Source organism: Mytilus californianus, unplaced genomic scaffold, assembly GCF_021869535.1.
Source record: "Mytilus californianus isolate M0D057914Y unplaced genomic scaffold, xbMytCali1.0.p SCAF_4, whole genome shotgun sequence".
NCBI classification, from domain to species: domain Eukaryota; kingdom Metazoa; phylum Mollusca; class Bivalvia; order Mytilida; family Mytilidae; genus Mytilus; species Mytilus californianus.
The window spans coordinates 45982500-46104395 of record NW_026262690.1 but is presented as its reverse complement, the minus strand read 5'-3'; the positions used below and the strand labels follow the sequence as shown (position 1 = coordinate 46104395).

At 32.0% G+C, this 121896-nt stretch overlaps 1 protein-coding gene and 3 long non-coding RNA genes across 11 annotated transcripts; all 4 read left to right on the top strand.

Annotated features, from left to right (window-relative positions):
* Nucleotides 1-1964: 1964 nt before the first annotated feature.
* Nucleotides 1965-111429, top strand: LOC127738109 (serine/threonine-protein kinase D1-like). 8 transcript variants are annotated; one of them, XM_052249234.1, is made up of 22 exons: nucleotides 1965-2352; nucleotides 15517-15655; nucleotides 29818-29880; nucleotides 39569-39700; nucleotides 44407-44579; nucleotides 53747-53975; nucleotides 56126-56203; nucleotides 56780-56912; nucleotides 57458-57581; nucleotides 60093-60170; nucleotides 60671-60932; nucleotides 61611-61724; nucleotides 65033-65139; nucleotides 66798-66854; nucleotides 83565-83669; nucleotides 84431-84529; nucleotides 85819-85903; nucleotides 87403-87478; nucleotides 88061-88167; nucleotides 90135-90223; nucleotides 93097-93238; nucleotides 109180-111429. In XM_052249234.1, the coding sequence occupies exons 1-22, from the start codon at nucleotides 2215-2217 to the stop codon at nucleotides 109188-109190; spliced, it is 2541 nt and encodes an 846-aa protein (XP_052105194.1). In that variant the 5' UTR covers nucleotides 1965-2214; the 3' UTR covers nucleotides 109191-111429. The 8 variants fall into 8 exon arrangements, with proteins under 8 accessions (XP_052105194.1, XP_052105192.1, XP_052105193.1 ...); XM_052249232.1 differs by lacking the exon at nucleotides 109180-111429 and having other exon boundaries at nucleotides 29818-29871; nucleotides 93097-99462; XM_052249233.1 differs by lacking the exon at nucleotides 109180-111429 and having other exon boundaries at nucleotides 44407-44558; nucleotides 93097-99462.
* On the top strand, nucleotides 15664-26473 carry LOC127738125 (uncharacterized). Its single transcript, XR_007999942.1, has 2 exons — nucleotides 15664-19807; nucleotides 24543-26473. It is a non-coding gene; the product is annotated as an uncharacterized LOC127738125 (long non-coding RNA).
* Nucleotides 34230-36351, top strand: LOC127738126 (uncharacterized). Its single transcript, XR_007999943.1, has 2 exons — nucleotides 34230-34935; nucleotides 35097-36351. It is a non-coding gene; the product is annotated as an uncharacterized LOC127738126 (long non-coding RNA).
* Nucleotides 62249-63324, top strand: LOC127738127 (uncharacterized). The gene is made up of 2 exons (XR_007999944.1): nucleotides 62249-62745; nucleotides 62888-63324. It is a non-coding gene; the product is annotated as an uncharacterized LOC127738127 (long non-coding RNA).
* Nucleotides 111430-121896: the final 10467 nt, after the last annotated feature.

Below are 121896 nucleotides of genomic sequence, written 5' to 3'. Positions count from 1 at the left end.
TATTGTCATAGACTGGAAGGTTTGAAAGAAGGATTATTATTTGATGCATTTATACGTTGACTGTAAACAATTACATATTTCTAATGTTAATACATGGTACTTTAGTATAGATTATATCCAGAAAGAGATTAAATTACCTAATTTTGACCAACCAATTGGTTATTCATGTAAGTATATTTAAAATAAATTATGTGAAAGTTATTTAACATTTTGGGATAGACTGAAGTGTCAAACAATTAACGAAGAAAAAGGGAAGCTTGTTACTTATTTTTCTATAAAGATTGTTTTGAAAAAGAAAAATATTTAGAACTACAGTAGTTTAACAAAAGACAGTCAATTTGTAAAATTAAGAATAAGCGCTCACTCTTTAAAATTTGAGACGGACAGATATTCAGAAAAACGTATAGATAGATCCGAGCGTCTTTGTTTAAATTGCTCACTTGGTAAAATTAAGGATGAGCTTCATCTTTTATTAGAATGTCCACTATATGATATCAAAAGAGAAGAATTTTTTCAATACATTTCTAACATTTGTTATAATTTTAAAAACTTAAATAAATCTTCCAAATGTGTATGGCTCTTGACACAGGAAAATGTATCTCTTATGGAAAAAATGGGCTGTTATATTGGCGAGTTTTTTTAATAAGGAGATCGGGTCTGAATTTTGATACTAAGTCTAGTAAATAATTTAATAACCGGAATGCATATAATGTAATTTTATCATTTAATTGTGCATTCATAATTTATATTGTTGTTGGCTCTGATTCTGACCAATGCTAATATACTAAATATACATGTACATGTACACTGTGCTGTTTATTGTTGTAATTATCAGTTATGTCAATCAATTGTAACTGGTTTTATGTCCCGTTTAAGGGCCCTGTAATTTGGGAAATAATAATATTCTATTCTATTCTATCATCCGTCTATGCTAAATCAAGGATACAAATCATTGGCTAAATCAGTGATCTGTTCTTACCGTAAAATCGTATAATTTAATGAAAGATATGTTCTTTTAATTATCAGTATCTTTTATATATTTATCAAATCTGAGACTACTATATTATTGTTATAGTAGTCTCAGATAAATGCAGTACGGTATAGTGCCAACGATTATTTTGTATTAGTTTCGTAATGCAAAGGGATGGGGTTTATTGATATTTGAAGCTATTCAAAGGATAAATGCAGACATTTATCATCATTATAATTTGTCCATTATTTTTTTATATCATGACTACATGAACACTGATATGCGATGTGGGAACACATGTGTCGAGGTATACTAATTTTATTTCTTAAAACACTGAAGCGGAGAAATACAAGAACCGTTTTATACAGTCGGAAAAAGGAGAATAGAAATCAATCTACACACACAATAATAAAAACAAACGTAGTAAAAGAAAATATGGGATCAGTGTTTAGTAGGACTTTTAGGGAGCGACCATTTAACTTCAAAGGTGGGGGGTATGGTTTTTTCCTAAAAAAATATTCTTACCCATGTTAATACCCCAATTTGATGAAAAAAAAATTATGGTCAAGCAGATGACAAAAAATATTCTGAATCCAGATTTTCCCCATACCTTATAGTGTTAAAAAAAATTTGAAAAAAATAATTTGATAAACGTCGAAAAACGAAAAATTAAGCGCGAAAAAAATTTCTGACTCAGACAAAAAACCATAATCTCCCTTGAAGTTAAATGGTTGCTCCCTTATTGTTTACTTTTATTGTAAAAAAAATCTTGAGAGAAATCGAACAATCCTAACGACCGGAAGTAGGCCTGTTTATTTGTCGTAACACAGCGAAGCAGAGACTCGTCACATGCATATTCCAAAATAATAATTTTATATTGTTATGTACAGATATAATCACACATTAACAAATTTGTAACTTGAAATAAAATGCTTCAATTGCAAACATATACCATAAACCTTTGATATTACGACAATATTATCACGTGGTACACCGGTGTTCTTTTCCTTAATGTTTTCTCTGCTGAAATATGATTCAAGTTACACTTTGTCTTTTAAATTAATCAATGAAAACAACAGAAATTGACTATTTCTTTTTAGACCAGGCTTTGGGTTTTGACGAAATTTGATCGGAATATCTTTACTGACCCAATTTCACCCAACACCCGGAAGTCACCAATGAGCAAGATGACATTTTGATGAGGTGACAGCCAACATTCATGGGTGAGACCTTTCCACTTAAATATGGAGGACACAAATAGTGGAAAGAAATCTCTTAGCTTTCAGATGCAGATAGGTTTAACGAGAGATCAAATTAACGTAGAAGGAGAGCTCACATTAGCAAGTCTAAAGGAAATAGCATGTTCTTTTGTGGACAGGAAGGTGAGTATTTTCCAGGTCTTTCAAAATAAATAAATCAACACCCAAATAGATGAGATATTAATTTTCAATGGTCTGCCAGCTATGAATCTTAAGAGTTTTATTATAAACCTATGAATATAATTCAAGAAAGATGAACAATGAACACAAAAGTGTATATATATATATAATATATATATTGTGAATGAGATTACATGTACAATGTCAATGTATATAAATGTATACTTATAGTAGCTATATATATATATATAAGGTGCTGGGTGAAGCCTGTTCATTTAATGATGAAATGAACTTACTAACAGATGAATGAAATAACCAGACTTTTTGGTATATGTACACACTTGGAAATGTTTTGTATAGTTTACAGTTCTTATAAAAGGCTAGTCCAAATAATTATGACGTCTTGAGGGGCTATTTTATTTTTTTGCTTTGACGCCTTACTGCGCAACTTACTGCGCAGTAAGGCGTCAAATAAAAAAAGTAAAATAGCCTTTCAAGACGTCATAATTATTTGGACTAATAAAAGGCTACTGTGTGTAATTTTCAAAAGGGCAATTGTTTTTGAATTGTATTTATTCTCTGAAATATGTTGAATATTTCTGTACCCTATGTTTCTATATTATAGAATTGACTCCTTATATTATAGTTGAAAACTTCAAGATTGGTAGTCCACAATCTTTCTATTTTTTTTTTCATTCAGTACTTATTCAGTACATTTAGATGGGGGGAGTAGGGGGGTAGGACCTTTATCAGGACTCTGGGATCGGGTGTTTTTAAGCTCGTGATTTCGGGATTGATCCTTTCGGGATCCTGGAATTCTTTTTTCGAATTTCGGGATGTTGGGATTTAAATTTTTTTTAAATTCGGGACCTTGGGATTCCATGTTTTTAAGCCTGGGATTTCGGGAACAGGACCCCTCCTACCCCCCTCTTAGATGGATATGTCCAATTTTGTATATCAGAAATGCTGGATTTTCAGGATTTAAAAAAAATGAAAGGTAAAAAAAGGTGTGTGTTTAGGGTTTCATTACTGGTTCTACATTTGAGTACTACCTTTAACCATTTTTTTAGGGGAATCTCTTCAAAAAATTTTCACCAGCATATCAGCTGATATAAAATTGTAACTTATTCAATCAAATAATGAGTTTCATGTCATTCTGCCTTGAAGTCGTTCCAGCCCAGTATACATGTATGACCATATTTAAAGTCGATTCGGCCCGCATATGAAAAATACTTTCAAGGGATAAAAGTGGTATAAATGACTTGGAAATAAAGGTGAATTTTAATTTATGTCATACAAACTGTAGCAAATACTTTAATGAAATTTTGGTGAAGATTGTTTCATAAGCTGGTCACTTCGTTTGAGATTGAATTATATGTATATTCAGTCTTTTTGTATCTAATGAAGATGTTACTGTATTTCTTCGTTAGATTCTAATTGGTTTGTAGTGTAGCTTTCAAAAACTTTCAGCAATATTGATGATATGGATAAATAACATCAATGAACATAGACTCAAATTTGAATATTTGAATTGTTAAATTAATGTTATTTTTATAATTTAGAGAGCACATGTACACATACATCAGCCATAATACTCACACAGTTATTTATAAAATATGAAATATATCTACACATTTAATTACATTGTGTTTAATTTGCGATTGAGTGTCTTATCATACACTTGTAAAAATGTGAGAGGGGGTTGTGTGTTTTCTATAGGCTATTTTTTCGAATAGTGGTCCAGTTATGCATTAATTTCAGCCACCATGCTTTGATCAGCATTGCTATGCATATATATTCTGCAAGTAAATTTTATGAGGAACATATTGTGACATTCAGAGCTGAATAAAACAAATTCCATTTGTGGAATTCAAAGTTTTAATCATAATTTTGACAACCATATCCAAGCAACCAGCATAAAAACCTGTCACCTATTATTATTCCCAACTATCATGGTTGACTATCTGGTCAGAGAAGTAAACTTCTTCACCAATTATATGTCAATTATGTGCAAATAGTAGAAAATCAACTCGGCTCTAAAGATTGAATTATACCTTCATCAGAATGAACAGAAAATAAATTTGTACTCATTACTACCCTAAATTCTACTACCGGTATAGCATAAGAAATTCTGTGTTTTTCAGACTCTGTCTAACCATTTCAAGTCAATTTGCACTGAACTTGAAGTACCAGAAGAATGGGAACATACAAATAACATGCATATGTCAATACAAAATACCACAGAATTGTTCAGTTTTATTTAAAATCATAAACTTGAACTTATTTCTAACATCTGTGATAAATACCTTCAAGGTACACAATGTACCGTACATGATAAAATCTAAAACATTGAATTTATTCTGTGGCTTTGGAAATAGTCATAACCAGAATGCTTAATGCTGCATATTCAATCTCATTTGAATGTAAATGAAAACAAGGATTCGTGCCACATGCTTCAAATTTACCAACATGCTTCGAATTCACCATGGACCCCACCATACATTAAAAATTATCTAGGGAGAACACTGGGGGGTGGGGGGAGGACTGCAATCCTTTTGCGGTAGGTTTGAGCAGCTGAGATATCCAGTATGCCCTCTTTTACATATATTTTGAAAAATATTTAAAAATACATACCCTATCATATTTAAGCAAAAAATGAACCTTCATGTATACATGTATATAAAAATAAAAAGATGTGGTATGATTGCCAATGAAACAACTCTCCACCAGAGACCAAATCTTAATGATGTAGAAGTTAACAACTATATGTCATATAATGCTATTTCATGGAGTTAAAATAGATCTGACAAATATCTGATTCATTTACGACTGTGGTTTTCATCATACATGTACTTTAATAAATACTCACATTTGATTTAGTGTTTTCAGATACTCAGAAACCTTATCATATACAATGTATCTGTATATTATGCCCCCTGACCCCATCTGTAAGCAGGGTTATAATTGCAATCGCCTTGTCCATTTGTCCAACAAAAAATTCTGTCACTCTTTTCTTAGAAACTACTGAACAGAATGACCATATTTGGACAGCAGCAGCTCAGCAGTGATTAATTGTAACGTGTTACTTTAAATCTTTCAATTTACAATTCATGCAATTGGAAGTATGCTTAGCAACACAACATATGTATTCTGCTTTAATCTAAATTTCTGGCCCTTATCAAGAAGTTTTTGATACTAAGAAGATTGTAATATTCCAGTGGCTCATCCCTACAACTCAGTACACAACTACATACATGCAGTGAGGGGTCCCCTACACTCCCCCCCCCCCCCCTCCATTCATTTTTGTGCAAATGTATGCTATATGTACATCCCTCTATAATGTTTACTTGTTGTGACAAAATAGTCACACTAGCCATTCACTTGATGTATTTTCTGTCAAAGTTTTGTCTTCTATAAATCTTATAATCCCATGTAACAAATTTAGGAAAATGGACAGGCCCTTTGCAGTTGTACAATTTGTTTATACATTTTGTACCTTACACATCATATGTTGTTGCAGTTTCATGTACCAAGAAAGGCCTTGAGGTTTTCACAATAAAACTCGGGCTATCAGTAGTAACCTACAATCTGTGTAGACTTCTTCATAAGAAAAGTTCTGGAAACATTACTTCTGCCACTTCAGGACCTGCTGCAAGTTTTATAAAAAGGTTGTCAGACATCAAAGCAATTTTGGAGTACATTTTGCATTTACTTGTAAAATTGTCCATTTAAGTTAATACATAATGTGCAGAGATGACACACTGATTATATATCCACCTTGTTACATATAGCTGAATATAATGTTTTCTGGACTGTTCCTGGATTGTCAGTCTTTGGTCCTGCAAGGTATAATTTCTTCTGGCAGTATATATATAATTCATATGAGCAAAAACTGGTGCAATTATAATATTCATTCCAGAAATTTTAAATGTTCATGTGGCTGGGTCTATACATGACTTTTTATTTTATTACATGTAGTTTCATACAGCTATAAGTACATGACATGTATAGTAGGTGCGAGTTTAACTAGTTGAGATTCAAGCCATTTTGGTACAAAATCCGTATGTACATGTAGTGTTTGATAATTTGTAAACAACTTAAATTTTTTTTTACTAAAATTGCTCTAAATAATGCCTGAAAGCAAAGTTGTCAGAGAGTTTATCTTACATGTCCCTTGTGACCATGGTACACATGTAGATAAGAGACAGATAGAACAAAGTCAATTTGGATCAGAGATGACTGTGAACTGTTGCATTGATGATGCCAGTTTAGCCCATTTAATAATTGTACCAAGTGATCCATTATGAGTTTCTTGAAATAGTCTCTTGCTATGAAAAGACATTTTTGTTGGGAAAAAAAAAATTTAATCGGTTTGATCAAATGATGATTGGAATACTCTTTAGATGGTTCCATTTGATTAAGTACTTTTAAATTTGCAACTACATATATATATAGAAAAAGACTTGCTTACTTCTATGTCATTTGATCGCTGATAGAGAATTTTCTCATGGGCAATCATACCACATCTGCATCTTATTTTTATTAGTCCCCTACCGACGAAGTCGAAAGGAACTTTAGGTTTGCACTACGTCCGTCTGTCTGTCCATCCATCAGTCCTGCATATCAGTTTTCCACACTTTTTTTCTTTGTGCTTGAAGATATTGATTTGATAATTGGTATATAGTTTTATCATGACAAGTTACAGATCATGTTCGAATTTTGTTCCGGTCTGATGATTTTGTGCAGAGTTATGGTCCTTGGACTTAGAAAATTCACTTAAATAATCAGTTTAGTTTCCACACTTTTTTTTCGTCATGCTTGAAGATATTGATTTGATAATTGGTATATATTTTTATCATGACAAGTTACAGATCAAAATTTGAATTTTGTTCCGGTTTGATGATTTTGTGCAGAGGTATGGTCCTTGGACTTAAAAATTTAACTTAAATAATTAGTTTTCCACACTTTTTTTTGTGATGCTTGATGATATTGACTTGTTATTTGTTATATAGTTTACACCATGACAAGTTATAGATCAAGTTAGCATTTTGTTCCAGTACAATGAATTTTTAACTGGTAGGGGACTATGTATTGCCATGCAATACTCTCAGAATGCTTGTATTTATTGGAAAATAGATTTCTGCAGAATCTGCATGTGCAGAGATGGGAATTAACCATTTGTTATACCTGAAATAGATGCAAAGTTCTATTCAACTTGTACAACAATTCAAAGTGAATTTTGAAGAAAAAACTTTTAAGTAAAAAGATATTATTTCAGTGCTCTTTCTGCATCCATCTCTGTTGTACAATGTAGGTTCTTTAATTTAGCTTATGAATCTGATATACCACTGATCATGATCCAGATAAGAAAGTGGAGGGACTAGGTCTGTAAAAAAACTACTTAGACCCTTCCACATGTTGAGTTACATGTATATCTATCTTAATATATTTTGTCATTTATGGACTTTAAGGTGTTGATGGTACATCTCTGATATTCTGTAAGATTAATTGTCCTTCTTTTACTTTAGGAGTTCAAACCCTTAAAGAGTTAGAGTAAACTAACATTTGTACCTAGCCCTAACCTTAAAATGTACATGTATTTGGAATATTCTGGTTTCATACCCTACAACACCTTTATAGTTTAATCATGCATGTACATGTATTTGGAATATTCTGGTTTCATACCCTACAACACCTTTATAGTTTAATCATGCATGTACATGTATTTGGAATATTCTGGTTTCATACCTTTTAGTTAAATCATGCGCATGCATGTACATGTATTTGGAATATTCTGGTTTCATACCTTTTAGTTAAATCATGCGCATGCATGTACATGTATTTGGAATATTCTGGTTTCATACCTTTTAGTTAAATCATGTGCATGCATGTACATGTATTTGGAATATTCTGGTTTCATACTCTACAACTCCTTTTAATCAGACATGTACACAAATGTACATGTATTTGGAATATCCTTTGAGAATGTCATCATGTGACTCATATTTTCCTTGTGCCTCTTAATTTTGCGGTCGTATATTGGTATGACGTTGGCGTCGTCGTCGTCGTCCGAAGACACATTGGTTTTCGCACTCTAACTTTACTTTGAGTGAATGGATCTCTTTGAAATTTTACCATAAGGTTCAATACCACATAAGGAAGGTTGGGATTGATTTTGGGGGTTAAGGTACCAACAGTTAAGGAATTAGGGGCCAAAAATAAGCATTTTTATACGACCGCAAAAAAATTTTTGTGGTCGTATATTGGTATGACGTTGGCGTCGTCGTCGTCGTCGTCGTCTGGCGTCGTCCGAAGACACATTGGTTTTCGCACTCTAACTTTAGTTTAAGTGAATGGATCTTTATGAAATTTTACCACAAGGTTCAATACCACAAAAGGAAGGTTGGGATTGATTTTGGGGGTTATGGTAATAACAGTAAAGGAATTAGGGGCCAAAAAGGGGCCAAAAATAAGCATTTTGTAACTTCCAGACATAACTTGTGTGTTAGTGTATGGATCTCTCTGACATTGTACCACAAGGTTCCATATCACTAAAGGAATGCTGGGATTGATTTTGGGGGTAATTGCCTCCAAATTTTAGGAATTAGGGGCCAAAAAAGGGGCAAAAAACAAGCATTTTTCTAGTTTCATGACAATAACTTGTGTGTAAGTGTATGGATCTTTCTGAAATTGTACTACAAGGTTCCATATCACAAAGGGAAAGCTGGGTTTGAGTTTGGGGGTAATTGCCCTAAACGTTTAGGAATTTGGGGCCAAAAAGGGGCCAAAAAACACATTTTTTTCTAGTTTCCAGACAATAACTTGTGTTCAAGTGTATGGATCTCTCTGAAATTGTACTGCAAGGTACCATACCACAAAGGGAAGGCTGGGATTGAGTTTGGGGGTGATGAATCATAATGGGGGTTCAAAAAATTTTGGGGGGGGATTTATTTTTTTTTCCTTTTTTTTCTTTTTTTCCTTTTTTGTTTCTTTTAAAATTTTCCATTTTAAGATGGTTATTTCTGATTTATATTTAAAATCAAATAATAATGATATGGTAGGAGATACACACCAAACAGGATGTGTAAATTATTATATAATAAGTATTGTGCAATAGCAAGAAATTTTCAATTGCACAGTATTGCACAATAGCAAGAAATCTTCAATTGCACAGTATTGCGCAATAGCAAGAAATCTTCAATTGCACAGTATTGCGCAATAGCAAGAAATATCCAATAGCACAATATTGCGCAATAGCAAGAAATTGTCAATTGTACAGTATTGCGCAATAGCAAGAAATATTTAATAGCACAGGATTGTGCAAAAGAAGATACTTCCTATAAATTGCTTATTTCTTGACCAATTTCAATGGGGTTTTATTCTTGATTTCATGGGGTTCTTTAATATGCTGAATCAAACCATGTATTTAGATTTTTGATTTTTGGGCCCCGTTATCAACTTTGTCCACATTGAGGTCAAAAGGGTCCAAAATTAAACTTTGTTTGATTTCATCAAAAATTGAATTATTGGGGTTCTTTGATATGCCGAATCTAACCGTGTATTTAGATTCTTAATTTTTGGTTCCGTTTTCAAATTGGTCTACATTAAGGTCCAAAGGGTCCAAAATTAAACTTAGTTTGATTTTAACAAAAATTGAATTCTTAGGGTTCTTTGATATGCTGAATCTAAACATGTATTTAGATTTTTGATTATGGGCCCAGTTTTCAAGTTGGTCCAAATCGGGGTCCAAAATTAAACTTTGTTTGATTTCAACAAAAATTGAATATATGGGGTTCTTTGATATGCTGAATCTAACCATGTATTTAGATTTTTGATTTTTGGGCCCCGTTATCAACTTTGTCCACATTGAGGTCAAAAGGGTCCAAAATTAAACTTTGTTTGATTTCATCAAAAATTGAATTATTGGGGTTCTTTGATATGCCGAATCTAACCGTTTATTTAGATTCTTAATTTTTGGTTCCGTTTTCAAATTGGTCTACATTAAGGTCCAAAGGGTCCAAAATTAAACTTAGTTTGATTTTAACAAAAATTGAATTCTTAGGGTTCTTTGATATGCTGAATCTAAACATGTATTTAGATTTTTGATTATGGGCCCAGTTTTCAAGTTGGTCCAAATCGGGGTCCAAAATTAAACTTTGTTTGATTTCAACAAAAATTGAATATATGGGGTTCTTTGATATGCTGAATCTAACCATGTATTTAGATTTTTGATTTTTGGGCCCCGTTATCAACTTTGTCCACATTGAGGTCAAAAGGGTCCAAAATTAAACTTTGTTTGATTTCATTAAAAATTGAATTATTGGGGTTCTTTGATATGCCGAATCTAACCGTGTATTTAGATTCTTAATTTTTGGTTCCGTTTTCAAATTGGTCTACATTAAGGTCCAAAGGGTCCAAAATTAAACTTAGTTTGATTTTAACAAAAATTGAATTCTTAGGGTTCTTTGATATGCTGAATCTAAACATGTATTTAGATTTTTGATTATGGGCCCAGTTTTCAAGTTGGTCCAAATCGGGGTCCAAAATTAAACTTTGTTTGATTTCAACAAAAATTGAATATATGGGGTTCTTTGATATGCTGAATCTAACCATGTATTTAGATTTTTGATTTTTGGGCCCCGTTATCAACTTTGTCCACATTGAGGTCAAAAGGGTCCAAAATTAAACTTTGTTTGATTTCATCAAAAATTGAATTATTGGGGTTCTTTGATATGCCGAATCTAACCGTGTATTTAGATTCTTAATTTTTGGTTCCGTTTTCAAATTGGTCTACATTAAGGTCCAAAGGGTCCAAAATTAAACTTAGTTTGATTTTAACAAAAATTGAATTCTTAGGGTTCTTTGATATGCTGAATCTAAACATGTATTTAGATTTTTGATTATGGGCCCAGTTTTCAAGTTGGTCCAAATCGGGGTCCAAAATTAAACTTTGTTTGATTTCAACAAAAATTGAATATATGGGGTTCTTTGATATGCTGAATCTAACCATGTATTTAGATTTTTGATTTTTGGGCCCCGTTATCAACTTTGTCCACATTGTGGTCAAAAGGGTCCAAAATTAAACTTTGTTTGATTTCATCAAAAATTGAATTCTTGGGGTTCTTTGATATGCTGAATCTAACCATGTATTTAGATTTTGGATATTGGACCATAATAGGTGAATGTCCAATTTAAAATTTTTAAGTTCTTAGACCACATTCAATCTGTGTTAGAAACCTATGCTGTGTCAAATATTTAATCACAATCCAAATCCAAAGCTGTATCAAGCTTGAATGTTGTGTCCATACTTCCCCCAACTGTTCAGGGTTCGACCTCTGCGGTCGTATCAAGCTGCGCCCTGCGGAGCATTTTATTGTAACTTGCAGACATAACTTGTGTGTTAGTGTATGGATCTCTCTGACATTGTACCACAAGGTTCCATATCATAAAGGGAATGCTGGGGTTGATTTTGGGGGTAATTGCCTCAACATTTTAGGAATTAGGGGCAAAAAAAGGGGCAAAAAAAAAGCATTTTTCTAGTTTCATGACAATAACTTGTGTGTAAGTGTATGGATCTTTCTGAAATTGTACTACAAGGTTCCATATCACAAAGGGAAAGCTGGAATTGAGTTTAGGGGTAATTGCCCAAAACGTTTAGGAATAAGGGGCCAAAAAGGGGCCAAAAATAAGCATTTTTCTAGTCTCCAGACAATATCTTGTGTTCAAGAATTTGGATCTCTCTGAAATTGTACTGCAAGGTACCATACCACAAAGGGAAGGCTGGGATTGATTTTGGGGGTAATTGCCTCAAAATTTAGGAATAGGGGCCAAAAAGGGGCAAAAAACAAGCATTTTTCTAGTTTCAGGACAATAACTTGTGTGTAAGTAAAATTAAGAATGGAAATGGGGAATGTGTCAAAGAGACAACAACCCGACCATAGAGCAGACAATAGCCGAAGGCCACCAATGGGTCTTCAATGCAGCGAGAAACTCCCGCACCCGGAGGCGTCCTTCAGCTGGCCCCTCAACAAATATGTATACTAGTTCAGTGATAATGGACGTCATACTAAACTCCAAATTATACACAAGAAACTAAAATTAAAAAGTGTATGGATCTTAATGAAATTGTACTACGTACAAGGTTCCATATCACAAAGGGAAAGCTGGGTTTGAGTTTGGGGGTAATTGCCCTAAACGTTTAGGAATTTGGGGCCAAAAAACAAGCATTTTTCTAGTTTCCAGACAATAACTTGTGTTCAAGTGTATGGATCTCTCTGAAATTGTACTGTAAGGTACCATACCACAAAGGGAAGGCTGAGATTGAGTTTGGGGGTGATGAATCATAAGGGGGTTCAAAAAATTTGGGGGAGGCATTTTTTTTTCCTTTTTTTTTTCTTTAAAATTTTCCATTTTAAATTGTTTATTTCTGATTTATATATAAAAGCAAATAATAATGATATGGTTTGAATAGGTAAATTAAAAATTTTTAAGTTCTTAGACCACATTCATTCTGTGTCAGAAAACTATGACGTGTCAAATATTTAATCACAATCCAAATTCAGTGCTGTATCAAGCTTGAATGTTGTGTCCATACTTGCCCCAACTGTTCAGGGTTCGACCTCTGCAGTCGTATCAAGCTGCGCCCAGCGGAGCATTTAATTAATTATGTGATTTGCTAGTAGTTTATTGACTAATGACTTGTGTCAATGGAATATACACAATGTATATCATTTTTATAGTAAAAAAAAGTAAGTTGACATGATTGTTTGTATTGTCTGTAGGCTAATGTCATGTTATAGGAAGTTATAGATACTTCCTTCATGTCAATTACAGCAGTTCTCATTAAAATATTGTAAAATAGATTATTTTATTATCGTTTCATTATCTTTACATTTTTACTTTTATTGAATTATCTCTGTACAATTGTGTTATATAACAAGGAATTTTTTGATTCTGGAATAATTTTGAATTCTGGAAAATTGATAAGAAATATATGATGAAAACTAACCCAGCTCAATAGGATTAGCCATGTGTGCATGGCTAAGGTTAATTTTACTGTCACTGATATTTCAGTATGAACTAACTAACCCCCCTTAGCCATGCATGGCTAACCCTCCTAAATTGGGTTAGTTTTCGTCATACATTTCTTATCGAGAATTCAGAATTATTCCAGATTCAAATAATTCCTTGTTTATATATATAATTCAAATAAAAAGTACATGTAACTAAAAAATGTTACTCTATACAGAACGTACCCTTGGCATTTGTTTACCAAAGGTGACAGGTCACACAGATCACAACATGTAATTGTTTTCCACTATTTTTATCCCTTTTAATTGAAAATAATTAAAAACTTAGATATCCTTTGGATATGGATAAGAGGAGAAGTGTGGTATACATCAATGAGACAGCAAGCCAATACACAAAAGAGGTCAACAGCCAGTTTTTCATAACCAGGTGTCTTTAGAATAGGTCAAGCTCTAAATCTTCTAAGAAAAGTTACACCTCCTCAACTGATTAAAAATATAATATAAGACAACCACCGGGAAGGGGCATGATATGCGGAAGCAACATAAATATGTGGTTGCAATAACCAATTTTTGGAAAACTCAACGCTCCCCCTTTTAATGTCAATTAGTGTAGGTATTTCAGTTATTTAATGAATTTTGTCTAGATCTGTATACCAGTCGCACTCTGCCATTTATCTGTCATAATCATATTAGACCATATATACATAGCATATAATTTATTGTTTCTGTAATTCATACGGTCAGATATAATTAGGGATTACCTCAACGAAAAAGTTAAAAAGTAAGAATTAACAGAAAGCTTAAGTAAGGCACTGCCCAAAGTTTAAATATAGATTTTAAGTGATGTTTTATTATTAATCTTAAGTGGTAATGCTTGAAACCAGCATTTGTGACATTGAAAGGAGAATTTTTCCTTGTAAAATCATTGAAAATCACATTTCATAAAGATATCTGAATATTCTGAGATTTATGTGAAACATGATCTAAAACAGTGTCTTATCTTGTAGATTACAGGCTAAATTCTAAAATTGTAATTAAGTCATGACACTTGTGAGAGGTGTGGTTGTTAATTTAGTGTATACATGTAACTTGACCCACCTCCTACACAGGTATACATCATGATAACATGCAAAACATTGATTAGATTCAACTTTGAACTTTAAAATGATTTAAATTCAATTTTAACATATTTGAACTTTAAATGTTAATGTACTCCAGTATATATGTATCTAATTTCTCATCAATCTGAAATATTTATTTTTAGATAAATAAACCTAGAAATAAGTTTTCATTGATCTTGAGTATTATAAGCAATGATTTGTCAACTTTGATCAACTAGTTACAAATGTTTATACATGAACAATGTTTAAATTCTTACAACTGTAATTATTATACAAGTTGTAGTTCCTGCTCTCACAGAGGAAAGTATATTTAATTGAACCTCAATATTTCTGAATCCAGTGAATTTCTTCTGAACAAGGGGAAGGGAATGGATGGTTACATGTGCACACTTGCTTTTAATTACTACAGAAGAAAGATAAAGCTATGTTTGCCTTCAAATTCATTGCCACAACACAATGAACTCAAACTCTCAAATTTGATTAATGTAATACTAAGATGTATGTCAGATAAGTTTTGAAAAAAAAAATCCATAAAAAACAATAAACAATGCATGGAATGATTATAAAGTACCAACATTTAGTGTGTATTGTGTGGACTAGACGCCCTGTAATTAACCATAGACATAATTTATGAAGTTTGCAGATCAGGGCATGTGACCCAATATACATTGTAAATAGACAGACTAAGAACATGCAATATTATTGCCCATCTGTGTGAGACTTTCCAGTTCTGTATGTTGGAAATTTAATCCTTTCCACTTCAAGTTAACAGTGTCAAGCCATTATAGTTTTCTGTTGGCCGGCTGTATATGTCACAATTGCAAAAAGCGGTACTTACATGTATATACATCATCGTAACATGTAACATGTAACATGTATATACCTTTACATGTAATTACTCTCTTCTTTTTGAAGAATTGATACAAAACTAAGCTCTGTAAAAAAAAACTTAACTTGTATTTAAAAACAGTTATAGCTTCATAAATTTGTTCTACATTCTATGTTTTTATTTTCAGTTTCCTGAACACGGGTTTTACAGTTTGGTTGATAAGATTTTACTGTTTCGTCATGACAATACTAGTCCAAACATACTAGTACATATTTCCAGTCCAACTGATGTCAAAGATGGATGTCTTGTGGAAATTGTTCTGTCAGGTAAGGACACATTTTATTAAACTGATGAAAGTTCGGATTATCAGTTCCGTTAGATACCTGTAATTACTGTAAGATTCTGTTACCATCATATTGAAAATGAACATTTGATTTTTAAGCATTATCTTGAAATAATATTTAGAAAAATAGAAATGTTTACTTCCACTGTAATTGGCGTCCATTAAACTTACCTAGAACATATATCCTTCTGTAGATCAAACTAGATTTTTTTTATCAGAACCTGGAGAATATGGTATGCATTTATTGCTTTTGTCATGAAAATCAGAAAAATATGTATACAGTAACCATACAATGATTACACACTGTCATTGCTGAAACTGTAAATCAGGATTTACTTTGAACAAAAGCTGACTTGGTATATATATAGCTTGTATATTTTTCAGATGAAATCGTTTTTGTTTTTTTTATTATTTTTTTTTCATCATGTAAAACTACATTTTCTATTTTATGTGTTTCTGTGAATTTGATTTGATAAAAATTGATATTTGTTACAATCTAGGTATCAGACTGAGGGACAGACATTATAAAAGATATATTTTACAGCATACTTTTGAACCGAAGGCTTTCTTGCATGTGTGTTTTTTTTAATTTAAGATATGATTGGTAATTCTTCAACATTGCAACTGATTTTTTCAACATGGTTTTTGTCGAGCCTGCGACTTTTGTCGCAGGAAGCTCGACATAGGGATAGTGATCCGGCGGCGGTGGCGGCGTTAGCTAACTTCTTAAAAGCTTTATATTTTAGAAGGTGGAAGGTCTGGATGCTTCATACTTTGTATATGGATGCCTCATGTTACGAAGTTTCCGTCAGTCACATGTCCAATGTCCTTGACCTCATTTTCATGGTTCAGTGACTACTTGAAAAAAAAGTTAAGATTTTTTGTAATGTTAGATTCTCTCTTATTATAAGTAATAGGATAACTATATTTGGTATGTGCGTACCTTGCAAGGTCCTCATGCCCGTCAGACAGTTTTCACTTGACCTCGACCTCATTTCATGGATCAGTGAACAAGGTTAAGTTTTGGTGGTCAAGTCCATATCTCAGATACTATAAGCAATAGGTCTAGTATATTCGGTGTATGGAAAGACTGTAAGGTGTACATGTCCAACTGGCAGGTGTCATCTGACCTTGACCTCATTTTCATGGTTCAGTGGTTATAGTTAAGTTTTTGTGTTTTGGTCTGTTTTTCTTATACTGTATGCCATAGGTCTACTATATTTGGTGTATGGAATGATTGTAAGGTGTACATGTCTAGCGGGCAGGTGTCATCTGACCTTGACCTCATTTTCATGGTTCAGTGGTCAAAGTTAAGTTTTTGAGTTTTGGTCTTTTTTTCTAATACTATATGCAATAGTTCAACTATATTTGGTATGTGCGTACCTTGCAAGGTCCTCATGCCCGTCAGACAGTTTTCACTTGACCTCGACCTCATTTCATGGATCAATGAACAAGGTTAAGTTTTGGTGGTAAAGTCCATATCTCAGATACTATAAGCAATAGGTCTAGTATATTCGGTGTATGGAAGGACTGTAAGGTGTACATGTCCAACTGGCAGGTGTCATCTGACCTTGACCTCATTTTCATGGTTCAGTGGTTATAGTTAAGTTTTTGTGTTTTGGTCTGTTTTTCTTATACTGTATGCCATAGGTCTACTATATTTGGTGTATGGAATGATTGTAAGGTGTACATGTCTAGCGGGCAGGTGTCATCTGACCTTGACCTCATTTTCATGGTTCAGTGGTCAAAGTTAAGTTTTTTGAGTTTTGGTCTTTTTTTCTAATACTATATGCAATAGTTCAACTATATTTGGTGTATGGAAATATTTTATGATCTATTTGGCAGTCACGCAGGTTTTATTTGACCTTGACCTCATTTTCAAGGTTCATTGCTCAGTGTTAAGTTTTTGTGTTTTGGTCTGTTTTTCTTAAACTATAAGCAATAGGTCAACTATATTTGTTGTATGGAAGAATTGTTAGCTGTACATGCCTGCCTAGCATGGTTCATCTGACCTTGACCTCATTTTCATGGTTCACTGGTCAATGTTTAGTTTACTTGGTTAATGTTAAGTTTATGTGACAGTTGTAATAAAGCTTTATATTTAGGACTATCAACATAATATCAATGATTAGTAAAGAAGGTGAGACATTTCAGCGTGTGCACTCTTGTATTTTTATACGCCCGTTTACGGGACGTATTATGGTATACCTCTGTCCGTCCGTCCTTCGACAACATGTCGAACATTAACTCAAAAACGCTTTAACCAATTTGCAAAAAACTTTGGGGAAATGTTTATATCTATTGACGTGAGCTGCCTTTTGTTTTTTATAAATTTTAGATTTTACGTTTCCGAGTTAAGGGGGTTTTATTAATTAAAAAAAGGGGGATTTTCCAGTTTTCAGACAAGAACTCAAAAATGCTATCAGCAGTTCTCATGAAACTTTGCTTAATTGTTTATATCTATTGACGTAAGCTCCCTTTTGATTTTTATACATTTTAGATTTTACATTTCCGAGTTATGGGGTTTTATTCATTAAAAAAGGGGGTATTTTCCAGTTTTCTGACAATAACTCAAAAATGCTTTCAGCAGTTCTCATGAAACTTTGGTGAATTGTTTATATATCTATTGACTTAAGCTCCCTTTCAATTTTTATAAATTTCTGATATGACATTGAGAAGTTATTGAACTTTATTCTTTCAAAACGAGACGGGCGTATCATGCGCTCATGGCGCAGCTGTTTATCAGGATAGGCTTTAATGTTATACTTTGATTGGAAGGAAAGACTTTAAAAAAATTCAATTTTTTGTTGATTGGTTTTCCTCAAAATTTATGGTAGCCAAGTAAGTTGTATAATATAGAGACCAGTGTTATATATGACTTGGATAACTACCTCTTAATGTAAATTATATTTCAGGGCATTAAAGTACCCTGTACTGATAAAGCTTAATATAAATGTTCATGAAACTGGGAAGTGCACAGAATAACATACAATTTTCAGCAAAACTTTAAACATGCAAAGATACTGTGTTCTCAATCTTAAGCTTGTACAGTACTTGCGCACAAAGTAGCTGTCATATATTATAATGATACTATCATAGCAGAAAATAGTTCATGATATCAAATGTTTGCAGTGCACTAAATGCTTTTTTCTGTTGAAGGTCAATTTGACTGATGAAATAATGCTTACTTGCTCCAAGCAGTTGCTTTTATAAAAGAAAAATGCTAACTTAGCAGCAAAATAGTAAACTGGCCGATTTCAAGGGTGGATCCAGGATTTTAGGTTAAGGGGGACGCAAATTTTAAATTTTTTTTTAGGTAAAATTATCGAAATATTCTTTATTAAGCTGAGGACAACCCATGCTTTGCAAATTTAAGGGGGGCGCACGCCCCGCCTGAATCCGCCCTTGGATTTATACATGTATACAACATGTACAAAATTTGGTAATACAATGTATACTGTTTAAAATGACTGGAAGTCTGAGAAAATGTTTAGAGTTAAGTCTACTTCCCGTACTAATACTGTACTAATACTGTAGATATGGAAATCAATCATATGTGTAAATTTATTACATATATGCCAATTTCCAGATGAACTTCCAAAATATTATATTAGTTATTGTGATTTGAAACCATGTTGTAAAAGAAGATGACTCAGAAATGTGTATTTTATAATTTTTATACGACCGCAAAAAAAATTTTGTGGTCGTATATTGGTATAACGTTGGCGTCATCGTCATCGTCGTCGTCCGAAGACACATTAGTTTTCACACACTAACTTTAGTTTAAGTGAATGGATCTCAAAGAAATTTTACCATAAGGTTCAATACCACAAAAGGAAGGTGGGGATTGATTTTGGGGGTTATGGTACCAACAGTTAAGGAATTGGGGGCCAAAAATATGCATTTTTGTAACTTCCAGACATAACTTGTGTGTAAGTGTATGGATCTCTCTGACATTGTACCACAAGGTTCCATATCACAAAGGGAATGCTGGGATTGATTTTGGGGGTAATTGCCTCCAAATTTTAGGAATTAGGGGCCAAAAAAAAAAAGGGGCAAAAAACAAGCATTTTTCTAGTTTCATGACAATAACTTGTGTGTAAGTGTATGGATCTTTATGAAATTGTACTACAAGGTTCCATATCACCAAGTGAAAGCTGGAATTGAGTTTGGGGGTAATTGCCCAAAAAGTTTAGGAATAAGGGGCCAAAAAGGGGCCAAAAAACAAGCATTTTTCTAGTTTCCAGACAATAACTTGTGTTCAAGTGTATGGATCTCTCTGAAACTGTACTGCAAGGTACCATACCACAAAGGGAAGGCTGGGATTGAGGGGGGGGGGGGATTTTTTTTCCTTTTTTTTCTTTAAAATTTACCATTTTAAATTGGTTATTTCTGATTTATATATAAAAGCAAATAATAATGATATGGTTTGAATAGGTAAATTAAAAAATTTTAAGTTCTTAGACCACTTTCATTCTGTGTCAGAAACCTATGCTGTGTAAATATTTAATTACAATCCAAATTCAGTGCTGTATCAAGCTTGAATGTTGTGTCCATACTTGCCCCAACTGTTCAGGGTTCGACCTCTGCGGTCGTATCAAGCTGCGCCCCAGCGGAGCATTTTATTTAAATATTACTTAAAACATCTCCATGATGTACCAGTAGGTTCCAGAGGTTTATAATATACATACATCTTTATTTTTTGGTCCCTGGAGTTATGACCTGTAGAAATTTCTTTGTAAATGTTATCACTGTAACAGTACTTACACCAAGATGTCGTTATATGAAATGAATACCCTGCATTTATCATGCTTTCCAATAACTTTTGTGGTAATATCTTAGTGTAAATTAGATACAACCATTCGGGCTAATGCCCTTGAGCTGTATCTAATACATGATGGACTTCGATAAGATTTATATGAAAAGTGTTTATCAACAATATCTAAATTGAATCAGAAAGCAACTTAAAATTTTCATAGACATTATGGTCCTCCGGAATATAAAATATGTGAAAATTGCCTTGTAAGTATGTCTCTAACAGTCCTTTGTGTATTAAACCGAAAAAAAATACATGTAAGCTAAAGTTAAATAATATCTCACTTAGTTAAAAAATATGTTTGTCTGAAGCAGGCCCTGTCACTCTTGACTCAAATGACACTGGTCAAGTGTAGATTTGGTAGCTGAGAAAAGAAATGTTCCATCTCTATACAATAAAAAGGTATATAACAAATCTGAATGAAATGGCGGAAATTCAAATAGTTTACTCTGAAAATTTAAAGAAATAAAATTTAGGAAACACAAACTGAAAAATAATCCACAATAAAGAAACAACTTCCTGATGTATATACAGTGTGCATGTTCAGTTTAGGGGGTTTTAGTAACTGTTGCATTTATTATTTCCTTTTTTGATATGTAATTATTAATATTAAAGAGGAAGTAGAAGAATAGATACACATGATACTAAACATAGCTTTATGGGTCTAGTTGAATAAATTTTAACAATATTTTCCACCATATTGAGTACTTTGGTTTACTTTTAATGTGTACCTGTGGCTGGCAATGCATGTTGTACATGGAAGTCTATCAGAGTTGAAAGGGAAATTGCCAATATAACTTACTGTATTGTATCATTTTTTCAGTTTTATTCATTGTTGAAGGCCATAAATGACCTGCAATTGCTAACATCTTTGTCCTTTGGTTTATTGATAGTTGTTACATTGGCAATCATTCCACATCTCTTGATTTTTATATACATAAATTTTATTTCCAATAGAGGATCCATTATAGGCATAGTCAGTACATTGATTTTTTATATTACACAATTGCAAATGACAATACACAAGAAAATAAAAAAAAAAAAAAAAAAGAAATACAACTGAAAAAAAACCCACCATGAAATATAAATTGAGTTTATAATACATGTAGTCACGTAAACCAGTATGTTAAGTGTTTATTGACCATGCACCAGAAGCAGCATCACATCCATTATAAAAAAAAAAGCTTTTGAGTCAAGTCCTTCCTCGTGGCTGATGCATATGAACAAATAGTATTGTTGTTCATATGCAGGAGTCACCAAGGGCAAGTGCTTAAAGGACACTCAAGCCAATACACAGAAATATGAACACTTAAAACGCTTTACAACACATATGATTTTCCTGCTTTAGGTTTGTTCTTCAGCAGTTGAATTTAAGTTGAATTGTAATTAAGCCTCAGACCAGGCCTTGCTGAATAAGGGAACTCTGTCTATTTTTTTTTTTTTTTTTGATTAGGTAGACTGTTAAAGTTATATTATAAGGGATTCTTTTTTCTTGCACATATCAGTCCTTTAGCATGTTAAGGATAGCTCATCTTCACTCAGATTTCAAATTATGCCCTTAAGACATTAGAAGACAGAAAAGTACAGTTTCAAACAAATTGATACTTCGATATTGACATGGTTTGTGTAACAGAAAAATTAGATCAAGGCTGATTATCCTGTAAAACAATGTAAATCCAAGATATTGATTTTTACATACAGGATCATAACTTTTGTAGGATCAATTAAACCTTGATTGCAGTTCTTCATGAAAATTTCAATTGGTCGACTCTCACAGGGATTACAACAAAGACTTTCAAATACAATATGCATTAGTTTTGATAAATTAACGCAAAACAATGTTAACTTAGGTATGGATGATCGTCACTATTAAATATTTCTGAAGATTTGCTGAAAACAAAAATGATTAATTTCTATTTAAATGACAGGCTAGTGTAATTGTTTTTTCACCCCTTTTTGTATGTCATCTACATGCAGCTATGTAAACTTTTTAAAGTATTCCGTAAGGAAATAATTGTGGTCAGTTGACACCAAAGTGGGTCACAATCATCTTTAGGGTGTCTGTTTTAATATATTTGAACATGTTTACTGCTGTTAAAATAAATAGAACAGACGGATAAAACATGCTAAGGGTATCTTTTGTTTGGATCTCCTCTATTATATATGGGCGGATTTTTTAGTTTGTAGAACTTTGTGTAGCAAAAAGAAATATACTTGACATGAATTGAAGTCTTATTGACATTCTTCTGACTTAATTACAACCCTGTTGTCAGGCCTACTTGCAAATAATGAGCTGAGTAGTATGACTTATTTTAGTTTATATTATTTTGATTTAATTATGACAATTGTTCCTTAAAGAATTAATGAAAGTGAAAGCTTTCTGTTAAGTTTTCAGCCATCACTATGGATATTGTGCTGATATTTGGTTAATTATTTTTGTCATTAGAACATTCACCTCCAGTTAACATATTAACTGTTTTAAGTTTACCTGTTTTTGACTTAATTAGGTTTTTAGACTTGAAAATGAAGTTTTTGTGTTTTGTTATGAACCTTCCTAATATTAAGATAACTAATTGTATAAGGTGTAGCTTCAGGTCCAACATAAATTTTTTAAGTATGGTTGACCTACATTTTCTCAGAAACACCAAATCAGAGCTTGTTAAACTTAGGTATCAAGCTTCATGTCAATCATGTGAGCTTGTGTTACTGTATGATTCAGATTTATAGCTCAACATTCCCTTGTTTACCAAATGCTGAAATACTATCAGGCGTAATGGCAATGTATGAAATTTTTGTTGCATTTTTATACGACCGCAAAAATTAACAATTTTTTTGGTCGTATATTGGTATCACTTTGTCGTCGTCGTCATTGACGTCAGCGTCGTCCGAAGACAGATGGTTTCCGGATAATAACTTTAGTATAAGAAAATAGAAATCAATAAAATTTTAACACAAGGTTTATAACCACTAAAGGAAGGTTGGGATTGATTTTGGGGGGTTATGGTCCCAACTGTATAGGAATTAGGGGCCAAAAAAGGGGCCCAAATAAGCATTTTTGTAGTTTCCAGACAATAACTTGTGTTAAAGTGTATGAATCTCTCTGAAATTATACCACAAACTTCCATACAACAAATGGATGGTTAGGATTGACTTTGGGGGTTTATGGCTCAAACCATTTAGTAATTAGGGGCAAAAAAAAGGGGAAAAACAAGGGTTTTTCTGGTAAAAGGACATTTGAGACATTTTAAAAGCAGTGTAAAGGAGGTAATACAATTCAAATTAAAAAACACTGCTTGATTACCTCCCTTAAACTGCTTGTAAATTATGTATTAAGAAATGATGATTGTCTTGAGGTGATTAGCTGTCAATTTATTTTTAGCAGTTACTATTAATTAATATAAATTTTAGCCATGACTATGTATGTCATTTTATTTTTAAAACTTTTATGATGTATTTAAATGGGTAATTTTGGTTGCAAACTGCATTAGAAATTTGAATTGAGATACTGACCATATCTTGAGGGAAAGAATTTTTTGGGGGAATAAGGGAAAGGGGGGAGGTGAAAAAAATTGGAGGGGGGGACAATTTTTATACGACCGCAAAAATTAAAAATTTTTTGGTCGTATATTGGTATGACGTTGGCGTCGTCGTCGTCGTCGTCTGGTGTCGTCCGAAGACACATTGGTTTTCGCACTCTAACTTTAGTTTAAGTGAATGGATCTCCATGAAATTTTACCATAAGGTTCAATACCACGAAAGGAAGGTTGGGATTGATTTTGGGGGTTATGGTACCAACAGTTAAGGAATTAGGGGCCAAAAATAAGCATTTTTGTAACTTCCAGACAATAACTTGTGTGTAAGTGTATGGATCTCTCAGACATTGTACCACAAGGTTCAATATCACAAAGGAAAGGCTGTAATTGATTTTGGTGGTAATTGCCTCAAAATTTTAGGAATTAGGGGCCAAAAAAGGGGCAAAAAACAAGCATTTTTCTAGTTTCATGACAATAACTTTTGTGTAAGTGTTTGGATATTTCTGAAATTGTACTACAAGGTTCCATATCACAAAGGGAAAGCTGGAATTGAGTTCGGGGTAATTGCCCGAAACGTTAAGGAATTGGGGGCCAAAAAGGGGCCAAAAATAAGCATTTTTCTAGTTTCCAGACAATAACTTGTGTTCAAGTGTATGGATCTCTCTGAAATTGTACTGCAAGGTACCATACCACAAAGGGAAGGCTGGGATTGAGTTTGGGGGTGACGAATCATAAGGGGGTTCAAAAAATTTGGGGGGGATTTTTTTTTTCTTTTTTTTTTTCTTTTTTTCCTTTTTTTTTTCTTTTAAAATTTTCCATTTTAAGTTGGTTATTTCTGTTTAATATTTAAAAGCAAATAATAATGATATGGTAGGAGATACACACCAAACAGGATGTGTAAATTATTATCTAATAAGTATTGTGCAATAGCAAGAAATTTTCAATTGCACAGTATTGCACAATAGCAAGAAATCTTCAATTGCACAGTATTGCGCAATAGCAAGAAATCTTCAATTGCACAGTATTGCGCAATAGCAAGAAATATCCAATAGCACAATATTGCGCAATAGCAAGAAATTGTCAATTGTACAGTATTGCGCAATAGCAAGAAATATTCAATTGCACAGTATTGTGCAAAAGAAGATACTTCATATAAATTGCTTATTTCTTGATCAATTTCAATGGGGTTTTATTCTTGAATTCTTGGGGTTCTTTAATATGCTGAATCTAACCGTGTATTAAGTTTTTGGATTTTGGGCCCCGTTTTTAAATTGGTCCACATTGAGGTCCAAAGGGTCCAAAATTTAACTTTGTTTGATTTCATCAAAAATTGAATTATTGGGGTTCTTTGATATGCTGAATCTAACCGTGTATTTAGATTCTTAATTTTTGGTTCCGTTTTCAAATTGGTCTACATTAAGGTCCAAAGGGTCCAAAATTAAACTTAGTTTGATTTTAACAAAAATTGAATTTATGGGGTTCTTTGATATGCTGAATCTAACCATGTATTTAGATTTTTGATTATGGGCCCAGTTTTCAAGTTGGTCCAAATCGGGGTCCAAAATTAAACTTTGTTTGATTTCATCAAAAATTGAATTCTTGGGGTTCTTTGATATGCTGAATCTAACCATGTATTTTGATTTTTGATTTTTGGGCCCCGTTATCAACTTTGTCCACATTGAGGTCAAAAGGGTCCAAAATTTAACTTTGTTTGATTTCATAAAAAATTGAATTATTGGGGTTCTTTGATATGCCGAATCTAACCGTGTATTTAGATTCTTAATTTTTGGTTCCGTTTTCAAATTGGTCTACATTAAGGTCCAAAGGGTCCAAAATTAAACTTAGTTTGATTTTAACAAAAATTGAATTTATGGGGTTCTTTGATATGCTGAATCTAACCATGTATTTAGATTTTTGATTATGGGCCCAGTTTTCAAGTTGGTCCAAATCGGGGTCCAAAATTAAACTTTGTTTGATTTCATCAAAAATTGAATTCTTGGGGTTCTTTGATATGCTGAATCTAACCATGTATTTAGATTTTGGATATTGGACCATAATAGGTGAATGTCCAATTTAAAATTTTTAAGTTCTTAGACCACATTCATTCTGTGTCAGAAACCTATGCTGTGTCAAATATTTAATCACAATCCAAATTCAGAGCTGTATCAAGCTTGAATGTTGTGTCCATACTTGCCCCAACTGTTCAGGGTTCGACCTCTGCGGTCGTATCAAGCTGCGCCCTGAGGAGCATTTTATTCTCATTTCAGATTTCAGAAATTAAAAGAAAATTTCTTCAAATATTTTTTCTGGGGGGTTAATATTCAAAAGCATAGTGTATTGCACAAAAGCAAAAAACCGGGGTCAAATAAATTTTAATTTTTTTGGTAGGGGCCTGGGTGGGGGGGCAATTCGCAACAGCATAGTGTATTGCACAAAAGCAATAAATTGAATATAAATTCAAATCATATAACCAATTTGAAGTTCTTTGAATACAGTTATTCTGTGTCAGAAACCTATTATGTGTCAAAAATTTAGTTACAATCCAAATTCAGACCTGTATCAAGCGTGAATATTGTGTCCATTTTGGCCCAACTTTTCAGGGTTGGACATCTGCGGTCGTATCCAGCTGCGCTCAGCGAAGCAATTTATTATAAAGAGCTACAATCAAGGCTTTCTGAAATTTGGAAATTAGCTTTGTGTGAGCATGCTATAATGTGTAATGCGTTTCCACATCATTCCTCATTAACTTCTTGATTATAAATACTTGTAGTGGTGGTATCAATTCTAAACTAAAGCTCAACTTCTTGTTGTTGTGTTCTAATGTTAGATTAACCAGTTGTTGTTGCATTTCAGGGACACGGTTAGGATGGTATTCAGTTTTTCTTCAAATTGAAAAAAGCAAAAATTAAGCATGTATTCATGGTCATTGCCTCTATACAAGATTGAGTTCATATGAGTTGAATGGTATCAAATCAGCAACATATCTTAACGTACATGTATAAAAAAAAATCAGTTATGTGGGGTGAATCTCAATGAGAAAGCAATCAAGCAACCAACATTTGTAGTCATCTGTCTGTTCAAATTTATAAAGTAAAAATTGAAGAATTTTGATCTTTTGAAATAATGTAACCATAGAGTACATCATATCATGAAAATTTCCCTTAAAGGAACTAATAAAAACTACTGAAAGCTTGAAATAAAAACGTAATAAAATGAAGTAAATATGTTCTTACGAAAGCAATAAAACTATACTTGAAAAAAAAATAATAATTAAGTTTGACATATAATACTTTTTGTGTAGTTATGTTATTTAGTGGGATGTAAATTAGTCAAGAATTGTGCATAGTGATTAATATATACTTCTATATAAATTTAAATAATTAAAATATGATTTACTTTCCTTATCAAACAAACATGCCAAACAAGATATTGAATCTTGTGCATATTTGTTACAGCTTATACTACTAAAATAAATTCATCAACTAAAAATAGTTTTTAGACATAATTTATTTCCTGTCAAGGCACAAAAAAAGTAGACAGGAACAGGTCTGATATTTTTTACATATATATACATGTACATGTATACATGCACACGTTTTATTCCAATGAAGTTAGTTTGGAGTGTAAATTTTTGCACAGATTTTGGTTAGTCACGATTTTCATGCACATGTATATGTATGCACATGTATATGTAGTCCAGAACAGTTTTCTCTTTCTTTTCCTTTTTATAAAATGTACAAGAAAAATTGTCTTTTTGAAATTTAAACTTTTAATACCTGCATGCTGTCATATGGCAAAAACAACAAAACAACACACTCATTTACTAGTAAGCTCTTACAGCATCATGTCTGTTGACAACAAAATTATCAAGAATAATTAAATTTTTATTTATTTTGAGTGTATTTTACAGGAAACGGCAACGCAATGACACAAAGAAACCAAGAATGCATCTGAATGCTCAATGTCAACATATTTTCAAACTAAAATATTGTTGTATTTTTTTATATCTTTGACTTAAGATGCTATGTTTTTTTTAACTATGTTTTTAACTCAAAATTTGTAAACAAGCTTCATGATAACGGTTAAATTGTAATGAAAATTTTGTAAGATTTTGATCTTCCATTACTTTCACAACTATGAACATTTATGTGTTATATTGTGGGTTCAATCTCTAGCCAATTCAAACCAAAGGTAATTGATAACTACACCATGTGTTCACTTCACCAGTAAGCATTTAGGACTAAGAGCAAAGACTGATCAACCAATACTAGTGAAAATGTGTCTTGATAATGTGGATTCATCATTATTTGTGGAATACCAATTTTTGTTGACTTCGTGGGTATAGGTGAACCACGAAATTCAATGTTCAAGAAGTACACATTTACTATAGGCTTGTATGCAGACTTTGGCAAAACAAAGAAATCAAATATCAACGAAAATACAAGTTTTCCCCAATCCACGAAAATAAATGAATCCACAGTAGTTGAAATGTCTTTCTGTAGGATATTAACTTCCAAGGAAGCTAGCATAATCTAAATTAGACTCCTGTGAAGACCTATCCACATAGCAGGTCATGTTCCTTCATTGTTATTGTTCTGATTAATATATGTAATATTTGCTGCTGGACATTGAAAAACTAGCTGTTATCAATTAGACAATCAGATGTGGAAAATAATTCCTGATGGATACAAGTAAATGCCTTCTTTTAGTTTAGATGATTCCCTTTAAGTTCTATAGTTAGTAAGATTTTACCTAATGTGTTGCCATCTAGAGATGTGTAAGAGCATATAGTTTGGACAAACTCTGTGAATCCTGTGAAATAGACTTTTTGTAAAAATTTACTCAGACCAATTCTTTGTCAATTTATAAGTACATTTATTTTAAGAGTGTGTTCTAGATTTATACAAGAAGATTATATCTGAGTTAAATAGGCCATCAAATGTAAATGACTTGGTTTATCTTTGTTTACAAATTAATATTCCTTTGTACATACTGTTGTCAAACATGAATTAATTATCAACTAACTGTTTTGATTCATTATCTTAAAGTTTATATTGTATTAAATTTTATATCTGTATGAAATTTAAAAGTAGAGATGTAGGGGAAACAATGAGACTGGATAAGTTTATTAAAAATATTCCTCAAGTCAGCTCATCAATATACCAGTGCCCAGACCATATCAAATACTGAATAGATATAAGAAGATGTGGTATGAGTGCCAATGAGACAACTCTCCATCCAAGTCACATTTTGTAAAAGTAAACCATTATAGGTAAAAGTATGGCCTTCAACACGGAGCCTTGACTCACACCAAACAGCAAGCTATAAAGGACCCCAAAAATGACTGGTGTAAATCCATTCAAACAGTCTAGACAAGTTTTTAATGAATCAAACAGACAACCAAAGACACGAAGACATGACATAAATAAAAAAAAATAGAAAGACAAAAACACATTGTTAGTGGGTAGTCAACAACTAGGAAGAAAAAATTATAAAGTCACAGCAACAAACATTAACAAGCATACATGTTTTTTTAACTTCTTTCATTTATGTTTGTCTTTCTTGTCGTCAATCAATTACCATATAAGTAAAAACTATTAGACTACATGTACAAATGTAAATATCTTATCACAGATATATTATATATCCTCAGGACAGTAACCTCTCCATTTATATCATAATCTGTAATTTCAGACAAGAAAACATTGAAACTTTCAATCAATTAAATCAATTATTAGACAGTAGACAAAGTTCAAAGGTCATCATGAAATAAAATTATTCACTGATTTGTTGCAGAAGATGCATGCATTTTAAGGCGTAAAAGTGGAAGGCAGAAAAAGATTCGATCAAGTATTTGTAGTGTGTTGGTTTTTTTCACTTTTAATTTCTAATTTGGTATTAACAACTAATGGTATTCCAATAATAACATAGCTTTTCATTTCAAACAGCACCACTCCTATATATTAGGTTTGTTAATAAATGCACTTTTACTGGCATTTTCACCCAGGGAAGTTTTTTAAAAAAATGTTTTAGTTTTGGTTTGTCTCAGCTTTGTAGAGCTTATTTATTTGATTTTGCCTGCATAACAGTATTTAGCAGTCATGAAGCTTTAAGTGATTGATATGAGTGCCCTCAGAAATATCTTTGCTTATTTCAATTTCAACAGATAGAGCGTGCCCTCAGAAATATCTTTGTTTATTTCAATTTCAACAGATAGAGCGTGCCCTCAGAAATATCTTTGCTTATTTCAACTTCAACAGATAGAGCCTGCCCTCAGAAATATCTTTGTTTATTTCAACTTCAACAGATGGAGCGTGCCCTCAGAAATATCTTTGTTTATTTCAATTTCAACAGATAGAGCGTGCCCTCAGAAATATCTTTGTTTATTTCCACTTCAACAGATAGAGCATGCCCTCAGAAATATCTTCAACAGATAGAGCGTGCCCTCAGAAATATCTTTGTTTATTTCAATTTCAACAGATAGAGCATGCCCTCAGAAATATCTTTGCTTATTTCAACTACAACAGATAGAGCTTATTTTTGGTTTCCCTTAATGTGTTAATGTGCACAATTCATTTCAGGTAAGTTGTCATGGTAGCATTTTATTCAGTTCACCTGGCCTCTTTTTAAAGTAAATAACAAATCATTCATGAGAAAATTCTGATTTAAAAGAAGAAATTATGTGATCAGGCTATTTCTATAGACATAACCTGGATCGCGCAAACATATTGTAAAGTTTGTAACCAGCTTCTTATAGTGAGATGTAAACTTTTTAAAATCTCATAATTTTTGAAGGGTAAAAGAATCAGTTATCAATTGCTGAATTGCTTATAGATATTCTTTAAGCTTTCTTGTGTTTGGGCAAATTTCAACAACAGTCTGATTCTTCTTTAGTAGTATGGAAGTCTTTAGGTAAACAGTTTTGTCAAGTCTTTTGTTCCCTTGAAGTTGATTGATTAATGTGATCACTTTTAATATAGTGGCTGGTCCTGGTCAGTGTTACAGGAAGAAAATTAAAATTTCAGACTAGTATATTGAATAAGACTAGTAATTTATATAAATATTAACTAGTGATTGACACTTATGATGCTGGTGTATTGATGGACATCAGATTATAATTTGTTCATGTGGGTAGTTTTAACAAAGGAAAAGTCTAATATTTCATACTTATTATCTAAATTTTACCATTTTTAGCAAATAATAAGTTTAAATCAAAACGTGATGCTATGTTTAACCATACATGCAACATAAGTTATTTTTAGTAATTAAAACCACAAGAATTAGTTCTTAATTACTTTTGATTTCACGCCCATTCAGTATTTACTATAATTTACTGTTGTTCATCCTTCCCCCACATTTCCAAATGTGTATGTTATGGATGGGTGACCAAAAGCTGCATTTAAAATTTGATTATTATCTCTTTATGTGTTTCAGTGTTCAAGAACTTTGTTTATAAATAATTTTGGTAGAGAGGTACATATGAATTTATAGTTTGTCTTACATATGAAAATAATGTTTCTTGTATAAAATTGATATTTGACTATTTTTTCAATCGTGCCTTTTATATTGTACTGTCATAAACAGAACTAAAACATCGAAAAAAAATGATAGGGTATGGTTATAAGATCAAAGGTAGAAGACAAAAACACAAGAATTGATAAACATCCTCATTAAAGGGCAATAACTCCAATTTGGAGTAGACTAACACCAGGAAGTTCTTAAATCTTTCAACAGTTAGGGCTACAGGCCTGATAATAGGAACTAATTATTTTAGATATTTTTTCTTCTGATAATCTGGCTATTTTGAATACTTGCTGGCCTCTCACAAATACTGCATATTTCAGTGCAATTTTATCTTGGGACTTCATAAAATTTTGTAGGAATGTTGCTTTTTCTTTTTAGCTCACCTGACCTGAAAGGTCAAGTGAGCTTTTCTCATCACTTTGCGTCCGTCGTCCGTCGTCCTGCGTCCGTCGTCCGTCGTCCGTAAACTTTTACAAAAATCTTCTCCTCTGAAACTACTGGGCCAAATTTAACCAAACTTGGCCACAATCATCATTGGGGTATCTAGTTTTAAAAATGTGTGGCGTGACCTGGTCAACCAACCAAGATGGCCGCCACGGCTAAAAATAGAACATAGGGGTAAAATGCAGTTTTTAGCTTATAACTCAAAAACCAAAGCATTAAGAGCAAATCTGACATGGGGTAAAATTGTTCATCAGGTCAAGATCTATCTGCCCTGAAATTTTCAGATGAATCGGACAACCCGTTATTGGGTTGCTGCCCCTGAATTGGTAATTTTAAGGAAATTTTGCTGTTTTTGGTTATTATCTTGAATATTATTATAGATAGAGATAAACTGTAAACAGCAATAATGTTCAGCAAAGTAAGATTTACAAATAAGTCAATATAACCGAAATGGTCAGTTGACCCCTTTAGGAGTAATTGCCCTTTATAGTCAATTTTTAACCATTTTTCGTAAATCTTAGTAATCTTTTACAAAAATCTTCTCCTCTGAAACAACTGGGCCAAATTAAACCAAACTTGGCCACAATCATCATTGGGGTATCTAGTTTGAAAAATGTGTGGCGTGACCTGGCCAACCAACCAAGATGGCCGCCACAGCTAAAAATAAAACATAGGGGTAAAATGCAGTTTTTGGCTTATAACTCAAAAACCAAAGCATTTAGAGCAAATCTGACATGAAGTAAAATTGTTTATCAGGTCAAAATCTATCTGCCCTGAAATTTTCAGATGAATCGAACAACGTGTTGTTAGGTTGCTGCCCCTGAATTGGTAATTTTAAGGAAATTTTGCTGTTTTTGGTTATTATCTTGAATATTATTATAGATAGAGATAAACTGTAAACAGCAATAATGTTCAGCAAAGTAAGATTAACAAATAAGTCAACATGACTGAAATGGTCAGTTGACCCCTTTAGGAGTTATTGCCCTTTATAGTCAATTTTTAACAATTTTTCGTAAATCTTGGTAATCTTTTACAAAAATCTTCTCCTCTGAAACTCCGTGGCCAAATTAAACCAAACTTGGCCACAATCATCATTTGGTTATCTAGTTTTAAAAATGTGTGGCGTGACCTGGTCAACCAACCAAGATGGCCGCCACGGCTAAAAATAGAACATAGGGGTAAAATTCAGTTTTTGGCTTTTAACTCAAAAACCAAAGCATTTAAAGCAAATCTGACATGAAGTAAAATTGTTTATCAGGTCAAGATCTATCTGCCCTGAAATGTTCAGATGAATCGGACAACCCGTTATTGGGTTGCTGCCCCTGAATTGGTAATTTTAAGGAAATTTTGCTGTTTTTGGTTATTATCTTGAATATTATTATAGATAGAGATAAACTGTAAACAGCAATAATGTTCAGCAAAGTAAGATTTACAAATAAGTCAATATAACCGAAATGGTCAGTTGACCCCTTTAGGAGTAATTGCCCTTTATAGTCAATTTTTAACCATTTTTCGTAAATCTTAGTAATCTTTTACAAAAATCTTCTCCTCTGAAACAACTGGGCCAAATTAAACCAAACTTGGCCACAATCATCATTTGGTTATCTAGTTTTGAAAATGTGTGGCGTGACCTGGTCAACCAACCAAGATGGCCGCCACGGCTAAAAATAGAACATAGGGGTAAAATTCAGTTTTTGGCTTTTAACTCAAAAACCAAAGCATTTAAAGCAAATCTGACATGAAGTAAAATTGTTTATCAGGTCAAGATCTATCTGCCCTGAAATTTTCAGATGAATCGGACAACCCGTTGTTGGGTTGCTGCCCCTGAATTGGTAATTTTAAGGTGATTTTGCTGTTTTTGGTTATTATCTTGAATATTATTATAGATAGAGATAAACTGTAAAAAACAATAAATGTCGGCAAAGTAAGATCTACAAATAAGTCAACATGACCGAAATTGTCAGTTGACCCCTTTAGGAGTTATTGCCCTTTATAGTCAATTTTTAACCATTTTTTCGTAAATCTTAGTAATCTTTTACAAAAATCTTCTCCTCTGAAACTACTGGGCCAAGTTAATTATAGATAGAGATAATTGTAAGCAGGAAAAATGTTCAGTAAATTAAGATGTACAAACACATCACCATCACCAAAACACAATTTTGTCATGAATCCATCTGCGTCCTTTGTTTAATATTCACATAGACCAAGGTGAGCGACACAGGCTCTTTAGAGCCTCTAGTTTATTTCTTGAGCCACAGCATTCAACTAAGAACTGTAACTACCTTAGCTTGCTTCCTATAGTAGAGAGCACATTTTGACCCTGCTTTTCAAATTATGTTCTGTCTTTTATTTCCTCCTTAAGTTAGAGAAGTCATCTTGTTGGTAGCTGCACTGTGAAGGTTTCTGACTCATCTGTGACATTCGTTCAAGAAATGATTCAAAATAGGATGTCTTTCTGATGTCAGGGTGATGGTGTAAATTATTTATAGAAATCTTTATATTTTAGAAGCTAGAAGACTTGAGTACTTCATGTCGTGTACACATGTGCCTTATGATACAAAGTTTTCCTTCTGACATAAGTCCATTGTTCAGTGAATGCTTCAAATAACTGTATAGTTTTTTATACGACCGCAAAAAAATTTTTGTGGTCGTATATTGGTATGACGTTGGCGTCGTCGTCGTCGTCCGGCGTCGTCGTCGTCCAGCGTCGTCGTCCGAATACACATTAGTTTTCGCACTCTAACTTTAGTTTAAGTGAATGAATCTCAATGAAATTTTACCATAAGGTTCAATACCACAAAAGGAAGGTGGGGATTGATTTTGGGGGTTATGGTACCCACAGTTAAGGAATTAGGGGCCAAAAAGGGGCCAAAAATAAGCATTTTTGTAACTTCCAGACATAACTTGTGTGTAAGTGTATGGATCTCTCTGACATTGTACCACAAGGTTCCATATCACAAAGGGAATGCTGGGATTGATTTTGGGGGTAATTGCCTCCAAATTTTAGGAATAAGGGGCCAAAAAGGGGCAAAAAACAAGCATTTTTCTAGTTTCATGACAATAACTTGTGTGTAAGTGTATGGATCTCTCTGACATTGTATCACAAGGTTCCATATCACAAAGGGAATGCTGGGATTGATTTTGGGGGTAATTGCCTCCATATTTTAGGAATTAGGGGCCAAAAAGGGGCGAAAAACAAGCATTTTTCTAGTTTCATGACAATAACTTGTGTGTAAGTGTATGGATCTTTATGAAATTGTACTACAAGGTTCCATATCACAAAGGGAAAGCTGGAATTGAGTTTGGGGGTAATTGCCCAAAAAGTTTAGGAATAAGGGGCCAAAAAGGGGCCAAAAATAAGCATTTTTCTAGTTTCCAGACAATAACTTGTGTTCAAATGTATGGATCTCTCTGAAATTGTACTGCAAGGTACCATACCTCAAAGGGAAGGCTGGGATTGATTTTTGGGGGTAATTCCCTCAAAATTTTAGTTATTAGGGGCCATTAAAGGGCAAAAAACAAGCATTTTTCTAGTTTCAGGACAATAACTTGTGTGTAAGTGTATGGATCTTTATGAAATTGTACTGCAAGGTTCCATATCACAAAGGGAAAGCTGGGTTTGAGTTTGGGGGTAATTGCCCTAAACGTTTAGGAATTTGGGGCCAAAAAACAAGCATTTTTCTAGTTTCAAGACAATAACTTGTGTTCAAGTGTATGGATCTCTCTGAAATTGTACTGCAAGGTACCATACCACAAAGGGAAAGCTGGGATTGAGTTTGGGCCAATGGGGTGATGAATCATAAGGGGGTTCAAAAAAATTTGGGGGATTTTTTTTTCTTTTTTTCATACATGTAAACCTCCCGACGGTAGTACAATAATCCCGTTTTCAGGGGTCTCCTCCCGACCTCGCGTTGAAGAGAAAAAAATCCTGTGTATGAAATCTGCCCAACATATCATCTCAGACATCTGGTGTAACTGACATCACCTGAAGTTATATTTTACCTATAAATCAATTAACATGCATAATTATATGGCTTCACTTGTCAGCTTGGGTGTCAAACATTCTGGTAATCAACGATTTTTACCTCAGGCTAACTGCCGTTGTGTAATAAAAACTTTGTGTATTTATTGGGTTACTTCCCCTGATTTATCCTGTTTTAAGTTACTTTCCTTTAAATAATGTAAATTTTTAAAAGAATATAAATAAAATATAAATTGAACAAATAATCATAAAAGGATGGTAATTAAATGATTTTAAATGTCTTAGGACAAATCAAAAAATAATAATTTGAAAATTATTTGAGGGTTCTATACTTTCTTTCAAGGCTTAAATTGAATTCATATAATAACTATGACCCATGTTCTAAATTTAAATGAGTTTCTGATTATTCAAATAAAATCTAACTGCAAATGCAGATCGGTAAACAAATGATCTGATTGCCATGTTTGTCCTATAGAATAATGATATAAAAGATATGAATTGAAAAATTTAAAGAACATACTAAAAAAAAAAGAATCTTAGATTGAACATGTAGAATATTAAGATAAAGAAACTTTATAAGTACAAGGGTACTATAAACATAATACATAATACATTCGGATTGAAAGTTGAAGAAAACACACTTTAAAAGACAATTTTTACAGCACACGGTTACATTTACGACAAACTTTATGTCGATTAAAAACCTCCTGATCTGAGTCCTAATCTCCTGACCAAAATTTTCCAATCTCCTGATCTGAGTTTCACAGTCCATCACATGTATGTTTTTTTCTTTAAAATTTTCCATTTTAAATTGGTTATTTCTGATGTATATATATAAAAGCAAATAACAACGATATGGTTTGAATAGGTAAATTAAAACATTTTAAGTTCTTAGACCACTTTCATTCTGTGTGAGAAACCTATGCTGTGTCAAATATTTAATTACAATCCAAATTCAGTGCTGTATCAAGCTTGAATGTTGTGTCCATACTTGCCCCAACTGTTCAGGGTTCGACCTCTGCAGTCGTATCAAGCTGCGCCCCAGCAGAGCATTTTATTTGTTATCACATGATAGTCTTGCTTATTATGAGTGAAAGGTTGAAAATGTAATAAAATAGATCACTATCACGGTCGCGAAACACGTGACTTCGTCGTGATCAGTTTCACGGAAAAATGGCGCCCGTCAATTTATTATAGTTCGCTTGGATGTAAACTTTAAACGTAAGTATTTACATATCATCGTGTTCACACATAGGACCCCCCTCATCATATGCGTATTTTTCGTGCAAATATTTTGATGCATTTAAAGTTATATTTCACTGTTGGTTTCATAGAGAACATTCACAAACTATTTCAGACCTGCTGAAGATTGTTTGGGTTGGTGTTAACGATATGACCGTAAAATCACTGTAAATCTATTTGTGTGTCTTATTTTCACCAATCGTGTACAGAAACTTACCCAAATTTACTAATTCATTCATATAAACTAGCGTCGATGTATATTTTTGACATTATTGCGAACTGAACACAATAATATTTTTTTTGTCAATAAATGATAAGTGTACACGATATGTTTAAGTGATCAGTTCCACGGTTTAATTCTGAATCAGTATGATAAGATCACATTTAATGTTTGTGGTTGTAATATTGATGAACTGCAGAGTGCACGTTTTGTCTTTTGTTTTGTATTCCCTTTTTAGGCGAAGAGGAATATATTACTGTTAACGAACATTTGGTTGAAATGAATACAGAGCGCTTTGTGTGCCCTTGTACTTTCTCACGTTTTGGAGAAGGATAATGTCCCTCTGATATCTTTCGCACTCTCTCGTATTGTGACAGTGTATGGCGATTTTTATAATATCCTCATTAAATTCCTGTCTGTAATGTTGCAACATTGATATAGTCTATTTGGTTAACTCTTTGGCTGTCTGACAGTTTTTTTCTCGATGCTTTTGGAGTTGCTGTGAAAGCTTTGTTTTTTCTGCATAATGGGACCTATAATCAGAGAAAACTAGATATTGGCAATACCCCCATCCCACTTTCTGCTCTGCCATATGCACGAGTATAGTTCCACAAATTTTGGATTAGACAGTGATGTTGGCATACAACTTCAAATTGTTACGCTGTCTGTAAGACACAAATGATGACCCCGCCTGACCATAAGAAATTATAAATTTAACACTTTGTATGATGATGTAACTGAAGGAGGACAAACCATTATCTGTTTATGCAGCTACATGTAGTAAAACAAACAACCAATAGTCCAACTGCCTGTCTTTTCCAGAAAATTTGTAAAAAAAATAAAATCCTGTGGCCATGCACACCTTAAGTTTTAATGTTATTAAATCAACCTGCAGTGTAATCATATAACAATAATAGAATCTGAAGCGAGATGATGTAGCAAATATTTTTGTTTTAAACGTTTCAAGACAGAATTCTCAACTCAAACACGCCCGAACTTTAAAAGGTGCACTTGTTTTTTTCTTTTCGATGCAATTATTGCCCATTTTTAGGATCCCCCCAAAAAAACTATCTTTGGGAGCAGAGATGCAAATTAATATTTAAGAAAGATAAATCTATTATCTTTCTTTGGATTTTTTTTTCGGCGGAATTTATACTTATGCACAAAAAAAGATCCACTTTGAATTGAACCGGCTACACTAGATTGTTTAATGAAAATTTGTCTATAATTTAAAAGTTTACAAATATCTCGAAGCTCCGTTAAGTTAAAGTTATATGTTCCTTTATTATATCTTTAAAAGCCTAAAAAACATATGTAAACAATTTAAATATACCAATTTAGCTTTTTCTACCTTCTCTGCTCAGGCAAAGAGTTTAATTTCTTGTTTAATTTCAACTGGATTTCCGCCATTTTCCCAGATCAACCTTAATATGATCTTATCATACTGATTCAGAATTAAACCGCGGAACTGATCACTTAAATATATCGTGTACACTGATCGTTTATTGACAAAAAAAATATTATTGCGTTCAGTTCGCAATAATGTCAAAAATATACATCGACGCTAGTTTATATGAATGAATTAGTAAATTTGGGTAAGTTTCTGTACACGATTGGTGAAAATAAGACACACAAATGGATTTACAGTGATTTTACGGTCATATCGTTAACACCAACCCAAACAATCTTCAGCAGGTCTGAAATAGTTTGTGAATGTTCTCTATGAAACCAACAGTGAAATATAACTTTAAATGCATCAAAATATTTGCACGAAAAATACGCATATGATGAGGGGGGTCCTATGTGTGAACACGATGATATGTAAATACTTACGTTTAAAGTTTACATCCAAGCGAACTATAATAATTTGACGGGCGCCATTTTTCCGTGAAACTGATCACGACGAAGTCACGTGTTTCGCGACCGTGACTATGTAGTGCTTTAATTTCAGCGGCTTTACATGAGTATTATTAATATATTGCTAGTCAGAGCTAAATGTACTCTGTATTACATCATTGCGGAATGCAGAGTGCATGGAATATATATTGAAAAAAATAACTCTCACCTTTTATATTGATGTAACTGTCAACCATGACTTATATTTGTCTGAATTTGTTTCTTGATTTCTTTTACAGCACAAACAACAATGGAAGACTTACAGATCAAGCCACATCTACTGTTTGTACATTCATACAAATCACCACATTTCTGTGATTTCTGTGGAGAGATGTTGTGGGGACTTGTCAAACAAGGACTGAAGTGTGAAGGTTAATAATGTTATTGTCAAATATTTAAAAAATAATCTTTCCAAAGAACTGTATTTTGATAGAACAAATATATGTCAGCATATATTTGGGAAGCAATATTTGAGTTTATTTCTGTTTCTGTATATGAAATACATGAGACAGACATAATACATGTATGATTCAGACTGCGAAATTTTTGTTGAATATCATGGTGATTTAGTGTATCTGAAAATACTGAAAAGCTTACACACACCATACACCCCTAGTCTTGCATCCAGTATTTATCCTTTATTTTCCATTGTTTTTCCAATTTGAGAACTAGAATACTATAAAATTTATTGTTAAACACCCTGGGTTTAATATTACTTCGGACATAAAAACATGTAGGTCTTTTTGTTTGTCTGTATGCTTTCCATCCATTATTTAAGTCCAAGGTTTTTCTTAAGCATAAACAGTACAATGGGGTTTAGCATAAGAATAAACTTTACGTACCTGGTGTGATATTAAGGGTTGAGGTCATCTCATTGCATTTTGAAAGAAAAACAATTTTATGTTGGATTGCTAGGGGTTGGTTTCTTTTTTGGTGCCCTTATTTTCATTTTAGATAAAGATATTTGGCTTTAATTAATCTTTGTATTTTCTTTACAGTAATGATTAGTTGCAGGCTTTAATTATTGTGCTGTATAAGTCTCAGATTTTTTAAAAGGAATAACTAATTTAAAATAATTTAAAAGTAATTTTTGTTTTCTATGCACTGATAATCATATATATTACTCAGGGTTCATTACAACAGGCGAAGTGAGGGAGTTGATTGTCCTAGAATTCCCTCTCCACATGTCCAATGACTATTTTTTTTTTAAATCCTGTGTTATCAGCAGTGTTTCTAATTGTTACTTGCAATGTGGGTACACTGGAAATACAACGTTTACATACAATACTTTAGTGAAAGATGCAGTATATATAACTAAAGAGATATAATTTTCTTGTTCTTTAATATATATGTATCCCAATGTATTAAATACTGGTGTTTAAAGTTACCTTGTACAATATAAAAAATCTATTTTTAAAACCACTTAGTATGTTTTAACTTTATGTATGACACAATTTTTGTGACTTTAAAATGTATTTGTAATTTTTTTGGCCCTCAGGTCAAAGATTAAAACTTGAAATGAAAGTTGTAAAATTAATAAATAAGCTTGTTCTATACCTTTAACATCATTAGAAGTTTGATTTATGAAACAAAAATACAACTACCCAAAATTATAGTTTTGCTGCAACCATTTACCAAATTTCAATGATCAAGTTCTTGAAACCAGTATTTATTCCTGTATTTTGGTTAGGTTTTTACTGGTTGATTGATATCTTGTAATACATTATGCTTGGAGTATAACTGAATTTTTACATGTTATTTTATTTAAGTTTTATCACAACTGTATACTAAAAAATAATATTATGTGCAGAAAAAGGAAATGCATAAAGACATAATTATGTCTTTTGATTAATTTAGACAGGACATGGTGGGGCAAGAGCCTATCTTACCTTATTTTTCACTGAAATATGAAGAATTTTGTTATGTTAATGTAAGATGACGAATAGTTCAGAAGTCAAGAAGTAACAATACATGTAGTAGCTACATGTAGTTATGATGTAATTGAAAGCTTACATTTTGCCTTTTAATACTCATCCAAAATAAGGGCTTTCTTGAGGGGAGGGTACTAGTTTACCTGTTTGACAAATTTTAATCAATATTCAAATGGTTTTTGACTCCCCTAGGCAAAAAGGTAAGGCAAGACTTATGCGTGCTGGTGTCACTAAGGGTGTCAACAATTTGTAAAAGTTGGATGCCCAGGCTCCCAGGATCCCACTTATAACCCCCCTGGTACTGATGATTGTTCATGTAAACAGCATCTCTAATCTTGATATTTATGCGGTTTTTAGCTCATTGCTCGAGCTTTTGCCATCACTTGGCGTCCATCATAGTCTGGCGTCGTTGTCGTCCGTCCGGTCTCAACTATTTCAAACATCTTCTCCCCTGAAACTACTGAACCGATTCCAACCAAACTTAAGCTGAATGAATTTTAGGGTATCTAGAATAAAGTTTGTTTTATTATCTGTTTCGTCAATAAACATGGCCGCCATGGCTAAAAATAGAACATAGGGGTAAAATGCAGTTTTTATACGACTGCAAAAAATTTTTGTGGTCCTATATTTGTATCACGTCGTCGGAGTCGTCCTCGTTGTCCAAAGACACTTGGTTTCCAGACAATAACTTTAGTATTAGTAAATAGAAATCTATGAAATTTAAACACAATGTTTATAACCACAAACGGAAGGTTGGGATTGATTTTGGGGGTTATGGTCCTAACAGTTTAGGAATTAGGGGCCAAAAAAGGGGCCAAAATAAGCATTTTTCTAGTTTTCAGACAATAAATTGTGGAACGGTGTATGAATCTCTCTGAAATTGTACAACAAGTTTTCATACCACAAAGGGATGGCTAGGATTGGCTTTGGGGGGTATTGGCTCAAACCGTTTAGGAATTAGGGGCAAAAAAGGGGGAAAAACAAGGGTTTCCTTGTTAATGGACAATCACTGTTAAGTACAATGTTAAATTTGGATTACCTCCCTTACACTGCTTTAAAATTATGTATAAAGACATTTTGTATTGTCTTGATGTGATTAGCTGTCAATTTATTTTTAGAAGTTAATAATAAAAATGCTGATTAAAGATATATTATTTTTAGACATGATTATGTATGTCATTTTCTATTTTAAGACTTTTATGATGTATTTAAATGGGTAATTATGGTTTGAAACTCCATTGGAAATTTGAATTGAGATAATGACCATATCTTGAGGGAAAGATTTACTTTTGGAAAAGGGGGAGGTGAAAACAAATTGGTGGGGGGGGAGGACAATTTTTTTTTCTCATTACAGATTTCAGAAATTAAAAAGAAAATTTCTTCAAATATTATTTTTTTTTTTGCAAAAAAAGGGGTGGGGTGAAAACAATTTTTTTTGCCCCAAAAAAAAGGGGGTGAAATTTTTTTTTTTGGGGGGGGGGGCAATTCGCAACAGTAAAGTGTATTGCACAAAAGCAAAAAATGGAATATAAATTCAAATCATATAACCAATTCTAAGTTCTTTGACTACAGTTATTCTGTGTCAGAAACCTATTATGTGTCAAACATTTAATTTCAATCCAAATTCAGACCTGTATCAAGCACGAATATTGTGTCCATTTTTGCCCCAATTGTTCAGGGTTGGACCTCTGCGGTCGTATCCAGCTGCGCTTGTTGAAGCAATTTATTTGTTTATATCTCAAAAACATTTTAAAAGCATTTAAAGCAAATCTGACAAAGAGTAAAAATGTTCATTAGGTCAGGTACTATCAGCCCTGAAATTTTCAGATGAATCTAACAACCCATTGTTGGGTTGCTGCCACTAAATTGGTAATTATAAGGAAATTTTGCAGTTTTTATACGACCGCAAAAAATTTTTGCGGTCGTATATTGGTATGACCTTGTTGGTTATTATCTTAAATTATTATTAAGTTATTATTATAGATAATGATACACTGTAAACAGCAAAAATGTTCAGCAAAGTAAGATCCTCAAATAAGTTTATATGACCAAAATTGTCAATTGACCCCTTAAGGAGTTATTGCTCTTTAAGGACAATTTTACACAATTTGTTTATCATGTTTTCTAACTTTAAAAAATCTTCTCCTCTGAAACTACTGAACCAAATTAAACCAAACTTAAGCTGAATGATTCTTAAGTTATCTAGAATAAAGTTTGTGTTTTATTTTCTGTTTCCGCAGAAAACATGGCCGCCATGGCTAAAAATAGAACATAAGGTAAAATGCAGTTTTTGACATATCTCAAAAACTAAAGCATTTAGAGCAAATCAGACAAGATGTTAAAGTATTCATTAGGTCAAGATCTACCTGCCCTGAAATTATCAGCCAAATCGGGTATCTGATTTTTAGGTTATTGCCCCTGAATTGATGATTTTAAGGAAATTTTGCAGTTTGAATATTATTATAGATAAAGATAAACTGTAAGCAGCAAAAATATTCAGCACAGTAAGATCTACAAATAAGTTTTGTATGACCAAAATTGTCAATTGACCCCTTAAGGAGTTATTGTCCTTTAAAGACAATTTTTCACAATCTGTTCATCTAATCTAGTTTGCTTACTTTAAAACATCTTCTCCTTTGAAACTGCTGAATCAATTTCAGCCAAACTTGGGCTGAATGAGTTTCAGAGTATCTTGTATAAATTTTGTGTTTTATTTCCTTGTACATCAAGAAACATAGCCACTATGGCTAAAATGGAACATAGGGGTAAAATGCTATTTTTTGCTTTTGAAGAAATTATGTCAGATACAAAGAACATTTAAATGGCATTTTTAAGACACTCATTAATATATATAGAAAATCAAAAATAATCATTGATGAATGATTTAAGCAAAAAATTACAGGTGAGCGATTCAGGCTCTTGAGAGCCTCTTGTTTTTCATGCACTCGATATTTCTGTTTCACAAATTAAAGCCAGCCAGAAGTAAACGTCTTGCTGATTATTTAATAATTTGAAAGGACAATATATTTGTTAAATCTTGATACCTTTCAATGAAATTTACTGCAAAATTCAGTGTGTTGAAATGTTCGATATTAAGCCTACTCTATTCAATTACTTGTCTTAAATACTATATGATAATTTTGTAGGTTGTGGCTTGAATTTCCATAAACGTTGTGCCTTTAAGATTCCAAATAATTGCTCATATGATAGACAGCGGAGACCATCATCCAGTAGTATCACATATCCCAACCCAGTGAGAGAGAAATGTGATTCCCTAGCAGTGGAAGGCACAGCACAGGTAGAATCAGGAATACCATACGTAAGATATCCATATTACATTACTCAATGTTGTCATTTGTTGTAATGTGGATATCATTAGTTTTGCATTATTCTATAAATAGCTTTGTTATACTATTTTTGATATACATATAATATGTACATGTATTTCTGAAACCTAAAAAAGGTCATAAGGTTACTGTCATAAAAACAATTCATTGGTCTGCATAAATAAAATTGTGTAAGTAAACTTAGAAGAAAAGATAAAATAGTGATAGAATATCCATTTCATTTTGTTGTCTAAAGTAAGACTTATAAAACATGATTTCTAACATGTTAACAAGATGTAGTTATTACAGTAAAAGGCTATTTACAGAAGTTGTATGCTTTGGGTATTTTATTGTAATCTTCAATAGGAAAATTCGAATAAATTTTGTATACCTGCATTTGTCATAACTGCAAGTTTCTAGAGTATTCCTCTACAGATATATATATATATAATTTCTAGTTTGTCAAAATCATACATTAGGTTCTCTTTTGCTACTTTTTTAGGTGAACAGAACTATATTTGACCTGTCACCATTAGTTCCTATTAAAAAAATTATTAGAATTTTGGAAAGGATATTCACAGTTTTCTTATTAAGTGTTTAGCTAGCAACATTCAGATCATTATGAAGTTCTGTTTAAACTTAAGTGACAAGCTTTGCATTTAGTTGATTTCTCAGGAACCTAAGATTGTTTATCTGAAATATTCCCACAGCAGTCTCTGTAGAGAACAATTTTTTTTTTTGCATTTAGGTCCAGTTTTGAGAAGCTTCTGTTACAATGTATGATATTTCTCTATATTAAGTTTTTAAGAAAGTTCTATAGTACAATGATGCAGCAGTGACCAAAACTCAATTTTACAATGTATTGATGTAAAGGATTTTTTATTAGTTGTTTTGTTGAAGAAGAGCATCTATTTACAATAGACCAATGCTATTTGATACGCTGTTCTATTCACGTCCTTTGTATTTAGTTTGTTTCATGCAGTTTATCAAGTTTATCTATTGGAAACTTTTCAGCCACTTTTCAAATTTAACATCTTTTTTTTTTTACCATTTTAATGATTGTGAAAGTAAAATGTCTACCATGAAGTGAAGAAGGATAATAAAGAAACTGAAGAAGGCCAGTGGCAGAAACGTCTTAAAAAAATTGTTTATTTACTACAATAATGTAATATATGTTCCCTATTGGAATTTTGAAACAAGAAATCTTTTTTTTGTTTTATTTGCCACTTGTGCTTATGAAAAAGTTTGGTATACATGTATTTACATATTGCCTTTTACGTAAAATCATAAGGAATATCTTAATTCTTTTACCGGTTTATGTCAAAGGTTAATAAGATTGTTCAGTGATCTAGAATACCAAGTGGTTGGGAAGTCAATCTGAGTGTTTGAAATAGTACAGTTTCACAATTCAGTGATTACAGATATTCAAGGGATGGCTGCTCTTTGTTTTATGCTTATTTTGCTTTTGATGTTCTGCATATAAATAATTTTTTATTGAGTTATATTTTGAGCCTTTCACAGAGGTATAAGCTATTTTAAATAGTGTTGTGAATATTTTGTTGTGCTGGTTAATGTCATTGTTAGGAAATAAGGACAGTAGTTAGAAAGAAATTTGCTTTATCATTCATACATAGCCATTATACAAACAACTTGTTAAAACTTTTTCCTTGTTAAGAGAAATGGACTGTGAGTCAAACAACTTATACTGTTGTGTAATGGAGAGGACTCATAAAAATTAGTACAAAGCAGGATTTTATACTCATATCATATTATCATGCTCTTGTCCTGAATATGCATATAATTTGCCACTGGACGTTAAAAAGCCATCCATCCTTCCACCCATCCATCAACATTGACCGATTTCTATGCAAACTGTCAACCTCTGAAGTGAGCTGACCTAATGAAGTTATGAATAACAGAGACTATTAAAGATCTGCCATCAGCAATAAATAGACAAAAAATTACTTTTGATTAATCCCTATTAAATCAAATAAAAAAAACCTCAAAGTTATTGATATCTTTGTCATTTAGTCCATGCTGGATAGTTGTCTGATTGGCAATCATACACATCTCCTCATTATACTCCATGATATGATTTAGTTAGCACATTTAGCAATTTAACAAATAAAATCCCTTTAGTCAGTTCAAAAAAACAAATTCAATTTTCGAAGTCTAGGGAATATTTTTATGTTCCTCATAACTGATATTATTGAGACATATTTCAATCTATACACATATCCCAAACCAGTTATGTTATGTAATAAAGTCATTTTTTTTTTCTTCATAGATATAAGTAAGTAATCTACCTGTTTTAAAACATTTACTAAATATTACGCAGGATAAATTGAAACGAAAATGATCCTGGCACAAGAGTTGTCTGATGAAACAACATAACAAAACATGTTTGCCATTTTTATGATCTTCTCTTCCCACCTGTATTGATTGTTATAAGGCCATGAGAGACAGCAATTACATGATGTTGACATTCATCTGACCTTAAGATGTTTTCTAAGAACCTTGTGCAAGTCTTTTATATCATTAACTGTAGAATGTCAGCTAATAAAAACATTGGCGATATGTCAATCAGCTTTAAATAAGTTCACTTTAAACATGGTGTCTTAACCAGTGTTAACCTGCATTGCCAGGACAAGAGCAAGTCTGCTTTAGTTTCAAGTTTAAATTTCAAGGACACAGTTACACTGTTACTTTATCGGGTACTTGAGCTTGTATTTCTGAGTTAAATGATGAAAAGCAATCAATGAAGGTAACAAAAAAAGCTTTCTATAGGTACTGCAGGTTTCTTAATAGGTATAAAATGCAAGCATTGTCTTTTATCTTAAAAACCACTATCGATAGAATGAACTTGACAGGTGATAATAAGATTAGAATTTTGAGATCTGCCTACTGTCCATTTACATCAAAACTGTCAGACAACTCCTAAAGGAGTTATTGCTGTTAAATAATGATTTTCTTTTTTTCCATTGTTTTTGCCTATTATTTTGAAAAAAATGTTTAGCAAGTCAAGTTCTACAAATATTAAGCCAGCAGGCCGAAATTTCAGGCCCCCCTCCAATTTTTTTGGCATTTTTGCTTATTATCTTTAGAACTATTAATAGATAAAAAGAAACTGAGTTTGAATATCCCTATGGTATCTTCCACCTCTCTTTTTCAAGAGAAAAAGTTATTGCTAGGAGAAGATCTACATATTTTTCAACATGGCTGAAATTGTCATGACAACTCCTTATAGGAGTTCTTGCCCCTCAATGACAATTTTTACCAATTTTTGCAGTTTTAGCCTAAAATATAGTAGAAAAAGAAACATTGTAAACAGCTAAAATGATCGACATGACAAGATCTGCAAATTTGTCCTAATGGCAGAAATTGTTGGTTGACTCCTTACTGTAGTTATGGCCCTTGATGATAATTTTAAATGATAAGCAAGTCTGTAAATATATCAACATGGCCTAAAATTGTCAGTCTACTCCTTATAGAAGTTATTGCACTTTAAAGCTGATTTTTACCTAATTTTTGCATATTTTGTTGAAACCATATTAGATACAGAAAGACTTTTTACCCATTTTGTTTTGTATTTTGTGCTAACATCATATAGCAGATAGAGAGAAACTGACAACAGAAAAAAATCAGCAATGCAATAACAACAAAGATCTTAATATGAATATATATTTTTTTTATTGGCTATTTAGTGTTTATACATGATACTTTTTGTTTGTATGGACAGAAAGAAATGGTAAAATATAAGTTTTGCCAGTCAATTAAATAGATCTCCAAGTTAATCAGAATCCCCTCTAAAAAAAAAACGGAATGCATGTGAATCCACAGTATTTCTGACTGACAGAATAATTCCTCTTTAAAAAAAAATTGATGTTGAAATTGAATAATAAAAATTGTGCAGTTTTAAAACTTTTTCTGTCAACATGAAGTTCACGGTCTTGGCACATTATGTAAAGTCAATATCAACATTGTAAATTCATATAAATGAAGAACACCATGTATTGTCAGTGATGTAGGATCATTAAGTGACCAATATCTGAGTTCTTAATTAAAGCAATCACAGCCCTGGATCACTAAAAGTGAAAGCTAGCTTACATGGCATTAATAGCTAGGTAGAAAAATCAATGAAATGATATTACAGATGGCTGGATATTGACTAAGTGTCTGTCTGTGTATTAGATCATTATTTGTCACCTGTTCTTGGAAGCTTAGACCAGGTGTTAATATCCATCATGATAATTAGTACGTGATTAGATCTAGCCTGGAGACAAACAAATGTCTGATCCATTGTTTATAGATAATTGGATTTTAAAATATGTTTTGTTATATATAAAGAAAGTGAAACAGATCTTTTACTGGTATATTTTTATGAAATCAAGTGAAATCCAAATATTATGTAAACATCAGACATTAATTATTTTCAATAAAGATGAAGTAAACATGCTTGTTTTGTAAGTTCTATACCCCTTCTAATTTCAATAAAAACTTAGAATCAGAATGGTAACTGATTTTGTAATTTTAAATTAGGAATGGTAACTGATTTTGTACCATTAACTTAGAAATGGTAACTGATTTTTGTCGAGCCTATGACTGTTGTCGCAGTAAGCTCGACATTGGGATAGTGATCCAGCGGCGGCGGCGTTAGCTAACTTCTTAAAAGCTTTATATTTTAGAAGCTAGAAGACCTGGATGCTTCATACTTTGTATATAGATGCCTTATGTTACGAAGTTTCCGTCTGTCATATGTCCATTGTCCTTGACCTCATTTTCATGGTTCAGTGACTACTTGAAAAAAAGTCAACATTTTTTGTAATGTTAATTTCTTTCTTATTATGAGTAAAAGGATAACTATATTTAGTATGTGCATACCTTGCAAGGTCCTTATGCCCGTCAGACAATTTTCATTTGACCTCGACCTCATTTCATGGATCAATGAACAAGGTTAAGTTTTCATGGTCAAGTCCATATATCAGTTACTATAAGCAGTAGGTCTACTATATTTGGTATATGGAATGATTGTAAGGTGTACATGTCCAACTGGTAGGTGTCATCTGACCTTGACCTCATTTTCATGGTTCAGTGGTCAAAGTTAAGTTTTTGAGTTTTGGTCTTTTTTTCTAATACTATATACAATAGGTCAACTATGAATGGTGTATGGAAATATTTTATGATGTACATGTCAGTGTCACAGGTTTTATTTGACCTTGACCTCATTTTCACGGTTCTTTTCTCAGTGTTAAGTTTATGTGTTTTCGTCTGTTTTTCTTCAACTATAAGCAATAGATCAACTATATTTGATGTATGGAAGGATTGTAAGGTGTACATGTCTGTCTGGCATGGTTCATCTGACCTTGACCTCATTTTCATGGTTCATTGGTCAATGTTAAGTTTTCTTGTTTAAGACTGTTTCTTAGAAACAATAAGCAATAGGTCAACTTTGTTTGGTTTATTGAATTATTGTAAGGTGTACATGTATTTCTCGTTTGGTTTATCTGACCTTGACATCATTTTCTTGGATCATGTTAAGTTTATGTGTTACTTGTAGTAAAGCTTTGTATTTAGGACTATCAACATAAAATCAATGGTTAGTAAAGAAGGCGAGACATTTCAGTGTGTGCACTCTTGTATTACTATAAAATAGGAATGGTAACTGATTTTTGTCGAGCCTGCGACTTTTGTCGCAGAAAGCTCAACATAGGGATAGTGATCCGGCGGTGGCGTTAGCTAACTTCTTAAAAGCTTTATATTTTAGAAGGTGGAAGATCTGGATGCTTCATACTTTGTATATGGATGCCTCATGTTACGAAGTTTCCGTCAGTCACATGTCCAATGTCCTTGACCTCATTTTCATGGTTCAGTGACTACTTGAAAAAAAAGTTCAGATTTTTTGTAATGTTAAATTCTCTCTTATTATAAGTAATAGGATAACTATATTTGGTATGTGCGTACCTTGCAAGGTCCTCATGCCCGTCAGACAGTTTTCACTTGACCTCGATCTCGACCTCATTTCATGGATCAGTGAACAAGGTTAAGTTTTGGTGGTCAAGTCCATATCTCAGCTACTATAAGCAATAGGTCTAGTATATTCGGTGTATGGAAGGACTGTAAGGTGTACATGTCCATCTGACCTTGACCTCATTTTCATGGTTCAGTGGTTATAGTTAAGTTTTTGTGTTTTGGTCTGTTTTTCTTCTACTGTATGCAATAGGTCTACTATATTTGGTGTATGGAATGATTGTAAGGTGTACATGTCTAGCTGGCAGGTGTCATCTGACCTTGACCTCATTTTCATGGTTCAGTGGTCAAAGTTAAGTTTTTGAGTTTTGTCTTTTTTTCTAATACTATATGCAATAGTTCAACTTTATTTGGTGTATGGAAATATTTTATGATCTATATGTCAGTCACGCAGGTTTTATTTGACCTTGACCTCATTTTCAAGGTTCATTGCTCAGTGTTAAGTTTTTGTGTTTTGGTCTGTTTTTCTTAAACTATAAGCAATAGGTCAACTATATTTGTTGTATGGAAGAATTGTTAGCTGTAGATGCCTACCTAGCATGGATCATCTGACCTTGACCTCATTTTCATGGTTCATTGGTCAATGTTTAGTTTACTTGGTTAATGTAAAGTTTATGTGACAGTTGTAATAAAGCTTTATATTTAGGACTATCAACATAATATCAATGATTAGTAAAGAAGGTGAGACATTTCAGCGTGTGCACTCTTGTTTAATTCTAAATTAGGAATGGTAATTGATTTTATTACTATAGATTGGGAATGGTAACTTATTTTGTAACTATAGAAATTAGAAATGATAACTGATTTTGTAATTTTAAATTAGAAATGGTAACTGATTTTATAGTTTTTACTTTTAAATTAGGAATGGTAACTGATTTTGTTACATTCAATTAGATATGGTAACAGATTTTATAACTTTAAATGAGGAATGGCACCTGATTCTGTAACATTGAATAAAGAATGCTAACAGATTTTGTAATTTTGAATTAGAAATGGTAACTGATTTTGTAACATAAGATTAGGAATGCAAGCTGATTTTATAACTTTAAATTATAAATGGTAACTGATTTGTTGCTTTAAATTAGGAATGCTAACTGATTTTATAACTTTAAATTAGAAATGGTAACTGATTTGTTGCTTTAAATTAGGAATGGTAACTTATTTTGTAACTTTAAATTAGGAATGGTTATTGATTTTATAACTTTAAATTAGAAATAGTAACTGATTTGTTGCTTTAAATTAGGAATGGTAACTGATTTAGTAACTTTAAATTAGGATTGGTAACTGATCTTAAAACTTTAAATTAGTAATGGTAACTAATTTGATAACTTTAAATAAGAAATGGTAGCTGATTTTGTAACATCAAATTAGGAATGGTAACTGATTTTGTAACCTAAATTAAGAATGGTTACTTATTTTATAACAAAGTTAAAAATGGTAACTGATTTTTTTTACTATAAATAAGGAATGGTAACTGATTTAACACTTTAAATTAGGAATGGTAACTTATTATTGTAACTATAAATTAGGAATGGTAACTGATTTTGAAAGTTTGCATTAATATTATTGTAAAGATTGTAAGGATGCAGCTTCATCATTAAAAATCTACCATGCCACTTGCATTCAAATGGCTTAAATCTTACAAAATATCCAGTCACTTCTTATGCTTAAAGTCAATATGAATTAGTAAAAATAAAGGGATTTATGATGAAAAATAGCAATCCATGTCATTTATTTTATCCATTAATTGTAATGATAACAAAAATAGACAAAGAAATGTAAAATTGGCAGTTGTAATATTATTTTATTATGCACAACTTAATGATAGACATAACCTGTATTGAACTGAATAAATCTATAGATTTCCTATCTTTGGAATCATCAACTTTTGACATATCATGAAACTGAATTCTTAAGGATTTTTTTAATTCAAATGAAAGGTATACTAAACCAATTACATTCTCAACGAAATTCTGCTGTTTTTGAAGTATGCAGATAAACTGAGGATGACTTAAAAATGAAAATAAATTGTTTTTTCAGTCAGTCAGTTTACCATCATTTTTCTGGGATATATAAGGAATTGACAAATCTGGAACATATACAGCTACCCAAATCAGTCCTGTAATGTTTGTGATCATTAACTCCAAATTTAAATATAACCATGTTTTACTAAAGTATGGCACTGTTATAATTTCAAAGTTGTATTCTTTTGTAATATCTAATCAGTACAGAATTTTTGCTCACTCTCACCATATTTGTTTGAAATTTACATGTTCTTTTGCTTTTTCCAGTTAATGACAAATACAACTATTTAAGTTGTTTTTTGTTGTGATTGGCTTATTTTAACACTGATGAAGTGTTCTAGAATCCTTTACAAATATTTTCACTTTCTACTTGATGATGGATATCAGGTTTTTCCCTGAAAATACTGCAAATGATCGCACATGACTTGAAATGATGGGAGTTTCGCCAGACATTTTCAACAAGTGACAAAACGATTTTTAACCTGAATTTCTGTGGCAAAAAAAAGGGTGTGCAGATTATGACAACAAAATTAGCATAACATTCCACCAAATTCAATGAAAACATGCCAATTTCAATAATTTTTAAGGACATTAACATATACACATGTGTTGGCAAAAATATCTTTTATCATATGCTTGTTATAACAAATAACCTATCTGACTTGAATATTTAGTTTGTCAAACCCTCAGCTCTATTTGTTCCTGTTCTGTTTCCTGTTTTCAAATATTTATGCATCAGCTTTTAACACTGATTTTTTTCATCAATATTGGGATCCCAATAGAGCTCTCACCTCACATACTTCTTTATGTCCACACTCCCCCAAGTTTGATAATGAAACATTGGGCAAGAATTGGATAAATTGTAGTAATTTTCTAAACTCAGGACAGTATGAAATATATAGTATAGATAATGATCACACTTGAAGATTGAATACAAAGAAATACATGTAGTTGTAATTAAAATGATTACCTTAAATTTGTTTCTGCTAAGCCCACTTGACATAATTATCGTAAAAAGGAAAATTTACAATATTTATTATTTATTTTTTTTACTTTTGTTCTTAGCCATAAATATATTTTGTTTTTGTTTTTAATTTTTTGTTTTTTAGGCACTTATGGTCTCTGGCCAGCCATCCTTGTCTTTGAGTTTAGGAGGAGATGCACGCAGTAATCGTTCCAAATCTTGGAGTGGCCGACCAATTTGGATGGAAAGAGAGGTCTTAGGTCGAATTAAAGTGCCTCATACATTTGTTGTGCACAATTACACAAGACCAACAATTTGTCAGTGGTGTAGAAAACTTTTAAAGGGCCTGTTTAGACAGGGAGTACAATGTAAAGGTATGTATAAGTACTGTTGATTTATTATTATTTGCGGGATACCAATTTTCCTGGATTTCCTAGGGATAGGTAAACCATATACTTTATTGTTCAACAAAGTACATTTTTTTTATGCCCCCGCCGTAGCAGAGGGGGCATTAAGTTTTACCCTTGTCCGTCTGTACGTACGTCCGTCCGTCTGTTCGTCTCAAAGTTGGTTTCCGTTCACTAACTTTAGTTTGCCTCAACCAAATGTTATGAAACATATACACAATGCTTATTACCACAAAACACAGATCAAGTTTGAATTTTGGTGGCGTCACTTTAACCGTTTTAGAGTTATGCCCCTTTACAAATGGAAAAATTGCCGAATTTTTCGTTTCCGTTTTCTAACTTAATTTACTGAAGGCATCAATGAAGACTTAGCCAACAAAACCACTTACCGGGTAATCAAATATCTTTGAAACTACATTTTTTCTTCAATTAGTGAAAATTGGTATCCATGAAAATAAATGAATTCACAGTATACAGTATGGCACAATGTTTGGTTAAATGATTGTATGTGCTAGCCATAATCTTTGCCATTGTGAAAAGAATGAAAACTATAAACTGATGTATACTGTATATAAATATTAAAATCCCAAAAACAAAAAAATGTGATTTCATGATAAAAAGTATTTTTAAAATGATGTGACTAAGATTGCTCATTTTAGCATATGTTGACATGTGTTCATGTTTATGCCAAACAATTATACATATGTGGTATGGGTTTTGCTCATTGTTGAAGACTGTTAAGTCATTTGGTCTCTGAAGGAGAGTTGTCTCATTGGCAATTATACCAATCTTCTTATTTTTATACATCCCTTTTTTGGACTATACAAAGTTATTCAATTTTGGGACTAAATTTCAATACACAAATGAGTCCTTAATATAAAAATAAGATGAGGTATGTTTGCCAATGAGTCAACTGACCATAAGAGACCAAAGTGGATTTAAGGATCTATAGCTCATAATAAAGCTTTCAACATTGAGAAAATGCCATGTGATAACTTTTTCAATTAAGAGATTTTTTTTTATTAAGTATAGGATTTCATTCTATCATGAACAATTAGGTATTGTATTGACAATAATCTCCAGATTATATTTCATTTCATATAAAATTGGTGAAAATGAATATATATAAATATAGAGTGATGGGTAATTGTAGAATCATGTTATATCCAGCATTGATTATGCTGAAATAATGGTCAGTCTTGGTAAGAAAAGATGGAGAAGAAGGCATCCTGAGGTCACCTTTCAGCAATTTTTCATTTTCCAACAAAGTTCAGATGGAATTTTGTAGTCCTGAAAACTGATAGCTGGGACTTTATTTTTGCAGTCATTTGAATTTATAATTTATTTCTCTGTGAACATCATATTACATGAATGAAAAACATAAAATTAAGTGTCCACAACTCTTATTTAAGTTGAATATTCAAAGAATCTATATAGTATCTTATTGCATTGAGCCTTTAATTTTTTTGTCCTAATTATATAAAATAATTAGGGTTTTTTCAAAGCAGAACATGAACATTGCTTGATTTACAATAGGGGTAGTCATTTTTATATAGCTTCAAAGAAGTTGCGAAAGGCAGGATTTAGATGTGCTGTTTCCAGCGACAACAACAGTATCAACAATTTGTTAAAGTACTGTGGATACATTTATTTTTGTGGATTGTTGAAAAATTCCATTTTCGTGGATATTTGATTTCATGGTTTAACCATTGTCTGCAGAAAAGCCTTTAGAAAATATTATTTTCGTCTTCTTCTAAACAGATTAACCCATGAAATTAATGAAAATTGCTATCCCACAAATTATAATGAATCCACATTATCTGATTAGTTCAGTTTAAGGATAACCAATTACGGTAAGTCAGTGATATTTGGCTTGAAGTTGTATTAGCATTGGCACATCTCATTTCCATGGAGTCTGTCTGTCTGACTGTTTGTTTGTGTCTGTCAAACATTTTCGTCAAATTTGTTCTCAAAAACCACTGAACAAAAGGACTTCAAATTTAGTCAGCATTATCCCTTTATGTGTATTTGAATCAGTTCAAATTTCTTTATTTTATCATTTTTTTAAACCCCTCACCCCATGTCCCATACATAATATTGTAATATTTTTTTTTCAGATTGCAAGTTTAATTGTCACAAGAAATGTGCGCCACAAGTTCCAAAGGACTGTGCAGGGGAATTACCAAAAGTGGGATGTAAGTAATTCTTAATAGCTTAGACATTTTATTAACTACAAACTTATTTTAAGTGCCAGAATCAAGAAAATAATGTTCATCATTTTTCAGCAGAGTCCACCATGTAACTTAAAAAAATCACTATGTTTGCAGTCCAGGAATGAAGGTTGGAATGAAACACTTTGATTCTAATTTGGAATTGCTCTCATAGATTTAATTCTTCAAAATGATAATTTTAATTAGATTATTCCTGAAAAAAACACTTTTCATCTGACTTTGAATCTCATAATAATGAATAGGAGTCAATACAGAATTAGGATAGTTGATTGTTGGTGCAATGTTAAATTTCAATATTCAATTTTGTTAATTATGATGACATCATTGTTATCTGATTGTTGAAATGAAAATTCAAAGAATAGAACATGGCATAAAATAACCCATCCTTCGAGGTAGGAAAGAAATCTTTAGCAGTCTTCTAATGAAATAAATGACAAATATTTGGACTAAGTCATAGTCCTTGTCATAATGTTTCGTTTGGAGGGGATGCTTTTGTTTTGCAGTTTATTTTTTACTAACAGTGATTATTTATTTCTTCAGTAAGCCAAGAACAGAGTATAACATCTGAAATGGATGGCTCTGTTGATACTAATTATACAGATATACAGGAGGATGAAATGCCTCTACAAGAAGAAGATGATGAGGACAATACTCAACAGAAACCCCCTCTTAGGTAATAAAAGAGGGTTATCTTGTTTGGGGTCGTGGTCCAGTTGGCACCAAACATGGCCTGAATTATCCTGAGGGATCTTGTGGATTTATTTTCTACTTAAAATCAATAGTGCTGCCCGGGCTTAAACTTGCCTTTGTAGGTTGTTACCTCATTGTCAAAGTGCCTTCCTGGGGTATTGTGCAAAGGAACAGCCCTAAATTTTTTACTGAATTAAATGTGCTTTTTCATATTTAATTAATATTGTTTAATTATCATCTATATTCTTAACTTTATGAAAACTCAATTGAATTATAGAAACCACAAAGCCAGGATATTGATATTAGGAACTAGACATTATTTACAAAATCAACATGTGTCTCCCATTTTCAAACACGAAAACTGTTGGAAAATTCAAATAAGATATACTTATTTTTTTCATGAATTTGAATCTACCAGCTGCTAATTTGTTCTTGACATTACAATGTTTGAATAATGAGGCAAGACTATCTTTTTTTTGTGAGACAGAAAAATGTTAAATATGAACAGGTTTTGTTATTTATTTACAGTCCTACACAAAGCAGTAACATTCCATTAATGAGAATCTACCAATCTGTCAAACACACCAAAAGAACGGGATCAAAGGTTATGAAAGCAGGGTGGATGGTTCACTTTACTCAAAATGATCCAGTGGTATACTTTATTTTCATTTTAAGAAAAAATAAATTGCTTAGATATACAACATGCATGTATAACTTGCAATTATGATTGCACAATTCATCACATTCTCAGAGTCTTTAAGAAATATGTTAATCATAAAAATGTACATATCTTTGACAACACTCCCAAGTGACCTTATTGTTGAATGATATAAGAAATTGGTATTCTTATGTAAAAAAAAAAATCATTATTTGGATATGTATAATGTTAAATAAATAACACATAGCTGAGAGGGTGATTGAGCAGATTGTTACCTAGAGAAAACATTGTCAACAAAGGCAAAACGAAGGTTTAGAATGTTTTTCTAGAGGTAAAAATCTACACTTTCACCCTTTTAGCTATGTGTTATTAGTCTCCTTCCGACGAAGTCAAAGGGGACTTTAAGTTTGCACTCCGTCCGTCTGTCTGTCTGTCTATCCGTCAGAATGCTTGTTTTATTCAAGATACTAAATGTTCTTTTATTCTAAATTATTTTAAAATTCTAAATGATTTTAAAAATGAAATAATTTTCTCTTCAATTTTTGTCTTTAAAGTTAATTATTTAAAATCAATTTTTGTCGAGCCTGCGACTTTTGTCGCAGAAAGCTCGACATAGGGATAGCGATCCGGCGGCGGCGGCGTTAGCTAACTTTTTAAAACCTTTATATTTTAGAAGATGGAAGACCTGGATGCTTCATACTTTGTATATGGATGCCTCATGTTACGAAGTTTCAGTCAGTCACATGTCCAATGTCCTTGACCTCATTTTCATGGTTCAGTGACTACTTGAAAAAAAAGTTCAGATTTTTTGTAATGTTAAATTCTCTCTTATTATAAGTAATAGGATAACTATATTTGGTATGTGCGTTCCTTGCAAGGTCCTCATGCCCGTCAGACAGTTTTCACTTGACCTCGACCTCATTTCATGGATCAGTGAACAAGGTTATGTTTTGGTGGTCAAGTCCATATCTCAGATACTATAAGCAATAGGTCTAGTATATTCAGTGTATGGAAGGACTGTAAGGTGTACATGTCCAACTGGCAGGTGTCATCTGACCTTGACCTCATTTTCATGGTTCAGTGGTTATAGTTAAGTTTTTGTGTTTTGGTCTGTTTTTCTTATACTGTATGCAATAGGTCTACTATATTTGGTGTATGGAATGATTGTAAGGTGTACATGTCCAACTGGCAGGTGTCATCTGACCTTGACCTCATTTTCATGGTTCAGTGGTTATAGTTAAGTTTTTGTGTTTTGGTCTGTTTTTCTTATACTGTATGCAATAGGTCTACTATATTTGGTGTATGGAATGATTGTAAGGTGTACATGTCTAGCTGGCAGGTGTCATCTGACTTTGACCTCATTTTCATGGTTCAGTGGTCAAAGTTAAGTTTTTGAGTTTTGGTCTTTTTTTCTAATACTGCATGCAATAGGTCAGCTATATTTGGTGTATGGAATGATTGTAAGGTGTACATGTCTAGCTGGCAGGTGTCATCTTACCTTGACCTCATTTTCATGGTTCAGTGGTCAAAGTTAAGTTTTTGAGTTTTGGTCTTTTTTTCTAATACTATATGCAATAGTTCAACTATATTTGGTGTATGGAAATATTTTATGATCTATATGTCAGTCACGCAGGTTTTATTTGACCTTGACCTCATTTTCAAGGTTCATTGCTCAGTGTTAAGTTTTTGTGTTTTCATCTGTTTTTCTTAAACTATAAGCAATAGGTCAACTATATTTGTTGTATGGAAGAATTGTTAGCTGTACATGCCTGCCTAGCATGGTTCATCTGACCTTGACCTCATTTTCATGGTTCATTGGTCAATGTTTAGTTTACTTGGTTAATGTTAAGTTTATGTGACAGTTGTAATAAAGCTTTATATTTAGGACTATCAACATAATATCAATGATTAGTAAAGAAGGCGAGACATTTCAGCGTGTGCACTCTTGTTTTATCTTTTCAATTATTAATTGATTGATTTGCATGAGAGATTAACTTTAAACAAAATTGTTACCCACTGAACCATTTGTTAGAGTAGAATGTCGCCCTTGTATTAACCAGTACAATACGAGCATTTTAACATCAAGTATAATTAATGTTATCTAATTTGGGGTATTCACTAATTGATGTTCCTTAGTTTTAGGTGTTTCTTTAAGTATTATCAGTGATTATTTTGACTTTAATGTCATTTGTTAACTGATGTTATTATACATGACAAAGCATTTGATTTTTATTTGTCATTTGAAAATTACTAGTTGCTCTTGATTACATAGTATTTGTTTCAAGTTTTTCAAAAAAATTTATTTACTTTCACCAATTCTACTAAATCTTACAATGTTGGAAATGATTCCAACTTAAACAAGCAATTGTTATATTCTGACCATGAGAATTAGTTTCCTTGAAACTGTTCCCTTACATTATGTGACTTCAAGAATTCAATCAGCACATAAATTAATTTCTCACATAATAATGTAATACCCTTAATTTTTGCTTCCATATCTTACAGAGGAAGAGATACTATTGGAGATTGGATTCAAAATGCATTACATTATTTCAAAAAGAAGACTCACCTAGATACTACAAGGTAAGATTACTTAATACAAAGATACTAGAAGGTAAAATAGATTAGAACTCTCATACAAAGGTACCACAATAAGAAATAAGTTAATGCTTGGTAAATCTAACACAAAGATACTAGAAGGTAAAATAACTTGGTGCTTTGTAAATCTAATACAAAGATACTACAAGGTACAAAAACTTAGAGCTTTGTAAATCTCATACACAATACTACAGTGTCAGATAAGTTAATGCTTGGTAAATCTCATACAAAGATACTACAATGTAAAGTAAGTTAATGTTTGGTAAATATCAGATATTGAAAGGTAAAATAACTTTGTGCTTGGTTAATATCAGGCACTGAAAGAAAAAAAATAGCTTAGAGCTTTGTAAATCTCATACAAAGATACTACAATGTAAAGTAAGTTAATGTTTGGTAAATATCAGCTACTAAAAGATAGATTAATGTTATACTTGGTAGATCTCATTCAAAGAGATATGAGTTTATGGATTCCTTTAATTTTGTAGGAGATTCCATTATCACATATTGTAAACATAGAACCAGCCAAAATACGACCAAATGCAGACCCAAACAAAGGACCACATGTTTTTGAGATGAGGGTCAATTCCACAGTATACTTCATTGGTGAGGACCCGACTTTTGGAGGCAGAGAGGGGGATATTGTTGCATCTCCTGAAAGTGGTGTTGGATTAGAACAAGCCAAGTATTGGGAACATGCTATCAGACAGGCACTGATGCCAGTAACACCAACATCCAGTGTTGTAGGAAGTAAGCTATCATTATAACACTTACTACAAGTCATGCCAGTCCTTACATGTTAAATGAATACGTGCATTATTTTGAAAACACTTTTATTGATCACCAAATATTCTGCAGATTAAAGATGGAAAAAAATTAGTATCATAATCACAAGCAGAAAATAATGAGGAAAATTGTTTTTGAGGTGGGCTAGAATATAGTTGAGCACTGTCAGAAAAGGATGTTTTAATAAGGGGTTTCTGTGTCAGAGATGTGACATTTGTATATTTGCTGGGAACTAATTTACCTAATACTTAGGATTTACTATTTTTGGAAGGTGGACTGTAATAAAGTTAGGCACAGTCAGAAACGGATCTGTTCTTCTCATGTGTGCATGTTTCACTAAGATGTATCTGTACCAGACAGCTGACATTTATATATTTATCGTGAATTAAATCTTCTTAATACTTAGCACTTGTGTAGTTATTTTGATTTGACATTTCTAAGGAATGTGACTTTTGAATATTTACCAGGAATACACTTTAATTTACTGACCCGTTTTTTGTGTAATAAGAATCTTTCTTGGTTGTAGTTAGACTTTCTGTGATATGAATAACTTTTAAAACAATAGTTTAGTGATGTCAGAACAATATTTTAACCAAGTCCTAGAAAGAAGTTTATTTTTAAAACTACCTGTGATATTTCTAGATACATCATCAGAGAATGGTATGAACAAGGAAGAAGAACAGGATATAAGTCAGCTATATCAGATATATCCTGATGATGTATTAGGCTCCGGACAGTTTGGTATTGTATATGGAGGTAAGATTAACACATGTACAATTATCATTTTTAGCTCACCTGGCCTAATAGGTCATATTCGTTTTTGCTATCACATGGCATCCATTTTCATCATCTGTTTTCCCTCTGTGGCTGCTACAGAGACTATGATAGAGAAAGAGATCAACAATATCTAGCAATATGTTCAGTAAAATAGGATCTACAAATAATTTAACATCGATGAAATCATCTATTGATCTATCAGAGGAGTTATTGCTCTTGGAAGATGATTTTTACCCATTTTTGTGTAATTTTGGGAAACTATAATAGATTGAGAGGACCAGTTAATAGCAAAAATGTTTAGGACAATAAGATCTTCAAATAACTTAATGTGTCCAAAATTGTCAACCGACTCTTTATAGGACTTTTTCCCCTTACCCATTTTTGTCAAAACTATAGTGGATAGAGAAACTTTAAAAGCAAAAACTAACAACAAAATAAGTTAGTTAACTTGGCTGAATTGTCATATTTTTTTTTGGATTGATTGCCCTTAAATGATGATTTTTTTGTCGAGCCTGTGACTTTTGTCGCAGAAAGCTCGACATAAGGATAGTGATCCGGCGGCGGCGTTAGCTAACTTCTTAAAAGCTTTATATTTTAGAAGGTGGAAGATCTGGATGCTTCATACTTTGTATATGGATGCCTCGTGTTACGAAGTTTCTGTCAGTCACATGTCTAATGTCCTTGACCTCATTTTCATGGTTCAGTGACTACTTGAAAAAAAAGTTAAGATTTTTTGTAATGTTAAATTCTCTCTTATTATAAGTAATAGGATAACTATATTTGGTATGTGCGTACCTTGCAAGGTCCTCATGCCCGTCAGACAGTTTTCACTTGACCTCGACCTCATTTCATGGATCAGTGAACAAGGTTAAGTTTTGGTGGTCAAGTCCATATCTCAGCTACTATAAGCAATAGGTCTAGTATATTCGGTGTATGGAAGGACTGTAAGGTGTACATGTCCAACTGGCAGGTGTCATCTGACCTTGACCTCATTTTCATGGTTCAGTGGTTATAGTTTAGTTTTTGTGTTTAGTCTTTTTTATACTGAATGCAATAGGTCTACTTTATTTGGTGTATGGAATGATTGTGAGGTGTACATGTCTAGCTGGCAGGTGTCATCTGACCTTGACTTCATTTTCAAGGTTCAGTGGTCAAAGTTAAGTTTTTGAGTTTTGGTCTTTTTTTCTAATACTATATGCAATAGTTCAACTATATTTGGTGTATGGAAATATTTTATGATCTATATGTCAGTCACGCAAGTTTTATTAGACCTTGACCTCATTTTCAAGGTTCATTGCTCAGTGTTAAGTTTTTGTGTTTTGGTCTGTTTTTCTTAAACTATAAGCAATAGGTTAACTATATTTTTTGTATGGAAGAATTGTTAGCTGTACATGCCTGCCTAGCATGGTTCATCTGACCTTGACCTCATTTTCATGGTTCATTGGTCAATGTTTAGTTTACTTGGTTAATGTTAAGTTTATGTGACAGTTTTAATAAAGCTTTATATTTAGGACTATCAACATAATATCAATGATTAGTAAAGAAGGCGAGACATTTCAGCGTGTGCACTCTTGTTTATTCTTATTTCTATAATTTTGCCAATAATTCTGAAACCTTTAATAGACAGGTATGAACTGTTAACTGTAAATTATATTTATAGTAAGCTATTTATTGTCTTATTCATTGCATTTAAAACTTCTTGCATTGTCTTTGATACCTAAATGTATAAATAGATGAACAGCCATAATGAAAATCCTTCCTTTCACAGATAAATACTGTACTTAAATAAAATCTTGACTGTTTAATTTTGTTTTAAGTCAAAACCACTCTTGTTTACTTTTACCTTGTATTTAATCCTTTGTAGTTAATGGTGTTCAACTTTATGTCATCTGCTTGTGAAAAAAATAAAATATGGCATGTTTGATGATTGTGTTTTATTACCAGTTTTTTTGGCAGTTTTTGTGTTTATTGGGGTACAGATGGTGGATATATCTTTCATATTGTATGTATGATACATTGTAAAGGGGGAATCTATAATTGTGTGTTTCATGATCAACTGATAATTCTAATCATAAACAAATTATAATCTTTTTTTCTTGCCTTTAGGGAAGTAAAAAGAAATGCTTTTCGTTTCCTGTTGTAACATTCGATTAAATTACAAAATATTTTCAATTACATATCAAAACTCATAGAAATTGTATTTTTAAATGCATAAAAAATTATAAATGGAAAGTTTAGGCAAATGCGTTACAAGAGGCACAATACTTGAGTTAACTGGAAGTACACAAACAGATGTATTTTGAATTGAGGAAGTGTTTACACAAAATTAGGTCAAGATGTTTTATATTTGGATACTAATTCACACTCATCTGCTACTTTTTACTCCATTATTCCATCTTCATATTAATTGAAAAAAAATAATTCAAATAGATGAAATGACACCATTTAGTTATTTTTCTTTATTTTTATCTTTCTGAAGTCTATTTCTAGGCACTTAACTTTTCAAAGTGATAATATATTAGTTGATTTTTTTATAAAGTGTTTCTCAATAAATGAAAAGATTTGAAAAATTTTGGTAGTAACTCTTACATTAAAAGTTTTATAACGTGTGGGTTCTTTTAAGACTTCTTTGTGTTGAGTTATATGATGAGGTCAATATTAGAGTAAGTACTTTTGATACATAATTGATATTTGAAGTATAGTTACCTTAACATTCATACATCTCAATTACATGCAGATTATAAGGCCAATGTCACTGCAGTCATGCTTCAGTGACTGAAATGTTTGCATTGTTCAGATGTTATGACATGATAAATAAATAAAAAAAAGTATTTAAAATAGATAACTTACATTTGCAACTTCATTTTTCCAAACAAAATGAATTTAGCTTTATTATCCAATCCCATACAATAGTAGGGGCATTGTGATTTCTTGTATGTGTGTATGTGTGCACCATCCCATATAAGGTTATAGTTTAACTTATCATTGACTTGTTTAAGGTAGTATGAAACTGTAATCACATCAATATGAAAACACATTTTCATTATGATGTGAACTTTTCACATATGTCAAGTGAGCATTTTGACCTCAAATTTGCCGTTCACTGAACATGAAATGTGATAGAGTAGGCATGGTTTCCTCCGGACACATATTCATGTTACTGAAAATTTACACTCTAACTAAAAATGGAAATTATACAGCTGTCTCAGAGTTGGTCCAAAATAAGACTTTTGTCTTTCTCAACTCATCAACTAATATGAACAAGCACTATTTTGATTTGTTTTCAGGTAAACACAGGAAAACTGTTAGAGAAGTAGCTATTAAAGTGATAGATAAATTGAGATTTCCTAACAAACAGGAAGCACAACTTAAAAACGAAGTGTCCATTCTACAGGTATGTTTAACATTGTCAAGAAGGAGTGGTTTTCAAATAAGGCTTATACAGTTGAAATAGGAAAGAAATAAGTTGACACAACCAGAAATTACATAAAAATAATTATGTTACAAAAATAGAGATACGTGACACATTTAGAGTAAATATTGCGATATAATGTTTTCTTCTAGTCCTCTTTGTTTAATACAACTGACTTAAGCTTGTTATCTTGAAGTCATTTTAAAAGATTTACTTGGATTCAACTGGAGACTTCAAGTATCAATTTATGAATATTAAGATCAAAATGGTTGGCCAATAACATGAAATAGCTAGAAAGAGTGTTGAATGTGATTGAATAGGACACCAGTCCTTTAAATGCCCCCGCCATAGTGGAGGGGGTATTAAGTTTTACCCTTGTCTGTCTGTACGTCTGTACGTACGTACGTCCCAAAGTTGGTTTCCGTTCTCTAACTTTAGTTTGCCTTTACCAAATGTTATGAAACTTATACACAATGCTTATTACCACAATTCACAGATCAAGTTTGAATTTTGATGGCGTCACTTGAATAGTTCTAGAGTTATGCCCCTTTACAAATGGAAAAATTGCTGAATTTTTCGTTTCCATTCTCGAAGTTTAGTTTGCCTCAACCAAATGTTATGAAACTTATACACAATGCTTATTACCACAAAAAAAAGATCAAGTTTGAATTTTGGTGGTTTCACTTTAACCGTTTTAGAGTTATGCCCCTTTACAAATGGAAAAATTGCTGAATTTTTCGTTTATGTTCTCAAACTTAAGTTAGCCTCAACCAAATGTTATGAAACTTATACACAATGCTTATTACCACAAAATACAGATCAAGTTTGAATTTTGGGGGAGTCACTTTTACTGTTCTAGAGTTATGCCCCTTTACAAATGGAAAAAAATGCTGGATTTTTCGTTTCCGTTCTCTAACTTAAGTTTGCCTCAACCAAATTTTATGAAACTTATACACAATACTTATTACCACAAAAATTAGATCAAGTACAAATTTGGGCAGCATCACTTTTACTGTTCTTCAGTAATGTCCCTTTATAACTTTATATTATATGCAAGCAGGGGCATCATCTGTGTCCCATGGACACATTCCCCATTTATTCATTTCTTTTTTCTCCTTTAATTTAATTTTTGATAATCTGTCCTTCTGACTTTGCATATCTTTTTTAAATGTACCAATAACTTTCAGCACTTGGTTGTGGTTGACTATTTATAAAAGCTGATCTCCAGTAAAGAATGTCATAAATCAATGCAACATTCAAAAACATAAATTGTTGTTTTTCTTTGACCTGTAGACTGTAAATTTAATTTGAGATAAGTTAAATTTGTCTCAACAGGAATTAAAGTGTATGTAATTATGGAACTAAGTTTAGGACCATATTGAAATTTTTCTTGTCCCAAAATGTCAAGTCAACCGAGAGAGACAAATCAGTAACTTTATTTTGACACAAGTTCATGTCAGGTCCTATTTGGTATATACATGATATAGTTTTATCAATTGGTTTTGAGAGAATACATTCAAAACAATAGATAATTTTAAAAGCATAAGTAAATGCACAAATAAACTTTATGTGAGGGATGCTCCATTTTACAATGCTGTTGTTAATTCTAATGTTTCTATAATTATTTTTTATAATTACAGAATCTTCATCATCCAGGTGTAGTTAACTTAGAGAAAATGTTTGAAACTCCAGAAAGAGTAAGTTTTTATATACAGTTAGAAAAGGATATATTAAGAGGTACATTGACACATCATTCAACAAATAATAGATGGAACAGTTTACCTTAGTTCTTTATCCTGTTTCTACGGTAAAAATAATGGTTCCATTAAGAACTTTTAGTCCCATCAAGAAAAGTTGATGATAGAGAGTTGGAAATTTCCAAAAATAGAAGTAAGAAGACAAATTAAGTAGTTTTTAGCTCGCCTGGCCCGAAGGGCCAAGTGAGCTTTTCTCATCACTTGGCGTCCGATGTCCGTCGTCGTCGTCGTTAGCTTTTTACAAAAATCTTCTCCTCTGAAACCACTGGGCCAAATTTAACCAAACTTGGCCACAATCATCATTAGGGTATCTAGTTTTAAAAATGTGTCCGATGACCCTGCCAACCAACCAAGATGGCCGCTATGGCTAAAAATAGAACATAGGGGTAAAATGTAGATTTTGGCTTATATCTCTGAAACCAAAGCATTTAGAGTAAATCTGACATAGGGTAAAACTGATTATCAGGTCAAGATCTATCTGCCCTGAAATTTTCAGACAAATCTGACAACCTGTTGTTGGGTTGCTGCCCCTGAATTGGTAATTTTAAGGAAATTTTGCAGTTTTTGGTTATTATCTTGAATATTATTATAGATAGAGATAAACTGTAAACAGCAATAATGTTCAGCAAAGTAAGATCTACAAATAAGTCAACATGACCAAAATTGTCAGTCGACCCCTTTAGGAGTTATTGCCCTTAATAGTCAATTTTTAACAATTTTTTGTAAATTTTTGTAATCTTTTACAAAAATCTTCTTCTCTGAAACTACTGAGACAAATTTAACCATACTTGGCCATAATCATTATTAGGGTATCTAGTTTAAAAAATTTGTCCGATGACCTCGCCTTCCAACCATCATGGCCGACTTGGTTAAAACTAGAACATAGAGGTAAAATGCAGTTTTTGGTTTATATCTCTGAAACTAAAGCATTTAGAGCAAATCTGACACGTGGCAAAAATGTTCATCAGGTCTAGATTTACCAGCTCTGAAATTTTCAGACGAATCCGACAACCTGTTGTTGGGTTGCTGCCCCTCAGTTAGTAATTTTACAAAAATTTTGCAGTTTTTTAATATTATCTTAGATATTATTATAATATCTAATATCTAATACTATTAATTATGATTTTATCCTTATTTTACATGATTTCCAAAGCATCAGTAAATACAGGTGAGCGACACAGGCTCTTGAGAGCCTCTAGTTTTTTACAAGTATGGAAAAGAAAACATCTAGTTGTCACCACTTCTCTCTTGCACAAACATTGAAAATGGTTTTAAAATTTGTTCATTTTGTTTTAGGTGGCAGAAACCAGTTATTTTACAATAAATCTTTAGAATTTCATGGATTTATGATTTAATTTTCCTGAAAAATTATTCAAGCTTATATGCAAATAAAATTTATGGTTTCGAGTAACTAAGATGTGTGGTGCTTATGTGAATATATAGAAAACCTGTAAATTTGGGTGTCTGTCCAGCATGGAGATTTTAAAATTTATAAATGCATTGTAAATGAGGCAAAAAAATGTGATGCTCTGATACAAATCTAATCCTCACCTTCAGAATCCTGCTAATGTCAGACAAGAATTTTAGGCAAATTTCAAGAGATAAATGATATTCAATGAATTAGAGCCTTGTCAGCACCTATCCTTACCATGAAAATCTCAAAGATATTTTTGTTTACATAAAACTGAATTTTCCCCCCACTTTGATTGGATTCCGTCAAGAGAGGAGACCCAATTTTGACTTCTGATTGGTCCCATATGTGAAGGAAATCCCCAACCTATGTACGCAACTACTTACTAATGTAGTACAATAGCCTAGAATTTACATTCATTTGTTTTTTCAGTCCACATGATCCAATTATATACCTCATTGCTCAACTATAACAAAATTTCTGCATTGGACACATGTTCTGATACACCAAAACTGGTACCTGCCACCTTATGTAATATTAAGATGCCATATAAATTTTCAGGACATGAAATCATGTAAAAATCGGGAAACCTTTCTGGAAAACTCAATTAGTCTGAAAAATGTTTCCTACATTTATCTTCCCTTGATAAGTTATTACAAATAAAATATACAGTTAATCATCTTCTCCCTCTTATGTTAGATTAGGGGATTATGTTTTTCAATCTGTGTCTTTCCATCTGTGTGTTCCTACATCCCATATCAGGTTAATGTTTTGGTTTTAGGTAGTTTACAATGAGGTTGTGAATTCAATGCTGTAAAGTCTGTATAAACACATCACCATCAGCATACACTCCAAAACCCATTGTGGATGGGGGAGTGTTATGCCGTCTGACGTCCAAGGGCCCTGTATCCGTGGTGTTGGATAATGGACCTTCATTTCACCGTCACACGACAGTGGTCCTGATAACGCATTGCTGTCATCATTATTACTACATGTTAGACTCATGACCAGTATCTCATCATTGTGGATTGCAGGCTGCCCAGCTGATCTACAGTCCGTGTAACGTAAAAGTTAACAATACGAACGATGCCCGAACCATGTACGGACGATGCCCGAACGATGTACGTACGCTTCCCGAACGGTGTACGAATGCAAACGAAACGCTGACCGAACGTTGTACGGACGCTGAACGAACGATGTACGAACGAAACCATGTACCATAAACCATACCATTAACGATAACATAAGCGCCCTTGTATCGTTAATCGTATGGTTTTGCGTACATCGTTTCATTTAGCGTATACCGTATCGTTTAGCGTACATCGTTTCGTGTAGCGTATATCGTATCGTTAAGCGTACATCGTTTCTTGGAGTGCATAGTTTCGTTTTTTAATATAAAACATGAATTGTGTTCTGTTAAATCTTTTTATATAGGTGATAATATGCGTAAAATTTAGATTGGATGCATGTTTTAGTTTTTAATTAATAATTTAATAAATTATAATTTAATCTGACTCGATGTTGATCCAACATTATTTACATAAAAAGTTTGAAAAATAAACACTGAAATAAATTTAAACAAATTAAAAGATACAATTATGATTTTTTTTTAGCCGTAGAAATACGGACTTGGTGAATGTGCGAGTAAACTACTGTCTGCTGAGTATTAAACGATTTTTTTTAGATTATAGATTTTCTTTATTCATTTTCAAATCAGACGGAAAAAAAAACAAATATTCGAGAAATTTCAAATAAAAACAATTACTCATTATGTGCCTTATCAACCTCAAACCTAAATCCCTACCAATGAACAAACGATTGTGTATTATTTTACCTATAAATGCACTTGACTTTAAACAATCATCAACGATTGTCCGGCAAAAAACTAGACCATTTCCCTCTATTCTTTAATTTTCTTAAACCATTTTCCTCTGTTCTTTATTTTGCCTGTTATACTCTATTCTAATTTTATAAAATGTTTTTCTTTATTTTCCTGTATCTATACCTCCTTTATTCAGAGCAACCCACCCTAAATATACATATGATACACACGGTCTATAGGTCATCGCTTGTACCGTGATACACATGTTGCATAAAAAAGGATACCTTGACCTTGTTCATATTTATAACATTGTAAATGTCCCCCTAATGATACATCTAATAGTAACCACTGGACATAAAACAGCTAACTATAAATTCATCCGTCATATTCTTAGTTTTGTTATAATGTGAAAATCAAACAACATGATGAAACAATAATTATTGCAGATTTTCACTACGGAAATCATGGGAAATAATTGTAGACAAAACCAACCAATCACATCCCTACACCACAAATTAAAGTCTAGCCTTTTCGCATTAAAATACATTATTTTCATAAATCTATTTCTAAATAATTTTAAACAATTTTGAATCGAACGGTCATTTTTCTTATTTGCCATAAAAAAAAACAAAAAACAAACAATTATTTTCATTTCTCATTTTAAACAGATCGATGGTTTTTCAATGGTCGGTGCCTGTCAGCATTTATAAAATCTAACACCGTGTTTGCCAGAAAGAAAGCTACATAGAACAGGAAAACAACAATGTCTTAGAAATACTTCCAGGCCCTATTTTCTAATTTCTATTGTAATGTGGTGTAATGCAAAAAGGGTAACTCCTGAATACTGATTTGTACCCCTTAAGCATTTGTGGTTAATAACAAATCTATGGTAGTCTCTTTTTTTTACTCGCAAAGTATTCTACTAAATCATGTTTTATTTATGAAAATTGCTCATGGCTGACGAATGTTAAACATTGATCCCTAGATTTTCAATTGTTTAGTTGTTAGGTTACTGTCTGATCTCGCAAACCTGACATTTTATGGTCATTATTTTTTGCATCAAATTGCACCAATGTTTTAAAAAGATATAAACGCGACACCGTACGAGAGTCGTTATTTTACATAAACTATTAGTATTTTTTTCTATAACGAAATACGAAACCACTTCTCGCAATTCGCTTTGGGGTTATTGTGCTTGTCTTTTGACAAATTATGCATGGCCTTGTCTCAAAAACAAAAAAGTATAATATAATATTGAGTAATATATAAAACTGGACCAGAGTAAAGAGTTGGGAAGTACGAATTCCGAATTTTGATTGAATGTTCTACATCTTAGTGTATTTCTGATATATGATTGTACAGACTCAAAAATGTCTTTGTTTTGGTGAAATGAAAGGTCACCGTCACCAGCCACTAATAAAAGCAAAATGGATATAGTAGATCTTTCTAATTTTGAAATCAATATTTCTCTTGCTTCGTTGATAAAAGGGCACTTAAAATATAGTGAATACTATTCTCCACAGCTGCATGCGGGATTGGGTTTAATATTAATAAGGTTTAAATCTGCATTTGAATAATTGCACCATATTTCTCAACTGTGTATCAATGACATTAAGATTTCTATCACCACAACTAAAATAGGAAGTGCGTACTGTGAATAAATACTCAGTTTACTATTATTTACAGCAATTTATCACATATAATACCACGTTAACAATACGGTAGACGGTGTTTGACAGTCTGAAGGAGACAGCATCAAGGATTTAATAAGGCAAAGCCTTTGTTGTACTCAATCTTACTAAAGTTTTCTTTATTATATTTAATAGATATATATCCGAGATACGATAATGTAGTTTTCTTTTTTATAACACATCTGATCATCTATGATGGGATAATGTCTAATGAGAGAATTTAACCAGAAACTGAACAACGTAGAAGTGACCAATCAAAGGTCACTGTACGGCCTTCAACAATGAGCAAAATCCATACAGCATAGTAAGATATTAAAGGCTCCGAAATGACAAATGTAAAATACACTCAACACTGTTCAAACATCACCGCACGTCAAACTTTGAACAACTGAAAAACCTGATTAGACATTCGTGACAATTTGGCACGCCCTCATGAATTGGCGAAAGACCTATTATTATTAGTTATAACTTATAAGTTACTAGTTTCCTGTCTATTCTGTCATTTATTGCATTTGATTTGTAATTTGTCCTCATGTAACACATATTTGTGTTTGAGTGTAAATAAAGAATTGAAAAATGTATTTTGCGTTAAATGTGCAATGAAACCACGGATTCGTTATCTTCAAAAATAGTTCTGAAACGGTTGATAAAATGTGGAATGTCTGAATAGAAATATAACAATTATGTCCACTGCGCGATTATAAAACGGGCTGTATTTTGACATTTTGAGATACTATAAGTAATTGTTTTCTGTGATAGAATTTTAGAGGTCAATACGACTTTTAATCAGTTGGATTTTCAATTTTAATAAAAAAAATGTGTTTGGTTTTCTTCTTTTCTTTAAATTCATATCATGATTCTTTAGTTTGGACGTATTTTATTGTTCCAAAATGACAAATGGATTAGACACAAGTTTTTCAACTTAGTAACGTCTTCTCCACTACATACATAAATATACACATGAATGAACATTACATATATTTGACTTTAACCATTTTTATTTTAGCATGAAGATATAAAAATAAATTACATATAAATTTTAAGAATCGAATCATTGGATATGTTCCACTTAATATAACTAATCAAGTGCGCCTATTTTCAGAAGAAATAAATACAAACACACCGAGCTGTGTAAAATAAAATATGTTAGTGAACATGACAAGTCATGTGTGTGAATTTGTTTAAATGTAAATTATACACTGATAGTTTATGATGTGATACATATTAAGTCGCTTTTCTAGTTACGGATTAATAGGAAAACGGAATAAATCTACACATAATTGTAAGTATCAATTTTGTTTTTTTAATTAAATCCATTGAAACGTTTCAGAATACAATAGTCAATCATAAAGATCATTCGATTACCGTATCCTTAAGAGCATAAATTGATCATGTTCTAGTAAGATCTGTTACAGAATAAGGTTGTCAAAGTTGAGAAAAACGCTTGGTACTTTTTATATACTTTTGTACAGATAGAAAAACACTGTAATTTTCGTCAGAACTCAAAGACTCATCACCAGAGAGCAATACATAAATTGTAATATTGACAGCAAAAATATTGATTTCATTTATCATTATAAGCCTTTGTGAAGAAAACTTGTTACAATATAATAAATAAATAATGATTCTTCGATATTTCCTATTGTCTTCTGAATATTTTTTAAGTTGATTAGTTTAAAATTTGTATACCAAACATTTAAAATTTTACTCTGCGTTTATAAATAGCATTGAAGGTACAACATCTTATAAACGATAAACATTGATAGAGGTTAATGAGCCACTCTTTCTCATGTTGAGATGGAATATTTTCGTTATTTGATTTAACGAGTTTAACAATCGAAACCCCTGAAATATCGTGCTTGTCAAAAATGGCGAAACTGGACTTCCAACAGCGGACAATGATTTCTAATTATACAATATTCTTTCAATGGATTTTTAAATGCAATGTAGAACTTATCAATTAAGACATTTCTTATCCCTTTTGAAATATGAAGTCACATGCACACAGAAGTTTGTCTGACATATGAAAATTGAAAAAAAAGGCATGACCGGAGTTTAGAGAAAAAAAGGCAGTATGGGCATCTTGCCAAAAAGAAAAGGCATGATGACTTTATGTAAAACAACTCAGGAAAAATTAATAACTAAGAAAGGCAGGACAGAATAGAGTGTAAAATAAAAAAGCATGACTACATTTACATTGAGAGTCCTATCAGTTTTAATAGACCTTTTCAACAATTGTCTACACCTACAGTTGAGAACGACTACGACAGGTGAGATATGAGGGGTCGTCTCAAAAATAAAATTGAAAAATTATTATTGATCGCATATGATTATTTTGATTGCCAATGAGACCGGTATCCAACATGACGTGTATATAAGCAATTGTTGTGTACCGTACCTTATTTTGTTTATTAGGTATTTGTTTATCAAAACTAAATTTATCTGTGAATTGACTATGAAGAAAAGGAAGGACTTCAATGTTTCATTTCTTTTAGACGTCGTGTTGAAAAATGAAAAAAAAAATACCTGTATTTTTGTAGTAGATGTTTAATTAATCAATCATGTTTTATATCTGTTGACTAGGGCGGTACATGTTTCTACAATGTCTGTTAATTTTGGCTTCCAATGTCTCAATGGTACTCATAACAAAATAGATATCAAGATTTTTAAAGGCCCTTGGTGTCTCTTCTGATTCAGATTCAGATTCAAATCGTAAGCTTTTTTTTTTCGTTCTCTTGCTATTTTTATGACTTCTGCAGTAGGAAAAAAACCACACAATGCAACATATAAAACAGACATTCAGTTACCGCATAGTCTGCATTTTTGGTTAAAGACCCCAATCTCCACCCCCCCCCCCCCCCCCCCCAAAAAAATGAAACAAAGTTACTATCTTTGATCGAATAAAAAGGAAATAAATATGAGACACGCCTTTCTTATCAAATTGTAAACTAAATATTCTATTGTGACAAAAACTTACCAATTGCAATGACCAACTTGTTTATGAATTGTTTCAGGCGCATAAAACATGCGGCGGGGTTTCACTAGTATAATTGGGATCTTAAATCTCCCCTATGTATGGTCAGAGATGAAATTTAAAAACCTTTATGCATGGAAAAAATAGAAAAGAGTAGAAAACCAAAGTTATGTCCTGAAAAGGGGAAGGGTAAGCATTTCTCGCTTCTTGCAAGACACACGAAGGTCATTTTTCATGAACAGGGAAAGGAAAGGAAAGGAATCTACGACAGGGGAAAAGGTATGTTCACGTCTTTCGGGACACGGACAACCTATAACGGTCAATCAGTTCGGCGCTGTCAAAAAGACACTGCAATGACAACAAGCTCTGTTGGGATATAAATACCATACGCATTACTGAAGAGACATTAATTGTAAAAATGCGCATGTGGCGCAGAAAAAAATGGTGCCGTTAATGTTTCCAGTTCATTAAGGAAACATCTCAATTTTAACATGGTATCTTAAAGCGGAGTAGTCTCTCGTAACTAAATTATCGATGTGGCCTTTTCCTTTGACCTTTAAACAAATAGGCTTTTACCCCTCCCAAAATTGAATGTGTACAACAAGTGACGTGAAGATCGGTTGAGAAACACAACTCGAGGGGACGGACGGTAGTCCTGTTACAATGTTCCTTCATCAAATCTCATAAATAGCATTACAAAAGCGAATTAATCGCAATTGGCATGTGGAACAATCTGTGTTGACAGTTTAACCCCGCCGCATTTTTGCGCCTGTCCCAAGTCAGGAGCCTCTGGCCTTTGTTAGTCTTGTTTATTTTTAATTTTAGTTTCTTGTGTATAATTTGGAGTTTAGTATGACGTCCATTATCACTGAACTAGTATACATATTTGTTTAGGGGCCAGCTGAAGGACGCCTCCGGGTGCGGGAGTTTCTCGCTGCATTGAAGACCCATTGGTGGCCTTCAGCTGTTGTCTGCTCTATGGTCGGGTTGTTGTCTCTTTGACACATTCCCCATTTCCATTCTCAATTTTATCGCTTATCTAAATACTCACATAATCATGAAATTTAAGAAGAAAAAAAGGCAGATTATGTGAATTGATTGCAGTAATTATTTACTTAAAGGTTTAATAAATTCAACGTAAAATGTCGTATAACTACATGTAATAAGAATGCTATACAAAAGAGAGAGATATAGTTCATATTTGTTAGAAATATGTTCTTTCGTCAAAATAGTGTAAAACGATAAATCGAAGGTGTAAAAGTAATACTATTCATGAATGATTTTTAGTTTTGAGACGACCCCTTCATTTTACCTGTAAACTGTAGGTGTCATTAGTCGGTGTCGAGAGTTATTGAAAAGGTCTAATATAGGCGTGGCAATCCATCACTTTTATCCAACCAACTGTCCTTAATAATAAAGATTAGCGTGCAATTGTGTCTGTGTCAAGTTAGATAAATATATTCATATTTCTGGACGTACATATGTCGGGGTTTAGGACATTTCATTCGATAGTAGTAGATGAAAAAAGGATTTTCTGATATTCTATCTATAACTGATAAAAGTGGCATTAAATCGTAGAGGTTGTCCCACTTTATGTGAAGAATAGAACATATTGAGCTTTTTGGATTTTCTTCTGTTCACTACCAAATGTCGGCCTGTACCACTGAAAATATATAACTTCCGGACTAGCAAACACGGGCAACCCAGTTACTAATATTCCTGCTTCCAACTAAACGTCATGTTCTAGATTGTCGGAATCTTGTTGAGTACAACCATCCCATGACTCACGTGCATATGACATAATTGGTCTTATAAGTGACTGTGTTAAGTTTATGCGAATAAGATAATTCCTAGTCAATACATATTTCAATTTTTTTTTAAATTTAATCTAGTGCTTGCACACTTTAAAACGTTTTCTATATTGGGCCAAGTAAATTTAATTAGTAGATTTTCATCCTAATTTTTGAAAAAAATGGGGTGGGTGGGAGGATTTTATTTTTTATTTTTTATTAGATATGAAACGCTCTTGTGACGTGTTCTTCATATATGCAAGTGTAATAATAAGGTTCTATCGTGTATATACATGTATAACGAATCAAACATAAAAAGAAATGCAAAAACCAAAATTTGAAACAGGAAGTTATTAATGAAACGAAATTATCGAAAGTTACCGGTAACGAAAATGAACAAAATCCGGAAATCCTAAATTTTTCAAAATAAAACAAATTGGGGCGGAACGATTTCAGAGGGGCGGGCGGGGATGAAAATCTATCAATTAATTTTAATTGGCCTTGTATAGAATTTACTATTGGAATCAAAAGTAATACCTAAGTGTTTATGACAGGAGACATTTCTACTACTTGATATTGAAGTTCTATTTTTATTTCATCTGGAGAAGAATTACAGGAGAATAGCATAGTAATTGTCTTGTTAGGATTAAAATCAATAAACCAATCCTTAGACCATGCTGAAATTTGATCTACCGTAAATCGCTATTTAAGACATCCTCTATTGTGTAAGGACTTTTACTTGAATAAGAAAGGGATGTTTCATCAGCACACACTCGAGTTAGACTTATCAAATTACCAGCTATGTCATATACATGAATAAGGAATAGTAGGGAACCTAATACAGAGCCTTGTGGAACTCCTGCATTATTATTCTCAAAAGGCGAATATGAACTTGAAACAAATACGCTTTTTGTATATTTGAAATATAACTAATTAAGTTATAAAATACATTTTTAAATACATTTTTTTTTTCAAATACTTTGCCCACTGCTGATAATAATGAGATTGGTTTATAATTGGAAATTAGTGATTTGTCTCCGGTTTTGAAAACAAATATATGCTCAAAGTCAACTCATTTTAAAGAAGTTTTGAAAATAAAATGGTTAAATGCTTTTTTTTTAACATAAAGCACAAATAAATTTACATACATTATCAGATCAAAATATTTTAAATACCCCAGTCCTGAGATACCGTGTATATTCGACTGAATATACCATATCGATAATTTTACATTCGTACTTGTTACGTAACAAGATCTGTGTCCAGGTAAAAAGATCCAACAGGTGGTGTATATTCTAAAATGTTTATCGCCTTCCATTATACATCTGACGATGACGTTTAGCTTTAGGGCAATTTTGTTTTCGCAAAGAAAAAAAAATTAAAAAAAATTATATATATATAATATTCTGTTGAAAAATCTTTTAAAAGGTAAACTGATAAGCATAACGTCTTCGAAATTTCTTGTCCAGATCCAGGGACACAGATGTCAGAATGAATAAGAAAACACTAAATTCTTAAACAATATATTGTAAAATGGACACCAAGCACATTTTGATAGACTAGTGTAGTACTGATAGACTTTCTTGTGTATTTTCTATGTTCTGGAAACTTCAACATCCCATCAACAGTACTTAAATTAAAGTCCTAAGTTTTATAAATTAAATATATTTTTTTTAAATATCATTTGCAAGGCTGCATGCACATTGCACCTATCGTTTTCGTATATTTCTTTTCCGCCATGTATAAGTTTAATGTTTACTTTGACTTCTATATATATATAATGTGTTTCAGAGATCGATTTATAAACTTTATGTTTGAAATAATTATCCCACACAGAGCGATAGCACAGACAGAAAAATGCTCTGGAAAGAGGACTGTTTGCAAATCATTTTGAAAGAAAAACTGAATTATTTTGATATCCTAATGATAATGTTTCCTTTTGACAGCACTATATTTTATTGATTATTCAATATATGTATATGGTATCCGGCATTTATATACATGTACATGCATATTAATGAGATGTACACGTTCAGAAGTTCACTAACTTAAGTTATTTTATGTTTATATTATATAAATTGTAATACTAGCATCTAAAACTGTACCTCCTCAGTCAAATAGATAGAAGGGGAAAATAAAAATACTCATTATATATTTATATATACACCTCTTTCTTCTTTTTTTTTTATGTTCTGTATTGTTATATAATTGATTGTAATGATTAATGATTGTTCTTTGTGTGTTGATGACAATCCATATTTTGGATTTTATATCAATAAAATCTTTTTGACTTTGCATAATGAAAATCCCTTGGATATATTTTAGTTGATTGATTGTAAGGTGTTTAATGTCCAGTGTAAACTATTTTAAACATTTCTATGAAGAAAAGAGTTTCTCATTCCTAGGAAGATTTAAGGATTTTTTTTGCACAATGTAATTTAAAGTATTAACTCCGTCTTTCAAAGAAAAAAAAATATTATTTTTCTTCATTTAAAAAAAAAATGGATTTGTTTTGTGCTCAATATAATTTACTACGACCAATTAAATTGTATTTACAATGTGGTTTATATGTAGGTGTGTGCCAAATAGGGAAACAATAAACTGGTAAGTTGGTGACCATTTAGACTTCGTTTAGATGAAACACGTCTTCAAAATTAATAGTTTAAAATTGTGGGGAGTTAAAAATTGAAAAGTGAAACTTTTTCTTGTATTGTTAACTTTGCACTAAAATGTATATACAAACCTATTCTATTACTTTCCTCTGAGCAAAGTCTTAAGGGAAATATATATTGAATAACCCTATCAAATATGGTTTGTTTTAAACCGAATTAAACGTACATCAAACGGAACTGAAACTGTAGGAGATCATAGTGGGTTTAACGACAACGAGACAGCAATCAAACAACAGAAAGCACACAAGGACATCTAGTGGGCAACATATATAGTATTCACCAATAGAAAGGTGTATACACAACATGCCAATTTCTTAATCATCCCTAATTTCTTTATCATTGTGAATAAAGTTATCCCGGAAAATAGAATACATGTACTACATGTCTTTGATTTAACAGAACAAATAATAAAAGATCTGGCATTAAAACTTGATTCTCCATTTAATTTAAAAATTGAGGAGAAAGCAAGAAAATGAAAGTTATACAATTTAAAGAATACCAATCTTAAAGTTTAACTACTTGGAGGTATATTTCCCCCCTTCTTTTAACCTACAAGAAAACTTCCTGAGAGCCGATGTTTAAATATCCGCCTAATTTTTCCGAAATGTTCATATATAATATTAATATGGCGTCAAGTGTTTAAACAGTTATTTGCCAACCAAATCGGTATGCACGTTAAATAAATATTAAAATGTCTTATAAATAATGCTTAAAAAATGATGCAATTATATTATCAATCTTAATTTATTAATTATGAACAAAATATATATATATATATATATTAAATGACTAAAGCAATTTGAAATTCTAAAGGATATTGTTACAATATTTCCGAAAACTGAGACTACTGTTATACATGTAGTAGTCTCAGCCGAAAACAATACGTAATTGATAATATAAGCAAGTACTAGTATGACAAACCTGAGACTACTATATGTGTTATAGTAGTCTCAGGAAAAACCAATAAAAAAATTGTTGTTTGGGATTATTCATGGTTGACTAGTTCTATATTAACCAGTGACACATGTCCTAATTATTAAGAAAAGGGACAGAAAAGTATTAAACAGAAATAACCGGTTTTGCAAAACTATATTTTCAAAATTCACTGCATGATTTAAACAACTCAGGAACATATATATTAGATATACTGTTCCCAGAACAGCTTAAAAGTGTTATATTCATTTTATCTTTGTGCGTATACGAACAATTGATAGCAAGTTGAACTTCAATGTTCATGACTTACGAGTATAAGATTTCTTTTGAAATTGATCGATGAGCGGCTTTTCACAAATACCGTAAAAAAGAATATGGCGTATACGTCAATTAATGGACAAGGAACCCAACGAGAAAAATAAAATTAAGAAGCATCTATAACTAGTTTTGAGTTAGAGAAATCATTTAAATGCCATATGATTCTATTTAGGTTTGTGCGTTTTTCGATTTACGAATAAGTCAATAAGATAACCAAAAAAAAAAGAAGGTAATTTAAACCAAAAAGAAGAATGCAAAAAAGATACATGAAATAAAGTAATAACATAAGTTTACAAATACGTACTTAGGTGCATTTAATGATTTAATAAAGCAACATTTGAACTTATTATTACCATTTTTTTTTAATGTAATTTTATGTTTATGTATATTTAATGTTACCTGATATGGAGTTCTTCTAAAAGATAAAATTCACTTGAATGGGTATTTCTGGTGTATATACATGTATCACACGTGCTATCTACATGTACAATATACAGAAATGACACGACTGGGTATTGTAAAGTTACTGAAAGAAGATTAACGTCAAATGCATATCCCCGGGCGAAGAATTTACTGGGTTGTCAGAACGATTAGGTGTAATTTGTGCCAACTACCATCATATTGAAAAGGTTTGAATCGCGGCCATCTGTTCTTTTCTTATAATATGAATTGCGCCAATAAATGGAACTTAATTGTGCCATATTTACTTCGAAACGATTAACCTATTTACACGTACATGTAACATTAGAATACTGACTTCAACTGTTAAATAACTTTATAATTACTAAAGATATGATTATAAAATTTGAAATTATGTACTTTTAGAAAGTCTCATTCTATATGTCATGTTTTTTGTGTCAATTCTATCATTCCATCAGGTCCTTGGTTCAATATTTTGTTCTTAGTGCATTTAGGAGGCCCTTTGCGGTATTTCTACTTGTACCTGTAAATACCGGAAAGGACCTCATCAGTGCACTAAGAACAAACATTTGCAAACAAGTCTATAACATTTGGCCAATTAAATGATTGTTTTATTGGCGGAAATGAATGCTGCAGTTTTTAAAATAAAATGATGCAAAAAAAGAATTGGCGTAATTAAGTTGTGGCGCAAATTAATTCTTTTTCAGCGAAACTGGATATCGGCCTTCAAAACACCGTGTGTACACAATCAAAACAATATTCATCTTTTACGCAGTCTAGCCTGAGAATAAAAGTTTTGGCAACTTGTGTAGGATTTTAATTTTAGAATGTAATGAACAAGTGAGAAGATCGTTAGAAACCTTAAGTGAATCGGAAAATGAACTATGCACGATGAAAGGAAAATGTTTGGTGCGTCGATAAGAAATTCCATAGAGGCATGTGATATTTGTAAAATTTCAAGTCTTTCAATAACAACCACTTGTAGAACTGATTATTTCGATCCTTCAAATATGTGTAAAATAATTAAAATTTAAATTATTTAGTCTATTTCATATATACAATGGCAGTATGTTTATAAATACTGTAGATTTGTATTTGATCATCGATTGCATGCATAACGTCCAGTGACAAATATTGCATGTATTCGTACAAAGAACAAATCAACAACTTTTAGAATACAATTGATTGGTTATTTAAGGTAAATGATTTGCGTTAAAGTTGGTGAAACTTGGCCAGAAGCTTACCTCTAAAATAAAGAAATATAAAAAAGGCAGAGTTATTTTTTAATTCGGTATTTTACTCATACATGGACTTAAGCACTTTTTACTGTCAAAATAATAGTTTTAACACCGACAACAGGAATCACAAGCGACACTGGTTCCATAGATGTCGTCAACGAATTTTTATATATCCCTGGCAATTTTCGGTTTATATCAGACTCTGACATTAAGGGCAACAAATACCATGGATGTCTTGTCTTTTTTTTTAATACATTTAGATATAAAACATGTATCTCATATAAAGCCTCATTTATAGAACATTATATATTATTTATTGTGTCAAGGAAATATTTGGATCAGAGAAATATTTGGTGGAGGAGAGAGAGAGAGAAAGAAAGAGACTTATATCGCGGTATTTGGTCTCATGTTATTCATGTCAAAATGATATGGGAGGAAACGTTTCCCCTTCGTTTTATATATATTCCATAATAAATAAATAAATAAATATATATTTTATTTGAGTGTCAAATAATGATATTAGTAGAAGATTTAATCCAATCCAAACTAATAATTGTTTTTTTTTTATCCCGCATCTTTTTATATTAAATTATTTTAACTCAAAATAATAATTGAAATAACTTTCTGAAATAAAACCCTAACATATATCAGACGCTTAACAAAACGATATACCATACGATTGATGAAACGCTAAATGATATCACATACCATACGATAAACGAAACGCTAAACGCTAAACTATACCATGTACCATACGACAAATAAAACGCTTAACGATACCATGAACCATACGATATATAAAACCCTAAACGGTGACATTTACCATACGATGAACGAACGATGAACGAACGCTGACCGAACGTTGTACGGACGCTATACGAATGATGTACGTACGATGACCGAACTCTATACGAACGATTCCCGAACGCTGTACGTACGATTCCCGAATGAAAAAAGTGTTAACTTTTACGTTACAGGGACTGTACCTGGCTCTGAAAAGAGCAGTTGTTTAGACGACTACTTCAAACTAAAATAGTAAAGAAACTGAAACAACATACACAAAACCAAAATGGCTGTCTTCTTTGCGACCAACTTGACATCAAAAATATTCCAATGCTCACCAAACTCCCTAGGGCACCAAGCCGACCGTGCGAGGGAATAATAGCCATTCAGGGTCTTTAAACACCCCATTGTAGTTAGTGTTAGGTTGTGACAAAACCTTCTTGAAATTAAAATTATGTTTATAAGGTCACAGGATGATCCATGGAAGGTTGAAGTCAAAGCTATTTAAAACAATAATGACTTTGATAACATGACCATTGTGTTCACATATAATTGTAGTTAATTTATGCTTACATTCTTTTCAAATTATCTATTACAGATTTTTGTAGTAATGGAAAAGCTACGTGGTGATATGTTAGAAATGATATTATCTAGTCCAAAAGGTCGTCTTAGTGAAAGAGTCACAAAATTCCTCATTTCACAAGTAAGTGTTAACAGTGACTTTTATAATGATGTATTGATTGGTTAAAAAGGGTTTTGGTAACCTTCAGACAAACATAATAGAAAATGTCAAGGTTTGCGAAGGGTCAGTTATCACCCTAAGTTATGATCCAGACAGGAAGTGCCCAGAAATCTTATGTCATTTAGTAGTAGAAATATCCTGTATATTGACTGGAACTGTTTCAGATGGTGCTAATATACAATTAGTCTTCTTATGTAGGAAATGTCTGAATATTTTATAAGCAATTTACAAGTAGAACAAGCCTGTTTATTGACTATTTTCTCTCAAATGGTTAATGACATTGCATAAACATACATAAGCTTGCTGGATTATTCAAAACAAATAAGCATCCTGGCATTTTCAATAAGTCGTGGAAAATTATAAAATAGGCCAGGATGTGTTGCATAAATCAAAATTTGAATTGTTTCATTTTTCTAGAAATAGGAAAAGTGTTGGTGAGTATACAAATCTTATGAAAGACTAAACAAGAATTCCAAAAAGTTTTGCCAAATGAATACACAAAAGGTATATTGTAATGTAGAGAACGTAAAAAGAAATAAAGAGTTGGCAGACAGTTCTTCGGTGCATTGTTGACGGGAATCCTTGATGACTACTAACTATTAAGGGAAAGTAGACAATGCTAGGAACAAATATCCTTACATAATACAAGTCTAATGCATATATTTAAGTTTTAGGTTTTAATCTCAGCTTTTGTTTTTTTTAACAAATATTTTATTTTTCAGATTTTAGTGGCACTCAAACATTTACATTCGAAAAATATAGTGCATTGTGATCTTAAGCCAGAAAATGTTTTATTATCTTCAGAAACAGCATTTCCACAGGTAGATATATGTGTTTTGTGATCTTAAGATAGAAAATGTTTTATTATCTTCAGAAACAGCATTTCCACAGTTAAATATATATGTATTATGATCTTTAGATAGAAAACATTTTATTATCCCCAGAAACAGGTAAATAATTCACTATTGTGCTTTTATACCCCACTCCAAAGGATGGGACTATACTGTTAAACACTGTCCGTCTTTCCATCCACCCCTTTAAATTTCTTAGGAACTGCAAATTTAGTTTTAGGTGCAGTGTGAGCATATTCAGATTCATCACTTGTCAACGTCCTTTTCACAGAATTCCTATAATATAATTATTTTTCGTACACATAGTGACCATGTATGTAATTTTTGTCAAATTGTTTTTAGGAATTGTGTATTTGACCACCCTGGAATTTGGTTCCAGGCTTCATGTTTCCCATTCATCGCTTATCAACTTCCTGCTAACCAAAAATTTTATAGCGGGGGTATGATTAGTTAAAAAAGCGCTCATAGTTTAACTTGTTTGGGTGTTTTTTGATAATTTTTTTATTTTTGGGAAAACCATAGATTTAAAGGCAGTCATTTATTCTCAGTTATCAAGTGTCTTATTAACAATAATTCTTTGTTGTCAATGTCACCATTGTTTTCTGTATGAAAGTTCTGAGGACTTGCTTTTTGACTGTTAAGCACTCACAAACATATTTAACACTGCCACATTCTGCATGTACCTATCCCATCCCAAGTCAGGAGGGGCCTTTTATAGTTTGCTATGTGGTACAGTTTTTGCTCATTGTTGAAGGCTGTACAGTGACCTTTTAGTTGCTGACATCTACATCAATTTGTCTCTGGATAGCTGTCTCATTGACGATCTTACCACATCGCCTTATTTTATACTGCATCAGTATCAAGCTGTAATCCATTTATAATGCACTTTTCTGCTTAGTTATCTGTCCCTTTTAGAAACTATACATATTTTAAACAGTTATATTGATAAAAAGAATAAATATATTGTCAAAGGGAAAACACCTTAATATAAAAGGGAAAACACCAAAGCTTAATAAACTGATAAAACAGAAAAGACAGAAAATGGTGGTCCTATGGTGGCTCAAAGGGTTTGTCCAGGGTTTTTGAATAAAAAATGTTTTGATCACGTGAAAATGGAACAAGATCTGGCTTAGAAGTGTGTCACAGGTTGGAGTTGATTTAATGCCCTCAGGTGAGAGAAAAATATCTGAAATCATGAAGGTTACAATGATGTTTACCATGAAGTGGCATAACGAAGTCTTATATTGATTATATTTCAGGTAAAACTATGTGACTTTGGATTTGCCAGAATTATAGGTGAAAAATCATTCAGAATATCAGTAGTAGGAACACCAGCATATCTTGGTAGGTGAAGATTATTATTATATAAGCTTATATATCTGATAGAAAGATTTTAAATAGGTTTTTACACATTTTAAACTACAAATTGTATTAATCTTAAGCTTGTCATGATTGAAAAATAATGAACGAATTAGAATTGTTAGATAATTGCCTTTTTACAATAGTAGGGGCATAATGTTTTCTGATCTGTCTATCCATTTGTCAATCACATATCAGAATATAGTTTTTTAGGGTAGTTTACAATGAATAAGGGTCACATCAACTTGAAACTTAGTATATAGATGTTCGTTAGGATTTTCAACTTTTTGAAACGTATGCCAAATGAGGTTTTTGACCCAGATTTCATGGTTCACTGACCACAGAAATGTGATGGTGTTAGCAGTGCATTGTGTCCTATGGGCAATATTCTTGTTTATTCATGTGTTGGGATATAGATGTAGATTTACTTATAATCAATTTGAAAAGAAGCAATATTCCATAAACTATGCTTTTTGCGAGTCTGGTCTTCTCTAGCTTTTCAAATGCATTATTAATAAATAGTATCATCCAATAAGATCAATTTAATAGGTGAACAAAATGAAAAAGTTAACTTCACTTATTACAGTACAATAACTCTTGGATTTTTTGTTTGGTTTTTTTATACGCCCGTTTACGAGACGTATTATGGTATACTGTTGTCCTGCCGTCCTTCTGTCCGTCCGTCCGTCGTCAACTCCAAAATGCTTTAACCAATTTGTATGAAACTTTGTTGAAATGTTTATATCTATTGATGTGAGCTCTTTTTTGATTATTAAAAATTTTAGATTTGAAGTTTTTGAGTTATGGGGTTTTATTCATTAAAAAAGGGGGATTTACCAGTTTTCAGACAATAACTCTAAAATGCTTTGAGAAATTTTTGTGAAATTTGGTGAATAGTTTATATCTATTGACGTAAGCTCCCTTTTGATTTTTATAAATTTTAGGTTATACGTGTCCGAGTTATGGGATTTTATTCATAGAAAAGGGGGGATTTTCCAGTTTGCGTACAATAACTCTAAAGTGCTTTGAACAGTTTTCATGAAACTTTGGTGACTGTTTTATATCTATTAAAATAATCTCCCTTTAGTATTTATTTTATAAATTTCTCATATGACATTGAGGAGTTATGGAACTTTATTCTTTGAAAAAGCAACAGTCGTATCATGCGCTCATGGCACTGCTCTTTATTTATTTACCTATTATCCCACTTTGTTTATTTCTATTAGATATGTTCAGTAATCTGGTCATGTCAGTTTATTTTTTGTGCATGTTATGTTCAAGTGGCTAGGGCATATTGTGTTACTGATGTCTGTCATTCTGAAATCATACAGTAGTTCCTAAAGTTATTAATTAATTTTGATAAAGATATATTACAACCTTGAACATCTACATAATATTCCAGTGGAAAGCCCATGTCAAAATTACAGTCTTCTATTGTTATAATAATTTGTTATATTTGGATTATACATGTTTTTTTATTACAGCCCCTGAAGTTTTAAAAAGTAAAGGTTATAACCGATCTCTAGATATGTGGTCTGTAGGTGTTGTTATATATGTAAGGTAAGTGTAATAAACTTTCCCTAATTCTTAGCCTCACATTTTGAATTTAAAATTTTTTGTGAGTTTGTTGAATGTTGCCTATAATTGCTTACATCCACTTCATTTGAGCTTTGGTGGATAGTTTTCTCATTGGCAATCATACCACATCTCCTTATTCTTATATAGTCAGATAAACTTGACTTGGAAAAATCACCTACAAACTGAATGACTAGTGCTACATTAGTGGAACCAGTCACATTGATATGCATTGTAATACAACAATACTAACTGATGTGTGAGATGTTTATTCATATATCCAGAAATAACATTAGAAAAAAAATAACAGGTTAATGTCATAATAACACCATCCAATAAGTATCCTCATGACAAAAAGAATATTGCATTTAAATATCGCAACTATATCTGATGTATATAAAAATTTACTTCATTGTCTGAAAATCCCATTCTGCAAATGGAGTAGCTCTAAATATATAAACATTTAAATGACGGAAATATTAGAAAATTAGGAGAAAATATTTTAACCGTGTGTTTTGATTTATTTGAACATGTTGAAAAATTAAAAATTGACTACAATCATTTTAGTTTAAGTGGAACATTCCCTTTCAATGAAGATGAAGAGATCAGTGACCAAATACAGAATGCATCATTTATGTACCCACCCAATCCATGGAAGGAAATTTCTCAGGAGGGTTAGTATCTTATAATATTTATTGGCAGACAGCAATGCCAATTTTGTCACCTGTCATTATTAATTAATCATAAATTATTACGACAAACAGACATCACTTTTACCACGAAAAATTCAGCTTATTTTAGAACAGTAAATATTCTCTACTGTTAATTATAATGGCTAAAAAACTGAATCACAACATACTAGAGTATACTTATGGATAGTGAGTTCTTAGCTTTAATAGAATACATTACTCCATTATAATTTAACATCTTACAAGAGAGCTGAAAAAACAATAAGTTGAAGAAAAATAACAATAACATATCAATGAATGGAAAAATTTGTATTAGAGTCATAGATTGTCTGACATGGTACCTGCACATGACTGTTAATTATATAAGCACTACAGCTGCAAGATTGGTTACTGAAAGAATGACTCTGAACTAGATATAGAATTGAGAATGGAAATGGGGAATGTGTCAAAGAGACAACTCGACCAAAGAGCTGAAAACAGCCCAAGGCCACCAATGGGTCTTCAACGCAGCTAGAAAATCAAGCATCTTGAGGCATGCTTCAGCAGGCCCCTAAAACAATAATATATACTAGTTCAGCAACTAAATATTATTCATTACTTTGAATACTTTTGTGTATATTGCATGTACCATATAACTGTACAACTGAGGTGTTTGAATAAATCTTTTCTGTATATGGGGGTAAAATTTTTGTATACTGCTTCTGTTATGAATTCACAGCAGTAGACTAAAGTCTGCATATGTCACATTTTAATTTGATCCCTGCTTCATCGTCATCATACAATTGCTGAGTTTTTTAATTATTTCATTACATAGAAATTGAAAAATATACAGGATAAAGACGAAAGAAACATATGCAAAGTTTCAGAAAATATAAAAACTTATTTGCCACGTACAAATGTTTTCTCCCAATGTACATATATTATGAATATATATTGTTTCAATATGTCAGTTTTGTTGGCTTTTAACTCAGTTCTAACTAGTTTTAAAGCGCTTTTGAAATAAATATGAATAAATGTACTGTCAACTATTAAGCTAAATTTGTAAAATTGTAATGAAAACATTTATTTAGCTTATTATATATATATTTATGCATGTAGAATGAAATCCGTTGAATTAAAATCAATATAAAATTAAGTGTTTATAATAATATTGACATAATTAATTATGTTAACAAACCTAGCAGAACATAAGGAAATTACCCAAATGTGCTATTGCAGCTTTTTACAATTTCATTATTTTGCAAAAAAAAGGGGCTTTAAATGTTTAGATGCATGTTTTGTTTAATATCATATTTATGGCATGGAAATGCATGTTCTTACAGCTCTTCTATAAAAGCATGCAAAGCAAACCTTTGATCAACTTGCTTGCTATGTTTGTTTGGATGTTTGTAAACAAAAGGTAGGTAGTCTGTTTCAGTCTGTTTACTATGTAATGGAATTTGATTGGACAATAAACATTAACTTCATTGCATGTCAATTTTTATTGTCCAATCAAATCCCAGTATATATAAAACAGACTGAAACTCCGCCTACCTATTGTTTGCAAACATCCAAGCAAACATAGCAAGCAAGTTGATCAAAGGTTTGCTTTGCATGCTTTTATAGAAGAGCTGTAATGGTTATTTGGTTTTTCTCAGTTTACTTATGCTGTGTCAAAAAAAAAAGTTGAAAAATTAGAAACTAAAACAAACATTTAATTTTCTGCACATTTATATAGTTTTTTTCATCAACTTTTTTTCCTTTGTTAAGGTTGACTACCAATTATTTTTATACGCCCGTTTACGGGACGTATTATGGTTCTTCAGTTTGTGCTCAAGTTGAAAAAAAGAAACATAAAGTGAGAGAAAAATACACAGCATTTGTATGGTATTGTATTCCCCTTAATTTCCATCTTTCAACACAGACAATTGAAATGCATGTGATTTACTATATCCATATCTTTTTTATTACAGCAGAGAGATTCCTTGGGATCATTTTTATAACTAATCAAAGATCACGACCTTCTTGTAAAAAGGTCTTACAGCATCCTTGGTTAAAACAGGTGTCCATTTACTTTGTGTTATACGCTTTATCACTAACAAAAAAGGCTCTTCTTTTACAGAACTACCAATCTTTTCCTTTCTTTGTTTTCTTCATGGCAGTTTCTAATTTTGTTAACTTGTGTAAAGATTTCAAGAAGGTCATTCTTACAAGATATGTGTTCTTCAAAAAAAATTCATTGGGAAAAATCAGTGGTAGCAGAAAAAAGTTTTTTTGGGGTATTGAATTATTTTTTTTTTGTGATTACTAAGTAGATAATTCAGCATTTCAATAGCTAAATAGTGGGTGTTACTGTTTACTGTATTTTCTATACCAAATTTTTTCTTACGGAAAAGGGGGTGGTTAATTGCCCCTCTCTCTTTGTCACATATTAGCCAATTGACATTTGTGATGATAAAGCCATGAAGTATGAATTATTTGAATAGAAAAGTATAAATATAATGAAAAATTGTGAAGAGCTTTTTAGTTTTCCTGGCATTACTAATCAATGTTCCCTATGCTTCAAAAATAAGGAATGTACCTTGGCGCACATATATATGAGTTCATCAGTCATATCATTAAGAGATCATTAAGGACCAAAGACATTCTATGACTGATTAACTTATAAGTAGCATACTATTGTAGCATTAATAATTTCAAATGTTTATTCACTCAGATACAAAAAAAATACATCGGTATGAATGTGGATAAGTACGTTATTGATTATATTTTGTTTGCTTATCTTTTTCTTTTATTATCTTTTTAAAAATGAAGTAACAAGTTTTTACACACAAACATTTTGACCTGAAGTTGTCAATGAAATAGATATGAAGTACCTTATGTTTATATAAGCTGACCTGAACTTTAATTTAGGTTTAGTTTTGGTTGTTCTGCAAAATAAAGGAACACTATAAATCTGAAAGAAAAAGTAAAAAACAATAGCATTGTTATAAAACAATTAATTGTTTTGTCTATATCAGCCATCTGAAACTTGGCGATTTACTGTTTATAAATTTAAAGTAGCAATACATATCTGAGTGAGTAGACTACACTAATGTGTAGGATGAGTGCAATTGTCAATGCTTGTTTTATTTGTTTTGCTATGATTTGAGCAATACAGGGAACATTTTGGCTATGTACTTTCAATTTAATGTGAACCTACCTTTTTATTCAGCATATTTTAAGATGTAATTTGTATATGTTCTCTTATACAGTTTTCAAACATCAAATATTGCCATGGAAGAAAAAAATTAAACATATTTTAATTGAAATCATTGCATGGCTGCTGTTCACAGTATTGTTTTTAGCTTTTTGACTGATACTTTTTGTTCATGCTTTTTACATATTATTGTTTTGTTTTCACTGATTGGCTTCACTAACCCATTCATATTGTCTTCATTACAGCATTCAGGGTTATTTCATCATGTGTTGCCATGATCTTAAACTGTCCGATCATTTTCATTGTTAGAACTCCTTACTCATCCAATCATTTTGATTCTTACAGCATTAGATCTGATCAGTAACTTACTACAGGTGAAAATGAGAAAGAGGTTCACAGTAGACAAATCACTTGCCCATGTCTGGCTTCAGGTGACACTATTTACTTTTATATGTTGTACAATTTTAAATGTTTACAATTGAAAATAATTTTCAGAATTTAATATACATGTATCAAGCAAATTATTTTAAATTATTTTATGATTCTTTTATTATTGAAGATGAAATTTAGAAACCTTATTGGACCACCTATGCTCTAACGTGTGTTACTTAAACTGTTTTAGGTCAAAGTACAATAGTGTTAAAAAGTTCCATTTACTGAATATACAATTAACTTGATGATCATGAAGGAGTTAAAACATCCTATACAAGCTATCAATAACTATTTTCGAACAAATTGAGATTTTCGGTACATTAACTTTTTTGGATTGTACCATACCTTTTCAGGTTACAGTATTGTAAAGTAAACATCAATTATGTATCATTTTCATAAACCAAATTTGATTCTGGTATTAGTTTTTATTTTAATGAGGTTTTTACCCCAAGTAGGACAACAAATTGGTTCCAACTAAGAACTGTGGGAAACATGGTTAATTATGCACACATTAATCTGTGACATAGAAATATCTCTAAGTTACTCTGAACATAGATAGTTGAAAGGAGGATAATTACTAGAAAAAAACAACATAAGTATCTGTTTTCCATTGTTCGTAATCTTTTTTGCCTTCTAAGGGGAGTATACTCTTTGTATGAAAACTGATAACATAACAAAATTTAGTTTATGTCAATGTTCTTTGTTCTATTCTTGTAAAACCCATGTAGAAGATCTGCTTTGTAGGATTATTTTTAATTTCTTTTCACAATTTATGTTAATCATATTGCACAGTTGGCAACATTTTGTTGAACATCAGGCATATATACATGTACATACAACTGTTTCACTATTTGTAAATATCACAAAATATATTTACCACCTTGACAAAATCCTTGCTTAAAATGCTTTTGATTGCCAATAGTTTAAAATAACTTAATGATATTAAGGTTACTAGACTTTCATTAGCTGACATATATACAGTTTTAGTTGGATCCTAATAAAAAATTAATATATATCCAGAGATAATAATAGTTTTAAAAGTAGAAATGCTGCATTATTTTTAATAGCTATATATAGCACAAAAAAAAACACAATGAGAAAGTATTAAAACAATATTTTGATCAATCTTTTCAAAACTTGTAACAGGTGTTAAAATTTTTTGTATGTTTTAAATTTGTTTTAAAGTTGAAAACTTACTTTTAATAAGAAATGTAATTTACAATAATATAAAGTTTGTTTCACAGAAAATTTAGCATAACGTTATTAACAGCAGAAATACTGATTATTTATTTATACTTTGGCAGGACTATCAAACATGGTGTGATCTAAGGAAGCTGGAAGAACAAGTTGGTCATAGATACATTACACACGAATCTGACGATGATCGCTGGGAACAGTTCCGTAAAGACAAAGCTCTGAAATTATGGCAGGATATAGGAATGAAAGGTGTGAATGAAACATATAATCTTAGCAAATCTCGAGGTGAACGTAACAGTACCAATGCATCATGATACAATGTTGTTGTTTCTTTCATGACAGTTGTCACAAAAATTCTGAAAAAAATACATCTGTTTCCAAGGAGACAAAGTTTTTGTGGCTGCTGCTTTTCTCACATGATTAAGATACAAAACTTTTAATTAATTAGTAAATCCTGGTTGCATTTCTAATGGGGGTTTCAAAATTAATAATCAAAAGAAGGAAAATTTATAAAGATACTTAATCATGTGGGTGTTTTTTTATCAATATTGTAGACTTATTATGCACAGAATGTAAGAAAGACCTTTTCCTGCAACATCTTATACCACATTAAGCTGTGTCTGTCTCAATAGCTTCATATTAGTGTTGTATATTATTCTCTTTAGCAAAGAAAAGTTATGAATGGCCTTATACAAAATGACTCCTTACCAATAACTGTTATTGTAATGATTTTTTTATACGTTAACTAATCAATTCTATCTTTTTTTCATTCCTGTACTGAAATATGTGATAAATGGAAATGATATTTGATTATTCAGAACAGCTGTTATAGTACATTAAACTTGACATCCTGTTTTTACCTGCAACTTTTTGATAACTAAGTTTTGTTGAGTTATTTCCCTTAGAATGATTTTTTTTTCATTTTAACTTTATAAAATATTTATATTACTGTAAATTCAGAAATTATTGCAAGGTTTTTTTATTAATGGGAATAATGCAACTAGGTGAGTATCGCAATAATAAGAACTCACATTCTTACATCTGATACATATATCTGTGTGGAGATTTTTTGGAAATCGCAATAATTTATCTCGCATTTTTGTCCAATCTCCAAAAATCGCAATAATAAATGTACACAATGATTTCTGAATTTACAGTATTTATCACATAGGTATGCCTAGAAGGTAGCATAAATTTTTTTATCCTTCAAAACTTGAGTTTTTTCTATTACATGTTTAGTTATTCTGGTTTTCCAAAAAGTATTAAAGTGATCATGACCAGCAAATTTTTTATGCAGAATTACTCTGACCAAGAAAATCTTCATAATTTTAACAATTTACAGCATTTTTATAATAGTAACTTGGTGACCATTTAAGGAAAAGGTCTTAGGTATTTGGCATGCATTTTAATATTGTTTATTTATTGTACTTTCACTATGCTGGCCGTAACACTGTTGTGACGTACATTTATAGTTACTGTTATATTTTGTTAAAAACTGTATATGTATTTTCAAATTTTTATCTCAGTATTTATCTGTTTGTATGCATAATTTTTCTGCATCACTCAAAAAAATCAAAAATCTTTTATAATGTTGTATATATTTTATATAATGATATATGGTGTTGTTAATAAGTGCAGATTTTTATCTTTTTGTTTTTCCATTTTGATGTATTTGTTTATTATTGTTAAATAATCATTTTTTGTACATACAGCTTCTGGAGGATATATAATCGTCATAAGTTTCAGGGGGAGATAATCCATCAGGGCAATTTTCAGGATGAAATTGTTTTAATCACCATAAGTGCTGTAAGCGATCAGTTGTTAATCTCTAATTATCACTGTATAAAAGGAAGATAGGGCATTAAAACGGTTGAATGCCTGCTATAATTCAGTCAAGTTTTGAATATTTATATTATATATTTATTAAATACAAATATAGTAAGTTACAAAGTACTGTTATATCTGCTTAATCTTCATTATGTAAAAATACTTGAAGAAATACTGTTTACAGATGTTTTTGATATTCTAGTCACAATTTGTATGTCCAAGTTAAAGGAAAATGTAAATATTTTTAAAGATTCATTTGGAAAAGATTGGATTAATTATAAATTATTATATCTTTGCAAAGCTTTATTTTTAATTTTTGGCTTATAATTTTTTTTTAGTTTGAAAATCCCCCTTATTGAAAAAGAATCATAACTAAAAGTTTTAAATGTTTTATAGCTGTAACAATTGGTTTTAAGCATAAAAATCATCAAAGTTAGCCCACCGTATAGATTCAAATACCAAAAAAATCAAATAGTCATACTTAATCTTTTCTAATCGACATTGTAACATAATTGGGTGTTCTCCCTGGGCCTTTTAAAGTTCAAGTTGAAGTAATTCTTTGTCATGATATTCAGTTGTTTATTTGATGTCTTTAATTGTGCAACTTCAAAATGTTAATGAAAAAGCTGAAGCTTATGTCTAATTGTTGACAAAAATTTTATATATGGTGATTAATTGAAAAAAGATAAAACATAGTAACACCAAATATTTTTGAAGCTTATAAACATACTTATAATATGACCAGAAAACTTTGTCTGAATTACCTCAAAAAATATTTGTTTTTGAAAAAAAAACATTTTATATAAGACTGCATTTAGGTTTATAAAAGATATTCTACCATGACCATACCTTTTAAGTGCCCCATAGATTTTTTTCAGGGATGGGCCATGCCCAGTCCTCTTGTATCATAAATTGTTAAACATTTCAGATTCCCATCCATTAACCATATATAGATATATTCTTATTTGCCATGCCAATATCTTTACATTACTAAAATGTGTTTGTTAGGCCTTTTGTTTACAGGAACGACTTCTTTAGATGATGTGGAGACATTAGTTTTAGTCCACTATAACAGTTCAAGCTAGATTCAAGGCTGTATAACCGCTAATAAACAACAGCTTCATCATTTATTGCAGCAAGTTTGATAAGTTTTGAGACACATTTGATTTTAGGGCCATTTTCGCCTACTCCTTTATACTGATGGTTATGGATGATCCAATTGTGTACCTTCAACAAGTGCTTTTAGTATGGAAATGAGTATATGTACCTTAGCTGTTATTGGATATTTTTATACATATCTCTCTTAAAATACAGTGCCAAAAATATAATATAACATATTCAGTCACTTCAACTTGACTTTTAGCATCACAATTAACCTACACATTTTGACAGCTAACCACAGTACTTTTATTCTGTGATTGAAAACCATGACACTGTTTAAGCCGTTTTAAAATTTTCTGACCTTTTTTTAAAAGGGAAAACTTTAAAGCAATGAATAGAATGATATAAAGTTCTATATGCCAATTTAGACTATTGTAGTATCATTGATATAAAATTGTTCAAATATTTGCTGGTTTACTCAAAGTGCAAATCTGTCTTATAGTATGGAGATTATTGGGTGAACAGGGAAAGAAGGGTGACTATTTTGTGTAAAAAACACCTTTTAGTAATTTATGCAGATTTTCTTTATGTTGAAACATTCTCTATGTATCCATTAAAAAAAATAATAATTTAGGCTATACCTTCTGGGAGACTAGTTTTTTTAGTTTAAAGAAATCAAAAGATATCACCTTTCATTATTAAATACCTATGATACTTACATGTGATAGATGCTCCCTGAGGCATATCAAATACGAGGGTCATTACCTTTTTAAAGCCTTTCAAATGACAAACCCCAGGCATTCTAGTCTTTGACACATTTTTCAAAGGTCTCAAGTTGAAGTAGTATATTAAAAATAAGAATATTTATATGATGCTTTATAACACACCAATCAGTACCCATAAAGTATATGAAAATCCTGGGGAGAACACTATAAAACTACTAAGTATATCCCATTGTTATTAATCATCATGAATTGCATAGAAGTATTAATAGATTCTAAGTTGAACCACCCTTTCACTATAATGACAACATAGTTTGAATAACTTTCATGTAGATTAGTTTAGATTTTGCTGACGATGAAACCTTTTTTTTTTTAAATCATCATCATGTGATAGTGGCGTAGTGTTTTTTTAGACTTTGTTAAGTCACTACTAAAGATGAAAAAAACAAAATGGGATGGGAAGGGTGAAATGCATTAGACAGTCTTAGTTTTGGTTAAGGAGATGAGATGGATACTAGTTTATCTTTATAAAGACCTAGCAGTATCTGTCAACATAAACTTGGTCATTAAAGCTATGTTTTTTTGTCATATGGTTATTTTTCAAAATTTAAAGAAATTATATATACCATAGGCCCACTCTTTATATCCCAAAAATAAAATCTTTATGCAAAAATTAAACTAATTCAATTTTATATAAACTACAGATGACATCTACTTGGTTTGAGATTTTTATGTGACCCTTTTGTTATAAAATATTAAAATAAACATGTCTTGGTTAATAACCTAAATTATCATTGAAAGTTCCGACAAATCATTATTAATGTTAGTGTGCAATACTGTTGTATAACAGAGTTATTCATGACATTCAGAAGGTATAAATAAATCCCTCATATTAAATATGTAACTAAAATCATATACATTCTAATGTTAAATTGTTATATTAACATTTGAACTTATATTTTTCTTGAGTTTCTAGAAATTATTTATTAAAATATTTTTAACAATTTTTAAAATAATATATATTTGATATGTTTAAAAAAAAATCTCATTAAGATTTTTTTACCAGGTGGCAGGATATTTTGCCAATATTTATGACTCGGTAAACCATAAATAGTTTAATATTTTCAGCTGGATAGAAGAAATACAATTTCAATTGTTTACTGATTGTCCTTACTTAAAAAATATCAGTCAGTTATTTATTGCAACTTAATATGTCCTATGTTTATAAGCATTCTATTTTTAGCTCACCTTTCTGAAGGAAATGTGAGCTTTAGCCATCACTTTGCGTCCGTTGTTGTCGTCCGTCCGGTGTAAACTATTTCAAACATCTCCTCTGAAACTACTAAACCAATTCCAACCAAACTTAAGCTGAATGATCCTTAGGGTATCTAGAATAAAGTTTGTGATTTATTATCTGTTTTGTCAAAAAACATGGCCACCATGGCTAAAAATAGAACATAGGGGGTAAAATGCAGTTTTTGGCTTATATCTCAAAAACTAAAGCATTTAGAGTAAATCTGACCAGGGGTTAAAAGTGTTCATTAGGTCAATCAGCTCTGAAATTTTCAGATGAATCTAACAACCCATTGTTGGGTTGCTGCCTTTAAATTGGTAATTTTAAGGAAATTTTGCAGTTTTTGGTTATTATCTTGAATATTATTATAGACAAAGAAAAACTGTAAACAGCAAAAATGTTCAGCAAAGTAAGATCGACAAACAAGTTTTATATGACCAAAATTGTCAATTGACCCCTTAAGGAGTTATTGTCCTTTAAGGACAATTTTACACAATTTGTTTATCATGTTTTCTAACTTTAAAAAATCTTTTCCTCTGAAACTACTAAACCAAATTAAACCAAACTTAAGCTGAATGATTCTTAGGTTATCTAGAATAAAGTTTGTGTTTTATTTTCTGTTTCCTCAGAAAACATGGCCACCATGGCTAAAAATAGAACATTGGGTAAAATGCAGTTTTTGATTTGTATCTCAAAACTAAAGCATTTAGAGTAAATCAGACAAGAAGTTAAAGTATTCATTAGGTTAAGGTCTACCTGCCCTGAAATTATCAGCCAAATCGGGTATCTGATTTTTAGGTTATTGCCCCTGAATTGATGATTTTAAGGAAATTTTGCAGTTTTTGGTTATTATCTTGAATATTATTATAGATAAAGATAAACTGTAAACAGCAAAAATGTTCAGCAAAGTAAGATCTACAAATAAGTTTTATATGACCAAAAATTGTCAACTGACCCCTTAAGGAGTTATTGTCCTTTAAAGACAATTTTTCACAATTTGTTCATCTAGTTTGCTTAATTTAAAAAATCTTCTGCTTTGAAACTACTGAATCAATTTCAGCCAATGTTGGGCTGAATGAGTTTCAGAGTATCTTGTATAAATTTTTTATTTAATTTCCTTGTACCGTACGTCAAGAAACGTAGCCACTATGGCTAAAATGGAACATAGGGATAAAATGCATTTCTTTGATTTTGAAGAAAATATGACAGATACAAAGAACATTTAAATGGCATTTTTAAGCCACTCATTAATATATATTGAAAAGCAAAAATAATCATTGATGAAAGATTTAAGCAAAAAAATACAGGTGAGCGATTCAGGCTCTTGAGAGCCTCTTGTTAAAAGTGAGTAAGTTGCAGAACCAATACCATTTCATTATCTCAACTTCATCTGATGAATGAGGAAGTGCTCTAAGTTTGTTGTATAATTTGTTAGTCTTCCTCTTCTTTTACCATGTTATGCAATAGATATATAAAATATGTCAAATTAAAAATATTTGTTTCTAATAAACCTGATTATTCATGTAAAAGCATTTCTGAGTTTACATTTGCTTAGGGCACCAACCACCACACCCACTCACACACACAATATTGTCTGATGTATATAAGAGGTGATGTATGTAGCTTTGACAAAGTTGATACTGCTACAATAATATCCTTATTTATAAAAACTTCTCCAATAATTAAGTCAACTGAATTAAGAAACTGTTCCCATGAATAAATCCTTGCTTATATATGTTGTGTTTTATGTACTGTTGTTTGTCTGTTGGTCTTTTTATACGACCGCAAACAAATTTTGCGTTCGTATATTGGTATGATGTTGGCGACTTCGTCGTCGTCATTGTTGTCCGCAGATACATTGGTTTTCGCACTCTAACTTTAGTTTAAGTGAATGGATCTCTATGAAATTTTACCATAAGGTTCAATACCACGAAAGGAAGGTTGGGATTGATTTTGGGGGTTATGGTACCAACAGTTAAGGAATTAGGGGCCAAAAATAAGCATTTTTGTAACTTCCAGACATAACTTGTGTGTTAGTGTATGGATCTCTCTGACATTGTACCACAAGGTTCCATATCACAAAGGGAATGCTGGGATTGATTTTGGGGGTAATTGCCTCAACATTTTAGGAATTAGGGGCCAAAAAAGGGGCAAAAAACAAGCATTTTTCTAGTTTCATGACAATAACTTGTGTGTCAGTGTATGGATCTTTCTGAAATTGTACTACAAGGTTCCATATCACAAAGGGAAAGCTGGAATTGAGTTTAGGGGTAATTGCCCTAAATGTTTAGGAATTTGGGGCCAAAAAGGGGCCTAAAAACAAACATTTTTCTAGTTTCCAGACAATAACTTGTGTTCAAGTGCATGGATCTCTCTGAAATTGTACTGCAAGGTACCATACCACAAGGGGAAGGCTGGGATTGATTTTGGGGGTAATTGCCTCAAAATTTGAGGAATTAGGGGCAAAAAAGGGGCAAAAAACAAGCATTTTTCTAGTTTCAGGACAATAACTTGTGTGTAAGTGTATGGATCTTTATGAAATTGTACTACAAGGTTCCATATCACAAAGGGAATGCTGGGTTTGAGTTTGGGGGGTAATTGCCCTAAATGTTTAGGAATTTGGGGCCAAAAGGGGGCCTAAAAAAAGCATTTTTGTCGAGCCTTCGACTTTTGTCGAAAAAGCGAGACATAGCGATCCTACATTCCGTCGGCGTCGTCGTCGGCGGCGGCGTCCACAAATATTCACTCTGTGGTTAAAGTTTTTGAAATTTTAATAACTTTCTTAAACTATCCTGGATTTCTACCAAACTTTGACAGAAGCTTGTTTATGATCATAAGATAATATTCAAAAGTAAATTTTGTAAAAAAAAAATTCCATTTTTTCCGTATTTTACTTATAAATGGACTTAGTTTTTCTGCCAAGAAACATTACATTCACTCTGTGGTTAAAGTTTTTGAAATTTTAATAACTTTCTTAAACTATCCTGGATTTCTACCAAACTTGGAAAGAAGCTTGTTTATGATCATAAGATAGTATCCAGAAGTAAATTTTGTAAAAAAAAAAATCCATTTTTTCCGTATTTTACTTATAAATGGACTTAGTTTTTCTGCCAAGAAACATTACATTCACTCTGTGGTTGAAGTTTTTGAAATTTTAATAACTTTCTTAAACTATCCTATATTTCTACCAAACATGGAAAGAAGCTTGTTTATGATCATAAGATAGTATCCAGAAGTAAATTTTGTAAAAAAAAAAATCCATTTTTTCCGTATTTTACTTATAAATGGACTTAGTTTTTCTGCCAGTTAACATTACATTCACTCAGTGGTTAAAGTTTTTAAAATTTTAACAACTTTCTTAAACTATCCTGGATTTGTACCAAACTTGGACAGAAGCTTGTTTATGATTAAAAGCTAGTATCTAGAAGGAAATTTTGTTAAAATTTTGTTTGATTTTTTCCGTATTTTACTTATAAATGGACTTTGTTTTTCTTCCAGTTAACATTACATACAGTCTGCAGTTTAAGTTTTTAAAACATTTATTAGATTCATAAACTATCCTGGATTTTTACCAAACTTGGACAGAAGCTACTAACAATCAAAAGATAGTATAGAGAGGAATATTTTTATTTATTTTTTTCCTCATTTTTGTTGAGCCTGCGATTAACAGCAAAAGTAGGCGAGACACTGGGTTCCGCGGAACCCTTACGAATTTTTCTAGTTACCAGACAATAACTTGTGTTCAAGTGTATGGATCTCTCTGAAATTGTACTGCAAGGTACCATACCACAAAGGGAAGGCTGGGATTGAGTTTGGGGGTGATGAATCATAAGGGGGTTAAAAAAAATTTGGGGCGGGGGGGGTTTTTTCCTTTTTTTTTCTTTAAAATTTTCCATTTTAAATTGGTTATTTCTGATTTATATATAAAAGCAAATAATAATGATATGATTTGAATAGGTAAATTAAAATTTTTTAAGTTCTTAGACCACATTCATTCTGTGTCAGAAACCTATGCTGTGTCAAATATTTAATCACAATCCAAATTCAGTGCTGTATCAAGCTTGAATGTTGTGTCCGTACTTGCCCCAACTGTTCAGGGTTCGACCTCTGCGGTTGTATCAAGCTGCGCCCAGCGGAGCATTTTATTTCACCATGGTGTTGTCAGTTTATTTTCCACTTCTGAGTTTGAATGTCCCTTTGGTATCTTTTGCCTCTCTTTCATAGAGATGGCTTCAATAAATTAATTCCTTGTTTATTGAAACAGTTCCAATGAATTATTCCCTGTTTATAGTAGCAGCTTCAATGAATAATTCCTTGTTTATAGAAACGGTTCCAATGAATAACTTCTTGCTTATAGAAACTGCTCCAACGAATAAATTCTGATTAAACTGTTTAAATGAATATCTCCTTGCTTATAGAAACTACTCCAACGAACAACTCTTTGTTTATAGAAAAGGTTCCAATGAATTATTCCCTGTTTATTGAAACAAATTCAATGAATAATTCCTTGTTTATTGAAACTGCTCCAATAAAAAAAACTCGATGTTTTTGGAAATTGTTACAATAAATAACTTCTTGCTTATAGAACTACCCCATCGAGTAAATTCTGGTTTAACTGCTCATATGAATTAACACTTTTGTTCATTAATGTTTATGGAAAATTTATGATAGCATTTTGTAGATTATAATGTCTTTCAAACAATTGGACCCCTCCCCTAAAGTGGCATAGGAAAACAGAGGATTCCATTGTTTGATGAAGTACTAATCTAGATAAAAGAATTTATTTTCCTCACCTTGTTATTAGTCCCCTACCGACACTCTGTCCGTCTGTCTGTCTGTCCGTCCGTCCGTCTGTCAATCTGTCAGTCCGGCAACTCAGCTTTCCACACTTTTTTTCTTCGTTCTTGAAGATATTGATTTGATATTTGGTATATAGTTTTATCATGACAAGTTATAGATCAAGTTCGAATTTTGTACCGGTCTGATGATTTAGTCCAGAGTTATGGTCCATAAAAAAACTCCATAACTAATGTTAGAGTACTATGTTAAACCATATAATCTGTACAAAGGGAGATAACTCATTTTTTTAAAGACATTTTTTGGTAAATTGTTTGAGGAATTTTGTGGCAGGTTTGTATGTTATTTTGTATAAACTAATTTTCTGAATGCTACATATATATATATATTTTTTTTTTATTAAGTGAAATCCTTTAATTAGATAATAATCTATTTTTATTTAGGTATATATTTCATTACATTACATTGTGTAGATAAAAGTTGTTGACATTTTATAGATAAGTTACAAATCTATATTAGTTTGTGACAAATGAAAGAAAAAATATTTGGAACTATTAATTATATTTGATTGTAATTTGAAAATAGATATACATTGTATTACATCATATCTAATTTTAGAGAACTATTAATCATATATAATGTTAGAGTGTTATAGGTTTTCCACACTTTTTTCATCATGCTTGAAGATATTGATTGACAGTTGGTATATAGTTTTATCATGACAAGTTACAGATCAAGTTCAAATTTTTGTTTCGGTCTGATAATTTTGTGCAGAGTTATGGTCCTTGGACTTGAAAAAATTCACTCATATATTCAATTTTCCACACTGTTTTTAGTCATGCTTGAAGATATTGACTTGATATTTTCTTTTTGTTTACACCATGACAAGTTATAGAACAAGTTAGCATTTTGTTCCCAGTATAATGAATTTTTACCCCGTAGGGGACTATGTATTGCCATGCAATACTCTCAGAATGCTCGTTAAATTTACAAATAATAGCTTTAGACCGAGATGAAAGTAAATACAGAAAAGCACTTTGGAAGCACCAAATTCATGTCGTGTTATTTTCATCTATTTAGTGTTTTAGTAGCATTAATGAAAATACACATACTTGCCTTTGTGACAAGCTATGTCAGATATTGATATTGCAAGTGGATGAGATTTCCCAGAGAAAAAGAAATTCCACACCTTAAGACAATACAAAGTTGTGACATGAAGCTGGCTAATGAAACACTAGTAATAAAATACCTCCCTAACCTAGAAAAGATTGGGTCATATTTCTTTAATTAATCAATTGGAAGGTAGATATAATTAAAAGAATGTGTACACATATATATATGTGTATGTGCATGTGTTGTTGGACACCGTGCAGATGGTGTAGCAACAATATCGCAGACGTATGTGTTTAATAGTGGTCTCAGAGCAAATGCAGAATTAATATTTTTGGACTAAATTTCAGACAAGTTTTGTAGTGTTAACCCTGTATAACATCATGTACTGTGTTTCAAAACCCTTGCTAATGGCGACGATCCCGCCAGAAAAGCCATCCATTGATTATTCAGTTGGCCAAGCGTGCGGTTTGGGTTGTTAGACACAATGCAGGCGGTGTTGCCAGGTTATCATAGAAGCATGGGTTTATTTCCCGCTGAGGGAAGAACAAAAGTACGATAATCTACCATTGTTTGGAGAAATTTTAGGCGATAGATTTAAATAAATTGAAAACATATTGGTTAAGTTATAAGTTATATGTTATGATGGATCGACAAAAGGCGGAACAAAAAATTTGTTGCGTTTGTCATATATTACTAAAAAAAAGAATTTTTATGAAAAATGATTTCAAGATTGTAACTTGAGTTTCCTCTGTCCGATATGATTGAAACTTCTGCTAAAAAAGAGAAATATGTATATTGAAAGACACCTATTGATTTAAAAGTCAAGGTGTCAAAGTTCAAGGTCATCGGTGATACTTAAAATGAAATATTTTTGGAAAAATGGTTCCTGGATGGTTACTTTAGTTTCCCTTGCCTGATTGAAATGAAACTTATACAGATGGAGGAGAAAGACACCTATTGATTTGGGAGATAAAGGGTCAAATTTCTAGGTCACTAAAATTAAAACTTTTTGATAAAAAGTTTCCAGGTGGAAAGTCGAGTTTTCCCTTGTTTGATTGGAATTCAACTTATCCAGGTCGAAAATATAGGGAACGGAAAGACTCTTACCGATTTTAGAGTCAACAGGTCACTGTTAGTAAAAATAGTATCTTTTCAAAAAGAATACCTGGTTTCCTTAAAATGTAATTTTTTTTTATTTTAATCAATATGATTAGTCATGTGCCCCAACACCTGACGGGTTAGCAAGGGTCAGGAGGAACGCTGCCCAATTAATTAAAAGTGATGCCCCAAAAATGTGTTTTTCTGTGAATATGGACCCTGGAGAAAGTATTGTTAATTTTTTTGTTTCTAGACACTTGACTTCTGTGTAGTTCTGGAAGCATCTGTTGGCAGAGCCAAGTTTTCATTTGTTTCAAATGGACCACAGTGTCTGCATGACGCATAACACATTTTCGATTTCAGAGATTTTATTCTTCTGAAAGATGTCCAAAGCTTCTTATGCTGAATTGTCTCATCCATACTTGGTTAACTTGTTTGTGTTTAGTAACTGATATCCAGGTCCACAAATGTTCAGAACAATTACTGGATGCTTTATAAGTCAGATGTTATATGCCAGGTCAACAAATGTTCTTTACAAGAACTAATTGCATTACAGTCAAATTCTATCTACCAGGTCAACGAATGATCTACTTAGTATACAATCATTGACTGTTCAAGTCTCGTCCTATCTTCCATAGATGTCCCCAAATGTTCAATACATAGCTGACTGATTCCAGTCAAGGAATCTACAAGGTCAACAAATGTTCTTTATAATAACTTACATATCTAAGCCATCTACCAAATCAACATATGTCCTACACAATGTCTGCTTTTTACCAGATCAACTTGAATGTTCAAGCATTTTCCAAGTCCAAAATTTTTCTATAAAAATTGACTGATTTAAGTCGTGCAATCTATAGGTCGACAAATGTTCTAAACAATTGCTGAATGCTTGAAGAGTCAAATTCTATTTATCAGGTCATTAAACGTTTTATACAATTAATTAATACTTTTTTAAAACGTGATTTATAACATAAGTACCTTTTTATTTAATTCTACGTTGGAAAATTTAGAAATTATTAAGAATCTAAGGTTCCCAAATCCCTCGGGGAAAGTTGAACTTGGTAGGATTCTGCTTTTCTATTTATGTCCTTTTGGTCATATCGCTTCTCAAGTATTTAAGTATTTACACACCTTTTGTTGTCAAATGTTAGGTTTGAACGTTCCCGATGAAGGTAAATCAAGAAAAGCGCTTCAGACGGACGGACACAATCTATAAAGCGTTGTTTTCATTTTAATGTCCGATGCTATTTACCGGTCAACAAATGTTCAGTACAATAACCGAATTCTTCAAGTTTAACGATGGCAACTAGATCAGCAAACGCTGTATGCTGTAACTGCGGTGCTATCTACCGGGTCTACAAATGTCCTATACAATAAATATTCTATCAAATTATTGAATGCTTTAAAAAAGTTCATCAAAGATACTAGGCTTACAATTTAATACATCAGACGCGCGTTTAAGCCATATTAAATCTACCAGGTAAACAAATGTTTTTATACATTCTCTGAATGATTTAAGTCCGGTTTTGAGTCGTGCCGTTAACAAGGTCCAAACATATTCAGAACAATTACAATAACTGAGTGCTTTAATCAAATTCTGCCTACCAGGTATACGAATGATCTATACAATTATTGACTGTTACAGTCCGGCTCTATCTTCTTTGTCCACAAATAGTCAGTACATACCGGACTGATTTCAGTCGAGCAATCGACAAGGTCAACAATTGTTCTTTACGACAACTTACATATTTAAGTCATGTTATCTACCAAGTCAAATGCTGTATCTCAGGTCGATGAACGTTCTATACATTTTCAATGATCCATGCTATCTACCGGTACACGAATGTGTTCAAAAAAATACCAGAATGCTTTAGGAACTCATCAACGATACTAGGCTAGTAAAGGTCTGAGGTACACTGATGTTTTAAACATTGCCAAAACAAAACTAACTGCTTTAACTCCGATGCCATCTACCAGGTCCAAAAATATAATATACAATATGAATGGTTTAAGTAAAATGTTAGCTACCATGTCTAACATATTCTTTCCATAAACGTACTTGTTTGGGGTAGATGTTATGTGCCAACTCCATATCTTTCTCTGAAGCGACATTACTATTTGTTTTCTATAATTCTATGACCTATATAATTACTATTCAATATTTGCTTTTTATTGTTTAATAAACAATTTGCGACCTGACTACTTTTAAAACATGTGTACTGAGTCTCAAGTTGATATGACCGCAACCTAAATGAAACAAAATATTAACCTATCACATTCCCAAGTTCAGCGAACCGTGAAATCACTGGACTTGAGGGTATACCGTTCAGAATAATAATTTTAATTGACTAGGATAGACAGTTTTCCTACCGAAGGTCGGTGGTTCTTTCCGGCACTCCGGCCTTCTCCGTCAATAAAAACTGACTGCCGCGAGATGGCACAATAGTGCTGAAAGTGGCGTTAAACCAATCAATCAATCAATCAAACAATTTCCTTAAAGTAAGCCACGGGTCAATATGATCCGTACTGACAATGTAAGACACACACGGATTTTTAACTATCATTGTGGTTAGACAGGATTTGACACCCAAGTAGAAATTATCAAAATGCTGACTTTTTGTTTGAAAGCATATTTGTTTAAGCTGCATTGATACTAAACCAGACAGTCGGTATCAACGGGTAATTTAATTGTGCGTTCTTGAATGCCGACTTAGTATTGTACTCAATACCTCATAAAATAAAAGACGAAACACGATCCTTTGAATGACTGTCAGATATATTGATATTATCTTTTTTCCAAACTAATCTTTTTTTTTCATTGATAAATTGTATTGAAAATATCCCCTTGACATCTCCTATTTTGATTTTTTAATTGTATTTTTATTCGTATAATTTCCAGTTCGTATTTTTTAATATCCTTTTACTAGTACATTGAAGATATTCATAAAGTCAGCAATTCCACAAAAACGTGTTGTATACGCTGCACTCGCTACCATGCGTTTATACTTCTACCACATGGATGATGCTATATTGGTTGACTGTTGGTCACCGAGGGTACTGAACACCAGACAGCCAGTGCTTCGGTACTGACATAGTTCAATACAAAATTTTAAGATACGCCAATTCAATTTGATGCACCATATGCGTATTTCAAAAATTGATAAAAAAATGTCATATCAGTTATACTTAAAACCAAAAAGGGGGTTAATACATAAATGAGACAGCAAATAAGCGACACATAAAACATTCATTAGTTATTTTTATCCAAAATGATTTCACCATTTATACACATTTTCCGAAAAACACAATATCACTCTTTATAAATTGCATGCGTCTGGATTAGAGCGCTTTTCTGGATTTAAGATTATCAGGAACATTCAAAGCCGAATATTTCAAAGCCAAGAATGTATGAGAACCGACACAATTGAAGAGCTATATGACCAAAAAGGACATAAAAAAGGCCAAATCCATCTTAGGTCAACTTAAATGGTGCAATATGTTGATATATAATGCATATGCTTCCATGATTTATTTATTAAAAATTGAATAACTAAATAGGTTTAAGACCTTTCAAATTAAGTTGTTATATTTTCTTCCAACACTTTTTTTTTGTTTATTTTTCAGTTGCCTTTGATTAATTCATACGACACTTTTCTAAAATTTCATAGCTTGTTATTTGGCGTGGAAGCTCGTTCATCGTAGATTTTAGACTCAATTGTTTTGTGACTACAATATCTACCAAACGCTCTGTAACCAGAATGTGTTTCTTTCAATTAGAGAGACTGTTTTTGAATGAAGATACACATTTTGGATTTTTTTTCAAAATATAGAAATTGAAAGATGAACATATTATGACCAGACTTTCAGATAATCAGATTTTTTTCTTTCTCCAATAAATGAAAAATTCTATTAGTTAATGAAAAAGTGACGACAGCAATTTAATGAAAATAATAATTTATACATTTTGTGCATCTCAAACCATTTTCTAGAATTATTTTCATCAGAAATACTCCAATCGGAAAATTTGAAAGCAAATGATGTATAAATATATGTATATTTTAGGAACTAATATGACCAAAAGGTACTTAACAGGATAAGTTAAAATCATCTGAGGTCGACTGAGAGAATTGGAACCTTAATTAATAATTTCCAAACTTATCAACGGAGTATTTAAGAATATAAGTGAGGCATGTCATAAATGATATTAATACACTCTTTTCTTTTTTCTTTTTCAGGGTCTGAGTAAAGCAAAGCCAAAATTTAAGATATATTTGTCAACCAGGCAAAGGTTATGTAAACGACCGATCGTGCATTTTCTGAAAATACCATCGCACATATATTTTGAAAAGCTTTAAACATAGCGTGAACATTACTGATACTAATATAATATAAGAAGTTTAATTGTACGTTTCTTTATATTGTTATTCTTTATATCGCAATTTTATATCAGGTGTTTATATGAATGTTACACTATTCAATGAAGATGCAAAGTATTGGAAATTTTGAGATCAGCAAGATAATATTGCAAATATGATACGATGTTCCTTGTAGAAATTTGTTATTCAACATATCATTATTTTTATCTTCAACTTTCTTGACGTTTACAATAAATATGGCATATAATATGCACAATAAGTTTTTTTTTTGTAAAATCAAAACCAATTTTTCTTACGTATTTTATTCGTTGTTACAATCTGTATGTTTTTAACTATTATGGAATATCACGCACATGTTTGTATTTGGTATTTTCTGTATATTTCTTTGTAGTTTTTCATTTTACATTTAAAAAGGGTTTTTATATTCCATTCTTAAACAATGTAAGGTAATTTGAAGAAGTGTAAAAACAATGGATACATCTGATTCAACATCAATATCACGAAAAAAAAAACCCAAAAAATACTTAAGCCAAAGTTCTCATTAATATCATACACGATAATTTTAAGAAAACAAAATTCCAATGAATCAAAATTTATTTGATGCCACATATTCTCATGTCGAAAATTCATCACTCGTCAGTGGTGCTCAAAACCAAAGAAGAAGAGCCAATTTCCCCTGTATAAGATTAACTCACATAGTCAAAATCTTGTATAGCCCTAGTGTGAAATGAAACAAGGATCCTACCTCTTTTTGAAATTGGAAGGTACTAAACATCAGAGGAGCAACAAAGTTAACTTTTTTGGGGGAAATACCATCAAAAATCATAACCGTAAAAGATCAGTGAACGAGTTCACAAAAGTCTGTATTCTATTTAAACCCATTAAAAAGCATTCGTTTTCATCGTTTTGATAAGTTATGAAATACCCATTATTGGCTAGGTCTTTTTTTTATTAATAAAGTTGTCTCCGAATGTATGTTTTCGTTGTTTGACAGAAAAGAACAATGATAATTTATCGCTGCATTGATATAAAGATAGCAGGAAAGTTGATGAAATAAAATGAAATACTGTGAAGAATTTTGATTTTTAAAGACGCTTAACAGTTCTGTTGATGTCCTTTTATTTTGCACATATGTAGGTCTCTGACAATGTGCAGAAATTCAAAATATAGTAAAAAAGCAAACTTTACAAATTTTACCAAAATCATCGGAAGCCGTCTAGGTAAATTTTATCCTGTTTTGTTTAATTGTATTGTAAAACTTTAAGAATAACTTCATCAGCCAGTGATTAAACATTGTCACGAATGAAACATCCGAGACAATAAAGGAATAATAGTACTGTATCTGAAGAGTTTTCACTGTCAATTGTGTCTTTAGCGGTCGAAAATGAAGCTTTACTGGTGACGCGGAGTGGAACCATTGAAAACGGTATTTGCGACCCTGAAATACCCAAATGATAATGACAAGTCTACAACGCAGTACTGTTATTCCCGTTCTAATGCAATACTAGTAAAATGTAAGAAAAAAAATTAAATATCGTGGATTGCGATTGTGTAACCTTGTTGTCAATGACTCTAACCATCAATCGTGGAATTGACGACAAAACGTAATCCAATCAAAAGTGGCGTGTTATATCACATTGTATTAGAATAGTATTTGACAATCATAAATGATATTTTACTTTCAAGATGCCGTAAATTAGACAGTGTTATATTTTAAGATTGGGATTTTCTTTACAAACTACGAATTGAAAAATCAGAATGAAAATCAAAGAATGTAAATAAGGAGCAAATCATACTATACCCTTTGTTGGAATGTCTTTCATAATGGCGATTACAGAAAATTACTGAACAAGCCTAGAGCGTTGAAATCAAAGTAATGTGGTTGCCTTATTCATCTAAGCAATGTTCGAAAATTTACTTTATAATTTTTTGATTTATTATTGCTATAGTCTATCAGGTTATTCTTTTTTCAATTGTTGTATGCGTTCAATTATTCTCTCTATCTATTTGTCCGTCTCATTACATTGCCTACCGTTTATAAACCTTCACTTCACATTACCTACAATCTATGTACCTCATTTGTTGTTTTTAATAAATGTAGTCTATCGAGTTTGTTTTTAATCATCTGATCATACGTCATTCTGAATTCAAACATTAAATCTGATGTCAATACATAGTAATATAACACTATAAAAAATTCCAAATCAATTAAAACTAACCCACAGTTTTTGCCAGAACAAATTCATAACTTGATTTTGAGACAAATTCAGCGAAAATGTCTCTTTACATTGTAAAATCATGAATTACACTTGATAATTTCGTTCACCAAAACTTCCAAAATGAAGAAAAATATTCGTAGAATTTCAACAGTAAGCGTTTTAACGTCGCCTTTCTTGTTTTGTACTATGGTTTTAATTATCTTTTTCTGTATACCGGTCAAAAGCCTAAAATCGTCATCACAGATCGTAGTGACCCCACTTATATCGCATCGTTAAACAGTTTAAACATACTATACAGAAACTAGAATAGCATAGAAAAGTAAACTGATACCGTAATTTATAGCACAAATCTACTCTGACTAGCAGTATTAAAGACTGATTTATGGGAACCCAGTGTTACCAGTGGCTTTAGAAAGATCTTCGGCAGTTTAAGGTATTAAAGGTAATTTTTCTTCTAAACCAGTTTCTTTGTAAGCAAAATATCCAAAGGTTTTGTTGGAACGAAACCAATCCAGTAAAATTAACACATTTATTATTGCTTATACTGATTACGTATGGTGCCAATAATAAATTTATTAAATTTAATTGGATTTTTTTTAGCCTCATGAACTCCGATACATTAATCATTCCTTTATTTATTGGTAGATTGAACCTGAAAAAAGTAAATAACAGAAAAATGCAAATACCTTTAAATACTCATGGCATGTGAAAGAGTAGTCATTAGTCCTATATTTTTTGTTTTCATTTTTTTTTACAATTTAATATCAACCCTTTATCAATATCAACCCAATAATTTTAGGGTTGTTATGATTCTTGTTTTTCGTAGACTTTTTAGAACGGTTTTCACTCAGGGCTAGATTGTTTGATTGGTATGTAACGTCTAACGGTAATTCTAACATGACGTTCTTCAAACGCTTTGATTACACACCCGTGGTAAAATATGAATATATTGTTTGGGCTGTTCCAATCGTACTCCCGCGTCATATGTTTTTTTATGAATGAGCTACCCGACGTCATAGAACGATGACGTAAGAATATAAGCATTTTACGGGAAAATACACGCTTGTGAAACCGAAAATCATCACAACAAGGAAACGTAAACAAACGATGCAAAAATGTGTTATATAAGCCATTTTTTGTATACATATAAGACATATAAGTACAATTATCATTTAGATTCATCCAAACCTATTTAAATATTTTATTGGAAATAGTTTAAGCATGTCATTTATTCAGTTTGCTCCGGTCTTTTACGTCAATTTAATAGTGCGTTTATTTATGGGAACGGCAAATAATGCCTTCATCTAGAGCGCTTCGATCCAAAACAATTGCCGTATTTGTCCTATTAGAATCGAAATAATTCATGGGGGCTTGAATATAACGTGATTTTACCACGGGTTGTCCCTTTATGCCGATATTTTACCCCTCGCTATTGCTCAGGGTAAAATATTTGTCATAAAGGGCCAACCCGTGGTAAAATCCCGATATATTCAAGCCCCCATGAATTATTTCTTAAATATAACGTGCATGTCCAGGAGGAAAACAAATGATCATAAACCCTGCTTTGTACGAAACGGAAATGCAGTCTGGTTTTTGACAGCGCTGTCCCGAGTCGACAAGTCTGCTCATACTGTAAAATGCCACGTGCTTGACAGAGAAGCAACACATACCAATTTAAAAGTCTAAATTGCTTTGAATCGACCGAGTATCCAACCAAAGGGCTCCTACCAAGCACGCAACCACGAAATCAACGATGTATTTATATGATTACTTTGATATAAACAGCTCCTATCTCTTCGTGCAGGGAAGAAGAGAGGATCGTTTTGAATATTCATATCTTAATTATGTGCTATGATATTTTTTTCTTAATTATAACTCATTGTTATTAACAAACACGAATTACAAACTCGATATCTTTATTTTCCCAGAGGGCTAAGCATATCTTTAATTATTTAGGCTTTTGTGAAAGCAGTATTCAAGTTACTTAAACGTAACTTTTAAGCATTTTTGTTTGCATTAATACTAGATAAAGGATAGTCCACTTTCAACCTATGCTCCTTTGTCGGGTTTTTATATTTTTTAATAACTGACAGTGTCTGTGGTAATATATATTGTATGGAGTGTTTTTCTAGTAGTCAAAACAAAGAAACTTTGAAGCATTTTTGTGAACATGACATCATGGTACGAAAAAAATCATCTTTAGTTCAAATCTAGTTCTACTATAATGGGATATATCTCCACAAACCGAGAACAGTTACAGTGTTAATTGATGCTTTCTTTGTCAGCGTTATCCAGGCTTGTTACACCGTAGATATAGTTTTAAATGTTGATAGAATGTTTTGCAGTTCAACTATTTTTGTCTGCAGTAAAGGATAAATCTAATACTTATCACGCACTCACATCATTATCATTTTATTATAGACGTCAAAATATGTGGTGTGATTACCTATTGAGACTGACACCAACAATAACATAAGAAAAAATAGCTGATCTGCAAAGCAGTCTTATCTGCATGCCACAATACGATTACGTACTGCTTTCTAAGCCTAGATAATGCCAACCAGGGAATACATTCCTCGGTTGACGAACTATATATTTTGACAAAGCCTAGTTGGCCGAGGGGTCTAGGTCAGTGGACACAATGCAGGAGTTGCCACCGAAGCACGGGTTAAAATCCTGCTTATTCTGCTGGGAGAAGAACAAAACTTACACTGTTGGATCTGAATCAAGACGAGGTATAAACAGTATATAAAAAGTCCTTAAATCCTCTCCCACCTGAAACCATCCTTATCTCGCTTGACGTTACAACTTTCTATACTGACATCCCCCATTGTGATGGTATTGAAGCCTGTAGGGAAGTCTGTGACTCTCGCAGCACCTTACACCCATCAACTGAATGTTAAGTCCAGCCTTAAATTTGGTATTGAAATGTAATAAATTCACATTTAATGTGAACACTACCCCACGGTTAATGAAACAACAATGTGAACAAAGATAGCCCTCTCATTTGCCAATATTTTTAAGGGCAAATAAGGAAAGCAAATGTTCAATACTTCCCTGATAATACTGAACAAGAACTTAATGTGTTCATTCAACATGCCAACAAACCCCATTCCTCAACAAAACTCACTTATGAAATCTCTGCCTCTATGACCATATTTCTTGACACTGCTACACAAGTGAAAGATGGAATCATATTACTGATCTGCAATGCAAATACACATACAAACATCGATATCTTTCTCCCCTGGGTTTTCATCTAAAACACTGCACCAAGAGTATTCCTTACAGCCAGGCCAGTTCAGTTTTTAATTATTATTACGTCCAAGATCGTTTTAGGAAAACCAGCATAGATTGATAAGATTCATTGTACATCATACTGATGAGGGAGATCTGTTATCCGAATTATTTATTGATACTTTTATAGAATCATATAGACGCCCGGTCTTTAGTCGAAGTCCATTAATTCCTCAAACGCAGTCTGACCTTTCGTATTATTCTCAAATAGAGGCCCAAAACTGTTATCCTCTAATCGAGGTCCAATTTCAACGTCAAGTATTTCCATTCCGATTGGCGTCTCCTCCAAACGATGAATAATATGACTTAAACATTCCAGTTCAGTATTAATCTTTTTGTTTTTGATTTAGTCGGTCTAGTTTGACAAATCATTATATCTGTGTAACTTGACAACATGATCGTCACTGAGTTGACTAATGAAAAAGAATGACATAAAAGCAACATGCCATCTGCAAAGAAGTACCTAAAATACAGTAAAAGGAGTCAAATCAAGTAAAATTTATCTAAAGTCGTTAAAATACATATGGTATAATTAGAATCTTCCACAAATCAACATATTGTGGGTAATGACAACGAAATGACAGATAGTATGGACATTAAAAAGGAGAGACGAAAGATACCAAAGGGACAATCAAACGCATATGTCGAAAATAAACTGACAACGCCATGGATAAAAAAAAAAAGACAGACAAACAACATTACACAAAGCACAACATAGAAAACTAAAGACTGAGCAACACGAACCCCACCAAAAACTTGGGGTGATCTCAGGTGCTCCGGAAGGGTAAGCATATCCTGCTCCACATGTGGCATCCGTCGTGTTGCTCATGTAATTACAAACCCGGTTTGGTAAGTCACATTCGGGATAAAGGAGAGAGAATTGAAGTTACGACGATTGGAACATATCTGTCGTCATTTGTGAAACAGATATTCCCTAACGGTTAACCAACTTGTGATGGCGTCCGTTAAATTTACGAAAGAATGATTTCAACTTCACCACTTGGAACTCTTGGTTTAATAGCTTCCTTGTAAGCAGCAACCCTCTATCAAGGAAATCATGATAGAAAATACAAGCCCTGGAATATGGGAAACTGGGAGATATATATTCTGTATGCAGGCGCTGCTGGAATGTTGCTGCCTAGAAATGGAAAGTTCACAATTGGGATGCTGAAATCATCTCTTTTGTCGTTTTTCAACCGACCCTCATTGTCAATTTCTAGATGTAAGTCAAGATATAAGGCAGACTTAACTGTATCTGTATCTGAACCTCATCTTTATAGCGGAAAGAAGAGTTTAGGGATACTGCTAACTTCTTTTCTTTTTTCCTAAGAAGTTCCTGTATGAAGTCAGCCTCATATGAATTAAGGAAAAAGTCGGCCTCCAAACGTAACAAATATGTTGTCAATCGAAATAAATCAAGTATCTTGATCATGTCAGTTTCAGAGAATTTTTTTTTAATCAGAGTTTTTTGAATTAGTATAAGAAGACAATTATTTTTAACATTATGTCACTCTGTAAATTATACTTTTACCTTACTTTGAAGCAAAACACTAACCTATGTGCCTGCATCAGCTTTTTAAATGACTTATTTAACATTGAATGTTGACCTCTGTCCGTAAAGTCATACTCTTAACGCACCAAACATAAACTTGAATGTTTGATCAGAAAACTACGGTGAACTGTACGTTACTATGTTCCCCTGCTAAGTTAGTTTATTTGGGAAGGTAAAAAAATATTTGAAATAATAATTTACGACTTTTTAACGTATATTCGATTATACACATGAAAGATAACATATATATTCACTCCCTAGCGTGAATGTTATTTAGTTGTAACCTTTTTCGCGCAGGTTTTATTTTTAATAATGAAATACATTTCGATTCAAAAGACTGTTTTGTGTATAGATTTTGTTAAACTCAGCGGTTTCCAATGAAAAATTAAAGTAGATTTACATCACTGATGAAAATCCAATTTCAAAACTGTGTTATTATTTGAAAAAAGATGTATGTATTTAAAAAAAATCGTTACAGCATTGGTTCTTTTTCGCAATGTATATATTTTATTGGAACTTGTATACTGTATATTTAAGAATTTTAATTTCCTGACTATTATTTTTTTATCTTGCACAAAATAAAATCATATAAAATAATATTAGCGAAATCATAAACCAATAGTAGCATTGGAAACTGATACTTGCTTAAGAATTTATCAATTCGAAAGCTTTGTCCGGAATTGTTTTTAGTATTTTATCTTTTTATCAGAAATAAGCTTAAAATTCAAACAAAATTTTAAAAAATACATAACATAGTTATAATCAATAGTTTATCACGTATGAATTGTTGGTGTATGTATTTTGTTTATTTGCCTGTGTATGAGAGAAAGAAAAAGACGGGCGATGGAGTTAAGTAAAGCGTATTTTGACTCGGGTCATATAATCTGAAACAGGTAATAAAACATTACCAGGTCTATGAATGAACACATTTTAGATACTAGGATGAAACTATATTAAAAACTTAATCTTGATTTCGCAATTTGATACCAATATGATACAAATAATGCAAGAAACATGTAAGCAAGTGCAAATATGTATGAATCAATAAGAGATTGTGAAATATTTCGGCTTAGAAATAGGGTCAATGAGAACAAAGTCTTTCCCACATTCCTTTTTTATGAAATACACATATGTTTACCTATTGGTATGTTCATATTTTCGAGGAATAATTGGCGTTTCCTAAAAAATATAAATACACAGAGCCAAGGATCCTTGTTCCTCCAGAGATTTGGCCGGATCCATAGTTAATGTTTCTGATTTTGCCAGAGAACTCTTACAGATAGTTTAAAATGTGTGAGGTATTGTTGATATATGTCTGTGGTCAAATAATTCTCATTGAAACATATTTTATCAAATACCTTCCTAATCAGTGTTTCATTTTCATTCATTTAACACTCAGAAACGCTCGTCTTTATTTACAACATTTATTACGTGGACTTCGGTCCATATAAAAGGAATGATATTAGCTTTTGAAAGATAAATATGTGTTGTTTATAACAATTGACAGGCATGCTGTTAAACATGCTTACAAAAGGAGTTCGGTAGCTTTTTGATTTTTTTTTTAAATAAGATATTTTAACTCCAAAAAGTAAGATTAACAATGTTGTGAATCTACAACCCACTGTAGGTTGCCTATTAATGACCATGGAAATAGACGTTGTTATTGAATGTATTTGACTACCACTGGATTATACAACAGATGTATAAGTCAAGTATCGTTTTTTTCTCTGTTCTTTCTAAATCGAATTACAATCTTTGAGAAATTCAAACAATTAGAAAATTCAGCTATTTGATAATCAAATCTTCCTCAAACTGTACGTACCACTGCCTGCATTAGATATTAAAATAAAAGTTCAACTAGCCCGGTTTACCATACCGATATACTTGCTACTGAAGTGACGGTACCCTGAGGGATATATAGCAGAGGTATCGACCCAGTGGTAGTGATATAAATGTGATACCAATGTTCTGGCTACGTTGCTGGCGGTACTTTAAGGAGTTAATAGATTACCAACAGCGATGTCGACCCATTGGTACTAATACAAGTATATGATACCATTGACTGGCTACTGAGCTGTTGGTACCCTTAGGGATTAAAAGTTCGCCACCCGATGTGTTGACCGAGTGACAGTTATATAAAAGAGAGGCGAAAGATGCCAAAGGGAAATGCAAACTCATAAGTCGAAAATAAACTAAAAACGCCCTGGCTAAAAAAGAAAAAGACATCAGACAAACAACAGTACACAAAACACAAAATAGAAAACTCAAGACTGAGCAACACGAACCCACCAAAAACTGGGGGTGATCTCAGGTGCTCCGGCAGGGTATATAAATGTATCATACCGATGTGTTTGATACTGGGTTGACGGTACCTTTAGGGATTGAAAGTTCACCATCAGAGTCGTCGAACCAGTGGTTGTATATGTCTGTCATATTTGTTTTTCGTTAATTGTTTTGTTATAAATCAGGCCGTTAGTTTTTTCAATTGAATTGTTTCCTGTTTTTCATGTCGGGGCCATTTATAGCCGACTATACGTATGGGTTTTTCGCATTGTTGAAGGCCGTACGATTGCCTATAATTGCTTACATCCACTTTATTTCAACTTTGGTGGATAGTTGTCTCATTGGCAATCATACCTCATCTCCTTATTTTGATATGAAAGTATGATACCGAAGTACTTTCTTCTGGGCTTATCATACCCCTAGGGGTTAATAGTTCACAACCAGAGGTGTCAACCCAGTGGTAGTTATATAAATGTATGATACCGATGTACTGGCTACGTGGCCGAAAGGGTTGATAGTTAACCAGCAGCGGTATGGACTAAATGGTAGTAATATAAATGTATAATATCAAGGTTTTTGCGTGAGGAGCTGCCGGTATCTTAAGGTTTAAATAGTTCATCAGCAGCAGGTTCGACTCAGTGGTTGTAATTAACATGGATTACTATACAGTTGTTTCAATGTTAAGCATACCCCATCTCCTTATATTATATTGCTTTGTGGCCTACGGTACCGGTGTTGACCTAGTTGTAGTATAATTACTGACGATCTTGCTACTGAGGTGACGGCAATCGTTGTTTATAGTTTACCAGAAGCAGCGCTGGTCCAGTGGTAGTAATATAAATGTATGATACAGATTCTAGTAAATACGACACATGTTTCTTGAATTACAGTCACCAGGTACGTTTGACATCAATTGTATGTATGTGGAAAGTCAAATCCATACATATATTGAGAGCATCAAAGTATGTAAACAGATTAATCAAATCAATTCAGGGTCAACTTTGGTTGAAAGAATTTTCTAAGTAACACTTGTACAATCACATAAGCTTATAAATTGTAAAATTTGATTCTAAATGTATCATTTGACTCATATCAATACTTCGGTATTGGCTACATTGCGGGTGGCTTCTATTGTAAATAAAAGAGGTTGTGGGTGTAATTAAGAAAAGACCCATTAAAAAACCCTAAAAAAACAAGAATGAAAGCCCATCGTACATCAACATATCGCTGCAATTGACAAGACTTGTATCAATACCGCATTCTCTTAATCGCCTATACACTTGAAGGGTTGTGAAAACACTCACAGAAAATATAACAATATTGATTATCTTTATAATTTCACCATGTATTGCAAAAAGTTAATTTTCTCATGCAATTAAACTATTTATAAAAATTAAGATACACTATTTATATTTCATTTGTGAGCGTATCCAATAGAAATAAACTTATCAACAATAATTATTCTCGGCTGATAAGTTACTCTAACTGGAGTAATGTATGCACATATTAATGATTCATATGTCTGTAAATGTCTTCAACCTTTTTACAAATCAATGTGCGGATCATTCAGAATATTTTAATTTTTTTTGCGAAGTGGAAAGTTATTAATTTTTCAATTGCATGTTTACGTCAAAGCAAATCTTAATGACTTCAAAGAGAGAAAGAAGCAGTGAAAATATTTTATGGTTCGTAAAATGTATTACAGAATGATCCTTGGTCTACATTGAAATATATTTACTGTATTTTCACTTGCTCTTTATAAACATCGTGAATATCTGTATAAATTAATAATATCAAATATATTAGGACTTTGCTTTGAAAATATGATATTTATAACGTTCAAAACAACTGTTGCCATAATAAGGAGGACATTTACGCATGTAATTATATATACCTAACGCTTCGGCGAAGTATCACAAGGACTTCAAATACAGAAAAGGCGTTCGCGTAATATTTAAAATTTGCTTTTGTATCTAAAAGGCATGATAAACGATATTGTTAATCGGCTAATAATGCAATCTAGAAAAAGAGAAAACAATGCGCGATATTTCAATTTAATTATCAATTAGATTGCATACATAAAAATAAAATGTTTTATAAGTTAAGCTATTGTAAAACCGATTGAATTTAAACTTTATCAAAGAACTTCATTGGAATGTATTTACTTTGGTGTGATATTATATTTATTTTACAGTTGATAATATGAGTTTAAAAAAAAAATCAAAAAGCAATTTAGTATTATATGAGAGACACACTAAACACTAAACACTATAAAACCATTTACTAAAGGTGTAGAATGGACGCATATATGTGTTTGCTTTAAACTGAATGAAATGTGTTCCTTAGTTGTTAAACACATCACTCAACCTTTTTCTGATTTCTTCAAAAATAAGATAAAAATGTTTGATTTGAATGTAACTTGAAACATATTTATCTCGATTTGCAAAATAGACACATGTGAACTATTGTCGCCATTTACTGTTTGATGTTCATTCCCTCTCCTCTATTTGTAAATGTAATAATTAAAATACATACGACGACCAAATCACATCACTTATAAGACGGATATTAAATAGTAATACATGACATTGGGTTCAACTAAGAAATCAGTTGTACTAGTTTAACACAATTTTGTTTGGATATGTCATTAGAAGTACTAGTAATTGCAAAAAATAACGTTGTTATAAAAGAAAGGCGAACGATACCAAAGGGATATTCAAACTCATAAGTCGAAAACAAACTGACAATGCCATGGCAAAAAACGAAAAACGACGAAAAACACAAAGAACAGTACACAAAACAGAACATGGAAAACTGAAGACTGAGCAACACGAACCCCACCAAAAACCGGGGGTGATCTCAGGTGCTTCGGAGAGGTTAGCAGATCCTGAAATATACCACCGGGATGAGATTTTGAAGAGTCCGAATTGACTGCCATAAAAAGTGTGACACACAATCAAATCGCATAGACACGCATTCAATTAACACTGCAAATTAAAACTTGTAAAATATCAATTCCTCCAAACTAAGAATTTAATCAGATGCTCTGGGAGGACAGAAAATAGATCATGTATGCAGTGGGCATTTGTCCTATACTGTCTGACCACACCAACGTCATTTCCGTTCGGGGTCAATCAATATATTCAAGTCAATATTTAACTATGTCAAATAAAAAAATCTATGATATGTTTTTCCTTCAAAACTAGAAAATGTTTCATAAATGAC

Bases quoted from the DNA above. Each gene is read 5' to 3' on its own strand.
- LOC127738109 (XM_052249229.1), top strand. From the start codon at position 2,215: ATGGAGGACACAAATAGTGGAAAGAAATCTCTTAGCTTTCAGATGCAG. The intron at 2,353-15,516 runs GTGAGTATTTTC...TTTTATTTTCAG, and splicing joins GTTCTTTTGTGGACAGGAAG to TTTCCTGAACACGGGTTTTA. The intron at 84,530-85,818 runs GTAGATATATGT...ATTATATTTCAG, and splicing joins CAGAAACAGCATTTCCACAG to GTAAAACTATGTGACTTTGG.